The 127,546-nt window shown below is 34.0% G+C and overlaps 2 protein-coding genes, 1 non-coding gene and 2 pseudogenes across 6 annotated transcripts; 1 reads left to right on the forward strand and 4 right to left on the reverse strand.

The window, feature by feature from the left end:
• Nucleotides 1-1,816: 1,816 nt before the first annotated feature.
• TBC1D15 (TBC1 domain family member 15) lies at nt 1,817-59,194 on the reverse strand. Of its 4 annotated transcripts, XM_036236505.1 has the most exons (18): nt 59,085-59,132; nt 44,579-44,677; nt 44,083-44,157; nt 38,524-38,662; nt 33,925-34,135; nt 27,220-27,322; nt 26,248-26,298; nt 25,775-25,972; nt 24,612-24,740; nt 24,001-24,104; nt 22,874-22,968; nt 16,522-16,638; nt 11,138-11,238; nt 7,307-7,406; nt 6,828-6,925; nt 4,717-4,833; nt 4,093-4,179; nt 1,817-3,136 (listed from the first exon to the last, which is right to left on the reverse strand). In XM_036236505.1, the coding sequence occupies exons 1-18, from the start codon at nt 59,115-59,117 to the stop codon at nt 2,912-2,914; spliced, it is 2,082 nt and encodes a 693-aa protein (XP_036092398.1). In that variant the 5' UTR covers nt 59,118-59,132; the 3' UTR covers nt 1,817-2,911. The 4 variants fall into 4 exon arrangements, with proteins under 4 accessions (XP_036092398.1, XP_016003861.1, XP_036092397.1 ...); XM_016148375.2 differs by lacking the exon at nt 26,248-26,298 and having other exon boundaries at nt 59,085-59,193; XM_036236504.1 differs by lacking the exons at nt 26,248-26,298; nt 59,085-59,132 and adding an exon at nt 58,870-58,890.
• LOC118614703 lies at nt 15,180-15,298 on the reverse strand (annotated as a pseudogene).
• Nucleotides 43,861-43,979, forward strand: LOC118614358 (annotated as a pseudogene).
• A 35,090-nt stretch (nt 59,195-94,284) lies between the features above and the next one.
• Nucleotides 94,285-94,403, reverse strand: LOC118614676. The gene has a single exon (XR_004956134.1). It is a non-coding gene; the product is annotated as a 5S ribosomal RNA (ribosomal RNA).
• A 4,380-nt stretch (nt 94,404-98,783) lies between these two features.
• RAB21 (RAB21, member RAS oncogene family) lies at nt 98,784-125,615 on the reverse strand. The gene is made up of 7 exons (XM_036236726.1): nt 125,209-125,615; nt 114,709-114,768; nt 113,845-113,952; nt 110,945-111,008; nt 105,226-105,280; nt 104,561-104,649; nt 98,784-101,864 (listed from the first exon to the last, which is right to left on the reverse strand). Exons 1-7 carry the CDS (start codon nt 125,359-125,361, stop codon nt 101,722-101,724), a joined length of 672 nt encoding a protein of 223 aa, XP_036092619.1. The 5' UTR covers nt 125,362-125,615; the 3' UTR covers nt 98,784-101,721.
• Between the last annotated feature and the right edge of the window lie 1,931 nt (nt 125,616-127,546).

Here is a 127,546-nt window from a genome sequence, read left to right on the forward strand (position 1 = left end):
AACTTTGGGGTAAAATGAGAGAACCTTTTAAGAAACTATGTAACCTCTTCCCCAAAATCTGCATGTATGCATACAGACTTCAAATAAGGGGTTAATATCCAAAATATATAGAGAACTCATACAATTCAACATTAAAAAATGATGCGATTCAAAAATGGGCAGAGGATCTGAACAAATGTATGTCCAAAGACATACAGATGGCCAACACATGAAAAGATGTTCAACATCATTAATCATCAGGGGAATGCAAATCAAAACCACAGTTAGGTATCACCTAACACCCATCAAATTGGATATTATCAAAATCACAACAAATAACAAATGTTGGCAAGGATGTGAAGCGAAGCCTTTTACAGTATTGTTGGGGTTATAAATTGGTGCAGTCACTATGGAAAACATTATGGAAGTTCCTCGAAAAATTAAAAATAGAACTACCACATGACCCAGCAATTCCACTTGAGTATCTATCCAAAGAATACAAAAACACTAATTCAAAAAAGATATAGTACCCCTATGTTCACAGCAGTATTATTTGCAATAGCTAAGATACGGAAGCAACCTAAGTGTCCATCAACAGACGAACAGATAAAGATGTAGTATGTCATATATACACACACATACATATATACACACAATGGACTATAACTTAGCCATAAAAAAAAAAAAATGAAAATCTTGCCATTTGCAACAACATGGATAAATCTAGAGGGTATTATGCTAAGTGAAATAAGTCAGACAATGAAGGTATCATTTCACTTACATGCAGAATAAAAAAACAAAACTAACAAAACAGAAACAGACTCAGAGAACAATGATGGTTGCAGAGGAGAGAATAGTGGAGAGAAAGGGCCAAAATGGTGAAGGGTAATAAGAGGCACAAAGTCCCAGTTATAAAATAAGTTACCGGGGTATAATGTACAGCATGGGGAATATAGTCTGTAATATCATAACTTTGTACAATGACAGATGGTTACTAGACTTACTAAGATCACTTCGTAAGGTACATAGATGTTGAATTACTATGTTGTACTCCTGAACTAATATATTGTTTGTTAGCTATACTTTAATAAAAGCTTTAGCACTATATGATCACTTCCATGTCAAAAACACTAGACAGAAATTCAGAGTATTTAATAAAAACATTTTAACAAGTAGTTTTATGATAAAACTTGACAAAAGTTCAACTTACTAAATGTATTAAGATTTTTAAAAACTCTGAAAAAGATATCGCATTACGTAGTAGGAACAAAATCCCCAAAAGCCCCTGTCCAGGAAGAACAAGAAGGACATCAAGATGTTCTATGCAATTTCCTGAACAGCAGGAAATGAAAGGCTGGAGATGCTGAGTTTTTGATCAGTCTACTTTTTTTTTCTGAATAGGCTTACTCATTATTAACTGATCAAAGATAACACACATATGATATGAAAAACTAAAATCTAATGGTTCTGTCATGATTGTCAGTTAATACTCAAGTAGGAAAAGTTCATTTGGTTCCCTAGCTTTCTGGAGGGAAAAAAGTCTATCTATTGGACCATTTTAACTGCGTGACTTTTATATTACTAGCATCAATTGTAGAAAGTTGCATTACTGTGTCACATAATTATATCCTCCATAACAACACTATGCCCAATTTCATGCTGGTGAAAATTTTTTCAGTTATAAATGGATCATGTTTCTTTCTCATTTCCACAACTCATTCAAATGATTGTTTCAATCATGTAAAAATATGAGATGTACTCAGTCTATCTTGGAATTTTTTCTTCTAATGAACAACTATCAGACTATTTCTAGGTATAATTTAACTGAAAACACTACTTCAACTTCAAATTTATTTTAATGATATGTACAGGAGTTAACAAGTCACAACTTAAACGTAACCGGTTATGGTAACCCCACACGACTCAGAATCATGCATGGTAAAGACAATGGCTTCATTCACATACAAAAAAGCATTACTTTGAGACTTATAATAATAGTATATTGAAATTTTGTGACATAAGCTTTCTGCAGAGTATTTTATAAAAATTTAAAGACCTGATTAATTAGTTAATAATTATTAGGAAAGATATAAACATTATTAGTAAAGTGAGGTTACAAGCAATTAATTTTAAAATTACACCAAGTACAGGGTTGGATGTAGTCTCATGAAATAAATGCTTGGTTAAGAAAATAGTTTTGAAAAAGATCTCATTGAAGCTATGTATTAATTTTGTCAAATCAGGTTATATAAATCAATTGTCAAGTTTATTCAGTTAAAGAAAATATGCCTATCCTTTCTTATACTCATAAGTACTTACATAGTCTTTATATACAAGTGAAGAAAAGCTCAATGTAAAAAATATACTGCCAATCCACTTACTATGGTTGAAAGAGCTCTTTATCTACATATTAAACTGCATTGATGAAAACATCCCATTTAAATCACATTCAACCATCATAAATATTTAAGCTGAGTATTGTTGTAAACAATAGAGAAAACCAAATTCTTTTATTTCATCACTGGGTAGGAATCTACTTCTCATCTTAGAGTGCTATAAAGGCTCAGCGTTTAATTTAATCAAATCCAAACCCCACTAAACATAAACAAAGTGAATGTTTCCAAAGTGCATAATTTTCAATTCATCCATGTGTAATATTTATCCAATTCCAGTTAATCAGCAAGAAAATAAAATGTACTTGGCTATAAAAATACTAAGGAATGTTATTGAAAAAGAAAGGCTATTTGGTAGAAGTAACTACAAAAATAATTAGTGTAAATCTTTGTAAAGCTTTAATGCATGAACATCAGTACACTTTCTTTCCATAAATCTTAAAGCATGATCAATACCAAGATTTTAAATTTCCACCTTTCAAGTACTTGAAAGAAAGTTGCAACAAAGTGTCTCTTCCAAAATTAAACAAGAAGAATGATCATGCAGGTGTTAATCTGCTAACATTTGGGGACATTGCTATCTGTGTTGGGTTGTCATCTCTGGCTCCACTGGCAGCAAATACAGGCAAGGAGGAGTTACTCTGAAATGCAGATGTAGAACAACTAGTCAGTCCAACATTTTCCTCTTCACCAATGTCTGAATCTGGTGTTGTAACTTCACTGTCCTGAAGCCCCAAGATCTCACAAACTGCTTGTGGCAATTCCTAAATATGAAAAATCAAACACAAAACCATCATTCACTAGAGAAAAAATAATCACAAAGTTACACTTTTAATTAAGACTACATTGACTCCAGAATTGGAATGTTCTAATAGTAATTTGTGTGTACCCTCTCAACCTTCCCTCTCCACTCCAAATAAAATCTTAACCACTTTTTTTAAAAAGTGGTTCCCTGATCTTCTATTCCAAATTTGTCACTCTCTACCCCACCCACCACTCTCACAAACATAGTTTACTAATACTTGGCATTTATTCCATCCTTTTTTATACTATCTTATTTGCATTATATTTTTCCCTCAATACACAAAGTTTCCTTAAAGATAAGAAGTATCTCATCAATATGTTTTGAACAGAAGAGCTACCAAATAAGTGTTTATAGAATTGAACCAAAACAAGTACTTGGAACCATGAACAAATGACACATTGACACAAAAACCAAACAAGAATTCTCATAAAAATGCAAAAGCCAAATACATCAAAGCTATAATGACTTGGTTTAAATTCAGATCATAATATATCAAATTTGTCTTGTTTTCAGATAAATTAAGAGCATGACTGATACAAATGTAATGACACAGACTTAATTATATCTGATTTGCATCTGTCTTCATCTGGGGATTCCATATATTTAATATGAGGTCCTATCCTCTATTCACTAATTCAACCTGGTAATATACCAGTGCTTAAGTTCTATAGCCTCTTTGGTTGTGGCAGAAATGTTTTCATCGCTTTTACCACTTTGCCTTATGTGTTTCCCATTTAGCATAATTAATCAACTGTTTTCAATTATGTCCTATAAATCTATAATAGTAAACAAAATGCTAGCCAATTCTTTGTGTCTGCCTTCAAGCTGCTAAAACTGCTGTTTACTTCTAAGGAAAAAAATTGTTTCCTGACCAAAAACATAAAAAGACTTGCAATTATTTAAAACACTATATACCTTGCATTTTACCATCTGTAGAGAAATTGCTTCTGCTTTGCATAATACATCTTCCACATCAATTTTCATGGATAATTCATTGATATGCTAAAATGAATCAATAAAATAAAATGATAATAGAAACTAAAAGCACTACTATGTTCTACTACATAAACTATTACCAGTTATATTTTACTACAGATAAAATCCCTGAAATAAAAATATTCGCACATTACAAATAAATAGGAAATTCAATATATCTTAGATTATTTCAAATTTTAAAGCTAAAAGATAAGCTAATAAGCTTATGGAACATTAAATCCAGCAGCTGCCTCAAGTCTACTATGTCAAGTTATAGACGAAATACAGTATTTTTTTTTTTTAGAACTAAACTACATAAAGAGCATTTCTTGAATTTCCTTTTCTTCCTAATTAGCCAGGTAAAAATAACTGGCCAATATGTATTTGTTTAACTGTCATTCTCAGAATCAGCCCTAGTACTATTATTGAAACAGTTTAAGCTATTCAAGGGATTCAATAATATGTTTTGTATATTAGTACCTCCAAAGATATGTTTTGTATATTAGTACCACCAAACAGAGGAATGAGCCAAAATATTAAAATCTAAATTAAAGGAATAACTACCTTAAGTATTTCATTAAAACCATAATGCTTTTCCATTATTTGCTGTTTTTCTGATTCCAGAACAGCACAACAGAGAAGAAGATGGAAATTTTTACATGGTAGCCCAGTCCACATTACCTATAAAACATAGAACAACTATTTGGTAAACTATTTCAATTCCAAAATATTTTCCTCATAGATACAATGCTGAACTCTAAATGACTTCTATGCAAAGCAGTTGCCTAGATAGGGTAGTCTACTGTTTTTCTAGTTAGGAAATGAGGAGTAATGAGGGAAGTCATACCTTTACCTACAAAGTAACTAATATCAGAGTTTAACATATGTAAATATGATGAATTTCAAATGTGGCTCTTTAGATAACCAGAATAAGCAAATCACTGAGTCTAACCAATATGATAAATGGTATTAATTAAAGAGCCACAGCCATGAGGTTAAGTTTAAGGTACAGTAGGGGGCAGAGGCATTGTCATATTTTTCTGAACTTTCAGTTTCTCACTTTTAAATTATCTTCGGTCTCTGCGGGGCGGGGCGGGGAGGGGGGAGCTAAATCCTAGAACTAAAAAAAAAAAAATCAGTTATACAATGCATGGAATCAAAAACACCCAGAGATAACTCTACATTCTAAACATCCTATTATATAACTCAGTGTGTCCCTGATTGTGACAAAAACTGAATCAACTACTCAAAATTTATACCCAAACACATAAAACATTCGATCAGTAGTTGCACTTCTTCATATTAAAGTAATACCCTCACATTTAAGGCCTTAATTTCCCCCCGGTTAATGTACCTAAAAATATCTATCTGGAAAGATAAAAAGATACACATAAACAATTATATTAGAGAATACCTGAAATGTTTTTACTTTTTTCATCAGAAGTAAAGTAAGTGAATAATTTTCAGACTAAATGCAATTCTTAAGTTTAATTAAAATATAATTAACCCCAAAGGTTTCATTTAAAGTTCCAATGTATTTGGTAAACAAAGACTGGAGAGTTATTATAGCTATGTGGTAATACTATTATTCTCAATTCATTCTTTAAAAAAGTTGAGATACTGATTTAACAAAATTGATAAGCTTTAAAATGAGTCCCGGTAAAGAACATATGGGTTTTGCTTCTAATTTCATATGGAAAATTATCCTCCACAAAGCAATAATCCTTCTATCAGTTTATCAGCTTCTCTAATGGTTGTATAGTCGCCAAAAGTAGAGGAAACACTTCTCAGCCTCAGAGGGCACTGAGGTTCCATTGTATGTAAGTCTATTTACTATCCAAATGGATTCTCTCCCCCATGCTTTCCTTGGGAGAATTTCTGTAATGCTTTATTTTTGTAAAGATAAGGGAGCAGTCAGTCATTATACCAATATTTTATTCTAAAAGCACATCAATCTGTTAGCATTTACAGATATTTGAGAAAAAACTAATGATTTTCTGGTTTTCATCAGGAGTTGTCCTGGGTGCAAAATGGAATAAAGGGATACACACCAAAAGTATGATCGTGAATATCTTCTAGAGCAGGAGAAAGGGCAATGGGACTCATGGTGGTTAAAGGTGCTAGCTGTATATTTTTTTTTTACCTTGGAAAAAAAACTATAAATAAATATGATAGAATGTTTATATATGTTAAATATGGATGGTGAAATATGTGTTGTATTATTTTTAGTATTTTGCTCTAACTTAAATTTCTTTTAAAAGTAAAACATAAGTCAGCTTCTTCCCAATATCTCAGACTACAAATAAAGTGCCATCTCAACTGACTGGCCTGTCAAAGTATCCTTCAACTCTATACAAATCTATACCATGATGTGGCAGAGCCTCACACAGTCAAGTCTCCCTAGAAAACAATACCAGCACAAATGGTCTAGAGAACTGGTTCTGGGAAACATACTGGCCCCAAACCTCATAAGGATTATGATTTACAGAAAAAAGCTCCAAAAACCAGATGTTCAGTTCAAGATCATTAATTTTTAAGGAGAAACAACAAAATATCAGAATTCTGAAACACATTTGCTTTACAAACTGCAGTTAGGCTATTACAATCCATTTATACTCTACAAAAGAAATTGTTGCTTTCTTTCTATATTACATTTGTATAATTCAAGAACTTACCTCCCATAAACGAAGAATATCTAGAAAACTAAATTCTCTTTTAAATCTGATTAAAAGCCATCTGAAGCAAAAATAAAGGTATCCAGAGTCCTGAGATTCTGTACAGAAGAAAAAATATATATATGGCTTACTCTTAAGCTAATTATCTCAGGACCAGTTACCTATTTCAAACTCAAATTTTTCTATGCATTTTAGGTTACTATAAATGTAATTGTCTTCTACTAATTCAAGGAAACAATTCAAATTTGCAGGCTAACTTCTTTAACAGAAAACCACCAAATAACAATAAATAATTCATTTTATGAACAAACTGTTTTAAGATATAATTATACAAAGCCTGTTTGGTCCCACACTATTATTTCTCGAAGGAACCCAGGGAACAGCAGTAGACTATATATGTCTTTAAAAGAGTTATTTACATTTTTTCTGTGTATCAAACTACAATTTATTGAGTATAAGTTTTGAATCACTAAACTTACCTAAGTAACTGCAAAATCCACTGTCCAACAATCGAAGTAAGGTACTTAGTTGAATTAGTTGGGTTTTCATTCCTTGCATTTGTTCTTCAAAATTTTGATGCTTTATAAAAGAAAATACATGTTACCAAACAAGTAGTATTTAATAAATATTTTATAGTACATAATCACTGATAACTAAACCATGAGTGTATAGACAAATGTTGGACTCATACCACACTGTTATATTTTAAAAATCACAACAAATTGAAAAGCTAAAGCAATGTTAAAAAGGAGGGAAAGAGAATCCTTGGTCTCAAAGTAAGGATTTTTTTCCCCTCGATTCATTTGATTTTGATAAAGAATGTAGAGACAGCACCAGAACACTGATATACAAATATCTTACATCAACCAAGACTAGGTGAAAGGAACATACATTTAGGAAATAAACTTTTATCAAATCACCTCCATTTTTAAATATTTCTTCAAATTATCACATGAAATAAAATTAATTTTAGCTTTAACATTTATCTTAAAGAGTTTACTAATTATTTCTTAGACTTGATAACATTAGGAAAATCTATAAAGTCAAAACCATTTTCACGACAATATTAATAGATTACATGCATTTTGCATTTTAAATTCTCCCACAAATGTAGAGGCTATATAACATGTGATACCACCATAAACTAAATACAGGAGCAGATAAAAAAAATCCAGCTGTCTTCCACTAAACTAGACATTAAAGAAAATGGAAATGTAAAACAATCCCTCTTCTCAGTAAACTGTTTTGGCAAACTAATGTTTCATTTAAAAATGTTACATATATTAAGATTTGATAGGTTTACTGTTATTTTTAAATGAATAAATATTTATAAATTTCTCAGTATTAATTTTTCATATGATAAACATCAGATATAACCCACATAAACAAATGCTCTTGGATCCTCAATAATATTTAATAATATAAACAGGTTCTGAGATACAAACTTTGAAAACTGCTATTGTTCACATGCTTTCAAAAAATTTCAAAGTTGAGTAGATTCCCTATAGGCACTTCGGTAAAAGAGAGGGCACCAAAATAAATAAAAGGTTTCTTAGAGAATTCTTATCCCTTTCAAATGTGTACTAACACTTCTATGGTTGACATACTGCCCTAATTTTTGTGAAAAGCCTATGAACATCCCCCCCCCGCCCCGCCACACACACACACACCCTTCTTTTTTAGTTTTAGAGACAATAATAGTGCTTTATTAGAAGTATCTATCACATTAGAAACCATTCTTGATAAAAAAAAAAAAAATTAAAAACTACTGATTCTTTATAATCTGGTTTCTCTTTAATGATTTAAAACACTAGTTTAATAGACTAACATAACCCTTTGAGATATAGTTTCTTCACATTTACCACATGGACCTGTAGGGAAAAGACAGAATTAACTCTAACGGCATCATTTTTGTTATGACACAACCAAAGGCTAAGTTGGTTTGAGAGTTCCAACATGGCATAGTCACTCCAGCTATAAAAAGAAGCAGTCCCAAAATGACAGAAGCCAACTATTAAAAAAATAGCTAATTCTCCTGGAGAAGGGGAAATAAGATCAACAATGGATATACAAAAGGCTTCAACTGTATCTGTAAATAAATATATATGCATATATACACATGCATATATATTATACGTGGGTGGGAGATGAGAAGGATGGGAGGAACTAAACTATATGGCAAAATAAATGGTAGGTATAAGAAAGTTCATTAGATTATTCTGCAATATTTTTGTCCATAATAGACAAAGTCTATGCCTACCTAGGCCTACATTAGATGTAAGTATCAACAAATCTATGAACAATAGGTTCAGCCATCACATAAGAAATAAAATCTTATATGAAATAAAGTTGTAAAACAAAAAGGAGTCAAACAAGAGCACCAATTTGAAGATACCAAAAATAGCAATACAGTGAAAAAAAATCATGCAATTATTTTGATTGCAACATACTGCCCTTTCATTCAAGTATTATGAAAAAAAGTTAGTAAACATTTATAATATATTAAAAGATCTTTTTAGAATAAAGACTAGAACAATCCCCAGACCAATCTTAATAGAAAAGGCCAATAGAGAACACTAACTATGAAAAAGACAAAAACTTGAACCTTCATATACAAAAATGACAACTAGTCTGTAAAGTGTATATTAGATGTTCAGTAAGTAATCTTTATATTTGAGACCTAAACACATGCATATGTATGTATGTATTAGGCATCATAAGCCAATATATTTACATATGCCAATACTGGCTCAGTTTTATGAAAACTGTTACTATAAAAAACTAAATGCAGTTAATAAATTGGAATATCTACTATAAGTAGAGGTCTAAACTAAACACTGGGGAAATAGTCATGTGTTTATTCTACAAAAATCTGTTGAACAAAAACTTTATGCCAGATAGTAGAAAAATTCTGGAAGCATACCAGAGAACTAGTTAAACAAAGACAAGAACCCTTTATCAAGGAACATACTAGCTCTAGTGAAAACAGGATAAATAACAAAAACACAAAGAAGGCAGACACGAGTTTTTATACAATTAGTATCAGTTGTACAGACCTTTACAACAAATGCCTCAGGTTTCTAGAGCACTTGGGAGTAATTGGAACTAAGAAGGCAGGTAAAATCGATCAGTCAAAAAAGTAAAGAAGATAAATTACTAGATTACTGCAATTAATCTTTCCAAATAATTCAAAAACAGTTTTATAGGAAAGAACTACATAATTTGAGTATTAATTTAATAGTCAGATATTTTAAAGCTATCAAATCTTATCAAATATACATTTGGAAAAGGAACAAGAGAAGTGAGGATGAATGAGAGACTAGAGGAAATATACAAAAGTGGGAAAAATTCTGAAGGGTAAAGAAAAATAGGCAAGCAAGAGGGGGAGAATAGAAGTAATCAAAAAAAAGAAGGGTACCACTTCCAAATTTCACATTTGTATGCCAGAAACTCTAAGTTAAACCCTATGTTGGAGAGAAACATTTTATATGATTACATATTCAAGATCTTTATCCTCTTGCAAGCAAGCCATTTCAATATCTGACATCAAGGCCCATCATCAAGGATATTAGTTTTATTTTAAAATAGTACAGTGACCTATGTAGTCCAGCCTTTAGATTTCATATGCCTTTATCTACTTTTAGACCCTATGTTTATTTTTTTCTTTCTAACAGATTACTTGAGAAGATTTATTTCCCTGTTAACACTTCCTCTGTACTACTGTCCTAGAACTCTTGTCACCAAGATTTATCAATGATAATAAAATGTTCTTTGTAGTAATACGTATATATAGACATAGTTCAACTCTAATAACACATGCTTCTGAGAAAATAACAGTGAATTACTAAGAAAGTGTCAGTGCTACAAACAGTTCAAACACACATGGAGAAAAATCAGTTCCCTATAATGACAAAATCCAAAATGTTCACAAAAAGTAAGGCTATTACTTGGCATGACTAAGCTTTATCTCTGAAAACAGATGATATAAAAATTCACAGACTTCACAAGAACTGAACTCATCTATTTCATCAATATTCTATAATGACTCATGGCTCTTCTGCAGAACATAAGCATTTACCAATATTAAAACCTGATTTTTCCTGTACTGCAGGCACTATCTACTTTTTTGTATTAAAAACAATGTCAGTATTCCAAGCCTCTTGAAAAGGCTATTTTAAAAAGAAATGACATGGAGCAAGTTTTTTTAAGTTCCATCACAACTGGCTAAATATAAACATCAATCTTAATAAGATTATACAACTAAAATCTTCAAAATTAGTTTGATTAAAGGAAGAAACCCCTGTTCTTACCATTTGGTCCATGTAGGAGGCAAAGCACCAAAAGGCATCTACCTCATTTTCCATCACATATAAAAGAGGGGAAAGTAAGTCACTCATTCCTTGCACATATCCTAAGAGGAATAGAAAAAAATAATCATGTCTCTGGAAACCTAAGTTTTATGTGTCCTTCTGTCTATATCACCACCATTCCCTTAAAAATTTCATCTTTTCTTTGGTTCAGCAACTGAAAGATACTGATATTTACCAAGAAAAGAAAATAAACAAGGAAGAGAAAGTCTAGCAATCAGGTGAGAAAGATGGGTTGCTTTAGATTGAGATGTTAAGCAGACATTTATCTGCTAGTATAAATCTTAGTGTAGATATCACTATCAAGAGTGGGTAATATATTAAAATGTCCAAAAGGATTATGAGAAAGAAGAGAGGTGAAAACCCAAAGGAACATCAAATGTATGAATACATACATACTCAAAGAAGATTTGAGAAAGAATAGTCAAAGAGGTTAAGGAAAAATAAATCAAGGAAGAAGAGTTCTGTAAAAGGGGAAAAAAGTTGCCACGCCAGAGTAGGCAACAATGCCAAACTGCCATGAGTAAGCCAAGTAAAGTAAGCAGTGAAAAGGATTCAACTGCTTTAGCAACCAGGTCATTGGTAATCTAAACAAAATAAGTCACAACAATCATGTACCTCTTTTTAAACCGGCATTACTATGTTCTTTTTCTTCCTTTTCTGGTTATTCTTATGCCCAACAAATGCTAGCAACTGGGTTGAATTCAATCAATATTTTGTGCCTAAAACTACCACTTTAACCACCTTTCCCTTAATGCTGTTATAATTTCTCGGTCATGACCCTAATTATAGCCTTTGTTTATAAGAAAAATTGGTAAGTTAAAGAATCAGGCCCCTCGCTTAAAAAGCAAAGTCTTGGTTGTTCTTTTCATCTGAACATGTCAAGCTTATTTTTCAGTTCCAACTTATAAAACACTCAATGCTCTTCTTTTACACTTAGACTTCAGATAAGACACAGATATTTGAACCAACAAAGGGACAGAGCTCATACTAAGCCTTCTCACATACATATTATCAATTCAACTTCAGTAAATTTTGTACATGTTAAAATTAGAGGGTTTTTTCCTATGATAGCTCCTGTAGAAAATATAGTCTTTCATTTGCAGATATAAAGCTTACATTTTTATCATTCATCAAAATCTATGTGCACTGAAGCCATTTAAAGAGTATATATTTTAAAAGGGAAGAGGTTATTTCTTCTAGAAATGATACACAACTCTGCATCACTCTTCCTATTTTGGAAAACTTTAAAAATAATCGAGGAAACACGTAAGCCAAAACCTCCTGAGAAAACTCAGATTAAAAGTATAACAGAGATGCACTCAAATCTTACATCAGGATCTCCTTAAAAATATTTAGCTCCATCTGCTCTGAGCCTCTCCCTTATCATCTATTGCTATGTCTAGTCTTTTTTAACCTATGTTAATTTTACACTATATCCTGTGAAAAGTATGGCTCTACTCACATTAGCACAAAATAAAACTTGGGTTCTGATAAAAGGTATGTGATTATTGCAGTACCAGACGATGGAGTTACCAAGACATTTGGAGAAAAGTGCCAGAAAAAAACTACATAGGACAAGATATCTAACTGTAAGCATTTCTACATATCTACTGCAGATGCATTTTGTAATTATGCACACTTGCAATGATTAATTTTACGTGTCAAGTTGAGTGAGCCATAGGATGCCCAGATGTCTGGTTAAACATTATTTCTGGGAATGTCTGTGAAGGTGTTTCTAGAAGAGATTAGCATTTGAATTGGTAAAGTGATTAAAGCAGATGGCCCTCCCCAGTGTGGATGGGCATAATTAAATCTGTGAGGGCCTGAATAGAATAAAGAGATGGAAGAAGGCTGAATCTGCTCTCTGCCTGGCTCCTTGAGGTGGGACACTGATCTTATCCTGCCCTGTTTTCCCAGTTCTCATGTCTTCCGACTTGCACTGGCATCTACACTGTTCACCTGGCTCCCCTGTTCAGTTCTTCAAACTACACCACCAGCTTTCTTAGGTCTCCAGCTTGCAGATATCAGATTATGAGATTTCTGGTTTTTTCTTTCTTTCTCTCTTTTCCTCTCAGTGTGTAAATATATATTAAAATATAGTCTTAAAGATTCTGTTTCTCTGGAGAACCATGACTGATACAACTTTAAAAAAAAAAAAAAGAATAAGTAGATTGGAAGGAAGATTAAATTGTTGTCAAAACTTTCCTACATGGCACTGACACAATGAAAACAATGACAAATATAAAGGCTAAACCAATTAAAGCATGAAAGAAATTGGATGTGAATTCAAGAAATTGCAAAAGAGTACTATTTTACTGGGTCTGACTGACTGCAACTGTTCTATAACAGAAGTATTTCAAAATGTGCTATTCAAAAGATTTACACAGCACCTTTCCTCTGGGGTAAAAATGTGTTTTATTCTAAAGTTATAATGAATAAAAACTTCTAAGAAGCTATTTTAATCCTTTAAGTCTTCAGCTTTTATATGGCATCACCACCACATTTCTGTAAGTCTTAGCTGAAACAATCTTTGTATTCTAGTTGCTTTTAATCTGTTTTATTCTACACATGGTGTTCGTTGTGGTATGTCATGAGTTGTGGGGGTGGAATTAATGTACAAATTCCTTTTAATTAAGGAAAGATTAAAGCTGTTTAAATTAGCATTCAGAGACACTGAGATTATGTACTAGTGGTGACTGATGCACATCTTAATCAGCACTATAATTTCTGAAGTAGTTCCCTAAAGTTATTTTCATAGCAAATTTATTTCAGTGGAGAGGTTTGAGAAATGGACTTCTTACCATCTTAGTGTACACTTTCTCATACCAGAAAAAAAATTTTCATCTACATGTAGGTCAATTTTACAGCTTAAATGAACCTTAGATCTCAGAGTAGCAAATTAAAAAAAAAATCTTAGTAGTTGTAAATCATTTTTAAATCAGACACTGCCTGTCTTCTTATAGACGTTACTTTGAGTATAATTTAACTTTTCATTGGTTATTCGGGATCATCATTATAAATATACACTATAAAAAAGATACTTCCATAGAAATATCCTAGGTGTAGTCTTTGGACTAACTAAAAATCTTTCCTCCTTGAGGTTTTCTGTCCACTTTTGATAACTTTTGTCTCTTCTGTCTGCTTTTGATAATTTTTGTCTTTTTCCTCATGATTAATGACATTGTATTTAATACAAATATACCTACCTATACCTACCTCATCTATGGGCTGAGAAGTCAAACAACTAAATGATAGAATCACTTATAAAAATAAATTCAAAGCCCGAGTTCCTTTACTACAAGTAAAAAGCAAGAAATTTGATTCACTGCTCTATGAAAATTACCTGGCTTCTCACAAAGCCAGAGTTCTTAATGGGAGAGAACCTTGGCAATGTTTCAGATAACTCAAGTATCTGACTAGAAAGAAAGTGGGGTTAATACAGACGAATGAAGATAGCGATTTATCAGTTAGCTGGTCTGGGCCTATGTCCTGAAAAGAAATGAGTATTCAGGAACTCCTGAGAATATGCATGAACTTCTATCTTAAAATTACCACCTGAGAGTTCAGGTCAATGCCCTTTGCTCCCTTGTACTATGGTCCTATTCCCTACAGTGGGAACAGAAACCACAATGGCAAAGGGTCGGGGTGCTGAATGTGTAGTGGTAAGAATGCCAGTCTGAAAGACCTGGGTCTCCACCCCCAGGCCACTATTTACTGCTTGTGCAACCCTAGGTCACTCTCTGAATTAATATAACCACATTCATAAAGTAGGCACCTCTTCAAAAGGCTGCTATTCAAATCAAAATCTAAACTGAGTATGACAGCACTCTGTAACCTGAAAAGCATTTTACCAAGATGTTTTCTTGTCTTTTTTTCTTTTTTTTTACTTTATTGGTTTTTTTTTTAGGCAAGGCAATCCTTGGTTGACCTCACAGATTGCAAGGACCTTGTCAGTTTACAATACCTTATTTTTTATTTTTTATGCCTACAGCACTTGGTCTTCCTAGATGGTCTCCCATTCAAGTACTAACCAGGCTCAACCCTGCTTAGCTTACGAGATCGGACAGGATCAGGCTTGTTCAGGGTGGCATGGCCGTAGACCAATATGTTTTCAATGATCCATTGTGAGGCTCATTATAGGTATGATATATAGAACTACATTTAAAGAGAAATCTGTGATTTTCAACTTATTGTCACCAAAGAGGCAAGACAGAGTTTACATCTTTCCCTTATTTACATGTAAAAAGCCAAAAGGAATTCACAGATACAGTGATGAAAACATACCCATAATTCATTTGGGGTAAATATGCTGAATAGCCAATTACCTTCTCCAGAAGATGTCTCAAGCTGTATTAAAGTAATCTAGAAAACATCTATTTCCACTATCTTCCACTTGGGAGTCACTCACATGATAGGTAACTCAGAAACTTCCATTATTTTTTTTTTATTTAAGGATAGATGCTTAGGGGATTTGTTGGTCCTTTAAAGAAACAGCTCAAGTTCTCTTGCCCCTTAAAATATTGGTTCCTTGGATTTTTCACCCCTTAGCATTCCTTCTCATGCAAACTTCCACTCCATCTCCAGTTCATCTTTCAACCCATTCTTGGTAGGAAATGGACTTACCAAGAAAAGAGAGCAAAGTTCCATGTGCCATAGATAATTATCTAAACTGCTTGTCTAAGATACCAGTATTTTTCTTCACAAGGAAAAAAGCATATCAAACAAAGGTTTCTATACTTTCTCACTTCACAGAATCCTTAACGTCACAGTGATTTTTTCCAAGCCACCCCAGGCTCAAAAAGTAACTAACATTTCCGTTTCTTAAGTAGTTAGATCCAAATAACTTAAGTATTTATGTCCTATGAATTTAGCACCCATTGGGCACTACACTATTTCTCAAACCTTGAAATCCAATTGGACACCACCATCCTCATTCGTGTTCCTCACCTATTTTCACCAGTACCTGCTTATTACAGCAAAGCCAAAAACACTGCTTTGCAGAGATATAACTTCATCAGAAGGAATGTGTCAATCTAATGCTGAAACCCTAACCTACTTTGGCTAGTAGTTAGTGTTCTACAAATGTCACTGTTATTTCCCTTTAAAATTTAAAGCACCTCATGATGCCGTGAGTTTGCTACGGCAATACAGTGCTCCTCAGCGCAGTTTGGGAACCACAGCCTTTTAAGTTTCCAGGCCCCTGTAGAACACCTATAAAGACTAGCCATAGAGCTATTATATACATATGCCTAACAGGCTAATAAATCTAAATTTTAAAATAAATAGATATAAATCTTTTTAAATTAGAATATTAGAGAACTTACCTAAATCAAAGTCATACATACAGTAAGTCATCAAAATGTCATGAAGCAAAATCAACCCTGGATTATCCTGTCCTTCATAAAACTTGTTTGTTCGATCTGTTCTGTTAACATCTTTTTCTGAGGAGGAAAATCATCACATATTTGAAAATCTTTCAAAAAAACAGATTTTTATAAAGCTCATACCTTATAATTACAGGATTATTTTTCTTGCTATTTTACCCTCTTCCAAGCTTTTACTTAATGAAAATAGTTCATCAAATTCCACTTCAGATATGTTAAAAGTAACATTTTAGAATATTATTCAAAGCTCAGTCCACCTCCTTATGAGTATATTTTTCAATTTTTATCTAAACACAAATCTTTTTGAATAGTAGGAAATATTTCCAATTAATTAAAAGCAACACTAAGTAATGATTTCACATTAGTTAGCAATAAAAATGCCAATCATGAATGCTTATGATAGGCAGTACTATTTAAAAACAGTAACAAAAAAACCTACTATACAATTAAGCATAATCAAAGAGATTTGTTTCATTTATATTTGCTTCTTTCAGTATCGGAAGTATTATCAACTTCTTTTTCATGTCCCATAATCGTCTTCAGGACAAGTTACTTCCTTATCCTCATATATACACTATTCACTTTACGTATTAGTATAAGCTATTTTAATTTTGAAAAAAAAAAGAATATCCAAATTTTGCTGGAAATTATTTCATGATATTAAAAACAGATTTGGAAACATCACAAGAGTAACTTATACTGATTAGGCAGAAATCTTTAAAAACTCAAAACAATTACTCTATAATCAATTCTGTTTAAAAGTTATAATTGACCCTTGAAACCTATATAATTTTAATTAAAAAATTAAACTAATTTTAATTAAAAATAATTTTTAAAAAAGTTGACACAATGCAGTGTGTGTGTGTAGATATATATACACACACATATATATATGCCTGTTAAATTGTATACCTAAAATTTACTGGATTTTGTTAACCAATGTCATCATTAAAAAAAAAGTTCGCAGGGCAATATACAGATGATATATTATTGAATCGTACCTTTGAAATCTACATAATTTTATTAACCAATGTCACCCAAATAAATCTAATTTAAAATAAAGTCATAACTGACCTCCACCCTCGCACCCCTCAAAAGGAATAATTTGAAAACATTCTCAATATTTATGAAGAGATGAGAAGGTATTTTAACAACAAAGTAGAATCAAACGAGAGAAAATGACAAGAGCTTAGGTTCTGTAAGAACATTTTTTAAATTTGAGAATATTCTAGATTTCTGTTAAAATATACATAACATTTAATTTTTAAAAAATCTATAAAATTGTGGATACATTTTTCAAATAAGAAAAAGCAATGCTAAAAAAAAAAAATCATGCCATAAATGTAAAATCTCATTTAAACATGTAAAAAAGGTTTCAGCTTCCTTATACTTGATAAAGAGGTAGACACTAAGTTTTTTATTAACTCGAGCACAATTTACATAGTCATAAAGCCAATATAACATAATAGGTGTTTTAAACATAGTAAAAAGTTAGTTGTACCCTCATGAACTTTTTTTCCTCGTATATTTCTGCCAGGCATAAAACAAAAAAAGGAACCAAAAAAGGTATTCTATAAGGAAAGTATTTCTAGAAAAAAAAAATGAGTACTTAGGTTTAAAAAAAAAAAAAAATCCCTAATTAAAGCCAACTTTCCACCTAACTTGAAATAGCTAAAAAAGACTGGAGAAAAATACAGCCATGCCAACTGATCCCATTTTACATTCACCGTCACCACCTCAAGTGGGCCCTTAATGCTGCCTGGCAATCATACTCTATTTCTCTCATCCTTCTCCCTATTCATGCAATTATTTTACACCTCCTCTCTCCTCAAGACTCCAACATGTTATCTTCTCCCACATCCTAGCTCTCAGATAAGGATTTTGCTTCCTATTTCTGAGAAAATAGAAGTTATCCAAAGAGAACTTCCACAGGTTCCGACTATTTTAACCATGTAATTGCATGTGTAGCCATATAGTCTCCCTTCTCTTCTATCACTATAAATGAGCTTCCATGATCGTGCCTGAGACCAACCCTTGTTCATGTGCATGAAATCCATCCTTTATTTGCTACCCAGACATTACTCTAGTAATTCTTGTCTATCTCTAGTTTCATGAGGTTTTCCTCTCTACTGAACCACTCCCACCCAGTATTCAACCACTTGTTTTTCATCACGAAAACTTTTTTTAACCCTCACTTTTCCCCCTCTTTAACTACTGGACCATTTTCTGTCTGTTTAAGAGCAAAACTTCCTGAAAGAGCTGTGTATATTCTCTCCAAGTCCTCTCCTCCCATTCCTTCCTGAACACACTCCAATCGGGCTATCATATCCACCACTCCTCCAGAACCCTTCTTTAAGCAAAATCTTCAGAGATGCTTTTTACTGTGCAATGTTCAATCCAAGTCTTCACCTTACTTGATAGTCCAGTCATTCCTTGAAATAGTTGCTTCACTTCACTTCTAGGACAAACTCAAGTTTTCCCTTTTTTTCTCTGGCTTGTTTCTCAATCTCTTTTGCTGATTTCTCCTAATTATTCCAATTTATAAAGTGTCTCAGAGCTCAGTTCTTGGACCTTTTCTCCTAAATCCATTCACTCCCTTGGCAATTCATCTAGTCTATCATTTACACACTGGTGACCTCTAAATTACTATCTCCAGCCACTCCCTTCCATGCATTCCAGCCCAAAATATCCACCTTCTACTCTATTATTTATGAACATCCAACAGGCATTTCTCAAACTTACCAAGTCCAAAACTAACTTCCAAATATTCCTTTCCAAGCTTACTTCTCTCATAGTTTCAATGTCTCAATAAAAAATGACAACTCCATTCTTCCCGTTGCCCATCTTAAAACTTTGGAGTCATTCTTGAGCCTGTTTCTCTTATCTGACACTGAAAAATCTGTTAATCTTCAAAATACATGTAGAAACCAAAATTGATCATCTCCCAACCATTTGCTCCGCCCACCACCCTGACTCACTCCCCCCTTGCCACACTCGTTTCCTTGCTCTTCAAACATGTAGAAGTCTTAATGTAGAAAGAAATCTAGACCACGCTGTTCTATTCCCCTCTGCCTAAAATGTCCTTCACCCAGATAGTTGCACAGCATACACGCTATGCTTCTTCAAGTCTCTATTCGAATCTCCCTCACTCGAATGCAAGCCCCTGATCGAGCAACCATTTTCTTGTCTGAGTTACAGAAATAGCCTCAAATGGTTTTTCCACTTCCACTCTCGCCTCCCACAGCTATTCTCCAGATGGCAGCCAGAGTGATTTGTTAAAACAAAAGTCGAATCATGTCACTCTTCTGCTCAGAATCTTCCGGTGACTCTCCAATTCGTGCAGAGCAAAAGCTCAAGTCTTTACAATAAACTATAAGGTACTATGTGATCTGTACCTTTCCTCCAAAATTTCTTCTCTGATCTCATTAGTTTCCATCCTACTCACTCCAGCCACACTGACCTGTCTGCTATGCTTAAACATGCAGAGATCCTGGAGTGGAAACAAGTCTAACACATGTTCCTTTTTGCTTGGCTATCTGTATAGGTCGTGCATCCCCTTCTTCAAGTTTCTACTCAAACATCACCTTCTCAGTAAAAGCCTTCTCTGGTCACTCGAGTTAAAACTGCAACATTATACATAAACTTCCTAACCATCTTCCCTGTCTTATTTTTCTATTTAGCACTTATCACTAACATACCATATATGTTACTTACTTATCTTGTTTACTCTCTGTTCTTCCCCACAGGAACAGAAGCTCCTTGAGGGCAAGAATTTTCTGTTTTGTTCACTGACGAATACCCAATACTTAGTGGAGAACCTACTACATAATAGGCACAAAGTAGATACTGAATCAATGTGGGAATATTTAAACAATCAATGTGATTTTTAAAAAGATCCTGGTGATTATAACATGCAGTCAAAATTAGGAACCTATGCTCTAAAGACTAGATTTCTTGGACCTTCTTATCTGCCTCTCTTTTTTCCCTATGTGACAGTATCTATATCCATAAGTATTTATACTAATAATACCCAAACTTGTATCTCTTACCCAGACTACTCCAGATTATTCAACTAGCCACCTGATTACATTTGTACACCTCACCTTAAGGAATATATAGTCAACATCTAATTCAACTTCACCATACTCCATTCTCTTCATCTCGCTAAGTGGTACCACCAACTACTATACTTCTCAAATCAAAAGTAGTCCCACCCTTGATTTCTCTTTCCCCTCCACACCCCACACTTAATAAGAAAGTATTATCAAGTCTATCATCAAAATATAATTTGAATTCATCTATTTCTCCATTTCTCTGCTATCACCATCTCTTGCTTGAAGCAATTTCTACTAATTGGTCTCCCTGTTCCTACTCTTAACTTTGATTCAATCCATTTTCCACACAGCAGAAAAAAAAAATAAACATAGAAACAAGATGGTCTTACTGATAATGTTCCAAAAGTTACTCCTCATAATTAAAATAAAATTTTAAGTATATGCAAATTCTTGTCACAATCCACAAGGCCTACAGCTTACCTGTGTATTTTTTAATAAAGTGGATTTATACCAAGAAAAAAAACCTTTTGGTAATCCTGCCTAAAAAATTATTTTAGAAAAAGTATTGTAAGAAAAAGAATGCTTTAAAACCAACTTTCATACTTCTACTGGTAAAAAGAATGGTAAAGCTGAAAGGCCACTTAATAATTAGATCTGATTATGAATGAGTCTGGACTATGGAACTAATTAGATGATAAGGACAACTTACTTTTTCTGAGCTTCCATTTTATTAACTGCTAAAAATGAGAAAACTAGACTAAGGTATGTTTAAATTTGAATTATATTATGGGGATTTAAAACATCTAAATTTTTCCTGCAATACCCTGGAAAGAATGCAAATAGGGCACAAGAAGATTGAGAGAATCAGTGCTATTATCAGTGTTGTCACTTGCCAAAAAGAGAAGAGGATATGGCCTATATAAAGAAAAGACTTGAAATACAGGCTTAGCTGATCTCTGAGATCCCTTCCATTTCAAATATTTTATGTCCAAGCAGGAAAAAAACAGTCCATTATCATTTTTTACTGAAACTAAAAAAAGGTTTCAGATGGAAACTTCAATAAACACTGTGCCTCAAGATCTCTAATCTTTTGACTCAGCCAGAGGAAGGACAGTTTATTCCAACATAATTTATTTTTCAGAAAAAATTAAGTTCTTTTTCAATCATATGTGCTATTGCCAAAAAGATCTCAGCATTTGTCTTTATGTCTACAAAAACTACCAAATCAGTCTGTTATGTTGGGCTTTTTACTACAATTTAAGAATTTTTTTTCATCCATGGGATGGTGGTGCTGACCATGGCAGTAAAAACATCCCTCTGTCTTCATTCATGAGGCTACAGATAAATCTATTCAAATACAATATAAGAATTAAAACAATAAGTTCCATTCATATCCAAATCTATCTTAAAATTAAATAGAGGCTAGTTAACAAGATAGTTAAGAGCATTAAAACTGGGTACTGCCCTTATTAACCACGTTATCTTGGACAAATTATTTATGCTTTTAATGCTTCAGTTTTATCAGTAACGTAGAGATTATCAACTGAAACTCACCAGGTAAGACATGCACAGCAATAACTATGCACTTTTCAATAACTTATACCAAGCTGGCCTTTATCTTAAGATCCAGGCAAGCCAGAACTCACTATTTGGAAATAAGTCTAATTCTCTTAATGTAAAATTCTATCAAGTATCTACTTTTTAGGGAATAATTATCATTCCCACGTGAATTATTATTCAATTCTCAAATACTGACAAAACTTATTATCTATCTAGTCATTTACCAAATTAAAAAATGAAATATATGCATATTTAGAGAAGGTCTGGAAGAATATAAACCAAAGCCTATTAATCATAGTTATCTCTGGATTACAAAACAAACTTATTTTTTTTTTTCTTTTTGCTCAGGTATAGTTCCTAATTTTTCTATAATAAACACAAACTGTTTATTAAAACAACAATTTTTTTAATGAAATTAATTCCACAAGCAAATAAAGTTAAATACTCTTTTTATTAATTCATATTTTGGAATTAAAAGTGAAATATGTCAGTACTTACAAATAAACTAATTCATACACCTCTTGGAAAAGGAACAACCAATATTAAGCACATATTCTAATGTACTCTCCAATTCTGATTTCTCTTTTGAGCCTAACTCCATAACATGTCTTCACTTCTTAAATCTCATCAAGACTTCCAAAATTAACAAAAAACTTCCAAAATTAAGAAAAAATTACCAATAAGACTTCTATAATCTCTTAACCTCGAATTTCTCTTCTCCTGTTCCTCGCTGACAGATTTCCACTGTAGTTTCATCCTGAAGTATTCATCACTACAGAAAACAATTTTAACATCAAAAACAGCTTATTTTAACACTCTGTTTAAAAAATTTTTAATCGAACAATGTATCAAAGCATTTATGATGCTAGTGAGATGTAAGCTTGTAAATATGATAGTGAAATGTTTAAGTTGTGAAAACAAAGAAAAATAAAATAAAATTGTACATGTCATAAACTCTGTTTAAACTAGAATAATTTAGGTTTTAAAGAAACATTTACCTTAATCCTTAATATCATGCCGAAATTATTCTAGTCATTAAATATATTAACCACTAAAGTTTCTGAATAATTAATTAAATACAAGTTAATTAAATATAAGACTTTTTCTTTAATGTGACATAAGAGTTCTATTTTCCAATGAGTTTACGGAAGGAACCTGTTGATGTGAAAATGTCTTAGAAGGACTGATAAAAATGTTGAAAAAAAGAATTGTCTGAGAGTCTGAACAGCCACACAATAACTAGGGGTAAGCTTCAAATCAAAGGCTAGACTAATTAACTAGGAATAAAAGTGAACCAGAAAAGTTGGTCTGTTTCTTTTTAAATCTAAGAAATTATTTTAAAATATAAACACTCTTCCAAAAAGAATGAAAAGCCAGTTTGTGTTACAGGACCACTAAGAAAATAAAAGTAATTAACCTAAGTAACAAATACACTTTTTATGAGCCATTTTATAATCTCATAATAAACTGTAAAAATAAATCCAGATGAATGAGATACATCTAAAATCCATTTCTAATTAGTTATATTTCAAGTAAGCAAAATGTTGGTACAAAGAGAATGAAATTTTTCTCACCATCTTTCTACACATTTGACAACATAAGTGCAATGAGGTCCTTCTAATAAATGTTTCTGGTTTGACTTAACTACGGTGTTCATAATTTTTAAATGAAAAGGATAAAAATAAAACTATTTTTCCATATCCTAGTCTATGTATTCCAAATAGTCATCAAGAAATCCTTTACTAATTTGTATGGGCTAGTTACTTGAATCTCTTTGATGAATACATGCAAGGCCATTACTTACATTTTTTGTTTTTGTAACTGAGTTCTTTCCTCCTTGGTACTATCCCAAGGAAAATAACCCAGAAGAAATTTCCATGCGTGCTTTCTCAATGCATGACTAAGTCCCTGAAAAAAAAACATGAATATTAAACACATTTGTAAAAAAGAAAACTTTAAGTTCACAAAGCTTGCATTTAAATAAACAGAAAGATTAACATTGGAGATAGTTTTATCTATAAAAACAGCTAAATTCAGTAAATGCTATCTTGTTTTTGACTACTAGATACTAAAGATATAAGCGGAAAGCCTAAACAATACAGAAAATACAGTAGACTGTGTAGCAGATAGTGGAACTAATTAGTCTTTTAAAACCCAATCCTTACTGGCCAAGGCAACTACCAGTGGGGTATATACATGTCTCCTTCACATACTCCACAAAACTTCAGGTAAGGAAGAATATCTTTTCCTAGGCTTAATTGTATCCCCTCAACCAACCCTCACAAGTACCTCACTCTGTCCAAAAGAGATTTTAAGGTAACATCAGTAAAGAAGAGTTCATTCCCCTCCCTCTCCCAAAAAAAGGAAAACTTGAATACCAGCAATTTCAAATATAATCCATATTAAAGTATTTACCCCTCTAAATATCATCTGCTTCACATTATCTACATTTAAAATTCTTCCTTCAGAATCAATGTTCTTGGTCCATTCTTCCAATGATACTGGCTCTCTCCTTTGAACAACAGGTCGTTCTCCCAAATCAATCTAAAAGCAATAAGGACTGCACCTTTAATCAGTGAAATGAAATCAAGGTATATAGAAACTTAAACTAAAATACTATCACTCAGAAATGTTCTAAAACTTCTAATATCTCCCATTATTTTCCAATGTTTAGTTTATGAACTATAATAGTCAGCATTCCATACATTTTCCCTCCTACTAAACACACAAATAACTGGGTTATAAATGAAAAGATAGGAAAACATTTGTTATTTTGGGTTTCAATTATGTAAGTATAGAACATTCAACATGTAAATTCTATGAGACCCTTCAAACTAAACGGTATGCTATATTATTAAAAAGGAGAGTATTATGCCATTAATCATTTTCCAAAATTAGGTTTCCTTCCAAACTAAAATTTGTAGCTCAGAATTGATTCATGATCCATTAGCTCCACTTGGTATTTTCTACAGTTTATTCAATTAACAGATGTTGGTAATTTTAAAAAGCCATTTTCAAGATAAATCTTTTAATTAAGTTTCATAATTTAGATATTTATAATGTTCTATGTGCAGCCTAGAATTGTTTAGCAAATTCAAAAGTCTTATTGAGCACATATGAAGATTTGCCATAATTTGGGGCCAAAATCCATTTCACTTAAAAAAAGAAGAGTCACATGAGAATAAAAGCCCTAAAGTAGTGTCCTGACTAGCCGCTTCTGGTGTCTACTGAGAAAACATTAGGAACAAAACTACGGGCAATTTGCGAAGCTCACTATTCACTCACTGCTATGCACTCAATAAAACAACTTGTTCAGTTATATTAAAAAGTAATGAAAGAAAAGAGACCCAACATTAATGAACAGATAGTATTAGTAATCAATGAAGAACCATTTGGTGACAAGTCAAGCATTAGTTGTTAGATATATTAGTTAGCAAAAAGTTATTAAAAAAAAAAAGTGTTATAAGGAGGAAGCAGATAAAACCAAATATGAGTTTCTAGTTCTATAACATGTACGAGTTTAAAAACATTTCTCCTGTTAAAATATAAGAGCTATATTAAGATAAATCTCCACTCACTTTTGTGATGACTTCAAATCCTGGTTCTTCTTGTTGATTTATCTTTAAACCTGGAATAGCATCGCTAAGAAAATCTGCCATTTCTGAAGGAGGTCGCTGATGTGTAGAGGGATCGCTGCCTCTCAAACTATCAAAAATGTAGTTTGTGACTTTGGAAAATCCTACCATAGTTGCTGTATAAGGATCCTTTTTAATTTTCTATAGAGTAGGAAAAAAAATATTAGCATTATTAAGTTAAATAAAGAATAAAAGACCTCGATGACAGGCGACATGTTTTTTAAAAAGGGGGAAATCAGAACTAAAGCAGAGTATTCTAAGATTACCTTAAAAAAATTTTAGTCTAAGGTCATCTTTTCATTTGGTTAAAATAGTATATTAAATGACAAATGAATGCTACTGATTGAACTTCAGATAAACAAATGATTTGCAGGCTTCATTCATTCTGCATACAATAGAAATACACCAGTGCTTACTTTCCATTGATGAATGGCCCACAACAGCTTTCTTCTGTCTAGCAGTCCTGCCTTCACAAAAAAATACAGTTCTTGAAGTGTGCAGTATCGCACTAATCTAACACAAAATATTTGGTAGCCAAATTTAAAAGCTCGTGATATTTAAATATTGGCTGACATTTTAATCTAATTATATGAGTAGTAAATCATGCCAATGAAAGTAATTTGTTCTGGGCAATGCTGTCCTGGAAAACAGCAAAAGCTTTTTCTACTGTTAAGATTACTTCTAAATCCCAAACTGCCTGATTACTCATATTTAACAAAAATAATTACTTCTTAAAGGTCAATCTTTAAAATTATTATTTTCACAATAAGAAAAACTGTTCCCTCACTTAATCAGTGTTTTAGTTCTCTTGCCCTCCTTCCTTATCTTGTTATCTTCAGAACCAACAAGAGCACATCTGGGACAGAGTAAGCACTTGCTGAATGAATTAATGAATAACCAGCCATTTCATTTTCATAGAGAAATCTGAGTAAAAAATAACTATTTCTGCATGTGTTAAGTGCACATTTTTAACTAAATGCAAGAATATACTCAGGGGAATTAGATTATCATGACCCCAAATGAACCTAAATGGGAAAATAAAAATTCAAACCAGACTTATGTCTAAATTTATCATTACTGAACTCGAAGTGGCTTACCCAGTAAACTTTCACCTAAATGATGAAAGCTATGATAAAAACTAATCTACTAAGGTCTAATTTAAATATTATGATAAAGGGAAAAATGCCTTAAGAGTAACGAAGAACCAAGAAAGCGTCTCACCAATATGATGCATTTCTATAAAATTACAGTGAACAGTTCCATAAAGTTTACACATAGAGGGACACAGTTGCTTCATTCTGTATAATCTGAGAAAGTGAGAGGTAGGGGGTATATAAAATGGAGTAGATTAGCAGATTAATAACATGAGATAGATTTAAGAAACATACTTGTATTAAACCATATGCTGGTTCATCAAGAAGATTTTCAAAAGACTGTGAAAGACTCTTATTCTGACAATTCACAAGAAGTATTCTTTTATCCTGTGGAGATCTGTAATAAAAAGGAGGGATGTGTCAAAAATACCAGCACACTGTATCAATAACTACTGAATAACTACTAATGCATACTCACTCTTCCTTAACGGTAACAAAAAACTTAAATGTCCAGTTCTAGAACTGTTTCCCATTAATATACTATTAACAAGTACTTAGTAACTATCTTAATGAGTTCCAAACACTACATGAAACATGAAATATTAAATTAACGAATATAAAAGGGATGAAGTATATTTTTATTCTAGGTAATGCCAAGAAGACTAAATTGTAATAAACCCAAATTCTTGTTTAGAGTCACAATGGAAAAACTTTATAAATATATCTTCCTTTATTCTCACGAAAATTAAAGAAAGTCAAAACACAATTTAGAATCCATCAATATATACAGTATGTACACTATAGGAAAATATTCTATTTTGAGATGGTTCCCAATTTCATTCCACAGCTTGGTAGTACTGCAATATAAGATGTTAAAAATACAAGATACAATAATTATTCAACTATTAAAGATCATTAATTATGCTAACCATAATTATTAACACATGCAAACATATTTAGATATAATGTATAAAGATATAATGTAAGTTCCAGTAGTATCTTTTTAATTCTTTCTTATTAAACTCTGAACACGTTTTTCTCCACATTTCTTAATAGCTACAGAATAAAATGCGTTCCAGACACCTACTTTAAAGTAATCAGATTAATTATCCAGTCTTTCTTCTATTCAATAAGTTTTATACTTTAGCAAAATCAGCTGTAATAAATCCACAACTTTTCTGTGTTTAAAATAAAAAATAAATGTTATTTTGCTGCTATTTCTAGTTTATTATAAATGTTTGAGATAAGAACTTTAATAACAGTTATCTCTTCTCAACTCTAACATAACAGGATGCAACATAATGCTAAGAGGAATATGAAATTCAAAACACAATCTCATTCTTACAAAGTCAAAAACAGTGCCCAATCTTCAGAAACAATAATAGCTTTATAAGCCCCTTGGCTTTTAAAAAGTGCTGAGGTTGAGTCATCTCAAGTAGGAAAAATGCAGCAACTTTTTAAACGTTTAATTTTCATTAAACACCGTTTTTCTGAATAACTGTGGGGTCACGTTTAATATGAAAACCTCACAAGATTCTCACAAGGTATTTTTTAATGACAGGTCAACTTTTAACCAGAAAAAGTAATTAATATAGAAACATATTTTTTCTGAGCACATTACTGTTGGTGCTGTGGTTATTTTGTTTCTAACAATAGAATCAAATTCTTTCTTTAAAATCCAAATAAAAATTAGTCCTGAAAGTCAAAACGATAGCTACGCACAACTATATGGACTCAGATTATTATGGCTCCAGATCTTAAACTGTAGATGGAAAGAAGAAATGACTGCCCAACCAACGAGCAACTACAGATACTTTTTTTTTTTAATAAAGAAATATTTAATTTTTTATACCAAATTCTCTTGTGATGAGAGGCTGCGGGAAGCTCTAGGAGGAAATATAAAATATAAGAAATTAAACACGTGGTCGCCCCTAAGGAAATCAACAAAATACTTTAAAAAGTACATAAGTCAAAAGACAAGCAGTATATTGGTGGGCAACTGCAGAGCTCATCAAAAAGTGGGTTGGCATTCCAGAACAGTGTTATGTTTGCACCTACCAGGTTACTACACTGATTTAATCAAGGAATGTTAAATATTATAGACTTATAAATATATTATTGTATTCTGGTATATTATGGACTCTGGGAAGTTGATCTCTTGTGATATTATTCAAGACTTTCAAAAGCATTTCAGCAGTAAGCTTTTAATGGTGCTAACATCAGCACTTCTATTAGAGCCTACTACATAGCTTAAAGAAAATCATAGTCTAAGGTCACAATTATGAAACCATATCTACTAAAAATTCAGAAATACTTCCCAAGCTTTGGATTGAGTCTCTCCCAAGACCACAGAATAAATTCAGAAATTCTAACGGTTGAAGAGTGTTTGTATACTGAGATGTATGTAACATTAACTATTTTACATTACCGAGAATGACCAATACAAAAAGCCAAACAAATCAAAATTTCATTAAAAAGGATATCAATCAGGAGGGTTAATAAAAAATAAAAAGGTACAGAATATTTACAAAACTAATAAACAATTTGTTTGTATATGAGATCTCTCTCTCTCTCAAGGGAATAAATGAGGGTCTAGAACCTAATCTTGAAAATGGTTGGTATTATATGATGATACAACCAACTTGGCTTTTTAAGGGAATATTTTACTGCCTGGATATTTATGTATTAATGTAAAAATGGCCCAATATACTAAATAATTTTAACAAAACCAATAATATTTATTCATATCCTAGCAACCAACTTTGTACCAGAAAAGTAACAGAAATGTATTTGTGGCTCATTCTTTCACCCATCTGTATGGTAAAGCCCTTAATTTGTTAGGGGAGTATTAAGGAAGACAACATGGCCACAGATGCAAAGCACATTCTTCAATTTACATGAATGAGAGAAAAAAAAATAACATAGTCTGAGTGATTTTCTATTAGTTTTGAAATCAGAAAAAGACAAGGAGGACCCTGGCATAGTCTGGCTGGTATTCATTCCAGTGAGGATGCTGAAACCAAGGTTTTCCTGGACTACTCTTCTTCCTTTTGGTCTCTACGACAATCTCTAGCCACAGAAACATGACTCTGGAAACATCATTTTCCTTAAGATAACTGCTCCAATAACAGGAAATGAGACCCAAGTAGCTGACACCTAATACAGTTTTTTAAAAAGGGAAGGGGAGAGATTTGGGACTTTTCATTTCTTTAGACTTTAACTTAATTGGGAATTCTATTTATCTGGACAATAATATTAAAGAATAAGGACCTTTATTATCTCCCTAAAAATCCAATAGTGGCTTGTACAAATTTCGGACTTCTTTTATATTGGTAATTACTTATTTGGAGTTTCTATATTCTACCACTATAACCTCTGGTGAGCTATAAGGCACAATGTAATTGGTCATAATTTATGATAAGAAAAAATAGGAAGTGCTTACTTTCAGCCTAGGGTCAAGAGAGGCTTTGGTGTTAAAATATTTAACGAACTATTCTTACACATTTCAGACCATTCAGGGAAAAAGAGTAAACTGGCAGCCGGTGTCATAGGAGAATACACAGTGGAGAAGGGACTGGTATTAGGAGTGTAGCTTTTGAAGGACTTACTTTAGACAGCTAGCTATCTTTCCCCAAGAATAGCCGCATCCCCAATTAAGCATAAAAATCATGATAAAGCCCAATGGGAAGAGGGAACGAAGTGAAGGGAGGTCGGTCTCTTCTGTGAGGTTTTTCTCTTTCACCAAGTCACTAAAGGTTGCAATCAATCCCTTAATCTCACATACTGTCCCCCCTTTTACCTTCTTAATTTCATTCTCTCTCAGAGCTTCAATTATTACTGATACACAAAGACTTACATATTCCTATTTTATGCTCTCATAGTGCTATATATCTCATCCACAGCACTTATTACAGCTGAAATTTTAATCTTATTTGTATAAGCAATGTTTGTCTCTCCCACAATTATAAAAACTGTGTGAAGGCAGGGGCCATATCTTGTTTTATTATTGCTCTTTCTAGCATTTAGCAGTGTCTAAGACATAGTAGGTCCTCGAAAAAAAATTACTTGTTAAATAAAAAAATTGAGAAAAATGGAACACCATTCCATTCCCATGGCCTCATGTTTCCAAATGTTTTGAACAATGTACTTGTTCTAAAGAAACTCTCCTTCACGGGTACATATACGATTGCTGAGATCAGGGAAGAATAAGTGCCTATCTAGTATAACCCCACCCAGGTTCTCTCCTTTTCTTGATCTGCCCACCAACAGAGAAGGTGGTTTCTAGTCTGCTCTCAATCGCATAATAAGTGGCCTGTCCTCACTAGGGAGACCAGCGATTGTCCAAAAGTGACAATAACTGGTTGACTTCAAAACTAATTTGGGTGAATTATGATGATGTTGCATATCTAAGCCTCACCAATATAATGATATTTTTATCACCATCTATTCCTATATTTAATTCTCGGTTGTTTTACAAATACAGAAAAGGAAACAAAGTTTCACTTACAACTCACATTAAAAGTCACCCACACACACTCAAGGTGCACATTCCCTTATAAGCAACGAAGTGACTGCTGAGTCTATCCTTCAACCCATCCAGGATAGAAAACTCTCTACCTCTTGAGCTAAAATTTGTTTCCTTCTAATTTTTCTTTGGAGTCATACAAAACAAATGTACGATTTATTTCTTATAATAATCCTTTCAAAATTATTTGTAGGAGTGATAAGTACCATGCCATTTAGTCATTCAACTAAGATTGATTGTGCAAATATTATGTGCCAGGCGCTATGGCTAAGAACTCAGCCAAAAATGTAAACAAGATAGATGCAATCCTTGCCTTAATCATGGGCTTTCTCATTCTACAGTAGAACATAAAAGAAGTAGATAGATAGACAAAATTATTTATTCTGTTAAGAACCATGAAGGAAGCAAAAAAGGGAATGGGACAGCAAAAAGGAATGGGCGTGGGACACTACAATAAATGGGAGAGCGGGCATCCCGAAAAGACCCTCTGAGGAAATACTATTAACCTGAGACCTCAGGGATCAGAAAAGGAAAAGAATATTCCATGTAAAAGAAACAGCATACACACAGGACACTAAGAAAAGTTTCAGGAAGTGAAACTTTGTGGCTAAAATACAGAAGAGAATGGCGCAAGAAAAGGCTTAACAGATGAACAGCTACGATAAGGCAGGCCCTCACTGACCATAGTTAAGTTTGGAGTCTATTTAATGTTACACCAAAATTCTTTTAAGTTAAATCCCCACCCCCTTCTAGTGTTTTTCATACCATTTTGATTCCTCTCATTACAGTAGTCTTTTCCATATAGTATAGTTAGTCTAACACATTGAAAATGCAGTGCTTAAAACTCAGCCCAGTTCTCCAAAGTATGATCTTACCAACAGAAAGGTTTCCACCACTTCAACTGAGATATTGAACTTTAATCAATAGTTTTGTTACTGTTTTACCACAACACTGATTAATACTGAACTTGTTATACTACTAAAAGCCCCAAGTCTTTAACACCTGCTTTCAACAGCCAAACCTTCTGCCCCAGTCATGATGATGCCCCTATTGAAATCAAGATCAAGACCCACATACTACCGAGGCCTGACTTCTTATGGTTAGTGGTACTGATCAGCATGCCCATGCCTAGTGCCACCTAGAGGTAATTAGCAGAGTAGGGGAGGGAATTTCATTCCGGAAAACACAGTCAAAATCTTCCAACTTTTGGATCGCACCTACCTTTATATAATCTAAATTTAGGCATAATAAAGGATATTTTTCTATTTTCTATTATGAAGTGCAGACATTAATAATAGTTAACGAGCATCCTTACAGTTCCTCAAGCTAAAAACCTCAACTTCTCCCTTCTTCTCACTGCCACATCTCCAACCAATCATAAATTCTAACCCTAAACATTTGTCTAATACTTATATCTTTCTTGCCTCTCTGCTAGTTTATGCTACTAAAATTTCATCTAGATGACTGGAACAACTTGCTAACATGACTTACAAGATCCTTCAAGCTCTGGTCTTTACCCAGCTCTTTGGCCTCATCTTTAAATAAAGGACTCTCCATTTCCCACTATGCAGACCTGTGATACTGACCTTTCTATCCTGTGATTATATCATGTTTTGTATTCTTCCTTCTAAAATACCTCTCCCACTTTAACCATTTCCTTCCCTTTCATGCTAATGTTCTCGCATTTGTCAAGTCTCAACTTAGAAAGTGTTCCCTGACTCCTACCCAACCTCTAGTCTGAATGAGGTACCCCTTCTCCTTTCCTGGGAGCTCCCAAAGCACTTTTTACTTCCTCCATCTTAGTTCTTGAGTTTTATAGCCATTTATTGGATGGCATCCTTCACAAAACCATAAATGCTCAGATATCCAGGAACATGCCTGTTTTATTCACTACTAAATATCAAACAACTAGTACAATGCTCAGAACATAACAGATAGCCAAAATATATTTGTCAAGAGAAAAAGCAAGAAAAAGCATGTGTGTACAAATGCATGTAGGTGAATAAATGTAAGATACAAGATTTTTGAAAAGGAAGCCCTGTCTTCCACACTTATAATTATTTTATAAAGGGCAGACTTGCCTGACTTAAATTTGCAACATTTCAAATAAAACTGTTTAACAGAAACTACATAATAAAAGGTAAATTTGATAAATATATAACCTATAAGTTACTGATGCATCATCATTCATTTAAATGTGTATAAAAAATGAGACTACTCTTTTCTTTAAAATATTAATAAGGTGATACAGGTGGCAGATCCAAATTACTATAATGGAAAAATTTTATTTAGTCATTCATCCAAAGCAGTCAATATCCTCCTACCAAAAAAAAAAGAAGAAGAAGAAAAAAGCTGCTTGTGTCCTGATAAGCACATTGGTCAATAATACCCAGTGACAAGCGAAAATAGTTTGCCTTGAAACCAATAAATACAACAATCCAATTTCAAAAAGTAGAAAATAATTTGATACTTACTCACACAATACCACATATTTTTCAAGAGAGTCAATCAGTAGTTTGCTCTCTCCTTGATGAAAGTGCAGAGCAGGGAGAACGACGTCATCCTTTAGACAGAATACCAAATACGACCAGCCCATACCCTCTTTGTTTTGCTTGATTGATTTCAGGTCTGTCAAACTGAACAGGAATGACCATTTGCTTTTCCCATTTCTATGACTTGGAGCATCTTAAAAACAAGAAAGTGGGGCAAAATATTTTTTTGTTCACCTTTTTAAAAGGTAAGGTACAGACAGCGCTCTACATGACTGCCTAAAAAGAAATTTGTTGAACCGAAGGAATGACTATACCTTTCATATTACTATGGTGTCCATTTGTACTAAAAATTACGATATACATTTTTTAAAAAAATAGTTTTTAAAATAATTATCCTACTGCATACAAATCTGAAAAAATGTTATCCCTATTTAAATACAAGCTTTGCCCAAAATGAACTCAGCTTTGGAAGCAGTCAGGCTAGATTCAAACTACAGCACCACCATCTTACAAAGTAAAAGACCTGGGGCAAATAATTGAATCTCCGAGCCTCAGTTTCTTTACCTATAGAATGGAGATAATTATACTTACCTCCCAATGTTATTCTAAGAATTAAAAAGACATCGTGTTTGTCAATCAATACAGTGTGAAGTATATAGCAAATCCTCAATAACTGTAAATCTTTTCCCACTCTCCCCTCAAATACAAATAGTATGTTTTGAGACACTCATTTTAAAAACAAAACTTTTATTTCCCCTATTTCCTTTTGCAATTATTTTTACAATACTGCACTAAGTGAAAGTAAGTATATTAGCATAAAAAATATTGGGGTGACTACACAAACGCTTTGGCAAAAACCCAAAGAACATCGAGGAACTAAGGATGAAAAGACAACTTATGAATGCTCTGAAAGAATAAGTACATTTACTCTTCCTGCTAAATCATTCTTAAATCATTCTTCTATTAATTTGAAACCTCAGTTCAAGTCAAACTACAGTTATATAAAGCATTTTTTGAGTTTGTGAACTGTTTATGGGAGCTTAAAATCCTAGGTTTGGGAACAATATCAAAATTGATTAATAAGCAACTTAAAAATTATGTAAAAAAATTTTAAAGAACAATGGAAAGATGTCATCTTTCTTCTCATTAATACTTATAATTAGTTTCTAATATAAATATACCATTTTAACATTTTAACTCAGACATAAGCATGTTAGTCTCGGAAATTTTAAACAACTTTTTCTCTAATGTTATTTCCTCAGAAGTATGCTATCCTGCTCTTGGGGACGTCAATTCATTCCATCCTACACTATCAACTCCACCAAGATAAACTGCATAGATGATATATGCTTACGAACTTGATCAAAGGGTAGACTAACTGGTATTGACCTGAATGTATGTCACTTTCCTAAACAGTCAGAAACACTGTAGCTCCATCACCTCTAACAAGATTTCCTGAATTTACACAAAGAAATCTACACCTTATAGAAACTTCTACTTGCAAGGAATACAGGCACTATCACTATTACATGGACACTTTAACAAGTATCATTTGGAAGGAAGTCCAGAAAGACTCAAATAACACATCAGTTCGAATAGTGCACAGATATCTAAGGCTGGTACTAGATTAAGTGCCCTGTGCCCTCTTGACTATTACTATTCATGTTGCACTGGAATTTATACTGTAGAGCTCTAACACTACTGCAAGCTAATATCAATTTGAGATCAATGTCTTCATAAATCACTGAAATGTGAACGTACCTAAACTACTTAGAAAAGATACACGCTACTTTTTTTGCAAAGACCAAAAATATTTTCACAGCAAAAGAGCAATAAAAAACTAAATACAATTTTTTAAACAAAATTCTTAAATTACATAAAGTAATCAAATTAATGCAAGAATATTAACTAATACATGGCAGGTTATACAAACCATCAGGAGTTTGTGCATATTCAAAAGTAAAAATTTTACACAGATTTTCCCTTGTTAATGGAAGAGATACACATTACACATTAAATATGACAGAAAATACTTCACGCATTTCCTCACTTAAAGGGCTGATAAATGATGAGAAACATTACAAGTCAATTCTATAAGTCCCCTTACTAGAATATAAGCTTCATAAGAACAGGAACTTTCTTTTGTTCCCAACTATATCTCCAGTGCCTAGAAGAGTAACAGGTGCTCAAAGATGTGTTGAATCAATGAATAACCCATTTCCAAGTCAATATAACAGTAATCTGCAATTTAATCTATCACCAATAGCTAACCAGAGAAATAGTTACAAATGAAAACTAATGGAATCCAAGCATTAAATCAAAATTTCCTTCTTTCTCCATACTAAAAGGTAAATAAAACTAATTTAGTTCCAGTGAATTTTCTATGTTACCATATGCATGTAAAAAATATCTCCAACACAATGACATGGGAAAACTAGACATCATAGCAAAAGAGTAAACAAAAGAATTCAATAAGTCCCCATGTATTGAATAGAATTAACATCAAGGACACGACATTTTATTTAGATAGGTTACCAGAACATCCTGGCAGTCTGTTGTTCTAGGTATATACATTTTCAAAACATCTGATCTGATACATAAAAACAAAGACTTAGCAGTAGAAACTCTTAAGAAATAAAAAATTAAATAAATCTTCCAACTTCAATTTTTTTAAAGGTTTGTCCCAAGTTTCCTTCATGAATCACAAAAAAAGTAAAAAGTAAAAAATATATTTTAAAAAAATTTTATTTAAAAAAATGCTTTTTAAAAATATAAAAATGTTTCATAATGGCATAATTTTAAATTCTGAAACACTGAGCTTAAAAAAGATCTCCTTTAGGGAGGAGTTTTGATGAAATATAATCGGATAAGATATACAGTGTAAGATAAGGTAAGAAAGACGGGATGGGACAAAGTGCATAGAATTTCACAACTCCTTGTTCTATTAAATATGTGTATGCATACTGGGCCATACTGGTCAATGTATTACTCTAATGTATAATCATAAATTTTTTTAAACACTGGGAGGAAAAAAAGTGTCTTAACTTTTAATAATTACAAAATAAAGGGTCTTTACAAATCACAATGCATATAGCCAAGTCATGTAAGCACTATTTACATATGTGGTTTTTTGCTAAGCTACACAGAGGTTGTCAACTTTGTACATTTAAATCACGAGGAGAGATTTTGAAAAACACAGATACCCAAGCTTCATCTCCAGAGTATGATTTCAATTTCTGGATGAAAGCCAGGCATTGGTATTTTTTTTTAAAAGCCTAACCACCCCAAGTCATTTAAATGTGCAAAGTTGAAAAACACGATTCTAAAAATATCTTTATTGTCAGATTATGCATTTCTCATATACATAATACTTCTTTCCTCTATGAAATACTGAAAACTCTCTCTTTTTGCTCATTTCTACAGCCCAACTTTTTCATTTTGAAGGATTTAACAATATTAGTCAACAAACAAAAAACAGCAATTCACATAACCAATTCTGAAGATCTAGTGTAAAGAAGTTAAAAATCTTTCACATGCCAAATCAAATATACGATAATACTTTGGTTTTCTTAACATTTTACATTGTTCTGGTAAGAACTTCCCTTTCAGTAGAAAGGGAGTGCAGAGAAAAAGAGGTAGAGAAGGAGTGAAAGAGAGATAGAGGGAAGGAGAGACAGACATATATTCATGAGTTGATTGTTATCAAAAGCTTGTGAATTATTTATTTCTTAACTGCTATTGTTTCTAAGAAATGATACAGTATAAAGTATAACTACTATATATGAGAATGATTCCCCAGGCCACACATGAAAATCAATTTTACTTAGTAACAATGCTATATAAATGCAGCAATACATATTTCAGTAAATTCTGGCCAGCCTTTTTGATTCCGGCAAACGTGGATAAATTCCTAAATTCAGACACAAAAATCATTAAGAGATAAAATATCCTTTTAGATATAAAACACAAATCAATTTAAAAAAAAAAAAAAAAGCATTTAATATTTTTAAAAGAGATCACAAACAAGCTGGCCACATCGCAGGTAGCCAGATCACATTTGAGGTAGTATGTATGTTCTATCAGACTGTTAGCTTGCTTCTTTCTTGTTACCTACATGTAGATAATTACTACATAGCAAATACAGGTGTGTGTGTGTGCGTGTTAATAAAAAAAAAAAAAAAAGACTGGTCACTGAACATATATAAAGAAGAGACTGCAATGAGCTGTGAAGATCCCAGTAAACACTGAAATTAGAACAAGATGGTTTAATGCTATACTCCATCTCCCCCTCAGGATGAAATAATTTTTTTTTTTCTACTAGGTTAAGAAAAATGTGTATGAGAAGCAATTTTCTAAAGTGTTTCTATTTTCTGCCATTAACTACGAAACAGAAAAGGTATTTTTAAAGGCTTTTTTATAAAGGCACAACCAACAGAACAAAAAGCTAACTAAAATATGAGTGATATGTATCAAAAGCACCAAAGCATCCTTCTTTACTGAGGAACATTAAAGAACTTTCTTTGCACTTTTTGTTTATATTGTAGCAAACTAATTTAAGATTTTGAAAATTTTAATTCATACCTCCATTGGTATGTGGTTTCTTTTTAAATGAAACTGTATTAACCATGTCCCACTCTGCTTCGTAACTGTTCAGATGTTCCGCTCCTCGATGACCTCTTTCTTTTGGCGCATGGGTCCATTCTACAACTGAACTGGAGTCCTAAAATAATTATAACATATAAAGTATTTAAGGACTAAAACTAGAATTCAATTTCAATCAATAATATCTTCTCAGCATCTACATAAAGTTTATTGTAGCAAATGGAAAAACGGGACACTGTTTCCTATCATCCTTTCCCTTGCCCATCTTTACCGAAAAGTAAAGCTTACCCAGATTCCCTTGCAGTTCATGTTGTATATGAGATTCATGAGAGTCAACTGTAGGGCTTCTGGAATGCTTTTGCTTTCCTAACAAAGGCCCACCCCTTTCTCCCTTTTCCTGCTTTCAATGAAGCTATGGAGCCATCTTATAACTAATTAAGAAAAAGCAAGAGAACGACTGTAAATAGCTCCGCACTTCCAGATTTCTGGTTATTTGAGGAAAACAGCCAATGGTGGCTACTTAATTTAAGCCACTACTGGTTACATATTTCTGTCAAAATTAGCTAAAGCCTACAAGTAATATATCTACATGTATATAGTTCCATAGAACTTTTTATATTAAAAGAAAATAAAACCAAAGTCTAAAATGCAATGTCAATAATGTGACTAAATCAAAAAGTTTAACTTATACAACAGAATATACCATGAAGAAGTAAAAGATAAGCAAGACTGGGTGAAAAGCTTCCAAAATACATGGTAGATGACTTAAAAAAAAAAAAATCAAGAACATAAAAACAGCTCATAACAATTTATTTAGAAATCTACAAATATCAAAAGAGACTAATAAGCAAATGATATAAACAAGCAAATAAGAGAAGAAATATGAAGTGACAAATTACAAAGATGCCCAACTTCAAAACCAAAGAAAAGCAAGTTTAAATGAATTTCAATTTTTGGCCCCATTCAATTAAAATATAAAAATAAAAGAGCCTGAGGAAATGCTATTTCACACTATGATAACAGTGCTCATCATTAGTACTGACAGCAAAAGGGCAATTTAGCCAAATTTATTAAAATTTAAAATATGCATGTGTTTCACCACAATACTTCATTTCATCATCTACTCCAGAAAAATACACAGGTATTCAAAGAGGCACATACAAGATTTTCATTACAGAATTGTCTGTAAAAGTGAAAAATTAGAAATACCCTAATATCCATCAATGAAGAAATGAGTAAATAAACTAGAGGGTAGTCAATGAAATACTAGGCAGTAGTTTAAAAACTGATATGTTAACATTTATGCATACATTCAGTACATAATAGTAAATAAAACAAATGTTGTGATATAATGTATGCAGTATAACAACCCTATCAAGCATATGCAATTAGAAACACACAGAAAAAAAAGTAGGATGTGAGGGAGGGAAAGGAAAAGTGTAAAGATAAAAGTCTGAAAAGATGCACTAAACAGGGACAGATGAGAGATGGGGTTCTAATCAAGCAGGACTTCAACTTTGTTATCTGAATTTTTACAACAATAAAATATTCGTGTACTGTGTCATTCTTTTTAAAAAAGGTAAAAAGGAAATTTTTAGGAACAGGACTGCATGATAAAGGCACAAGAAAAGTTAAGAAGAAAGAATAGAAACAGACTGAAGAAAGGAAAACTGAATGAATGAAATTATAAAGTAGAGTGTTTTTCCCTCCTGTTTCCTCAAATGTTATTAGGGAGCCCTCCATGTTTGCCCAATTTTAAAAAATGTAACCCTTACCACCATCACCACCAACTCTACTATGACTAGTGGAGAAAGATAAGCATCTACAGCAGCAGTCCCCAACTTTTCTGGCACCAGGGACCAGTGCTCTTATTACAATCTAAACCCTGATAATCTGAGGTGGAGCTGAGGCAGTGATGCCAGCTCTAAAGAACAGCTGCAAATACAGATGAAGCTTCACTCACCACTCATCTCCTGCTGTGTGGCCCAGTTCCTAATTGACCATGGACCAGTTCCAGTCCACAGCTCAGGAGTTGGGGACCCCTAATCTACAGAATCTCACTCCACACAAAGGTTTGAAATTGGTATATCAAGTATTTTTGGAAATTAGGATGAAGGGCAAGCTGAACAAGACCACTGAAAAAAAGTTTAGAGGTTTACTATTAGAGAAGATAAAATAGATTATCACTGGATCAGGAGAAATTAAGCACATTGAGCAAAGGAATAACACACTAAAAACAGAATTAATTGAAAGTCCATCGACATAATGAGTTGGCAAGACTCCCAGCTCTCCTCCTCTACTCAGTAGAAATCTGCAAGCTTCTCTGGAAAACAATTAGCCCAAAATAAAAACTTACATTTCAGCATGAAGGATTCCCCAAGAAAGCAGTCTAGCTGGGTTACCCTAAGTCCCAACTATTACCCAGTCTACCCATACCAAGAGAGAGTATAATCACTTTTTTGTGTTTACAGTTAAGTATGAGCACAACACTATAAAGATCACCAAACATGAAAGGCAAATGTTTACACAAAAGACAAAGTCCAAATGAAACACAGGGGAAAAAGTCAATTAGAGAAAGAAGACTATATAAAGATGAAACATCTAAAAAACTATCCTTGAACTCCACAGAAATAAGGATATTACATCCACAAACAGCATGGTATATATTTTTTTTTGATTTTTAATTGTTTATTGGGGTAATATTGTTTAATACAATTATATAATTTTCAAGTGTACACTGTCATTTGTCATCTGTATATTCTATTGTTTACCATCCAAAGTCCAGTTTCCTTCAGCTACCATATATTTGATCCCCTTTCCTCACTTCGCTCTCCCCCTAAACTCTGTATTTAACCCCCTTTACTGCATCTACCCCCCGCTCCCCACTCCACCAGTAACCACTAGTCTATATAGTCCGTGTCCATGAGTCTCTGTTTGTCTATCCTAATCATTTGTTCCTTTTATGTTTATAACCTACATATAAGTGACATCATGTGGTTTTCAACTTCTTCTGTCTGGCTTATTTAGCTTAGCATGATTATCTCGAGATCCATCCACGTTGTTGCAAATTGAAGTATTTCGTCTCTTCTTAAGGCTGAGTAATATTCCACTGTATATATGTACCACAGCTTCTTTAGCTAATCATCTATCGTACGACACTTTGGCTGCTTCCATGTCCTGGCCACTGTGAATAATGCTGCTATAAACGACGAAGTGCGAACATCTTTTTGGATATGGGTTTTCAAGTCTTTGGGGTAAATACTCAGTAGAGGGATTGCTGGATCATATGGTATATCACTTCTTAGTTTTTTGGGGAACCTCCATACCATTTTCCATAGTGGCTATACCAATTTGCAGTCCCATTAGCAGTGTATGAGGATTCCTTTTACTCCGCATCTCCTCCAACATTTGTTATTACTTGTCCTGTTAATTATAGCTATTTTAACAGGTGTGAGATGGTAGCTCACTGTAGTTTGATTTGCATTTCCCTAATAGCTAGCGATTTTGAGCATCTTTTCCAATATTTGTTGGCTATTTGTATGGCCTCTAGGGAAAAGTGTCTGTTCAGGTCGTCTGCACATTTTTTGCTTGGATCATTTGCTTTTTAATTGTTACTGAGGTTATATGAGTTATTTATATATTTTGGCTATTAGGCCCTTATCGGAGGCGTTGCTTGCAAATATATTTTCCCATTCAGATGGTTGTCTCTTTACCTTGTTGACAATTTCTTTTGCTGAGCAGAAGCTTTATAGTTTGATGTACTCCCATTCATTTATTTTAGCTTTTACTTCCCTTACTTTTGAGGTCAAATTCATAAAATCCTCTTTAAGTCCAAGGTCCTTGAGTTTGGTTCCTATGTTTTCTTCTATGCATTTTATTGTTTCAGGTCTTATATTCAGGTCCTTAATCCATTTTGAGTTAATTTTGGTGTGTGGTGATAGAAAACAGTCTAGTTTCATTCTTTTTAAGGTGGCTTTCCAGTTTTTCCAGCACCATTTACTGAAGCAGCTTTCCTTTCTCCATTGTATGTTTTTGGCTTCTTTGTGAAAAATTATTTGCCCATATAAATATGGGTTTACTTCTGGACTCTCGATTCTGTTCCACTAGTCCATGTGTCTGTTTTGTTGCCAATACCGTGCCATTTTGATTGTTGTTGCATTGAAGTCTGGCACAGTGATGCTCCGGCCTTGTTCCTTTTTTTTCAGGATGGCTTTGGCAATTTGGGGTCTTTTGTGCCTCCATACAAATCTGATTTTTTGTTCTTTTTCATTAAAAAATGCCAATGGGATTTTGATGGGGGATACATTAAATTTGTTTAACAGCATGCTATATTTAAAGAGGGGGACACTCAAAAATAAAATCTTAGAAATTAAAAATATAACAAAAATGAAAAAGGCAATAGAAGAACTGGTAGAACTGAAGAAATTTCCTAGAAGACAGTATACCCACACAAACACAAAGACAAACAATTAGAAAATAAGAAAGAATGTATTTTTTAAAATTACAGACCAGTCCAGATCTTAGAGTTCCATAAAGTAGAAAAAAAGAAATCATCATTGAAATAACTCAAGAACATTTTCTAAGAACTAAAAGACAAGAGTTCCCATATTAAAAGGGCCTATCAAGTACCCAACAAAATGGATAAAAAAGATCACAAAGGCATACTACCAGGACATCAAGGACATTAGAAACAAAAAGACAACCCTAAAAGATTCTAAAGAGGTACAATACATACAAAAGATCAGCAATTAGAATAAGCTGTTAGACTTAACATTAATAAAGAAAAACCAGACAAATCAGGACTATAACTTCCAAAAATATATGGGAAAATCTATTTTCAAACTGTAATTCTATGCCAGCCAAGCTATCAATTCAGAATAAAGATAGAAAAATCTAAAAAGAAAATTTTTTTGTCCTCATGCACCCTTTTTCTCAGGAAGCACTGGAACTGCACCAAAACAAGGGAATAAACCAAAATACATAGATAACAGTATAGGATATAGAAAATGGAGATTAAAATAGTGGGAAAGAGGAAAAAAGAATCCCCAGGATAATTTCTGCGTAATAAACCAAAAGAGCAACCAGTTCAGAATGACACATGTAAGATCCTGGAAGAAATGCCTATGAAAATGAAATTAGAAGATCATTTGTATGATTAAATACTTTGAGAAGAAATGGACAACTAAGCCAGAGTTTCAATGCGAATTAAGAGAAAAGGACTGATGAAACTGTTCTAAAATTAGATATTGGTGATAGCTGCACAACACTATAAATACACTAATACTACTGAATTAAACATTTTAAAGTGTAAATTTTGTCTATGGCCATGCCACCCTGAATGTACCTGATCTCGTCTTATCTCAGAAGCTAAGCAGGGTCGGGCTTGGTTAGTACTTGAATAGGAGACCACCTAGGAATACCAGGTGCTGTAGGCGTTTAAAAAAAAAAAGTGTGAATTTCATGTATATGAATTATATCTCAATAAAGCTCTTTTTTAATGGCATTTCTTTAATGATACATTTTTTTTTTCTTAAATACCTTTCCAGCACAGAGAATACTAGAAGAGTCTAAGGCATCATCCAATGCTCTCCAGTCCACTATCACTTCAGCATCCTAGAAAAAAATTATGAAATATGTTTACTATTCAGTAATATCTTACATTTATAGTAAACTATTTTTAACTCTGAACCCAAACCCAAAATAAAATTTTTAACCTTACATATTAGCACTCTATATATGCACTATCATATGTAAACCACTATCTGACAACCAATATCATATAGATTTTTAAATTCTGCTTATTTTTCATTATTAAAAAATGTATTACTGTAACTTTTATGAGTTTTTAAATATTCCATGTCATTTTACCGATTTAACTAAAGCATTTTGTTCCTAACATCATTTCCATGTTAAATTTACAACCACTATTCAATTACATAATTTTATCTTACATATGAAACTCATACTTGCTGATAATGCCAAAATGAGCCACTACCATGAATAATTTTTATTAAATCATTTACTAGAAACATACCTTTTCTAAAACACGTAATACTCCTGAAATCAAGCTGTCTTGGTCATTAGTCTTTCCACAAGACGAATGAATATAAACCCCTTCTTGTTCATATATAATCTAGAACAGAAAAAATAAGATTAATCACACAATTTTTATTCAGTACTATTTTAACATTTGTTAAAAAAAAATTAAGACATGTTTTCCTATAATTTCTGAACCACGTTTCTGATTATTTTATATATAAATGTATTATTTAAATACTATTCAGACTTAAGTCAAACAAAGAAAGTGGAAGGAAGTTTGCTTTGTTATGCATAAAAAGTTTTTGGTTTAATGATAATCACGATCTTAACCTTCCCCATAAACAAAGATGTCGGGCTAATCGCTATGTGTCTCAATATACAAATTTCAGTTAAAATATGTTTTTGACAAACATTAAGCAAAATATTGGGCTCAAACTGGAAAAGGATCTGAAAATATTCAATAAGAAGAATAGATAAAATATAATGATCAATGATTTCTAACCCCATAATAGCACATTCTTTTTACTTTAAGAGCATTTTGGTGTTTTTGTAGCACAGTAGCATAGAAATTCAAGAAACACAGGAATTTTAAAGAGTAATGTTGAGGACTTCTAAGAGTAACTGTTTAAACTAGTTCAAACACACAAATATTTACGGAGTGCTTCTATATGTAAAAGTATGTAAAAGACCACAGGTATATGAATATGATTAAAACATGGTCCCTGAACAATGTCCTATGGGACATTTAAATTAATTCCTAAGTAAAATGAAACATTTAAAATTAAACTTTATTTTCTATAGGCATAATGTTATAAATGAACATTCCATTCCTGGGACCCATTTCAATCATTAAAAAATTTTTCATTATGAAAATAAGCAAAAATAGTCAATTCTAGACTTAAGTTCTTCTGACATATGCAAGTTTAGAATGCAATGTACTTTCTATTTATGTAGACATTTTATTAATATAATAGCAGCACTGTTCAGAATAGCACAGGGATCAACAATGCAAGACAAGCAATAGCAGAGCCCATCATAATCACCCTCTAGTTGATGAATGACAAAACTGCACTACAAAGCTCCCAAAGTACTTTTCAGGCCTATCCTATGTAATGCTAACGACTACTGATATGGACTTAAATCATGTCAGGAAGAGTCTTTCTAGTCAAGATAACAAGAGAAGTTCTGATCTCAAAGTCCTAAGAGGGCCTTCAACGAAACAGTTGTGAAGCAACAGACTAGCATTAAGCAGAAGGCAAAGATTGGGGACAGTATGAGTTGGGAAGTGGTAGGAGACAATCCTACACTGTCTGCATAGAGATGAAACATTTTAAACCATACAGATTTATTCTTACACGTGCACAAAGATATGAATGAGAATATTCACAATAATAGTATTATTTATTATACCAGAGTAGGTGAGGGAGGGGGAAAAAAGAGGTAAGGGAAGGTACAAATCTATCCACAAAGAAGGAAATGATCAAATATATCTTCAGATATTGTCTATGAGGAATACTATTCAGGAGTTACAAAAGAAAGAGGGAGATGAAATGGCCAAATATACACATAAAACTAAAAATACAAAAAATTACCAATTAACTATAGTTATGATAACATTTATGTTTTTTAAAAGCTTTTCTATATCTGTGTAAAATGCATAGAACAAGTTAGGTTCTGGAAGAACACACTTTAAGCTGTTAACAGAGTTACTTCTGGAAAAGGGAATAAGATAAGTAAAGGTACAAGAGGAACTGTAGGTTTTTTGTTAATATCTTTAACTTATTTTAATATTTCAAAGTTAAAATATAGCTACATATTGCTTTAGTAAATACAAAATTACCAATTCACAAAACAGGAGGTTGAACTAGTTAATTATATCTGGGGCCACAAAATGGAAGTATGAAAAGTTATAGAAAAGAAACCCCTTTATATCTCAAGCTTTTGTGACAAATAAATGAGACATATCCAGAAACTACACTTTAGCATATTTTCACCAGACTCAGCTATTAGAATAACCAAAGAATTTCACAGTTCTCACCGTAGAAAAAGGCATACTCACTTGCCAAGAAAAGTTTAGTATCATTAACAATGCAATCCAAGGTTTTGTAATACTATTAATACTAATGAGATTCTGAAACTTTAATGAAGTCTAAAGAATCGAATGAAACACTTCACCTAACTGAAGGACATTAAGCAACTCTTTCTTCCCCACACATATTTTGGTCAAGTGTTGCCTATTCTCTTTTTCATTTAAGAAAAAGTTAAGTTTCCTAACTAATCTAGCTCAGAAAATATCGTAAAAGTATTAGTATCGGGCGTCTTATGAAAAAGTCTCTCTGAGTTGTCACAGAGCTGGGAACTGGGGGAGGCTAAGACAGTTCAAAGTTCACAGGACAGAGTACCAAAAAAGGGAGAAGTACTCAGAAAGAGAACTTAAGAGGTATGCAGAGGTCACTGAGTGTGCAGCAAGTACTGAGCAGGGCATGTATGTCAGTAAACTATCCAAGGAAAGAGTTTTTGGAAAAGCCATTTGAATTTATTAGAAGAAATAATCTGGAGGCTCACACAGAGCTATTTCCAGTAGAGTGGGAAACCTCATAATTCACAGAATACTGGGCAGAGCACTCAGAATAGTCATGCATCAGCACTGTGGCAAAATCAGTCCCATTTTAAATGCTGTGCAGATATCCTCTAACAAAGTTTAAAAGCAAGATCCCAAAGTATCAAAATTGTTTTCGCATTACTTAAATCGCTTCTATGATAAAGCTCCAGAATATTTTATAGGAATATAAACGATACCTATCACCCAAGATAAAATCCACAGTATATGACATCTGGTAAACAAAACAAATTACTAAGCATGCAAACATGAAAACTATAACCCATAATAAGGAGCAAAATCAACCAATAAAATGTGACCCAAAACGACACAATAGGATTAGCAAAGAGAACTATTAAAGCATCATTATAACTGAAGTCTGTTCAAGACACTAGAGAAAAGTTAGAACTCATTAAGACATCAAAAATATAAAAAAGAATTAAACTTCTAGAGATGAAAATTACAACATCTCAAATGAAAAATACAGTAATGTGCTAATGGCAGATTAGACACTGCAGAAGGATAATGGACCTGAAGTTACAGCAACAGAAACTATACAAAACACAAGGAGAGGGAAAAGACAGTTCAAGTGATCTATTTACATATAATTGAAGTACCTGAAGGAGATGATAGAGGGGAGAAACAACAAAAAAAATCTTAAAAAATAAATTATTGCAGAAGTTTTTCCAAATCTGATGGACTATAAACTTACAGAGCTAAACTGCCCAGTGAACTCCAGTGCAAGAATCACCAAAACAAAGCCTAAATAAAGGTATAAAATGATCAAACTGCACAAAATTAGTAACACAGAAAATCTTAAGAACAGTCTGAGGAAAAGGGTACATGTAATGATTACAGCAGATTTTCTTCAAAACAATTAAGACTAGAAGACAATGGAGCAACATCATTTTTTAAACAATTTTATTGAGGTATAACATACAAGAAGCTACACATACTTAATGTAACTTATCAAGTTGTAACTTGCTAAGTGTGGGCTAAGTATATATCCATGAACTATCACTATCAAGTCATAAACATATCTATCAATCCCCAAAGTTTCCTCCTATCTCCTTGGAGCAAGTATTGCAAGAAAAACACTGTTAACCTACAATTCTATACTCAAAGAAAATATCTTTCAAAAAAAGAAGGTAAAATTCTCTTTTAGACATAAAAGCTAAAAAAATTTCATCACCATCAGACCCACACTACAAAAAAATGTTAAAGGAAGTCTGCCAGGCAGAATAAATTAAACTAGAAGGAAATCTGGATTTACACACAGAAATAAGAGCCATCCAAAATAGTAACTATGTGGATAAATATATTTTACTTCTTGTTAATCGAATCTCTTTATTTAAAGTATAAATCAGTAAATAAATATATATATGTTTAGTTTATGGGATTTGTAATACACGCAAAAGTAAAATGACAAAAATAGCACAAAAGTCATAACAGAAATGGAAGTACAGAAAAGTAAGACTAAACTCTATGCTACCAAAAAAAAAAAAAGTTTTAAAAATAAAGACACAAACAGGTTAAAGATAAAAGGATGTAAAAATGTACCATACTAACATTAGTCAAAGAAAGTTAGAATAGCTATGTTACTATCAGACAAAAGTAAATTTCAGAGCAAACAAAATATAACCAGGTACAAAGATAATTTCATCATGATAAAAAAGTCAATGCAAGACAAATAATTCTAAATGTTTATGCACCTAATAACAGACCTTCAAATAATACAAACTGATAAAGTTGCAAATTATAGACAAATCCACAATTACAGTCACAGATTTCAAGACCCCTCTCCCAATAACTGATAAAACAGACAGAAAATCAATAACAATATACAAGATTTGAATGACACTATCAACCAAATTGACCTGACACAGAACAATCCACCCAACAACAGCAAAATACACTTTCTTTCACGTGTCCACAAAACATGTACCAAGATAGATCATACTTTGGGCCATAAAACAAATCTCAGTAAATTTAAAAGAACTCAAGTATATTTTGTGACCACAGAATTAATAAAGTAATAAATAAATCAGTAATAGAACTATCTTTGGAATGCTCACACGTTATCTTGAAATTAATAACACATTTCCAAATAACCCAAGAGTCAAAGAGGAAATCAAAAGGGAAAACAGAAAGTATTTGAACTGAAAATGCAAACAAATCATATTAAAATTTGTGCAGTGCTACTGAAACAGTGCTTAGTGGGAAATATATAGTACAACATGCCTCTATGCAAAAAGAAAAAACATCTCAAACTAAGGACCTCAGTTTCTATCTTAATAAACTAGAAAAAGAAATGTGAATTAAATTCAAAGTAAGCTGAAGAGAAATAAACATTGAGTAGAAATAAAATCAAAAAAGAAAAAAACAGAGGCAGGAGGGTCAATGAAACCAAAAGCCAGTTCATTGAGGAGGAAAAAAATGGTAAAACTCTAGACGGACTGATGAGGAAAAAACAAGAGATACAAATCACCAACATTAGGAATTAGAACATTAACATCATTACAGATTTGCACATATAAAAAAGATACTATGAAAATTTATGAACAATTTAGACTAGTAAATTCAACAACTCAGACAAAACAAATTCCTTAAGAGACATAGCTACCAAAGCTCACTCAAGTTGAAAATAACCTGAGTAACCCAGTATTAAGGAAATTTAATTTGCGGTTAAAAACTTTCCTACGCAGAAAAGTCCAGGCCCATATAGTTTTACTGGTGAATTTTGCCAAGTATTTAAGAAAAAATTTAATACCAATCCTACACAAACTCTTCCAGAAAATTGAAAAGGAGTAATACTTCCCAATTTATTCTATGAGGCCAATATTATCCTAACACCAAACTCGGAACCGCCCCCCTCAAAAAAAAACTACAAAAAAATAAAACTGCAGCCCAATCTCTCTCATGAACTTAGATACAAAAAAATTTTGAACACAAGTTAAGCAAATTAAATTCAAGCGGAGTTGGTTTAATATTCAAAAATCAATCACTATAAATCACTATTGTGAAAAAAATTTTAAAGAACTATATAATAATCTCAAAAGATTCAAGAAAAACATTTGACAAAGTCCAACATCCATTTCTGACAAAAACTCTCAGCACATTAGGACTAGAAGGAAACTTCCTCAGTACCTCAGTTGGATAAAGGGTATCTATGAAACACCATAGCTGACATTATATACTTAAAGACCAAATGCTTTCTCCTAAGATCAGGAACACAGTAAGTATGTTCACTCTTACCACTTCTATTCAATACTGTACTTGAAGTTTTAGACACTGAAACAAATAAAATATAAATAAAAGGAACCTAGATTGGAAAAAAGTAAAACAATTTATTTGCAGATAACATCATTGTCTACGTAGAAAATCCAACAGAATCCATATAAAGACTATTAAACTTAGTGAACATATTTAACAAGGATCCAGGGACTCAAGATCAATATACAAAAATCAGTTCTATTTTTATATATACCAATCAATAATCAAAGTAGGATTTTTAATTATAGCATTTACAATAACCAAAAAATATCAGATACTCAGATATAAATTTGATAAGAGGTGCAAGACCTCTAAACTGAAAACTATAAAACATTTCTGAGAAAAATGAAAAATGACCTAAATTAAATAAGAAATATGCCATGTGCATGACTCAAAAGAATATTGTTAAGATGTCCATTCTCCCCAAATTGATCTCTAGATTGACTGCAATGACAATCAAAATCCCAACAGGCTCTTTGGAGATATTAACAAAAGCTGATTCTAAAAGTTGTATGTATTTTCGAATGACCTAAAATAACACAAATCAGCATTGAAAAAGAATAACGATGGAATACTAACATACCAGACTATAAGACTTAGTATAAAGCTAGAGTAACCAAGAAAGTGTGGTACTGAAGAAAAACAAACTGATAATACGAAACAGTTCACAAACACACACACACACATATGGTAAATTTATTTACCAATTTGCAATTCAGTAAAGAAAGTCTTTTAACAAAGAGTGCTTGAACAACTGGACATCCATGTGCAAAAAATAAACTTCATACATCGCACTACATATCCAAACTGAATTAAAATGGGCCACAGATTTAAATGTAAAACCTAAAACTACAAAACTTTTAAGAAAACATAGAAGATAATCTTTGTGGCCGTGGATTCGGCAAATTTTTAGAAATGATACCAATGGCATAAAAACTTGATAAATCATCAACAGTGAATACGCCTGCTCTTCAAAAAGCAAATGAAAAGACAGGCTCAGGCAAAAAATACATTTGCAAATCACATTATGTGTCTAATAAAGGACTTGTATCCAGAACATAAGAACTCTCAAAACTCAATAAGAAGAAAATGAATAGCAGTTTAAAATAAAACGGGCAAAAGGTTTGAACATTTCACCAAGATACGGGAATGGCATATAATCACATGAAAAGATGCTAAACATCATTAGTCATTTAGGAAATGCAAATTAAAATAATGAAATACTACTCATCTATATAAATGGCTATAATTAAGAAGACTAACATGCCAAATGATGAAGTTGTGGAGCAACTGGTACTTTCATACACCATGATTGGAAATGAAAACTGGTATATCTATTTAGGAAAATAATTTGGCAGTTTCTTAAAATGTTAAACCAACACTACAACCCAGCCATTCTACTCCTAGGTATCTGCTCAAGAAAACAGAAAGCATATATCCAAACAAAGATTTGTATACCAATGTTTACAGCAGTTTTATCTGTCATAGCCAAATGTGTATTATCACTAGGAGAAGGGCTAAATAAATCATAGTATACCCTAGCAATAAAATGGAATATACCAATGATATACATAACACGAATGAATCTCAAAATAATTAGACTGAATGAAAAAAAAACAAAGAGAGTAAGTACATACTATATAATTTCACTTATATAAAATTCTAAAAAATGCAAACTAATCTTTAGTAACATAAAGCAGCTCAGTGGCCGCCTGTGGATAGTATGAAGGTATTATAAGATTACAATGAGTCGAGAGAAAACTCTAAGAGTAGCAGAAATGTCATGAAATGTGTTGATGTGTTCATAGTGTATATATACAGCAAAGTTATCAATTACACACTATGTACAACTTGCTTGTCAATTATACCTTACTGATATATAAAAAATAACCTACATGGAAAGTCAATTGTTCTAAACTGTGAACATCCATAGAGAAGTAGATAAGCAGAAATATCTCACCAAGGAAAAAAGTTGATCCTGCCTCAAAAATTCTTTTAAATCACCATTTTTCACTGTGGAATGTCTGTTCGCAGGGGAGCAAAAACTATCAATGGCATTCAAAGACTTGCCACTTGGTGGTGCTAAGCTAATTATCTTGTGCCCTTTTGTGTGTGCATCTGTTCGGTGTACCTGGAACATGTTTTACATCTCTCTGCAAATAACTTCTACTAACTACTTCAAAAGAGCACAAGCAATAGCCGGTCCAAACTCTTCCAACAACCCTCATTTTGCCTAATCTGATTTAGAAGTTTCTTTGTTCATACATTCGACATATTTATTGAGCACAAACTAGTTGCTGGAAATAAAGGTATTAGTGGAGACACACACACACCGAAAAAAGTGTCTGACTAAACTATCAATGTCATGTCAACCAGTAAATCAATGGCCAAAGCAAAGTGTGATATACAGGATCCTGAATGAGGCCTGTTTCAGTTATTTCTTCAATAAATAAATAGCGAATGCCTATAATATGCCAGGCATAGACCATACTCCTAGGTATAAATAAGATTCAGTCACTACCTTCGTAGCACTTACAATCTAAGTGGAGATTAAGACAAGAAAACAGGTAGTTACAACATTGAAATATGAATAAGCTGCCAAAGCTAGCTCTAATAAATGCTATCTAACCTAGACTTGAGGGGCTCAGGCAGGATAAGAAATCAGGAAAACTTAACCAAGATGAGATCTGAAAAATGGCTATTTGAACTAGAAGAGTGTATATGTTCTTTACTGAGAGCAGTATTAAGTGCACGGCTGCAACCCAGATTGGATGGTAGAGGCTAAAGAATTTGGAGACAATAGAAACCAGATCAGATCATACTCGGTCTTATAGGCCATGCTCAAGAATTTGGAAACCTGTAAATTTATCCTAAAGACAATTTTCGCTACTAGAAAGCCATTAGAAAGCTCTAGCAGGGGAATGCCATAGTCAGACTTGCCTTTTTCTAACACAATGGCTGCAGAGACAAGAATGAACGGCTGCAGTAATCCAGGGAGGGAGAGATTCATGGTGGCTTGAACTAAGGCAGCAGTAGTAGGAATAAGGAAAAGCAGATCTTAGAAAGATTTTTAAAAAGTCAAAGTGATAGGACTTCATGACTGATCACATGTGGGAGGTGAAGTAGAAGAGTCAGGGACAAAACTGAGTGAATGAAGGTATTCATCCAGACAGGGAGGGAATACAGAAGAATGTAAACAGTGAGTTTTATTTGGGATATGTTAATCAGTAATGATCACGAAACTAAAGAAATGTAGAACACAGGTACTTTTAAGGGTAACAAACCATAGAAATTCTGAAAGTAAAGATAGAGAGATATAGAGAGATACTGAGATACTGAGGATAGTAAAATTCTTGATGAAGGGCAGGCTGCAGAACTATAATTGCTTCTTAAGGGCATTAGTATGCCAAACAATGTCAGTCAGGAGGGCAAGTATAATTTAGCAGTCTGGGGAACTACAATGAGAACTAAATAACTACGTATATATTACAGTATTGCACAATAAGAGATAGCAAATAGATTTCATAAGGATTTCTTCCCACAAAAAAATGAAAATTAAAAGGCTGCATTATAAATTTTCATCTACTCCCAGAATCTATGTTCCATCAAAGACTTAACATTTGAATTCTTTCCAAAACACCCATGTTTTTATTAATTCGTAAAATAACTTGTTAAAATTTCAAACTACAGTACTGTGTCAAGAATAAAGTCTGTATTTACCCACTCTTGTATCCAAAGAACTCAGAACACAGAAAGTACTCAAACATTTGTTAAAGAATGCCAGAAAAATAAAGATGATATATGTATATATAGTGTATCCTGTACCGGGAAAGTAACTACCATGTTACGAGATCTAGTCTAGGAAAAGAAAATTTCTCCTGGAAAATATACTACATACCAAGACTATTCTTTATTTTTCTTAAGCACAAGGGTTTCACGGGACAATAAGCATATCTAAAAAGAATTAGAAGGGGTCAAATTTAAGCTACAAAATAAATTCTCACGAAGAATGCCATCAAAACAAACTCTAAAAAAAAAAAAAATAAGTTAATCTCCTAATTTTTTCAAGTCGTTTTCAATAGAAATAAATTCTAATACAACCACAGTAAAAACAGATACTTAGAGAAAGAGCAAGTGTACTGAAATAAAAGACGTTTTAATTCCAAAACAAGAGTGTTATCAGTGAACCCGTCCCTCTCACTCTAGTCCTCCCTCATTTCCTCTACCTTCTTACTTGTTCCTCTTCACTGAATACCTACTATGGACTAAAATCTATGCTAGATGTAGATGAAACATTTCAGGCCTACCTTCCTGATTAGTCAGTCTACAGGTCTTCAGAATGCAAATATCCATTAAAAATACACCCACTTCAAGGACTTGAAACTCATACTGCATTTCTTATTTAGACATAGTAAAGGGATGATTGTTAATGAAAGTGTTCCTTCTGAAGAACTTAAGTGTATAAGCTCCAAGGTAAGAGGCCCTTTGGGGTATCCCCAATGCCTAATATAGTGCCTAGAACGAATTAGATCCTTAATAAATAAGTTGAATGAATGAAAGTAAACTGTAACCATCAGGAGCTCTGGGTATAAGGCTCTATTTCAGGCTGTCTCCTTTTTCCCACCTTCTCTATAATAGGTAAATTTAACTGAGTCCATTAATTCAACTCCGTTCACCTGTTAGAAAAGAAGCAGGATGGCCTTTATAGATGTGTCCCTATTTCGTCCCCAAAAGGATGTCACTCTTTCCCTGTTTGGTTGACTGTTAAAACACACGGTTCTGCACATAAATAGCAACAAAAAATAGCTGGACTCCAAGAATTAGGGTTTATAATCAAACTGAAATACACTTTCAAAAGCTCAGCTAAGAAAAACAATATACATGTAAAACCGAACCCATACACTCATGCTGACAAAAAACTTATCCTTGAATTTAGTCAAATCATCAGAGAACTAAATACATGAAACTGGTACCCTGTATCCAATGAGCTACTGAACTACCCATTGGCAAAAACCATCAACACACTAAGGAGCATTACAGGGTCTTTTTCCTTACCAAAAAGGTTACAATATGCCATATAATTACATTCATTATGTTACATAGCATAAAGAACCTACAGGAGGCTTTGGTTTAATCTTCATAAACTAGTTTTTGGGGTTTTCCTTTTGGTTTTAGTTTACCATACCATAGATCCTATAAATCTTATAATTGATCAGGTTGTCCTCTTTTACCTTGGCTGCTAGAAAACTTAAAGCCAATCTGTAGCCCACTAAAGCATACAGTTTAATAGTCGCACTTCAATTCCATCCACTTTCCCTACCTTCATTTACTTTCCTTTTGCCTCCTTTATCCCCTTATTTATTTTACATAACTAGACTTTTATATTTGTAAACAGCCTTAATCTCTTTGTGTAAAATGACAAAAATAAACAACTATTTTCATATCAATAATAACCTTACAATCTTAAGACAGTCTGAAAGATCTTCCTTATAGCAGCTAACATTTATTTAGCAATTGACACCAGGCACTATTCTAAATGCTTTACAAATATTAACTCATTTAATCCTACCACTCCATGATGGAAAAATGATTATTCCCCATTTTACAAATGAGAAAACTGGGACACAGAAAAGTTAAGAAATTTGCCCAAAGTAACAATGCTATAAAAGCAGTGGAGCAAGGGTCTGAACCCAGGCAATCAGCTCCATCTCCTTAACCACTGTCCCATTGTGATGATTTTTCATTCATCAAAACTACTACTAAAACGAGGCAGTTTTCCATTCCTAAAATAACAATGAGAATTAGAACTAGTGGTAACTACAAAAATGAAATTCACAGCCATATCCTTAATCTTTAAAATTCTGCCATACTCAACCAATAACTTGCAGAAAAATTAAGATGATGAAATACACCTACACAGTATCTACTATATGCCAGGTTTTGTTCTAATATATTTTCTTATTAATCCTAACAATCTCGTAAAGTATTATCATCATCCCCATATTACAGACGAGGAGACTGAAGCACAAAGAAGAGGTTAAGTTATTTGACTGAAGTCAAAAGTAAGCGTGAAGTTAGTTTTTGAAACTAGTTTGGCTCCAGAGTCAAGCTCTTGACTGTTATCTTCTACTGCTTCTCCATGTGACATTAACTTCCTCTTCTCCAACACTTCCTACCTCAAAGTTCAAAACAAGCAAAGTGGACTTACTAAAAAAGTTACATCCTAGATATCAACACTGCAAGATTCTTATTCAACAGACCTGGGTTGTGGCCCAGCATCGATATTTTTTAAAGGTACCACATGTGAGTCTTGTGAACTTTGGTTAACATCCACTGCCTTAGGTTTCTAAACTAGACAGGGCTTAGCTGAACTTTTTTGGGGATGGAGTTGAGGGGAGATATGTAAATACAGGCAAATACGCACACTTATTAATATGTATTTTTCCCTACTACCCTTTCCCAAAGACTGGGAAGTAGGGAAGCATAAGATAAACCCAGAAAGGTAACATGGCTTTTTATGCCATGTTAACCAACTTGGAGTGCTATTTTAATGTTGACGGTAACAAAATTTTTTTTTTTCCATTTTGTTTTTAAGGCAAGAGACAATCAGATTTGTGCATCAGAAAAATAACTCCAGTGGTTGTGTAGAGGGATGACTGTGGTGGGCAAAAAGACTGAAGACAAGGAGAAAAAAAGCCAAGAATTCAAGACTAAAGACAAACTAGAGGCCTTGTTTAAAGGCCTGAATGAACTAAGCACTGAGAATTAAGAGGATGCAGCAAATTTAAGAAACATCTTTAAGGTAAAACTTAAAAGGACTTGATTATAAGGTTATGATTAGACGTTGTTATAAAATAGACATCTCCAAGTTTGTTTTATATGCAACTAGATGAATGATGACGCCATTAAACTACAGCTGAACTTACTGAGGGAAGACTAAGAAGGTTTTGCGGGTCATGATAGTATTATTTGGGAGAAGGGCAGTGTCTAGCATGGAAAAATAGTTTAGGTGGAGTGATGGGAAATGGATGTGAATCTACAATGAGAGCGAATAAATGAGGTGAAGAAGTTATGAAATAAAAGACTAATTTTAAGAAGTTAGATTATAAAAAGTAGAGGTTAGAAAGAAAGAGTGGAAAAGTCTGACATTTCACAACTCTGCTTCATCATCTCAAGAGTTCTTTCAAAATCAATCCACACCTGAAAGAGGGAAGTGTAGTTCAAAAGGAGGATCCGTTCTTGAAAACTCCTAGAGTGGATCAGTCCAGAGGGAAAATCAAACAGGATAACATTCAAATATGTAGTGAATCAAGTAGATCTGCATCCACCCTGACGACAAAAACTGACAAAATGACCAGAGCGTGAATAATACAAATGACCAACCTATAATTTAAAATAGCTAGGATATAGAAGTATGTCATCTTTTTTTAATGTTCTTATTATGTAATCCTAGCAATTCCAATAGAATAATAATTGGACCACTTCCATTCTGGAGATTAAATGAATATGAAGGGCAGAGAAGACATGCTTGTTCAATATTACAAGGTCACATTTTAGAGTAACAGCAAAACCAAGACCATATGTATTACCCTGCCGCCTAGTCTGGTAGTCCATACATCAAACCAAAAACACTGCCAAATAATTCAAAATGTGTTAAAGAGAGTAGTATAGGAAAAAAAAAAAAAATGAGTGAACCTCAAGGAACAGAGGAAGCTACCTGAGACAAGTAAATAGTCCTTAGTGTGAAATGAGTCATCACCAGACCCAAATGTTTACGAAATACTCCTGCAATGGGAAATGCTGCCAGCAGCATGTCATGATAGTCCTAAAGAGCAGGCATTAAGAGGTGCCTTCGGAACGTAAATAGGTACTATACAAAGAAATCTCCTCCCCATTCAATCCTAGTTGCTAACGAACTAGCTGGGGGTCACTGATCACCTCCATAAGAAGGCACCACAGACACTCCCACGGTAATGTAATACAGACGTCTAAGAAATAGCTAACGTCTTCCTAGACAAACGCGGGATGGTGTAAATCTCCAACTCTCACTGGATACATGCCCTACCGCTGACAACCACCAACCAACTTGACCATCTGTTTAAAAAAAAAAAAAGTCCAATATGCTCTTTTAAGAGCACAGCTGCCTAGCACCTGTTATCAGCTCTTCCCCGAAGGGCGTTCACCAGAGTGAAGAGGAGAAGGCAGGGGCAAATTAGATTAACGCCTCAGAGGAAGAGAGAAAGCCTCTGGCTGGAGTCAGAAGAGCAAATATAAAGAACTAAAGTCTGAAAAACAAAGTGAGCCAGAAAAAAAGAAAGGAACTGGGCAACCAATCAACTGTCTCTTAGAAAAAGTAATACACATAAAAGTCCCCAGTTCTGGGGTGGGGCAAACCAGAACGTGCCAAGGCCTACCTGGCCTTGGAGCAGGAGCCAGGTCTCTAATTCCCGGGCCGAGCCGGCATTCTCGGGAAAACAGCTGTCACTACCAAGTCGTCTTCTCCTACATCCGCCACAGGCTGTTCCTAATACAAGAAGGCCCTCGCATCCCTCCCCAGCCGGCCTCCAAGGCAAAAGCACCTCTCTCGTCCCTGAAAAAAGCAGGGGTCTTCCCCGAAGCCGTTACTTACCTTCCCGCTTACAACACCCGCCGCCGCCGCCATGTTTCCTGCGCGTGCTTGTGATGACGTAGCAGCGTCTCACGTGTCTCTCGGACTCACAACAACATCCGGCAAAACTAGACTGATATCCGGGCGGGAAAGGGGCGGGGAGTAGCCGGAAGGGCGCGGAGTGAAGGGGCGGGGCGGAAGGAGCCACCGTACTGCAGCGTGCTGAGTTGGGCTCAGAGGTAGCAAGGGTGTTGTCTCTGGTGCGCACGGCGCATGTGCCAATGTATTTTTCTTAACAGGGAACTTAAATTGAAGTGTTTTTGCCTTGGGGTTTACTGCGGAGCGAGACTCATCCGTCCGCAGGCCACTTGTTTCCTAAGAACACTATAGTGGGAACCAGGAAACATGCTCCCGGCTTTGTGGCCATAGGCAAGTCGCTTCCACGTTCAGCCTGTTTCTCATTTGTAAAATTGAGATAGTGGGCTGTAGTGAAGATTAAAGGAATCCCAGCTCTCCAACTGAGCGCGCGCACGCACACACACTTTTCTGCTCTTTGTGAAGCTTCTGAATTTGAGTCCGGCCCTTGCCACTCACACATGACGTTAGCAAGGTTTTTTTGATAAGAACTGCAATAAAACCACACCCCTGCTGCTCCAGAGACCAAGGCACATAGCTTAATGACTTGAAACAAGTTTCTAAAATCATCTGAGCTTCCGGATGTAAAATGAGAATTACCCCTGGGGTAGTTATAGGGATCTCTTGTGATGATGTGTGATATGGTGATTTGTTAAGATAGTATGATATTAATTTGTTTTGTTCTCAGTGCAACAAAAACGTCAGAAAATAATTGAATACTACCTTCCCCATCCCTACCCTCCACCCCAGCTCTGGCACAAGATCTGGGACTTTCCTTGCCCTTGGGCCGAATAAAAGGCCCCTTGTAACCAAAACACCTTTGTCCTTTGAGGTACTTCTCTCTTCACACAATGAAGAGAGATCAGAGGCTTTGGAAGTTAAATGAGTAAATCACTACGAACGGGAATAACAAAAAATGGTTGCAGGTTCTGTGACTATCAGGAACCTTAGGAGTTAGGGAGGTGGCAATCCTTGGTTGGGAGTTAATGTGCAGCACCACTGAGGAGGCTGCACACTAGGCATCAGAAATTCTAACCATGACCACGACTCCATGCCCAAGCTTGGCACTTAATCAGCAAAGCAGCTCATCTGTGACAGATAAATGAGCTGGAAAAATGGCATGTTAACAGTAGCCAAAATTTAGTGAGGACTGGAGGGCCTTCCTCAAATCTAATGGACTAAATCAGACCCCTGGAAGCTTCATGCCACCCCTGGTGGGGTTTGTGGAGCCCTAATAATGACCCAGATTAAGTTTTCCACTGCTCAGAGTAATGGGATGTTAGAGAAAATTTTTAATATTGCATTTCTTACACCTGTGTTTTGGAGGAAAGTTGAAGCCATTACGTAAAGTACCAGGTATAGGATACTCAACCAATGGTAACTATTATTTCTATAATATGTTTGTGAATTAAAGTTTGGCACCCTAGATTCATCCACTAATTCATGTTCTTAAACTTCATCCACTAAATGTTTCCTATATGCTAGTGCTGCCATGGGCTATCCTTGGATTTCTTTTATTTTTTTCCCCCGAACACATTTCCTGGGCCATTATCTTCATTTTCTGGTATCAACACCTCCTATGTACTGATGAATACCAAATATCTCCAGCCCAAGTCTCTTTCTTTCCTAAAGCCTAGAACCTACATCTACTGCCTACTGGACCTTTTATTTGAATGACCAACTCACACCCCCCAAAATTCTAAATCTTTGCTACTCATAGTCTGCAGACCAGCACCACCAGCATCACCTGGGAGCTTGTTAGAAATGTAAAATCTCAAGTCCCACCCCAGAACTACTGAATCAAAAGCTGTATCTTAAGATTCCTCAGGTAATTGGTGTGCACATTAAACTTTGGGAAGCATAGTCATAAATGAAACATATTTTGCTTTTGTTTTCTGAAAATTACTACCTTTGCTGAACTAAAGATGCAATCAAAACAATTTCTCCAGTAAAGTGTTACTATCATGATTCTGCTTTCTGATGTATGTTCTGGAGAACTCCTGGGTAACACTTCCACAATGTCTCTTTTTCTTATCCCCACTACTACTCCCATGGTTCCGGTCTCTCATTACTTCTGGTTTGGATAACTAATTAATTTGATGGCATCTTAATTTATTCCCTCTCTTTCTGCTTCATCTTCCACCTAACCCATAATTTGTATCCCTATCAGATATGTCTTTCTAAAGCATGATGTGACCATTTGAACTCCATGCTTAAAATCCCTTAAGACCTTCCCATCTCTTCAGGAAAGAATTCAAATTCTCCAACATAGCATACAAGTTCTTTCATAAACTGTTCCTGCCCATCAGTTTAATTTTATCTCCCAACTTTCCCCTCTTAGACCCAATTCTCCAACCATAGCCAAATGTCTGAATGTTCCCTGAATATGCCATGCTGCATTCCAAGATTGCTTCTGACTGTAGTAGATTGCTTGCCTTGGATCATAGTGACCATCCCTGAGCTAGTCTCTGTGGCCCAAAGTATACAATGTTCTGATTAGCCATATTTAAATTATATTCCCACAGCTCCAGTCAAAGTACATGGAATAAGAGAAAGGGTAATTTCCAGAGAAAAATCCAGGAACCATTCCAGAAGAAAAAAAGGGGAAGTGGCTGCTAGGTAAGCCCAAGCAGACGTCAATTACAGAAGCTCCATTTCCGCATTCCTATGGTCTCACACTGTAAAATACACTGTTTGCTGAATTGCCTTCCTTTCCCTACTAGGCTATTAATTCTTGGAAGGCAGAGAATGTGATTTTCACTTCTGTGACCACCACAGCTGACACAAATGAATGATCCATAGTAAACATTAAATAAGGGTTTGTTTAACAAATAATTTAAATCAATTCCCTGTTTAGAAATAGCAATTACACTTTACCTTTAAGAGGAAAGAGACGATTTTACTTCAATAGTATCCTCTGTCTATATCCAAAGGGAAGAAACAAGGTTGGCATTTCAATATAGTCTGTTTTGTGTTTTAGTTTCTTACTATAAGGAAAATAATCATATTACACTTATAACAAGTGGACAGGTTTCTCAAGCAGCATGCATATAAATTTAATGTAAATAAAATCATTGAGTTCTCTATAACTTAAAAGAAAATAATAACTTATTATGGGAGTAATTTTATAGTTAAGTTCATACCTATGAACTATACAATCATTTACTAACTATAACATCATTCAAAAAGTCATATGATATAAAAAAAAAATCTTAAGTACTGTAAAGAAAATTTTGACCTGGGCAAGACTTTAGAGATAGTCTCTCCAGGTATCTCAGTTGAAAAAATTGAGTCTCAGAGATTAATGATTTGCCAAAGTCATAAACGCCTTTATGGCTGAATAGAAACTATATTAGAGATATGTGTCTTAGCTGTACTACACTATTAGCTGAAAGCGATCACTCCCCTCTCTAAACTACAGCATCTAATTACCTGTACAATTTGATTCTTCCTCACTTCAGGTTCTGACTGACCTATTTGTTATTCATAGCTTATACCGTGTCACACATTACCTATTAAGATTTCTTCAATTTTGCCACTACTCATTGATCTCTACCTTTCCTTGAAATCTTACGATAGTCAGACTTAAACTTTATTTTAGTGCTTCCCCATACAAGGTAGTACCATGAAAGGAATATAGACTTTGCTGACAGCCAAGAGATTGCACATTTCTTTCCGGATAAAGTGACAAGCTGAAGAAATCAGACCTGTAGTTACTGAGTTGGGGATTTCCATTGAAATGACCCAACCACATTAACCTACAGGAAAGAATAAAAACCAACAAGCCCCACCTATATAGCTGAAAATTCCCGTCAGCTTTTGTTTCTGGACTCTTTAAGTACAATCATAGATCACGCTACGTGTGAAGAAAAAAACCTTTAAGATAAAAGGCAGAGACTAAAATGAACAAACAAGCAGAAAAGTATTTCAAGACAATGCAGAGAACACAAGAAAACCTTTTAATTATAATAAATACTTTTAGAAAGATGAGGTTCTGGACAAGTTGACAGAGTAGAAAAACACTATGCTTGCCTCCTCTTAGGACCATATCAAAATTACAACTAAATCACAAAACAACCATCATTGAAAATCACCTAACATCTAGCTTAACAGAGATCCTATGGCTAAGAATATAAAGTTACAGCTACATGGAGACTGATCGTAGGGGCTGAGATGTGGAACAGGCTGGTCCCACACCTATGTGTGGCAGTTAAAAATCAGAAGAAATTCCTCAGCTGTAGAGCCCCCCCCCCCCGAAAACTAGGGGGTCCCAGATCGACACCAGGCTTCCCAGCCTAGAGCACCAGTACTAGGGAAAGAAGTACTCATAACTTTGGCTGTGAAAACCAGCAGAGATCGTGGCTCAGTGAAATGGAAGTCTACTGGAATCTCGTGCATTCCTCTTTACGAGCCCATGTATAGACTTACTCACTCTGAGTTCCAGCACTGAAGCAGAAGAAGCTCAAGGGGCACAAGGGACATATGAGGAGAAGCTGAGTTGTCTGGCTTCAGGGCAAAGGCTGGAGAAACAGCTTCCTCCCAGACAGAAGTGCTGCCAGAAGCTATTGTTCTTTCGTTGAGTCCTACCCCACCCAGTGTGCAGACACAGATGGGTGCAATATCTTAGTATTCATCAACCTAGCTAACATCATTCACCTGCCCTAGTGATTCCCTAAGACCCTTCCCCCACCCAATGTTCATAGCAATATTATTCACAATAGCCAAAAGGTTGAAACAATTCAAAATCCATCAGTAAGTGAATGTATAAACAAAATATGGTAATATATTTACAATGAAATATTATTCAGCCTCAAAAAGGAACATAATTCTGATACATGCAACAACATGAAAGAACCTTGAAAATGTTATGCTAAGTGGCAAATATTGCAAATAACAAATGGCAAATATTGTATGTTTCTATTTATATGAAGTATCTAAAACAATCAAATCCATAGAGACGAAATGTTGACTAGTGGTCTAGAAGCAGTGGGTGGATTGGGGAGAATAGGAGTCATTGTTTACCAGGTGCAGAGTTTCAGTTTGGGATAATGAAAAATTCTGGAGATGGACAGTGGTGATGGCTGCACAAAAATGTGAATATACTTAATTTCATAGGATTATACATTTAAAAGGACAGATGGAAATTTTCATATTCTGTTAACTTTACTACAATTTTCCAAATAATTAGGAAAAATAGGAGAAAATATTCAGAATCTAGGATTAAACCAAGTTCTTAGACTTGACATCAAAATCATGATTTATAAAGGAAAAGCTGATTAGATGAACTTTACCAGAAATGAAAACTTTGGCTCTCCAAAGACTACATGAAAAGAATTTTAAAAAACAAGCTACAGATGAGGGTAAAACATTTGCAAACCAATATTCAGCAAAAGATTAATACCTAGAATACCTAAAGAACGCTCACAACTCAACATTAAAGAAACAAATAATCCAATTACGGAATGGGTAAAAGATATTGCATTAATTTTCTGTTCCTGCCGTAACAAATTATCACAAATTTAGTTGCCGAATAAAGCACATTTTTAATGTTTTACCATCAGAATCAACAAACAGGTTTCACTGGCCTAAGATGAAGGTGTCAGCAGGGCTGTATTGCTCTCAGGAGGCTCTTAGAGGAGAGTCTGTTTCCTTGCTTTTCTAGCTTTTGGACCCCAACTGCATTCATTGTCTCATGGCCCCTATCTCCATCTTCACAGCTAGCAATATTCTATCTCTCTGCAATCTCTGCATCTTTGATCTTTCTTCCTTAGTCATATCTTCCCCTGAAAGGTTCTCCACTTAAGGACTACATGGAATTAGATTAGGCTCACCTGGATAATTCACCACACTATCTCCATCTCAAGGTCCATACTCTTAATCATATCAGCAAAGTACATTTGCTACATAAGATAATGTATTCTGCAGTTCTGAGTATTATGATATATCTTTTTAGTCTTTCTATCACAGACATAAACAGACATTTCACTAAAGAGGATATAAAGATGGCAAAATAAGCACACAACAGATGTTCAACTTCATTAGTCATTAGGGAAATGCAAATTAAAGCCACAATGAGATAACACTACATACTTGTTAGAATGACTGAAATTAAAAAAAAAAAAGTGGTAACACCAAATCCTTGTAGGAATGTGGAGAAACTGAGTCACTAATACATTGCTGGTGGGAATATAAAATGGTACAGTCACTCTGAAAAATAGCTTGGCAGCTTCTTATATAACTAAACATATACTCACCATATGACTCAGCAATTGTATCTTTGGTCATTTATCGCAAGGAAATGAAAACTATGTACACACCAAAAGCTGCCATTAATATTCATAGAAGACTTCATTTTACTAGCCAGAGCTGGAAACAACGAATGTCATTTAACAGATGAATAATTAACCATGCTGTGGTACATCCATACCATGGAATACTACACAGCAATAAAAAGAAATGAACTGTTGCTACATGCAACAACTAAGATGAATCTCAAGAGAATGGTACTAAGTGCAAACAAAATCCCCAATGGTTATACACTATATGATTCCACTTATATAACATTCTTAAATAGCAAAATTATACAATTGAGAACAGATTAGGAGAAAGGAAAAAGGTGAATATGGCTATAAAGGGATAGCATAAAGAAGTCTTGTTTTGATGAACAGTTGTGTATCTTGGTCAAGTGATGGCTATATAAATCAACACATATGATAAAATTGCATACTAGACACACTAAACACACACAAGTGCATGAAAAACTAAGGAAATCTAAGTTAATTCTATGGTTTGTACCAATGTTAATTTCCTGGTTTTAATATTCTACTATCATTATTAAGATATCATTGGGGGAAACTGTGAAAGATGTATGGACCTCCCTGTACATTTTTTTTTTCTGGCAAATTTCCAAAGTTATACACATATTAGATATTTTTTAATTTAGTTTTATATTTTCATACAAGTATCAGGATACCTTTGGCTATGATAAGTAGACAATCCAAATAAAAATGTATTGAATAAGTGCATTTTGTTTTGTCTTAGATAACAAAAATTCAAGAGATATGCAAAGGCCAGAAGAAATTCCTTTCACGGGTTCCTTTTCTAAGACTAACGAAAAACCGTCAGGAGTCTTTTTTTCCCCCCGTAAATTTGCTTTTATTTTATTTTGTTAATTTTTTTTTATGGTGACATTGGTAAACAAAATCCAGTAAGTTTCAGCTGTACATTTTAACAGTAAGATATATGTATATTTACATTGTGTGTTCACCTCTCATAGTTAAATTTCTTTCTGTCATCATATATTTGACCCCTTTTATCCTGTCTACCTCCCCTCTACCCCCTCTCTCCTCCCTTCTGGTAACCACTATAGGAGTCTTCCTCTCAAATTTTGTTGGTCAGAACTGCATGTCATTCTCATTTCTAAATTTATATGGCTCTGGGACTGTAGTAGGGCCCTGAAGTTTATCACTCTCAATACCAGAGAACAGTTAGTAAAGAAGAAAGGGAAAATGGCTATTGGGCAGACAGCCTATATGTCTGCAACACCACATGTACAGCTGGGATTGAAGAATTTGTTTAACCCTTAATGCAGCTGGAAAGTAATAGCTCTATAGTTATCCATTACATCTAAGGCCACTGTCATCTCCCCATGAATGACTGAAGCAACTTCCTTGTGCTCCCTGCCTAAAATATCGTTCCCTTCTAATCTTCTCTCCGCAACAAAGCATAGCGATTTTTTCTTTTCTTTTTTTTTCTAAATCATAAAATCATTAACCCCCTAAAATCATTTACTGATTTTTCATCGACATTGACAGGATAAAACCCAGGCTCCTTCTTTGACTTAAACCTTCAGCCTATTTCCATAATTCCCTGAAGAACTTTATACCCTAATGACCCCAATGGTTTATGGTTCTCTTTCTTTTTTGCTTATTAAGTCCCTTAAGCCTGGCATCCCCTTGCTTTCCATTTCCAAATCTACCTGTTTTAACTAGGAAATGGCTCCTTCTCCTTTAAGAATCATTCAAGATACCAAATCTTTTCCCTGGAAAGCTTCTCCACAATTCTTCATCCTAGTAGTGATAAGCAACAGTCTCTACTAAGAGAATTGTAGGAGTGAGCTGGAGAAACAATGAAGAGCTATTGAAAAACAAACAAAAATTTCAACCCTGAGGCATGGTTATATGCAAGGAGTTTTTGAATGTCAATTATTTGTATCTCGGTGACAGCCTGTACATATCATTTTTTTTTCCTCTGATGCTATGATGCTTTGGAAATGAAAGACCTGCTAGGCAAATAGCAAAAAAAAATTTAAAAATAGCTAACCAAACTGCTGATTATTCATGAAATGTTTCCATTTATCTCGAAATCATAACATAGCTAACTATCGAGAAATGGAGTTATTGTTGAGCCTGAGGATGTATTCTTGTTTTCATTTATCAAGGCACATATTATCCAGTATCAAACGTTTCCCTCTCCACTTCATTGCTTACCCACTCACATTTTTCTCTCCTTTAATATGTCATGAAGTTTTATGTTAAATGCTTTTTGTTACTCTTTATAAAATGAAGAAAGAAAACAAGAAATTTATAAGCTATTTGATGAGAAAAAATATCGATGTAGTAATCATTTAAAATAATATTGGCATGAATTTACAGCATTTCTCTTTCATACTCTGATGAAGCTAATGGAAAACAAAACTAGCAAATTCAAATATTTATATAAATTGAACCCTTAAAAATAACAATTGTTGCAGTCTAACTACTCTACCCAAAGTTTGAGGGGGCAAGTTTCTCTATAATAGCTATTTAAGCATTGTATGTGAACATTCTCTACATAACAGCATGTACATACATAACTAGTGTATTTCCCTTTCTTCCTGCCTTCAAACTTGAGTTAGTATTAAACAGTAAGAAAATACAAACAGTATACATGGAACTGGATTCAGTTAGCTGATATACTCAGGAATTGTGACTTCTAATTCTGTTATTGGAATTTAAGAATGCTTTGAAACTAACTAAAGTGGATTATTTGATTTTCTCACTCATTAAAGGCATAAAGAATGAAAGTAAAAACAAAAAGCCGTAAGAATCTATAGTGTAGATTCTATACAAACACCAAACTCCTAGGATTGCAAGAGGAATTCCACTCTAGGCAATTTGTAGTGTCTGAAATTTTAACAATCAGTCTAGATTGCTATTTTCCCTGTTGTCAGAAAGTTATTGTACTATACTAAAGTTGGGAATTCCTGTTGGCAGTGGAGGGTGGTAAAGAGTGTGGTACCTGGAGACGATCTTGGATAAATTCTTACCATCATTAGGACTTTAGGACTTTGAAATTTGTTTCCTCATGCTGTCAGTAGTTTAATCTTCAAATGTATAAGCCCCTGAATTTGTGCTCCTATGGGTTGGAAGTCTGGTAGCTTAACTGGGACAGAATTATCACCAGATGCCGTACAAACCAGTTGGAAATCTCAATTAGAAATCTGGATGAATTGCATGGGACAACTCCAGACTGTGAAACTCTTAGGGGGCTATAGCTGTGGGGAGTGGGAGGGTGTGCCCACCTTTCTGCTGACTTTTTCTCTGAGAATTCTACCAGGCTCCTGTAAGGTTGGAGGATAGGGAGAACCCAGAGAGAGGCCCCCTTATCAATGACACTGGCTCTCTATTACTTTCAAAATCATCAAATAAGCAGAATGTTTTAAAGATATTATACCTGGTAAGTATGTCTGTATCTTCTTTTATAAGGAGAATTGAGAAATTCAAGGCCCCAAACCCTCACTCCATTTATACTATACAAAACAAATCTGAATATTTTACTTGAAAAGTGAGATATCAGAGTAAATATTTCTAGGTAATTGATTTAGTTCTCTCCCTTTAAAATGTAGGTATTTACTAATTGTACATTTTCTTGGTGCTTACTATGTCAATACACTGTGCTTGAAACTATAAGAATCAGGAACTGAGAGAAGCCCTGAAGGGAAACATCTAGAAATGACTCAAGAACTATCACTTAACTGTTGTGTAACTTATCAACCAATCTCTATATTAGGGGTTTCAGGAGGATGGAGGGACTGAGTTAGATGATTGCTCCATACCTGTAGTAGGTTGAAAAGACAGCCACACTTACCTATTCCTTCCTGTATGCATGGCCTCTTTTCAAAGTGACTTTACAGCTCCTTGAATCAAGATGTGGAATATATTTCCCTCCCCCTTGAATCTGAGCTAACCTTGTGACTTGCTTTGGCAAAGAATGAAGAGCACTAGAAATTTATTTTTTATAGCTTTTTTTTTAAAGAAGGAATTTATCCTTTGAAATCCCCCAAAACATCACCAGACCTATTACTAAAGCAAAGTTATAACTAGAAATTATTAGTTTAGTAAGAGAAAACACTACCTGACAGAATCTTAGCAGTATGTCAGAGGGGAAAGTCAGAATGAAATATTTACGAGATTTTGGATTCTGAGATCAAGTGCTTTAAGAGGTGTCTTATGAGGCAAGGAGCTGATTGAGATCAGGCAAATTTGTGACATAATTGTTTAGAATTTAGTGGGCTAAAAGAAGAAAGGATCTTGCAGTAGCTCTTGTTATCACTTGTCAGAGGTGTAAATTGTAGATCTTGCAAATTAATTGCAGAAGTGAGCAGTCAACCGTCTCAGATAAATCGATCTGTGGGAATTTCCTTAAAAAGTTAAATTATTTATTGTTTACAGCAATATCCATTCTAAGCAAAATTTCCTCAAACAGCAAAGTCAAAATGACATGTTACAGAAAAATCGTAAAAATCAGATCGACAAGAAACCAAGCAGCACGCGGAGATTTGGTCAACTCTGGTTTATTATGCCAGCAGTCCCAGAGGAGCTAGAGCTCTGAAAATCTGGGCCCCGAGCTTAGGGGCAATTTTGCTTTCATATCCGCGCTGTTACAGCTGTTACAGTTGGCATGAGCTGATTGGTTGCTTTGTCCTCAGCTAGTTATGGACTGAGGGAGTTGCTATGGGTTACAGGCAGTTACAGAGCATGAGATTTTCAAACAGGAACTTAGGCAATACAACTGTTATCTAGACAGAACAATAAAATGGGAGGGTGAGTCTTCAGTTGATTTTGAGATCACTCTGCCCTTCGGCCTATGCAGCAAGCACGTTTACAGAAGTAGAAAAAAGAGCTGATTATGAGGTTACCCATTTAAGTGGAAAATTCCTCTTCAGACATAGGTGGTCTACAGTCTTATCTAAGTCATAGTGTTACAGATATTCTCAATTCTTAATCTATATAAACTTTGTTGGCATAAAATTATTGACATTTTCTTGTTATTTCTTACATTTCTATTGTATCTATAGTTCTATTTTCTTTCTTGTCATTATATTGCTTATGTATGCTTTCCTTTGTCCTTGAAAATCTTTCCAAAAGTTTTTTTAAGATTTTCATAGAACCAATTTCTGAACTTATTTTTTCTCTTTATTGTATTTTAGTTTTCTCTTTCATAAAATTCTGCTATTACTTTTATTTTCTCTTTCCTTCTACTGCTTTCAGTTTTTTTTTTTGTTCCTTCTTTGATTTCTTAAGTTAAGCCTTTATATTATAACTATTCAGCCTTTTTATTTTCTAATACAAACTTTAAAACCATAAATTCCCAAAGGACTATTTATGTTGCATCTCAAAAGTTTTGGTATGTGGTATTTTTATTTGTCATTCAATTCTAAGTATTTTTTAGTTTACAATACAATTTCTTCTTTGACCCATAAATTATTTTATACGTGTTTTTTAAAATTTTTCATGTTGTTGAGGATTTTATTTATTTTTCTTTTTACTTTCTTCCAACATTACTGAGATATAATTGACATGCAACACTGTGTAAGCTTAAGATGTGTAAAGTGTTGATTTGATATACATATATTGCAAAATGACTACCATAGTAGCATTAGTTAACACCTACATCACCTCACATAATTACTTTTTTGTGTGTGTGGTGAGAACATTTAAGATCTACTCTCTTAGCAATATTCAAGTACATAACGCTGTATTGCTAACTATAATGACCATGCTGTACATTAGATCCTCAGAACTTATTCACTCATAATTGGAAGTTTGTGCCCTTTGACCAATATTTCCTCATTTTCCCCAACCTCCAGCCTCTGGCAACCACCATGTTAGTCTCTATTTCTAAGAGTTCAGCTATTTGACAATTCCACATCTAAGTAGTATCATACAGTATTTGTCTTTTTCTGTCTGGCTTATTTCACTTAGCATAATGTACTCAAGATATATAAATGTGTGTGTGTGTGTGTGTGTGTGTGTACATTTATTTACATTTTACCAACAGTACACAAGGATTCCCTTTTCTCCACAACCTTGCCAGCACTTGCTGTATCTTGTCGTTTTGATGATAGCCATTCTAATAGATGTGAGGTGATATCTCATTGTGCTTCTGATTTGTGTTTCCTTGATCATTAGTAATGCTGAGTACCTTTTGATCAATGGCGTTGTATATATTTATGTACTTGTTGGCCCTCTGTATGTCTTCTTTGAAAGTATGTCTATTCAGTTCCTCAGCCATTTTAAAATCAGATTGAACTTTCCCCCTATGTAGTTATATGAGTTCCTTATATATTTTGAATATTAACTCCTTATAAGATATAGTAAGTCCTCACTTAATGTCTATCGGTTCTTGAAACTGGCAAAACAATGTATAATAAAAGCAATTTTACTATAGGCTAATTGATATAAATAAGAGTTAAGTTCCTCAGGCATCTCATCATTATAACAAAATTACATTGAATGAAACAATATTATTTGAGGACTACCAGTACATAATTTACAAATCTTTTCTTCCATTTCATAGGTTGGAAATTTTATTGTTTCTTTTGCTGTGCAGAAATTTTTTAATTTGGTATAGTCTCACTTTTTTATTTTTGCTTCTGTTTCTTGTGCTTTTGGTGCCATATCCAAAAAATCCTTCCCCAGATTACCTCTTATGTTTTCTTCTAGGAATTTAACAGTTTCAGGTCTTAAATTTAAGTCTTTAATCCATTTCAAGTTAATTTTAGTGAGTGATATAAGATAGAGGTTCAATTTAATTCTTCTGTATATGATTATCCAGCTTTCCCAACACCATTTATTAAGTAGACTTCTCTTTCCTCATTGAGTATTCTTAGCCCCCTTGTAAAATATTAATTGATCATATATGCATGGGCTTATGTCTCGGTTCTCGATTCTAGAAACATACAACCTACCAAGATTAAGTCATGAAGAAATAGAAAGCCCGAACAGACCTGTAACAAGTAAGAAGATTAAATCATAAGATAATTGAATCAAAAATATCCCACCGAAGGAAAATCCAGAGCCACATGGCTTCACTAGTGAATTCTACCAACATTTAAAGAAGAATTAATGCCAATCCATCTCAAACAATTCAAAAAAAAAAAAATAGAAGAAGAGGAAGCACTTCCAAACTCATTTTATGAGGCTAGCATCACCCTGATACCAAAGTCAGACAAAGATACCACGAGAAAACTGCAGGAAAATATCCCCGATGAATGTAGAAGCAAAACTCCTCAACAAAATACTATCTAACAAAACCAACATCACACTAAAAGGATCATATACTATGATCAAGTTGGATTTATCCCCTGGGTGTAAGGATGGTTTAACATATGAAAATCAATGAATGTGATACACCACAATAACAGAATAAAGGATAAAAATCACACGATTGTCTCAATAGATGAAGAAAAAGCAATTAACAAAATTTAATAGCCATTCATAATAAAAATCAATAAACTAGGAATAGAAGGAAATCACCTCAGTTTAATAAAGGCCATATTTGAAAAGCCCACAGCTAACATCATATTAAATGGTAACAAAAATGAAAAATTAAAAATCGAACTATTATATGATCCATAAATCTCACTCCGAGTATTTATCCAAAGAATTTCGATCAGGATCTTGAATAGATATTAGCACCCCTATGTTCATTGCAGCACTATTCACAATAGCTAAGATGTGGAAACAACCAAAGTGCTCATCAATAAATGGATGAAGAAAATGTGGTGTATACATACAATAAAAACTATTCAGCCCCCCCAAAAAGGAGGAAATCTGAAATACATGACAACATGCATGAACCTTGAGAACATTATGTGAAGTGACATAAGGCAGTTACAGAAAAATAAATACTGCATGATTCTACTTATGTGAAGTATCTAAAATAGTCAAGTTCATAGAATCAAAGAACAAAATGGTGGTTGCCAGGGGCTAAGGGGAAAGAGTATACAGAGGTTATTAATCAACGGGCATAAAATCTCAGTCAAGCAAGATAAGTGAGCTATAGAGATTTGCCTGTACTACTTTGTACAGTCAACAATAATGAACACTTAAAAATTTGTCAAAAGGGTAGGTCTCATGTCAAGTGTTCTTATCACAATAAAAAAAAAGGTAAAATAGGGGCTGTGCATACTTTGCACCTAGAAATCTCACTTCTCAGTGTATGCCCTCGTGAATCTTCACATATGTGAAGTATCATGTACAAAAATACTAGAGCATTATTTGTAATAGTAAAACCACCTGAATGATCACCACGGAGAGAATGTTCAATAAACTGTAGAATATTATACAGCAAATCAAGTGAATAAACTAGAGCAATTTATATTAGTATGGTTAGATTTCAAAAATAATATTAATTAAAAAATATTTCGGTAATGTTTTGTTTAGAAATATTTATTAAAAATCTGTGGCTCATTTATTTTTATGCACTGCCAGAAAATTAAAGTCTTTTTGTGTCTTTTTTATCCTGAAATGAATCCTCTTTACCATCTTACTACCTCTTATTTTCATTTGTAAAGAAATAATTTCCTTACTGTTATAATAGGAAGAACAATACTTGTTTCCTGGCTTGTTACAAGATTGTATTTCCATTCACAAATTTGTCATGGTATATTAGGACACAAATGAGGTAGCTATAATCAATGGCAGTGGAACTCTAAAACGCAATTACAGTGCTTCACAATTTGACTGGGAATGACAGATTGTAATTTGGATTACAGCGTATCACAATTAATGCTAAATTGCCAACAGCGAATACATTTAACCCCCCTTCACACTTGTAATCAGTCAAGCACAAGATAAACCATATCAGGGAACACAAATCATTACAAAATAAAAAGTATAGGCATTTGCGAAAGAAATAATGCAATATATCCATTTCTGTTAAAGTCAACTTTTGATTAATGCTTTTGTTTTGGAATTTAAAAGGCAATTCTTGTGGTAAAACATTTCATCGAATTTACTCACAAGAACCAGTTAATTTGAAGGGAAATAAACCTTTCAATATAGCTTATGAAAATAGCTTATTTTACAAAGAACTGGATTGAAACATGTTCTTTACATGAAGTATTTTTCTGTTATTGAAATGTATTTTCTTAAAGAGAATAATAGCAAAAAAAAAACAACAGGTAACTGTGATGAAAATTATGTAACCTTTGATTAACCACATTTCTCTACTAATAAGTTCAACGTAGTTAAGTTATTAGCATACTTCAGGTAGTGCCGGTAGCATATATTTATCTTGAGTCTATATTTAATCACAGAATATTGGAAATTTCCCTTAGGAATAATACTAGTACATGATGAAACTCATATACTCTTTTTCCAATATACTAAGATTTCACTTTGTGAATTCGAAATTGCATTCCAAGAATGAATTTCTCTCTGTATTGGATTGTGCCTGTTATAAAGGTTATCGTTCTACACGCAATTATCCAGAATTGCTCAATATGCAAGCTTGAAACAAGGATTAAGTTAGCCTCTTTGTGGTGAAAAATGAACAACAGGGTACCATTTAATAAGAAGAATTAATCTACAGTAGTACCACAATCTCCTAATAGAATTCATGCTCCTCTTTCTAATTCACTCTCAGAAAGTAATTTAAGGGTTGAAAGAACTAGTTGATAATTAACCTTTAGAAAGCTTCAAGGAAGAAGGATTTCTTTTTTTTTTTTTTTTAATTGCTATTAGTTTCCCATAAGGTAACCATTAAGCACTTGGTCTTGCTCTCATTTCCCGTCAAGTGTCTGGATCCAATTACTAGTCATGGCTACCAAAAAAAAAAAAAAAAAAAGTAACGGGGACTATCTCCAACCCAGTATTACTAAAGAGAACTTTAAACAACTGTTGGAGACATTTTGCCTCTCTCAACAGATTTTCATCTTCCCTGTAGCTTGCCCTATTTCTCAGGGATTACCTACTCCAGTGGTCCAGAATTACGTAAAAATTAAAAAATATATAATATAATATTATATATATCTGTACTCCATCCCTATCCCTGACCAATATTTCTGGGAGTAGAGTCCAAGCATCAGTATAGAAACTCCCCAAGGAATTCAAATATGAACCAGAGTTGAGAACTTAGTCCTCTATTCTTTGTACTTCTTTCCTGTGTTAATTTAAATTTATTTTAGCAGAATGATTTTCAAAAAATCCTAATAAATAATACAAATTAAAGGGATGAACAGTGCGATGGTTAATTTTGTGTCTCAATTTCAGTGAATAACAAGGTGCCTGGGTACAACACTGTTTCTGGGTGTGTCTGTGAGAGTGTTTCTAGATGAGATTAGCATTTGAATTGATAGACTCAGTAAACTGCCTTCCCCAAAGTGTTTGGGCATCATTCAATCTATAACGGACTAAATAGAACAAACAGTAAAGGAAGGAAGGATTCATTCCTTTTTTTCCTGGCTCACTGCTTGAATTGGGACTTATCTTCTTTTGCACTGGGACTGGGAATTACATAGTGGGCTCCCCTGGTTCTCAGCCCTTCATACTTGGATTGAATTATACCACTGGGTTTCATGGGTTTCCAGCTTGCAGACAGCAGATTGTGGACGTTCTCAGTCTCCATAATTACAGGAACCATTCCTCATAATAAGTCGATAGATAGATAGATAGATAGATAGATAGATAGATAGATAGATAGATAGATAGATAAATGTAGCTGAGCCCCCTCGAGATTTTAATGCCCCTAGTATTTTTGGCGGCTAGAATTAATTTTATTCTTAATTAGGCCTTTATTCACATGTTAACCACTCTTCTTGCTCAACTCCTTTTATTTTCACAGTATAATTTTGTGTTGTTAATACACTGTTTCTTTGTCAAGTAGAAAAAGATAACTCCAGGGTCTTGAGGAGAATTTACAAGTTTGTTTTGCAGAAGGAAAGATGTCTCCGAGGTAGCTGTAACCAGCTGTTGGCACCCAGGAGTCCAATATGCAAAACATTATCTACGACTGAAGAAACACAGACTTCTCAGCTCCCCGGAACTCCCCCTCTTCGTCCTCCCCCTGGAAACTCTTTGTCTTGGTCCAGAACTTCTGAGACAGTCTCTGGACATTAGTCTGTTGTCTTCCCAAGCTGTCAGCTTCCTGAATAAAGTAATCTTTCCTCTCTATCCAACACTCATCTCTCAAGTATTGGCTTTTTAGCTGTAAGCAACTGAAAGAGTAACAGACAGATCTATAGATAATCTCCTATTGGTTCTGTTTCTCTGGAGACAGCTGACTAATACAGTTTCTTTAGGCAACTTAAATCTTCATTACCTGCAAGGTCCTCGTATCAGTTCTTTGGAGCTCTAGAGTTCCGGAGTAGAATTTAAAAACCACTTTCTCAGGCCTTAGAGTATCATACAAAGCATTTACCAAAAATACTGGTACCATAGTGATTCCCCACGTACTCATAACACTCACATTCACCTGTGGGTCAGGCTCTGCGCTAACAGGGCTAATAAAGAGATAAGAACAACAGTTCTACTCTTCAGGGTAGCTCTTGGTCTAATGTAGAAGGCAGGTAAGTAGATAATCACAATTCAGTGTTCATTCATTCAACACATTTAGTGAGTTGTTATGGTGTTCAGCACTATTCTGGGTGCTGGGGATGTAGCAGTAAACAAAGCAGACAAAATCCCTGTCCTCCCTGATTTTACATTCTAACTAGGGAAAGCGGGATGTAAACAAAGTAAGTAAAAATTATACCACATTAGAGGGGATAGGAAGTGTTGAAAAAATTATAATTTTAAGGTGGACATGGGGTACAATGGGATAACACAGGAAAGGCATCTTGAAAACAGTTGTTTTTGACCTGGTAAAAACAATTTTATGACATGATGGTGTCAGGTGAAAAGATTGCATTGCAGTAGGTTAAGGAATGAAGACAAAAACAGGAAAACCTGAGGTAGCAGTGTGAACTTTCAATTCATTTGATTATAAAACAAAAAAGAAGACATACTCATAATTAGGATGAATTTTGTTTTAAGTGGGAGGCTCTTGATCATGTTTATAATTCTAGGAAAAGATTCAGTAGAGAGAATGTTTTTCAATATGCTGTGGGAAAAATGAGATTATCTATAAAAAGACAACCAAGTGGGAGGAGGTGGGAGGGATATAGTTAGTAGGAAGTGTTAGCCTTGGATGAAATGACATGAGCAAGATCTACTAATAGTAATAATTGCTAATATTTATTAAAAACTTACCATATGTCAGGTTATTCTAAGCACTATATATGTGATAACTCATTTACTATTCTCAGCAACCTTATGAGATACATACTATTTATCCCCATTTTCTATAAGAGGTAGCTGGGCACAGAAAGTTAAGTAAATTGCCCAAGTCTTACAGGGAAAAGCAAAGTAAAATTCCACCCCAGGCATCTGGTCTGCCTTCCTACACTGAGTAATCAATCCTATACCGCTTAGGTGTGAAAGGAGAGGAGTGGGAATCCAAAGGTCTGAGTAACAACTTAAATTTTTATAGAGTTGGATAGGCAAAAGGTTAGGGGTCTTCAGAGAGTGTCAGATTGAATTTGTAACCTAAATTTTGAAATAAAATTTCATTTTGTTGAGGTCCAAGGTGCCCACTAGACTAAAACATTTATCAGAACAGGAATCATGTTCATTTGGTTCACCTCCAGGTACACGTGCAACACCTAGTACTGGACCTGATGAAGAGCAGGCACTTCTTAAGAATATCTCTTAGCTGAGTTAAGATAATTGAAGATAAATATGTACCATAGATTGGGTTGATATTAGATTGAACCATATGAAATTGCCATTTATATTACTTTTACTTCTGCAAAGCACTCTTTTTTATTTCTCTTACCAGAGCCAATGCCCCAGTTCAGCTAATTTATTGCTAAAATTTATGTTTTCCAATTTTAATGCTTTTGCATATATCTTCTTCTTAAAATGTCTAATTTATCCTCAATTCATGCCTCTCCTCTTCTAAAGTCTACTGAAAATATTACAAACTCCCAAGTATTCTTAAATGATTAACTCTATCTTTGTTAATTTTTAGCTCTGTGATCTCTCGTGTGCCATTCTTGTTAAGCTTCTTTGCAAAAAGGTTCAGTTTTTTTTTAATAGAGGCTCTGTTTATACAACTAAACAGTTTTCTTATGTTTTATTTATTTATTTTCTGGACTAGGCAATATATTTGCATGGCTTCTGCTTTAAAAAATACTAAGAGGTATCCAGCGAGAAGTTCGCTTCTTACCCGTATCCCCATCCAACCTAATTTCTCTCCTCAGAGGTAATCAATATTATCAGTTTCTTACATGTTTTTGGAGATATTTCAGGTATATAGAAGCAAATATGTACTTATAGTTACTCTTTCTTTTTCAACAACAAAAAAGATTCCAAACAAGACAGGATATCAATTCTGACCATTTCTATTCAACATTGTACTGAAGGTTATAGCCAGTGCAAGAAGACAAGAAAAAGAAGTAAAACACATACAAATTAGAAAGAACAAAATCTCACTGTCTTTATCACCGATGACATATCTATGTAAAACAATTCTATATAATCTAAAAAGAAGTTATTAGAACTAATAAGTGAGTTTGGCAGTTGTAAGATGCAAGATCAATATACAAAAATCATTTGTTTCTATATGCTAGCAATAAAATTAGAAATTGAAATTAAAAATATCATTTACAATAACATCAAAAACATGAAATATGTAGAAATACATCTCTGGAAAACCTATGCATTAAAAACTACAAAACATTGCTGAAAGAAAATAAAGAAGACCTAAGTAAATGGAGAGCTATACTATTACTATCTGTATAGGTCAAAAGACAATAATTATCAGATGTCGACTCTCCCAACTTGATCTATGGATTCAATGAAATCCCAATTTGAATTCTAGCAAGGTTTTAAGAAATTTTTTTTATAGATTAAACAAGCTGATTCTAAAATTCATGTGAAAATGGTCCTAAAATAGTCAAAAACAATTTTGGAAAAGAACAAAGTTGGAGGACTAACATTATTTGATGTCAAACCAAACTCAAAACCATAGTAATCAGGACCATGTGGTATTGGCATCAAGATAGATAAACAAATAAATGAAATATAATAATGTCCAAAAATAGAACCACTCACTTGTGGATGACTGATTTTCAACAAAGTACAAAGGCAAAGCAGTAGAGAAAGGATAGTCTTTTCTACAAATGGTGCTGTGGCAGAAAAAAAAAAAAAACAAACCAAAGAACAAAAACAAAAAACAAAAAAAAAAATACTTTGATGTTTACCTTGTATCATATTTCTTTTCTTTCTTTTTTTTTTATTAAGTTTATTTGAGTAACATTGGCTAATACAATTATATAATTTTCCAGTGTACATTATAATTTGACTTCTGTATATTCTATTGTGTGATTACCACCCAAAGTCGTTTCCTTCAGCTACCATATATTTGATCCCCTTTACCTACTTTGCCCTCCCCCATCCCCCTATAATTGACCCCCTTTACCCTACTCCCTATCTCCCCCACCCCCTACCCTGTGGCAACCACTAGTCTATTTTCCATATCCATTAGACTTTATTTGTTTGTCCTGTTCATTTGTTCCTTTTAGGTTTATATCCCACATATAAGTGGTATCATGTGATCTTCTTCTGTCTGGCTTATTTCGCTTAGCATGATTATCTCGAAGTCCATCCAAGTTGTCACAAATGGCAGTATTTCATCTCTTCTTATGGCTGAGTAATATTCCATTGTATATATGTACCAAAGCTTCTGTAGCCAATCATCTATCGTAGGACACTTCGGTTGCTTGCACATCCTGGCCACTGTGAATAATGCCGCTATGAACGTCGGTATACAACTATCTTTACGGATAGTAAAGTCTTTGGGGTAAATATCCAGCACAGGGATTGTTGGATCATATGGTACATCAATTCTTAGTTTTTTGAGGAACCTCCATATTGTTTTCCATAGTGGCTATAACAATTTGCAGTCCCACCAGCAGTGTATGAGGGTTCCTTTTTCTCCGTATCTTCTCCAACATTTGTTATTACTTGTCCTATTGATTACAGTTATTCTAACAGGTATAAGATGGTATCTCATTATAGTTTTGATTTACATTTCCCTAACAGCTAGCGATATTGAGCATCTTTTCATATATTTGTTGGCCATTTGTATGTCCTCTAGGGAAAGATGTCTGTTCAACTCCTTTGCTCATTTTTCGATTGGATCATTTGTTTTTTTGTTGTTATTGAGTCATATGAGTTTTTCAAATATTTTGGCTATTAGGCCCTTATCAGAGGCGTTGCTTGCAAATATATTTTCCCAATCAGATGGTTGTTTCTTTACCTTGTTGGCAGTTTCTTTTGCTGAGCAGAAGCTTTTTTAGTTTGTCGAAGTCCCATTCATTTGTTTTTGCTTTTACTTCCCCTGCCTTTGAGGTCAAATTCATAAAATCCTCTTAAAGTCCAAAGTCCTTGAGTTTAATCCCTATGTTTTCTTCTTTGTATTTTATTGTTTCAGGTCTTATATTCAGGTCCTTAATCCATTTTGAGTTAATTTTGGTGTGTAGTGATAGACAACAGTCTAGTTTTATTCTTTAGCAGGTGGCTTTCCAGTTTTTCCAGCACCATTTATTGAAGAGGCTTTCCTTTCTCTACTATATGTTTTTGGCTCCTTTGTCAAAAATTATTCACCCATATAAATATGGGTTTACTACTGGACTCTCGATTCTGTTCCAATGGTCCATGTGTCTGTTTTGCTGCCAATACCATGCCGTTTTGATTACCGTTGTTTTGTAGTATAGTTTGAAGTCAGGCAGAGTGATGCCCTTAGCCTTGTTCCTTTTTCTCAGGATGGCTTTGGCAATTTGGGGTCTTTTGTGCTTCCATACAAATCTGATGATTTTTTGTTCTATTTCTTTAAAAAATACCTATGGGATTTTGATGGGAATTGCATTAATCTGTATAATGCTTTGGATAGTATGGTCATTTTAACTATGTTGATTCTTTCAATCCAAGAACACGAAATATCTTTCCATTTCTTTGTATCTTCTTCGATTTCTTTTAATAAGGTCTTGTACTTTTCATTATATAGGTCCTTCACATGTTTTGTTAAATTTATTCCTAGATATTTTATTCTTTTTGTTGCAATTGCAAAAGGAATTATTTTTTTTTCTACTTCTTTTTCTGACACTTCATTATTGGAGTATAGGAACACTATGGATTTTTGAACATTGATTTTGTATACAGAAAATTTTCTGTTGTTTCTAGTAGTGTTCTAGTGGAGTCTTTAGTCTTTTCTATATAGAGAATCATGTCATCTGCAAGTAGTGACAATTTGACTTCTTTGTTTCCTATTTGGATACCTTTTATATCTTTCTCTTGTCTAATTGCACTTGCTAGGACCTCCAATGCTATATTGAATAACAGTGGCAATAGTGGACAGCCTTGCCTTGTTCCTGATCTTAAAAGGAAGGTTTTTAGTATTTCACCATTAAGTATAATGTTGGCTGAGGGTTTGTTATATATATCCTTTATTATGTTGAGGTACTTTCCCTTCTATACCGATTTTGTTAAGTGTTTTGATCATAAATGGATGCTGTATCTTGTCGAAGGTGTTTTCTGCATCTATTGATGCGATTACATGATTCTTATTTTTTAATTTGTTTATGTGGTGTATTACATTAATTGATTTGCATATTTTAAACCATCCCTGTGCCCCTGGGATGAAGCCCACTTGATCGTGGTGTATAATCTTTTTAATATGTTGCTGTGTTCGGTTCGCTAGTATCTTATTTAGGATTTTTGCATCTGTGTTCATGAGAGATATTGGTCTGTAGATTTCTTTTTTGTGTTATCTTTACCAGGTTTTGGTATCAGAGTAATATTGGCCTCATAAAATGAGTTTGGAAGTACTGTCTCCTTTTTGATTTTTTGGAAGAACTTGAGGAGAATAGATATTAAATCTTCTTTGAATGTTTGGTAGAATTCACTGATGAAGCCATCTGGTCCTGGACTTCCACCTTTTGGTAGGTTTTTGATAATTGTTTCAATTTTCATACTGCTGATTGATCTATTTAGATTGTCCAGATCTTCTTGATTCAGTCTAGTAAGATTATATTTTTCTAAGTACTGGTCCATTTCTTCTAGGTTATTAAATTTGGTGTTATATACTTTTTCATAGTATTCTTGCACAATTCTTTGTATTTCTGCGATATCAGTTGTAATTTCCCCTCTTTCGTTCCTGATTTTGTTTATTTATGTCCTTTCTCTTTTCTTTATTGAGTCTAGCCAAGAATTTGTCAATTTTATTAAACTTCTCAAAGAACCAGTTCTTTGTTGCATTTATTTTTTCAATTTTTGTTTTGTTTTGTTTTCAATTTCATTTATTCCCACTCTAATTTTGATTATTTCTTTCCATCTGCTGACTTTAGGCTTCACTTGTTCTTCCTTTTCTAGTTTTTTAAGATGAAGTGTTAGGTTGTTCATTTGGGCTCATTCATATTGCTGGAGATAGGCTTGTAATGATATGAACTTTCCTCTTATGACTGCTTTTGCCATGTCCCAAAAGTTTTGATATGTTGTACTATCATTATTTCTGTGTATCTCTTGATCTTTTTATTTCTTTCATGACCTATTTATTATTCTTCAGTAGCATGTTGTTTAATCTCCATGTATTTGTGGTTCTTGCTGCTTTCTTTTTGCAGTTGATCTCTAGTTTCAAAGCATTATGATCAGAGAATATGGTTAGTATGATTTCAACCCTCTTATATTTGTTGAGGCTATCTCTGTGTCCCGGTATGTGGTTGATTCTTGAGAATTTCCACATGCACTGCTGTTTTGGGATGGAAGGCTCTGTAAACATCAATTATGTCCAGTTCGCCTTGTGTTATTTAAGGATGTTATTTTCTTATTTATTTTGTTTGGATGATCTGTCCTTAGCTGACAGTGGGGTATTTAGGTCCCCCAATAGAATAGTGTTTTGGTCTGTTTCTCCCTTTAGTTCTGTTAGTAATTGCTTTATATATTTCAGGGCTCCCTGATTAGAAGCATACATATTAAGTGTTATATCTTCTTAGTTCATGATTCCCTTTACCATTATGAAGTGTCCCTCAGTATCTTTCTTTACCTTTTTTTATTTTTAAGTCTATTTTGTCTGATATTAGTACCACTACTCCCACTTTTCTCTGAATGCCATTTGCTTGAAATATCATTTTCTACCCTTTTACTCTGAGTCTATATTGTCTTTGGAGCTGAGATGTGTCTCCTGGAGGCAACATATGGTTGCATTTTGTTTTTTTGATCCTTTCTGCAACTCTGCACCTTTTCAATTGGTGAGTTCAGTCCATTTACATTTTGGGTGATTATTGTAATATGAGGTCTTCTTATAGCCATTTTATCTTTTGCTTTCTGGTAGCTCAGTGTTTCCATTGCTTCTTTGTCTTTGTGCTTCTGTATTCTTTATTTCGGTTGGCTTTTGTGGGTTTTCCTTCTGGTCCTTCTTATTTTATGTTATACACAATGGTTTTAAATCTTTGGTGTGTGGTTACCATTATGAATATGTAAAGGATAGTGATATATATATCAGCTATCCATTTTCTTCTGTGCATGCTTTATCTCCATTTCCTTTTGCGAATTTGGATTTTTGAATTCCCCCTTTTTCAGTCATTGTTATCTCAATTTGTCCCTATGTATGCTGAACATTCATTACTATCTTGTTATAACAATTCTCTTCTTAGTACTTAAGCTTATAACACCCTGTAATTAGTAAGGGTTGCACTCCTCTGCTTCTATTTGCCTGATAGTCACTTTATTCCTAATTATGGGTATTTTTTTTTTTTGGTCATTTTGTTTTAGGTGAGCTGACTCCTTTCAGTATTTCCTATAGTGCAGACCTCGTAGTGGAGAATTCCCTCAATTTGTGTATGTCTGGAAAGGTCTTAATTTCTCCTTCATATCAAAGGAAATCTTAACTGGATACATTATTCTAGGCTGGTAGTTCCTTTCACTTAATATTTTAAATATTTGATTCCATTCCTTTCTGGCTTGCAAGATTTTCTCTGAGAAGTCTGATGATAATCTAATGGGTTTTCCTTTATAAGTTATCATTTTCTTTTCTCTTGCCTCCCTGAGAATTCTTTGTCATTGACTTTTGGTAACTTTAATGCAATGTATCTTGGTGAAGGCCTTTTTGGGTTGAGATAATCGGGTGTCCTGTTGACTTCTTCAATTCCAAGCTCTAGCTCATTTTTCAGATTTGGGAAATTCTCGTCCACTATTTGTCTGAAAATGCTTTCTAGTCCCTGCTCCTTTTCCTCACCTTTGATAATGCCCATTATTCTTATGTTTCCTCTCTTGATGGTATCAGCTGGTTCTTGTAGTTCTCTTTCATTATTTTTCATTCTTTGGTTTCTCTCTTCTTCCTTCTGACTTATTTCTAGATTTCTGTCTTCAATATCACTGATCCTTTCCTCCATTTGGTCAACTCTATTTCCCAAGCTTGCTATTTCATTTTTCCAATTTCGCAGTGTGTTTTTTATCCCCATAAGTTCTATTTGGTTCTTTTTGATGGTTTCATTCTCCTTGCTCTGCTTCTCTAGTTGTTTTTTCAATTCCTGAAATTTTTGATATGAATTATTTAGGATCTCATTGAGTGTTTTCAGAAGTACTATCCTGAATTCTCTGTCATTGAAGTCACATATTTCTATGTCGGTAAGCTTATTCTCTGGAGATTTTTCTCTTTCTTTCTTAGATGCCTTGTCACCTGGGTTGTTCATGGTATTTAATGGACTATTTCTCCACCTGGGCATTAATGGAAGTGTATCCTGCTGTTTTTCCAGAAAGAAGATTTATTTTATATATAAGGTCACTTTGATCCTGCTGCAAAGAAGGCACTTTTCTTTTGGCTTCCAGTAGGTGGTGTCTAAGCCTCTTGGATCCCTGCTTTATATAAAACCTTAATAATGCCTTTTGTATTTTCTTGTAGTCATTTATTCATGCTCGCTAACCACAGTTTCAGTTCCTGTCTTTGTCAGCAACAGTCTCACCAAGGTTTGCTCAGATTCCCCTGGGGCTCCATGGTGATCGGTCCCAGAGGATATTGCAGGAGGGGCCCTCTGGGATGGGAGTTGGGAGCTGCGGCTCAGCCTTGGTTATGCAGCCAGTAAAAATCAACTGTTCTTCCTCTGCAGTCCCATCCCACTTCTCTGCTTTTTGCCCTGATGACTGGGCCCTGCCACTGGCTGCCTGGAATTCACAGCACTTCCAGGCAGGGATGTTCACAGGGAGCTCTGGAGGCTGCGAGAGGCAGCTTCTTTATTTCTCCCAGTCCACTGCCCTACACCTGGGGTCCTGACCTGTGGTAGCTCTTATGTGCAGATCTCACTCTCAGATGTGCTGGTGTGCAGTTTGGGTGTTTTCTGTTGAGTTTTAGATGTTCAGCTTATTATTGTTTCATGGGGAGAGATCTGCCATGTTTCCATCACCCTGATGGAATTCTTTTAAAATTTACTGTCTCTGTGTCTCAAGTGTATGCTTTGTCTCCCTGGCACGTAATAGGTACTGATGGAATTCTTAGAATAAATCAATGAGCATCAGCTGATGGTAGGGAACCTGGCAGTCAGAATGAGTTTCAATATGATTATGGAGGCTGAGAAGTGCCACAGTCTGCCTTCTGTGAGCTGGAGAACCAGGAAAGCCAGTGGTATGGTCTCAGTCTGAGTCCAAAGGTCTGAGAACCAGGAGGACTGGCGGTGTAAGTTCCAGTCAAATTCTATCCTGGGTTTCTCAGTCAGTCATCATGTGGCTGGAGGTGGACACCTGCCAAGAACCAGCTCTCTGATTGTTACAGTCCTATGGGACCTCAAACTGCAGCCCTTGTATCAAAATTTTTTTTAATTCCAAATAAATCACAGACCTAAATGTAAAATCTAAAACTATAAAACTTTTAGAATAATATATAGGAGAAAATCTTTGTGACCATGAGCTAAGCAAAGAGTTTTTAGAAAGAACAGAAAAGCACATTCCATAAAGAAAAAGATTGCTGGACTTAATCAGCATTTAAAACTTCTGCTCTTTGAAAGACACTAAGTGAGTAAAAAAATAAACCAGACAAGGAGAAAATGTTTGTAAATCATGTATCTGATGAAGGACTTGTATCCAAAATATATAAAGAACTCTCAAAACTAAAAAATTAGAAAAACAGTAAAATGCAGGCAAAAAATTTGAACAGACATGTCACCAAGAGGAAATACAAAGATCAAATAAGTACATGAAAAAATGTTCAACATCATTTCTCATTCGGGAAATGAAAACTGAAAGCCACGATAATATACACACCTATTAGAATAGTTATAATTTAAAAGACTGACCATATCAAGTGTTGGCAATGGAGGAACTGGAACTTTCATACTGTTTGTGGAAATGTAAAATTGTACAACTACGTCAGAAAACACTTTGGCAGTTTCTTGAAAAGTTAAACATACACCTACCAAATAATGTAGGCATTTTACTCCTAGGTAGTTACCCAGGAAAAATAAAAGCATCTGTCTTTATAAAGACTTGTACACAAATGTTTACAGAAGCTTTGTAATAGCAGCAACCAGAAAACAATCCAAATGTCCATTAACAAGTGAATGACTAAACAAAAAGTAGTATAGCCATACAAAAGGATACTACTAAGTAATATAAAGGAAACTATATCAATAAACACAACAACATGGATGAATCTTAACATAATTATGCAGAGTGAAAGAAACTAGACTCAAAATTATACATACTATATGATTCCATTCATATAAAATTCTAGAAAATTCAAACAAATCTATTTTAAGGAAAATAGTGATGAGAAAAGGGGTTACAAAGAAACATAAGGAAATTTTTGGGGGTGATGGATATGTTCATTTTCACTATGAAGATAGTTTCATGGGTCCAACTTGTCAAATTGCACACTTTAAATATACATACTTTATTTTATGTCTACTATTCTTTAACAAAGCTAATTAAAAATTATTAAAGCAGTATACATGGTTCTGTCCCCTTACTTTTTTTTTTTTTACCTAATATGCCTTGTTGATTATTTCTTTTACACAAATCTTTATCATTCTTTTGTATAGCTACCTGGGATTCTATTATACAAATGCATTTTAATTGATTTTACAATTCTGCTACTCATGTCAATTTACAAATAATGCATTGAAAAACCTTGTATGAACTCTCATTTCCTTCATATAAAGCATATCTATAGTATATATTTCTATAAGTAAAATTGTTACAGAATTTCTCTAAGAAGTGAATTGTTAGGTCAAAAGGAAATACATTTACAGTTCTAATTGGTATTGCCAAATTGATCAGTCAGTTTTCAATGTAGGAAACAGAAACCATTCTAGATATTTTAAACAGGAAGTTACTTGTTATAAGGCATTTGGTGCTGACAAAGTCCTTGGAAGGGCTGAAGGAGTAGGGTCTAGGAATCTAGGTTGAAACTCCCAGAATGAATTCTACCATTGATTCCCTAGGGGAGCTACTATCTCTGAGGTTATCACAGAGCTATTCTGGAAGCTAAGGCCACTACCACAACCACTCACTCTTGGGAAATTGAAGAAAGATCTGATACCACAATTCAGGGATTAAAATATCAGATTAAGAAGTTGCTGTCACCAGCACTATTTCTCCATATCCAGGAAGTTGGAGAATAAACACTTGGTCACTGCTGCAAGGAAACATGTTTCTCACAATCTTGCAAGATTCAAGAATATCAAGATGACCTTTGCCTCACTTCTTTTTAAATCACAAGGAAAACATATAATTGAGAGAATCTAATTAGCTTCTAGAACCCTACCCACACCAAAAGTTCTTGGAAATCTATGTATTTTCAATCTCTCAGACCACAAAAGTAAATTGACAGTTGAGTGAGCAAATCCAGAATACGTAGTTCACTGTCCTTAATGGTTGCTCCAATTTATGCTTCTACCAGGAAAAACACTCATTTCTCAATTCTTACCTAGGGCATAACATGATGTTTTATAAAATTTTTAAAAATCTTTCTTGATCAAATAGGTTAAAAAAAAAACTAGTATCTCGGTATAATTTTATTCTGTACTCATAATAGTGAAGTTGAACTTATTTTTTTTTCAGTTCGAGTCATTAGTATTCTTTTCTGTGAAAACTGTTTATAGTTTTGGATCTTTTTCCTTTTGGATTATTGAACTTTTTCTTATTGAAGTCTAGGAGTTTTTATGTATTAAGCAATGCATGATATAATTTGCAAATATTTTTTTTCCAAATTTGCTATTTTTCTTTGCTTCACTATGGCAGTTTTTGCAATATAGTGATATAATTTATCATTATAATTTTATAGTGAAAATCTTTTTATTGTTTCTGGATTTTATGTTGAATTTAGAAAAGCCTGCGCCACACTAAAATCTTTTAGGATTCTCCCCTGATTTCTTCAAGTATTTTAAACATTTCATTTTGCACATTTAAAACTGGATTTTTATTTGGTATTATATGAGGTATGAATTCAACTTTATTTTTTCTTGCAAAAATCTTCCCAGATATCCTAATAAACCATAACTTCCTCACTGAATTGAAATGTCTTTATCCTTTGCTAAACTCTCATATCTGGTTCTATTTTTTGACCTTTTAATTCTGTTCTAATATGGCTAGTCACATGCCAGGACCAAACTGTTTTAATTATTGGAATTTTCTATTTTAATATTTCATAAGATTAGTCTGCCTTCATTGCTTTTTTAGAGCTCTTCTGCCTAATCTTACGTCTCATAGGAAATTTAGAATCAGTTTTCTAGTTTTAGAAAATCCCGACATTTTATTGGGATTGCATTATATTTACAGATTAATTTACAAAGAACCAGCGTATATATGTTGAGGCTTTCTATTCTAAAATATATGCCTTTCCATAGGTTTGAGCTTTCTTTTCAGGAGAAATATAAAGTTTTCTTTTTGTGTTTTGTATATTGTTTTTTCTTTGGTATTTTCTCTCCTATGTTCTTTATTTACCAGAGGTAAAGAGGGAGGAGGAGAAATAGAAAAGAGTAAAGGGGGTTAAATATATGGTGACAAAAGGAGATTCGATTTTGGGTGGTGAACACAATGGAGCAAATAGATGATGTATTATTATAGAATTGTACACTTGAAATCTACATTATTTCCTTACCCAACATCACATTAATAAATTTGATAAAAATAAAAATAATAGTAGGGTCCTTTTCTTCCAATTTATCTTCAAACTGGCTGTTGTTTATTATAAATGAAAGCTTTTAGTTTCTGACTAATTTTATACCCACTGACTTTATTAGTTTAAAGACTTTTAGTTGACTCTCTTAAGCTTTGCACTTATATAAATACTAATTTTATCTCCTTCATTTAATGTCTAAATTCTCTCACATCTGCTTATTCTCTACTCAGATTTTAAGTTCCTTCAAGACATGAATTATACTAGTACATTTCGTATACCTTTCAGAGTATCAGTAAAATGCACCACATAGAATGGTTCATGATTAACCACTATTTTGGAAATAGAAATACAATGTGGCTGCTAAATTCTGAACCTGCGTGATTTATTTATTCATACCACTTATGTCGGGTCACACTAATTTTCTTCTAAAAAGAGATTAATCAATTCTCTCCATTCAGAGAATCTAATTCTTTTCTCCTCTCACAATAAAATTATTTGAAGTGTCACATATATATTTTATAACAAAGTAGATCTTTTAGCTTATAAATATTTTCCTTGGATTTATATATGAAATTGCAGGCAAAATTAAAATTGTTGGTCTCAGTGCTTAAATATTCTTAGTGATATTCATACATTGTCCATAAGTTTTCCTAAAGCTATGTATGATTTTATTTAAAAACTATACATATTGGGTATAATGTAAGAGAGGAAATGGCCAATGAAACTTAAAATCAAATAGATCCAAATCATACATGTTTACATACATGAAACATAAGATCAAAATCTGTAAACTATACAAGAAAGTAAGTCTTCTTACTTTAGAAATCTTGTTAAAATATTTCCTGACTACACCAGTTATCTACATAGAAAGGATCAACCAGTCAAGTTTCCATCTTAACAATATTACATCTAATCAGAAATTTCACTTAATAAAGCAGATATTTTTCCCTGTGCCATTTTCAAACATGGCAAAAATTTTAACTTCTAACTTTCATAAGGTGAAGTAAAGCTAGTAACAGTTGTGTGGGAGAGTGGAATAAGATTAAAATTCAGGAAAGTACAGACCAAAAAAAGCTCTTAAAACTGCCCAGTAAAATGGATATTTATAGATTTTCCTCACAGGGCCATGGCACACTATCCTTCAAACTCTTCTCAAACCTCATGAGGTTCTTTCACTACTTCAGTAGCTAATTCCTCTCTGTACCTTATATTGGACCTTTGCCATGTCCCCCATGGCCAACTATCAACTACTAATTTGTACTTCTTTAACCATTCACTCCATTCTCCCAGCCTCCCAACCCCTTTCTGTCTGTCACCAAATTGTTCCTACTATTTGAGAGTCCGTTTTTGATTAGTTTGTTCTTTTTGTTCCTTAGATACCACATATAAGTGAAATCATAAGGTATCTATCTTTCTGTCTTATTTCACTCAGCATAAGAACCTCTAAGTCCATCCATGTCGTTACAAATGGTAGGATTTTATTTTTTTTAATGGCTGAATAATATTCTATTATATATATATATGAACAATAATTTCTTTATCCAATCATCTGTTGATGGGCATTTAGGTTGCTTCCCTATCTTGGTTATTGTAAATTGTGCTGCCATGAATATTGGAGTGCATAGATCTCTATGAATTATCGTTTTGGTTTTCTTTGAATAAATACTCAGAAGTGCAATTGCTGGATCAAAAGGTATATCCATTTTTAATTTTTGAGGAACCTCCATACTGTTTTCCATAGTAGCTGTACCAATTTGGAATCCCACCAACAATGTATGAGGGTTCCCTTTTCTCTGCATCCTCGCCAACACTTCTTGTTTTTTGATTTATTGATGATAGCCATTCTGACAAGTGTCAGGTGATATCTCATTGTGGTTTTAATCTTCATTTCTCTAATGATGAGCAACCTTAAGCATCTTTTCATATGTCTGTTAGCCATCTGTATTTCCTCTTTGGTGAAGTATCTGTTGAGCTATTCTGCCCATTTTTTAATTGGATTTTGTTTTTTTGTTGTTGAGTTGTATTAGTTCTTTATAAATTTTGGATATTAACCCCTTATCAGATTTCACATTAGTGAATATCTTCTCCCAGTGGATTGTTTTTTGTTTTGTCGATGGTTTCCTTTGCTGTACAAAAACTTTTGTTTGATGTAGTTCCATTTGTTCATTTTTTCTTTTGTTTCCCTTGCCCAAGGAGATATATCTGAAAAGAAATTCCCATTAGTAATATCGGAAAGTTTACTGCTTATATTTTCTAAAAGTTTTATTGTTTCAGGTCTTACAATTAAATCTTTAATCCATTTAACGTCTATTCTTGTATATGGTGTAAGAAGATAGTCCAATTTTCCCAACACCATTTATTGAAGAGACTGTCTTTACCCCCATTGTACGTTCTTACCTCCTTTGTCATTTATTAAATGAGCTTACAGGCATGGATTTATTTCTGGCTCTCTATTCTGTTCCATTGATCAATGTATGTTTTTATACCAGTACCATGCTGTAGTATAATTTGATATCAGGTAGTGTGATATGTCTAACTTTGTTCTTTCTCAAGATTGCCATGGCCATTTGGGTTTTTTTTTATGGCTCCATATAAATTATAAATTTTAGAATTGTTTGTTCTAGCTCTCTGAAAAATGCCATTGGCATTTTGATAGGGATGGCATTGATTCTAGATTGCTTTGGGTAGTAAGGCCATTTTAACAATGTTGATTCTTCCTACTCATGAACAGGGTATATATATGCTTCCATTTATTTGTATCTTCTTCCATTTCTTTTTTCAATGACTTACAATTTTCTAAAAACAGGTCTTCTATCTTCTTGGTTAATTTGATTCCTAGGTATTTTACAGTTTTTGACACAATTGTAAATGGGTTTTCTTGATTTCTCTTTCTGAAAGTTCATCATTGGTGTATAAAAATGCCATTGACTTTAGAATATTTATTTTGTAACAGTTCTAACAGTTTTTTGGTGGAATCTTTAGGGTTCTCTATAAATAGCATCATGTCATCAGCAAATAATGAGAGTTTTACTTCTTCCTTTACAATTCAAATGCCTTTTATTTCTCTTTCTTGCCTTATTGCTGTGGCTAAGGCTTTCAATATAGTGTCGAAGAGGAGTGGTGAAAGTGGGCATCCTTGTCTTGTTCTTGATCTTATATAAAATGCTTTTACCCTTTCCCCATTGAGAATGATGTTAGCTGTGGGTTTGTCATATATGGCCTTTATTACGTTGAGGTATATTCCTTCTATTCCCACTTTGCTGAGTTTTTATCATAAATGGATGCTGGAGTTTGTTGAACACTTTTTCTGCATCCATTGATATGATCATATAGTTTCATCTTTTGATTTGTTAATGTGGTGTGTCACATTGACTTATGGATGTTGAACCAACCTTGCATCCCAGGAATAAATCCAACTTGGTCATGGCGTAAAAATATAATAATATTTTTAATGTATTGCTGAATTCGGTTTGCTAATATTTTGTTGAGGATTTTCGCATCGATGTTCATAAGAGATATTGGCCTATAGCTTGCTTGCTTTTTTTGTAATGTCTTTGCCTGATTTTGGAATCAAGGTAATGGTGGCCTCATAAAAGGAGTTAGGGAGCCTTCCCTCTTCTTGAATTTTTTGGAATAATTTGAGAATACGTGATAATTCTTCTTTGAATGTTTAGTAAAATTTGCCTGTGAAGCCATCTGGTCCAGGACTTTTGTTTTTTGGGAGGTTTTGATTACTGATTCTATTTCATTGGTGGTAATCAGTCGGTTCAGGTTTTCTGTTTCTCCTTGACTCAGTCTTGGTAGAGTGTGTTTCTAGGAATGTGTCCATTTCTTCCAGATTGTCCAATTTGTGGGCATGTAATTGCTCATAGTATTTCCTTATGATCCATTGTATTTCTGTGGAGTCTGTGGTTATTTCTCCTCTTTCATTTCTGATTTTATTTGAGCCCCCTCTTTTTCCTTGATGAGTCTGGCTAAGGGTTTGTCAATTTTGTTTATCCTTTCAAAGAATCTGCTCTTGTTTTCATAAATCTTTTGTATTGTTTTTCTAGACTCTATTTCCGCTCTAATCTTTATTATTTCCTTTCTTCTATTTACTTTGGACTTTATGTGTTCTTTTCCTAGTTCTTTTAATTGTAATGTTAGATTGTTTGAGCTTTTTGTTTCTTGACATAGGCCAGTATTGGTATGAATTTCCTTCTTAGAACTGCTTTCACTGTGTCCCATAAATTTTGAGTTGTTGTGTTTTCATTTTCATTTGTCTCTAGGTATCTTTTGATTTCTTCCTTGATCTCAATTCATAACCCATTCATTGTTTAGTAGCATGTTATTTAGCCTCCATGTGTTTGTGTATTTTCCAGTATTTTTCTTGTAGTTGATTTCTAGTTTCATACCATTGTGATCAGAGAAGACAGTTAATATGATTTCAATCTTCTTAAATTTATTGAGACTTGATTTGTGTCCTACCATGTGGTCTATCCTTGAAAATGTTCCATGTGCACTTGAGAAGAATGTTTATTTTGCTGCTTGGGAGGGACAATATATTTTTAAATGGCTGTTTTGGGGCTGTTGGCTTTTAATATTCTGAATCACAAATGGATTTTTTTTTTAACGTCTACAGCACCTGGTGTTCCTAGGTGGTCTCCCATCCAAGTACTAACCAGGCCCAACCCTGCTTAGCTTCTGAGATCAGATGAGATTGGGCACATTCAGGGTGGCATGGCCATAGACACAAATTGATTTTTATTTCTCTAATTATACCCACCTATATTCCAGGATTCACTATCAATAAAAAAAAGGACAAATAAAAATTACTTACCAGGTTGAATGAAGCTCTCAATAAACACCACACTCCTAAGCTTTAGCTTTTAGTTCTGCATTTAAGCAATTGAACCCTCCCCTCCCAACCTCATTTTCAATAATTACATCTCTTCAAACATTCCAGAGTTTGCTTTTATGAAAATTGCTTGTATGGCACATGGTGATGATTTGCAAATTCTACATCCAGGTAACAATTTTTACAATTTTTGATTATAAGGCGTAGTAGCACTGCTATAGTTCTGGCAAAGCAGTGAACCAAACATTGATGAGGGCTATCAAATGTCAACCTCAAGGAAGATACTAAAAATATGTACTCAGTAAATTAAATGCCATATCTGACCATCTTCATTAAAGTTCAACCAAAATTATGTCCTTCATAAATGAATTTCTTGTGCCACTATTATTGGCCTAAAATCTGTGAAGAGGAGGAACTACGCATGCTACTTCAGTTAAAAAACATTTTCAGCTTTAAAAACATCAACATGGGATTCAACAGAGGGGGCAGGGACTTGTATAGTTTTTGGAAAGGATTTTGTCACCCGAAGACAGCCAAAAAATTTTTTAATCATCTTGCTCTTGCTGTACTTTCTTTACAGGGCTTTTACATTTTGAAGAACTGCCTGTCACTATATCATTAAACTATTCACTTTTTGTGAATCAGTGCAGAAGAATTAATGCAGATAAATAGAAGTTACTTCTTGATAACTTCCTCATGAAATAATTTTTTAAAAAAACAATTTCTCACTGTATTTAATCTCCTCAAAGGGCCAAAAAGAGATCTAATTTGTTCTCTTTAATAATATAATTAAAAATATATATCCTTAAAAGGTATTAGAAAGATGAGCACAAAATTCAGATATTTGTTAGGCTTTTTGGGAGTTAGAAATGAGGACCCACTCCCAAATTGGGAAGTGTATTTAGAAATTCATAAATTATACTATGTTATAGTCTCCAAACAGGCCTATGACTCAGTATGGATTTTGTCCTGGGTTATTGTCTGGTGACAATGCAACATCTGTCAAAGGCAAAAAAAACGAGACAATTGCCTTTTTAAAGGTATTTTTTTCTAGGTTAAAAAAAAAGAGCAGCTGTCTAAATAAGCAAAAGGCATCTGTTTCTTCACTGCTGCCGCAAACTTTGGAAAAGCACTTTGGGCTTGAGGATTATTTAATAGCCCCTTGAAGATAGAAAACAAGTTATTCTATTTTAATGTCTTGAAAATTATTTCCAAGACGAAATCATTGTGTCCAGCTTTACTTCAAATTCACTATCAACTTTGATTACTGTTATTTTAATTACCTCATCCCAAAAGTTTGACTGGCACATATCTGATCAAATGCAGAACATAAACATGTCTGGTTAGCTGACCTCATTTCCATGGATAAACTACTTACATCATGGACTATGGACAATAACTATTAGTTCCCCAATTTTAAGCTGTTGACTATAAAGGGCACTAGCCACACAGCAGGTATTCAATAAATTGATAGAACAGTAATGACAAGCAAAATGTGTTTAAGACTTTTTAAAACATCACCTGGAAATAATTAACAAAATCATGTTAAGCTGTACATCAATTGCTCTCTGAATCATGTTGTCAAATATGAATAAATTTGATGTTTTGGGGACACACATTTATGTCATGGCATTAACATGCTAAGCTATAGCCTTGACAATGCAGAGTATTTAAAGTAATCATTGGGGATACTGTAATGCTCCTCAAGTAGGAAAACATGTCGAGAAAGAGCCCAACCCCAAATTACATAGGTATTGAGCGTGGACTTGTACAATTTTCTTTCCCAGGCCTATCCCTATTTCCAGAGGGGCTAGATTCGACTTTCTTAGAATGCTATGGTTACTCTTTAAGCTTAATTTATGATAAACAGAAAACATCTTAAGAGTCAGGTAATTAACTTCTAGTTCAAGAACTGTCACCACTTATTTAAATAGGAATCTGGTTTTTCTGGTTAAGTTGGTCAGTTGATTGAAGATGGAATTTAGCATGGGGTAGCAGCTGTTTTCAGGGAACTGAAAACATAGAAAGGTCAAATATAAATAAAAACATTTACATATAATAGATAGACACACACCGAATTGTTAATTATAGATACCTCTAAAGAGGTATGTGGGATGGTGAGGAAAAAGTGATCTGAAAAGGAATTTTCAGTTTTTACTCTATATTAAAGGCACAGATGAAACAGAAGTTTAAATTTTTGTCAGCATGATGTCTTGTGTTAATATTAACTACCTGGAGTTATATAAAGACTTGTTTTAGGTTACCCTGTACTTTTTCCTTCTTCCCTCAAATAAAAACCTATTCTGAAGAATCTGCTCAAGTTAACTCCTGAATTTTATATATTAATCAGCCAACATAGTAAAAAAGTAATATACTTCAAATGAATTATAAGCAGATGCCATTCTAATTTCCTGATTCACATGCTTAAGGGAAACCCTGATTCTAAGGTAAACACTGGTTTGCATTAACATTTTGTGATTCTAATGAAGTTTATTTAGTTGACCAGATATCTTCTGAGGCAGCTTCATGGAGAGTCAAAGGTTACTCAAAAAGGCAAAGCACACCCAAAGTGTCTTGGGAGAAAACAAAATGAAAGTCTATTATGCCAACAGAAGAACACCAATATATCTTGGTAAAAGAAAAAAGCAAGTTGGAAAACATATGCATAGTAAGAACAATTTATGTAGAAATTTTAAACCCACAAAACTATGTATCTCTATAGGTAAATATATATGTGTATAATTGCATAGGGGGAAAGTAATTGAAGAGTATACACTAGAGAGCAATAGTTACCATAGTTACCATGTGGGAGGGGGGTGCCCCAAGGCCCCTTTCACCATATCTGTACTTTTTATTCTTTTTCTTAGAATATATTGTTACTTAATACAAAATGAAGAACTTTGGGAAATACTACATATGATCGTTTCCTTAAAATAGCTTGCTACAGAAGATACAGTTTAGCAAACACTGCTGTTGTCTATTTTAAACATTATCATACTTTGTTCTTGCTATTTGCATTTGCTCTACACAAATTCTATCTAAGGATATTATACCAGCTTTTTCTTGAGTATTTGATTATGAAGAGATGATACAGTTGCCAGGAAGTCTCAAAATCAAGGTAAGAACTGATATAGTGGGAACAAGGGTCATTTAAGCAGGTAAGCCCATCTTATGGCTTTAATGTGATGCATTTGGAAATATGTGCAGGTTTCTAAAAAGGACAAGATGTTTGCCTGCTGGGTGTACCATGTGACATTTACTTGCCATGTTCATGTATCTACTGCAGAGAAAAATGTTGCAGTAGAAAGGTTAATACTCAGAAGCACACTCAGCTTCTCAGAAATATTTAAATCCCAGATAGCACAAGTAGTGCTAAAAGTGTACAAAATATATGTTAAAGTGGTATTTGTTTAGAAGCGAAGCATTTTTGTTTGAAATTGGAAACTCTTAAGAGTATATGTGATTAATACTAAAATATTTACATTTAGGAAAATTTGTTCAGAATTGTAATTAATCTGTTTTCTTGAAAAGGGAAAAGCCATGAAAGGCAGACATATGTGTAACATGAATTTTGGCCCACAACGCCAAATACATTACTGTTTTAGCTGATTAAAAATTACAGAATAGCAACATACTAGAATCAATGCCTATTACAAAATCAAGTAAATGTTATATTCCATGAAGCCCAGCTCTTAGTTATGAAAATCTAGATAACGAATTTTGTAATTTAGTAAAGAATACTTAACAATCTACTCAGTAGAGGTAGGGTGCTGGTCACTACTACCTAGGCCCTTTTCTAGATGATCTCAACATCTTCAACGGTTCCAAATTAAATATTCTCTCTTCGTTGCACTGTATCTATAAAAAATACTGCAAGAACTATAATAGCAAACAGAGGTCAAAAGATACATTTCAAAAGTTAAAGGCACAGATCAAACCACTTCTAGAGATAAGTGGTAATTATAAGGGTAAATTATATTATCTGTAGATAATAAAAGATCAATGATCTACGCTCTTAGGATGATAGAAAATTGTAAATTACGTATTAAAAGAAATAAATAGCATCATAATTCATTCTTTAAAATGTTCTAAATATTTGGCATAATACATAGCTTTTCTTATTTAGAAACCATGTGATAAATATTTTTTGAAATGATTTTTAAAATTGTCAGGTTATAGTTTCACATCCACCTGACTCCCATTCAACTCCTCACCATTTTCTTCCCTAGTTCCCAAATTTTGTCCTTTTTTTTTACTGAAAATCTAAAAATGAATTATCATTCTTCTTTCTTACTTTAATGCCAAATAAAATGTAGTCATTGATAATATGTGGCTAATATTAAAAAAAAAAAAAAAAACTTCACAATTTAACTGTTAACAGCCATAGATCTAGGGTAGTTTCAGGAGGTATCCCTAGAACAAAACAAATTTAAACACTCATATTTTATCCAAGAATGTGATACTTTTCTCTTTCCAGATTACTGTTTACCCCCAAATTATCACAATATGCATTTTTAAAACAATAATCTTTCTCTATAATCACAAAACAAGAATATCCACCATCGTTACAGAAATGACTGTGTACTTTTAACATAAGTCAGATATTTTTAATGACTATCTTAAACCAATTTCTAATTATATATACACTTACTACTTGAAAAATATATATAGTCTACCTACCTACTACTTTTAAATATACAACACGGTAACTTGTGTCTTCTTCCTAATAGCACAATTTTAAGGACAGGCACACAAAAGATATATTAGAGGTGAAGAAAGTATCAGAAAATTTTCCTCAGCCTTGGTTTATCACCTCTTTATCTTTCCTTTATATATATACCAATTGATTAGTCCTCTTTCATTACCCTTTCACTCTATTCCTACCTAACGACCTTTTGGGTTTCAGAGCAAGGACGGGTTTACTATATTACCTAATGTTGCTACTGAAGCTCAAATTACAGATTTAAAAAGGAATGAAATGCTTGAGGTTAAGAGAGATTACACAAAATCCAAGGGAGAGTAGAGGAAAAAAATATGGAGAGTGGTTGTACCCCACTAATAATTACCTGGCAATTTCAGAGCAGAGGTTCCCATCTGGACTTTATAGGGTCAAAAACTGAGAGTACAACTCTCTAATTATCAGGCTTTATGGCTTTATTGTTTGAAATAATGCTCAATTTATTGCTAATTATTTTTAAAAAAACATATTTCACTCTGATTGAAAAGAGCATATTTCCCATTTACGAGAGTAGAAATGGCAGGGCTTTTCTACCTCTGAAAGAACCAGGACAAAAATAATTTTCCTGTATCTGCACTCATGATATGTACTTCCCCCAACTCTCTGCACAAACACTAACTTCACAGGAAACTGTAGGACTACATAGAGTACAGTCATCACATAAAAGAAGACAATTTTAGCTTATCTCCCTGACTCGTCCCATTCCCCACCTTCCGAAACACACAACAGACATCAGTGTGTTGAATCTGACAAGGACAATAATTTTAAAAAGTGAGGACTCACAGAACCCTTAAATTAATACTAAGTTAAAATCCTAACATCATAACATCAAGGTGTCAATTCATTCAACTTTTAACCCATTCAGGAAGGTTTATGCTATTAACTTAATATGGTAGTGCTTCTTTAGTAAGTATAGCTTCTTCATATCCTTTAATTGCTCATGCTAACAACTTTTATTACATACTACTGCTCCCTATAAGAAGTAAATCCAGGGACAATTCCATTTTATCTTAGACATAACATTTACTAGTTTTCCAAGCATGACAGAAATGGAAAAATATATATATATATATTAGAACAAGAACAATTTATGTTAATTTCTATAATTTGTGTTCCTTCTGTAAGTGCCTGATTCTATTAAAATTAACAAACGTAAGATCAGTCCTATGCTTTGGGGGGGGGGGAACCTAATGAGAGACTAATTTACAAAGTATACAAGAATATAATTTTATAATAAATCTTTCCAGTGTTTGCCATAACTTCATTACATGAAATGTTTCCCTTCACAGAAACTCAGAATAGCTCTTATATAATGAAACTAAACTTTGTGTTCATTTCTGGCAAGCATTGAACAAAACTGAATAAATCTTGCTCACAAAGGATTTAAAGTGCTGCCTCAGGAGCATACACTACCACTAACATGCTGTATGAATTAGTCTTGGTGAGTGGCTACTAGCTGGGACCTCTTCCTCTTTTCTCAAACGAGTGAACCCATCTCAAATAAAGTCTAAAAGAAAACTAAAGCTGTGGCAGAAGTGAAACTCAGCATGCTCCACTCAAATACTTCTAAGGTAACCATTCTAAAGCAAAATTGGCTAAAGTAATCTCTCTAACAAAAAAAAAAAAAACAAAAAACAAAAAACAAACAAAAAAAAGGCAAATGCTGCTGTTCAATCATCGGATAGACTTACAGAGGCCAAAACATGTGACAATAGCAATAATTCAAGTAAAGTTATGTGAAAATTTAAACACGCCACTTTCAAGTTAAGACAAAAGTGAAGGGAGCTATGATCTTTATATCAGAGTCAAAAAGCTTAGGCATTATCACCAAATGTTAATCACTCTACGGTCATCAATGAGATTATTGTATATATTTTTGCACCTTGCGCTTGTAAAAGCAGATAAAATATTTAATATGTAATTTACAATGTATTTTACTAGCTCAGCATACAGGATGTATATAGATTATATCAAAGTAGTAGACAAGGGCGTGTGCAAACCCTGCAAAAATAGTACTTCAGGTATCTGCTAATTAAAATAAAAAGAAAGAAAGAAAACAAAAACAGTTTGCTGTTTAGAAGTGATACAATTCAAACTACCACAAAATACAAAGGGCTGCAAAATGTATACCATTCCAACAACATATATAAGTTATTAAATAAAGATTTGACTTAAAAGAATATAAATGAAGCCTTTAAGTGGGTCTTTTCTACATGCATATTATTCCTTAGTAAAGAAAAAATATGTAAAAAGGCCATTGGTAATTGCTTTGTTAACATTTGTAGAAAATGCCAATTCTCTGGTCACAAACTTCACTAAGTATAGCACTTAAGGTCTCTGCAGTGTTATAAACGTAATTTAAAATACTGTTAATTCTATAATTCCATTGGTAAAATAACGTGACTCGGAATATGGCAGTCTTCATGTTGAGGGCAATGATCCACAGTTTGTTTGAATTTCTTAGGTGTGAACAGTTATCCAGAAGAACAGCACCCTCCACCACCACTCTGGCCTTGAGGTTCATCATCAATTATCTGTACACCTCGCCTTGCAGCTCCTGGTTGGCTGGAACCATTGCCTTTTGCCCTCTCATCCACTTGTGCTGTTTCGATCATCCCTGAGAGAGAAAGCAGAAATTGTTTAAGACCATAACCTCTGAGTTCTCTCTTCCTAATATTTCAGTGTAGCACCATGATTACCATTTCTGACTTTAAACCAACAAGGAAACTAAATATAATAAACATTTTTCAGCTCACTAAATAGCTTTTACTGCAAGTTTAAAAAAATCAATAGCAAGTGTATTTGTCCAGATGTATAATGGCCACAGTGACATCAATAGAAAAAAGTTTCTGCCCTGAACAAATGACTATGTAAGTGTAATCCTTAAGATTTTCCAAATATACTGAGAAATACGAAGTCCAAATTGTTCCAAATACAAGTGGTATTTAGGATACAACATTTATTCTTCAACTAATAAAGTATAATTGAAAGAATAAAAGAGTTAAAGATAAGGAAGAACAAAGCTAGAGGACTCACACTGTCCAACTTAAAGATATAGTAGAAAGTTACTCTAATGAAGACAGATACTGGTGAATGGAGAAATATAGAGATCAATGGAATACGGTCCAGATATAGACTCGCCTTTTTTGGTCACTTGACTTCTGACATATGTGCCAAGTTTATTCAATGAAGAAAGAATAATCTTTTCAAGAAACAACTGGAATTGTACATTTATGTATAAAAAATAAACTTTGATCTGTAGCTCTCACCATATGTAAAAATAAACAAAAATGAATTACAGACCTAAATGTGAAAAATAAAATTTCTAGAAGAAAACAGAGGGAAATCTCTATAGGAGAAAGTTTTTGTGACTTTGAGTTAAGCAAAGATTTCTCATATAAAACACAACAGACATGAACAATAAAGAAAAACTGATAAACCAATGCTCACTAATTTTTAGAACTTCTGCTCTTTGAGAGACACAGTTAAGAAAAATGAAAATACAAAACATAGACTAAGAATAAACATTTGCAAAATATTTATCTAAAAAGATAAGGAAAGAAAAGAGGGAGTCTTTAAAACGAAACACAAGTTCTTAAACTTGGGTCCAGAGGCTGCTCTTGAACAAAGGTTTTCAAATTGAAGTGTGTGGCACAATCCACTGAGATGAAGTTAGAAAACATTGCAAATTCTAACTTCTACTTTGTCTTCTTCAACCCCTAAAAATTTCTATTTTTTATGTCTTTTTATAATATACAAAACATATTAGTACTTGTGTATGTTCTTCATTTTTAAATAAACATATGGGAAATACTCAGAAATTTTTTATTAAACATGTGAGACTGATAACATTTAAAGGTGAATTATCTAGAACCTTGATACTCAAAGTATGGCCGGAGGACAGCATCATCACCACTTGGGAGCCTGTTAGAAATGAAAAGCTAAGGCCCACATTAGACTCGCTATATCAAAATAAGTATTTAAACAAAATCTCCAAGTGACTAGTATATACAGCAGTTAATTCTCAAATTTTAATGTACACCTGAATCATACAGAGGAACTGTTAAAACACAGATTCTGGATACTACTTCATAAGAATCTGATTCAGTAGGTTTGGGGTAAGGCCCCAAAAATTGCATTTCTAACATGGGCTCAAGTGATGCTGATGCGGCTGATCAGGGTTCCTCACTTAGAAAATTACTACTCTAGAAGAATTATGAATGACTTCTGGGTTTTCATAGAACTGAAATTTATTCCAAAGTTTGTGGATACAAACATTTTTCTAGAGAAAAAACAGAGTTTCATCAAATTCTCAAGAGTATGGGGTCCATAAATTCAATAATTTAACAAAATCATTTCAATCCACTATTCCACAGACTAGGGTTTTCCAAAGTATGGTATGCATTTCACTGGTGATATAAGAAATGACTTTTGGGTTGTATATACACAAACATTTTCCCTTCCCTCTTTAAAAAAACATTTTGATATAAAAAATTCCAAACATATAGTAGAAAGAATAGCATAATGATAATCCTTATGTCCATCACACAATTTCGTCCATACCTGGCAAGCATCCCTACGTTATTTTGAATCAAATCCCAGATACAAGTTTATTCATAAATTATTTTAACATGAAGAACTTTTTTAAAAAATAAAAACTCATTTTTAAAACATAACCACGACACCATAATCACACCTAAAATTTTTACGGTAATTTATTTTTTTAAAAAAAGTTTATCTTGTATTGAGGTAACATAAGTTAACATTATATAAATTTTAGATATAGAACATTATAACTTAATATCTGTATACTTTATTGCATGCTTACCACCAAAGTCTACTTTCCATCTATTAGCATATATTGGACCCTTTTTACCCATTTCACTCTTCCTCGTTCCTTTAATATTTCTTAATTATCATCAAATATCCAGTGAGTGTTCATATAGTCTCAATTGTTTCACAAATGTTCTTTTTCACTACTTTGTCAAATCAGAATCCAAATAAGATCTGCTGCAAAATGTTGTTACAGCTCTCAAATCTGTTTTAATCTGTATATCTCCCCTCCGTTTTTTACTTTTAATAGTTATGTACTTTATTTAATATGTATTTCGCACATACCACACACAGAGATTTCATAGCTATTAATTACTGCTTGAAATAGGGCGAAAGTGGATGCTCAAATAAATAATAATACTGGTAAATGTGAACGATTATCAATGTGATCATTAATAGAGACTAAAATATCACTTTAGGAATATTATCAATATTTTTTAAAGAGCCATTTCTAAACACACTAAATCTAAATATACCTACTTTTACAAAGATCAAGAAAGAGTTCCTCAATTCCTTTGTTCTGTTTGGCTGATGTGTGATAATGTTTTGCTCCCACGGATTCTGCATACCTTAAAAAAAATAAATAAATAACATCAGTGACTGATCTAAAAATTTTTTTCATGTTTTTGTCACGACTGCTATTTTTTTCACAGTAGCAATTGTAGTGACTTATTACTAATTAACCCAGATTTAGTAAAATTAAGATTATATAGCCATTTAACATCTCTATACATTGAACCAAACTTTAAATATGAACATAAGTACAACGAGACAAAATTTTTATAAGTTAATTTGGAACCCAAATAGCTTAAAAGTTTTTGTGACTCACTGACTATTGGACCATGATAAGTTTTCTTTTGCACCACTCTTATATTTTTTACTGAAATCAAAAAGAGAAGTGAGAGTGGAATATCTTTAAATGTTGCCAAAAGTCTAGAAATTACCAACATAAATAGGCTTCACTGAATCCAACAACTCAATATATATTAAGAAAAAAAGAAAACCCAAATACATACATACATATGTAATTAAGAGGTTTGAGTAATACTTAAATAGTAAAGTATACTGTCCCAAAGAAAGTTTTCTACTGGGGAGTGATTGTTGGGGGAGGACAAGAAAGAGAGGGTGGCAGGGATAACACTTACGATTCTGCTTCTTGAATGGAAACATGTCTCTCCTTTTCCAAATCGATTTTATTACCTAATTTGAAAAAGTAAATGCCAATCTTTAATACTGACTCATTCTTATAACAAAATTAAGCCAATTCTAAATACACAACTGCTGTTTTAATCACGTGGAAAATATAAAGCCCCATGAGACTTCTAAATGTCCTAAAACGATAAAATTAACCCCTGAGATATGAAGGTTAATCATAACTATCACGGTGAATGCCTCAACCTCCCTCAAATGGCTCAGTGCACTGCCCTCCTGAAGCTGCAGCCTGTCAGAGAAAATAACGTTTCCAAAGAGATGGGCACTATTCCTTGATTTAAGATATAAACAAGGACTGAGATTTACTAGGGAACTTAGGGATAAACCTATGATTCTTAGCCAGATTTAAAATTACTGAGAATAAGTTCAACTCTCCTTAAAAAAGAGAACCAAACTGAGATTATGCTAAAAAAAAAAAAAAAACAACAACAACAACAACAACAACAACAAACCAGAACAAAAGTGAAGAAACTGCAAAATGCAGATGCAGATTCCTTATTAAATACAAGATAGAGGTTAAGGTGAGTTGGCTGGACACACAGAGTACTAAAGGTAAGGGAAATACCAGAGGAATGGAAAAAAACCCTAAGGAAGACACTTCAAACAAATATTTTAATTTCTTCTATTATGATCTGGGGCCAGGGGTGGGGAGATAGAGTGGGAAGAAGGAATCTTGTAAATGAAGTCATTTTTCTTAGTACCTTAGAGAATCTGGAAGACAATTTCAGATAAAGCACTGAAGTAAGCACCTAATGAAAGCTGCAGAACTGAGAAGTACAAGTCCAGAGATTCTAAAAAGGAAGGCCTTCAAATAATCTGTCTGAGCACCTAATTGTGAGCAGCTGCAATCAACTACTTGACATCATAGACTAAGGATAACAGGGAAGGAAGTAGACTATACTAAACTCAGTGGGCAGTAACAAATTCAGTAATTAAACTCCTTCCTTGAAAAGTTATTTGTCTACCTCAGCAAGAAGACATATGATAGTTCTGATTTCCTACACACTTTTCAATAAAAAAATCTTAATTTGCTAAACATTACTGCCAATATATTGAACGGTCACCAGACTAAAACAAGTAATTTTATGCTATGATGAATGCAAAAAGCACCACCTAGTGGCTAGTGGCTCCAACAAAGAGGCACAAGATTCCTCCACTCTTAAAGATAAAACAGGACTGTCTCCTAGAGGTAGCAAGATCTTTGTTCCAATTAACTGATACTAAAAATCCTTTTCCTTAATCTTTAATGCCTTTTTCAAATTCCACCAGAATTATCAATATCTATTTTAAAAAATCAGGAAAGAAAAAGTAGACAATCACTGACTCAAATGAATATTTGGGAGAAATTATTCAGACAGTGCTTCATTATTATTTTGTAACATTTAAACTTAACTACTCTAGTTATCAATAAACTTTTAAAAACTATTTATTAAAAAAAAATGTAATCCCTCTATGAAATAACTGCTATTTCTTTGACTAATCAGTGTTCATAATGGCTTTATTAGCACAGATGAAGCCACAAGAAACTGCCTATTTGTGACTGATATCTTTCCCAAGCTCAAAACTGTTTTTAATTCCTATAAAGCAAGACAACTAAAGGATTAAGGCTTTGAGACTCATCTGTTTCAATGCTATGGTGCGCCTACCTAGGGAACTTTCTAATAGGCTTAAAACACCTGAAAACAAGGATAACCACCAAAGCAAGCACCTACTTGAAAGTATAGTACTAAAAAGGTTAGGAACAAAATTGACTGAAGATAATCGAAAGAGAAAAAAAAAGCCACTCTGCTAAGAATAGTAAAAACTTTATCTTCTTTAAAAATACATATTTGAATTAAGAACATAGTAGGTATTATATCCATTACTAAGGGCAGATGGCATAATAGCAATAAAAAGCTAGAACTATATTTCACTTAGAGTGGATGGTATTATGACCTGGTATGAAGAAGCTTTCAAAAGCCTTTTAAATCTGAAAAAAACGACGACAACTTGTTTTTAAGTCCTGGCTCACTTCATTACTCTAAGATTTTAGGCAAATTACTTACCTCTCTTAGTCTCACTTTGTACAAATATAGCTAGCAAATTTAGCAGGGCTAATGTGAAAACATGGTATGTGTAAAAGGCTTAGCATATAGCCAATGCTCAATAAAGAACAGTTATTAATATCATCCATATTTGTCACAGTGAATGACCAAATGGAAAATCAATATTGTCATGAGAGAATTAAAGCCTATGATAGATAACATACTTTCTACCACCATCCTGCTGGCTTCAACTAGCTAATTTAGCTAACCCAACACTCCCAGAAATCTTTCCTTAACACCCGACCCCCTAAATTTAGCTAGATTTGCTTCTGTGCTTTCACAACACTTTGTAGTACTTTCCTCTTCAAAGCATACTATATAATAATAGCTTGTTTTTCTCTCTACCCACATAATAAGATGAGAAGACAAAGACATTATCTATTTTGTTTACTTATTCACTACACTATTCCCAAAGCATGATTTGCAATAGATAGTGTTGGTTAAGGATTTTGGCTTGAAGTAGCAGACAGGCCTTAATTAAAATCCCAGCTCTACCTCCAACTAGCTATGTTTTTTGGGAAGTATCAAGCTCTGTAAGCCCATTTCCTCATGTGTAAAAGAGAAGTGGCAACAATACCTTCTTACAGTGTTGCCAGGAGGCTTAAACAAAAGAATAAATGTGTAGATCTTAGAATAGTACCTGGCACTCAATAAATGTTAACTATTATTAACAATAAATATTTGTTTAACAAACACGAATGTTAAGAACAGACTAGAAACAAAATACTGTCAAATAGAGCAACCACCACCACAAGAGTGTAGATCAATGGATTAACTAAAACCCAGAGCCAAAAAAGTCTTTGCTAATGAAGTACAGGGTTCTCTGTTACTGGTTAACACACTTTCAGTGGTTTAGATAAGGATCTAGAAAGCTCGATATCTAATTTGCACATGAAAACGCTAGAGTATATATCAAATATAAAGATTCATAAACATAAGGAATTCCCACGCTTGGGTTTAAAAATTTATATAAGAACAAGATGGAAAAAGCCTGACAAAAGACCAATGCCTATAAAAAAGGAATTCATGGCCATGGACAATGGACTAGTGGTTACCAGAGGGGAGTGGGAAAGAGGGTGGTAGTCAGGGGGGAAAAAAAAGTTAAAAAAAGAAAAAAAAAAGGAATTCAGATTTTTGTTAACTATAATCTATATAAAAGAGGCAGTGATTGACATGGCTGCTAAAAAGTGTGTACAATCTTGGGCAATGTCGGTAGAAGAACAGCGTGAGTATTTTAAAAAAGAGAGAACCACGTAAAAATACACTGGCTCAACAATGTTTGGATTCTATTGTCAAGTGTAGGAGACACAATGATACACTGAAATAAACCTAGGAAAAAATAATCAGAATGATAAGAATGTTTGGAAGTTAGGCAAGTGAAAAACAGTTGAAGACTAAGAATATAAGGCTGTAGGTGAACCATCCAAGTAGGCTTCAAATGTCTGAAAGGTTGTCTTATGTAAAGAGAAAAAAACAAATGTTTGTCAAATGCCTTCTCTGTGCCAAGTGTTTTACAAATCATTAATCTTTACCAAAATCCTGTGAGGTATTATTATTTTGAAGTTGGCAATAAAACGGAAGAACTACTATAAATAAAATGACTAGCAATAAAACACTGAACTACTATGGAGAATAGAATGCAGATCAATAGGTTAAAAAAAAAAAGCAAATGTCCAACAACAACAAAAGGATAAACTTCTGTTTGAATACTGATAAAGTAAGACAGCAAAAAGAATAAAATGAACTACAACTGTATATAACGACATAGAGGAATCTTGCAAACATAATGTAAAGCCAAAGGAACCAGACAAAAAGGAGCTCATGCTATCTAATTCCATTTATATAAAACTCAAAACGAAATTAAACCATGCAATAAAAAGTCAAGATAGTGTTTGGCAGTGGGGGCAGTAGTGAGGGGAAGGCAGCTGGGTAGTGCTGGGATGAAAAAACAGCACAGGGGGCCTTCTAAGGTATTGGTTACATGGATATATTAACTTTGTGAAATTCTCCTTTTGTGGTAAACGGGCTCTCAAAATCTCCCAGCTTTGAATTACAACTAAAATTCCATGTCACATTTCCCAAAGAAAAAAGAGCATTTTATACCAATCATTAATAAACATTATATAACATTAAATGAGGAACATCTGACCCTACCAGATCCAGTATTCATTCCTAAACCTTCTTATAATATGAACTTGAAGACTATATAGTTAAAGCTAATCATTCATAAGCTTATTTAACTAGCTAATTAAACACACACACACACACACACACACACACACACACACACACACACACTACTTTGTAGCCTCCATCAAATGACAAGTTCTTAGGGCTTCTTTGCTTTCTTAAATATATGTTGGTCATTTCTTTGTCTTTTCTGAGATAACCAGAATCACAAGTAATCAAATCTTCAGTTGTTCACCTATTTTGGCCACTTCAACTCCTAAGAAGTCTCATATACCACACAAAGCTAGGCCAAACTCACTAATGACTAGCTTTGTCCAGTGTTCTGGTTTGAAATATTCCCAACATCTAGCCAAATATCTAGCATGTAGACTGATATCAGGCCAGGTCATCTCCTTGGCCTCTTCCCCTAGGCCTGCACCCTGATCTGGAACTGAAAAGTTGACTATTCATTTAACGGTGATAAAATGCAACAAACATAAGCTCAGGTTAAAAACAAAAACTCTTTAAGGCTAGAAGCAGACTTTGTTCATGCTGACCGTTTCATTCTACATCTCCCTCTAAAACTCCCCTGGTTTCTCCCAAGCCATTTTTATTCTATCAGTCATACAGAAAGGAAGAGAGAAACAGCATGAGTCTATTCATCATAAGGATTAATAACATAAGCATAGGCGTCAAAATAACTTCAATTTAAATTCCATCTCTAATAGCTACCTGATATTGGTCAAGTTATTAAGTATCTCCAAGGCTCAGTTTCCTCTATAAAGCCTTCAAAGTGTTATGAGGATCACATGAGATAACACCTACTGAGTACAGGGCACAGCATCTGGTATACTTTATTGCTCAATAATTAGTTATTACATTATAAAAATAATAAACTAAAGAAAAGGGGAATCAAAGAGAAATTCCAGAAGTCAGAGAGTTCTGGAGCACTTTTATTTTACCCATTAAGAACATTCCTCCTTTCTAGTGTCATGATCTACTTATATCCTTATACATTTGTCCTTAACTTGAAAATGTGTACAGTTAAATGTACAGAACAGGAACACTAGCTTAAGTCATTAGTTTTAATTTTATTTGTAAGTAGTCCCTGAACTTTTTTCTAAACAAAAAAACTAAAAGTCAAACTGAAGCAAGGCTGAGGACTTAAAGCCTTACCTGTTTAGCTCCCAACTTCTTAACCAAGGCACTCCTTGAAGTTCAGAGTTTGATATGAATCCCCTAAAAGGTCACTTCAAATACTAAATTATTCTAAAATATTAAGTATTAAAATGTCATTCTTCTTTTCTCATATAACTTTAAAATAAGAATTACTGGTTTACTATTCTGTAATAAAGCATTAAAGAAACAAAGGACATTTTTTAAAAGTAATGATGCTTACCAACTATACATAAACAGATTTCATTTCCCAACATTTTCCGTAATTCTTTGACCCAGTTTTTTACCTGTGTATACAAAAGAGTTAATATTAAAACAAATTCTGTTACAATGACTACCATTACAACACCCCAAAATTCAACACTGTCAAAATGCCTCAGAATTTGGCTAACAACCCACAAGTTTAATTACTAGGAATGGTTAAATGTAGGATCATTTACTGTCAGATTAGACTACGAACCACACATATATGAACACCTAATGGTAATATTTCTCTAACTGCATATAGGTATAGACAGAAGCACCTCTAATTACAAACATCCCTATATCATCCATAGACTGAAGCAAAGCTATTCGCCAAGGCAAAAGCATGTCAACTTCAGTCTCTGAAAACAGATTATTTGTATAGTTATTTTGGAGTTAAGAATGCATGAGCTTAACCCAACTGGTTCTGAACTATAGGGCATGGGAGCTTCTGTACCACACATTTAAAGGAAAACAATATACATGAGCACCAAAAAGACTGGCGAAATAACTTTTCATCCTTTATTATCTAACAGGTTTTTTTCAACCTTCGCACTACTGATACTATGGCTCAGAATATTCTTTATTATGAGGGACTGTCCTGTCCAATGTATACCGTTTAGCAGCATCCTTGACCTCCTACACACTAGATACCAGTACCAACCTCCAGTTGTCTGCACACATTGCCACCTCATCCTGGAGAACCACTAGTATACAATGACTCCAACAACAAAATGATACTTCACTATGGATGAAGCCTAGCAGTAGGCACAGCTGGCATAAATTGGAATTAAGTAAATTAATCTTCCGAACTCATAATTTTAAATAAGTTGATTCCAATAAAATATGATGAACAAACTTGGATACCTTCTTTCACTTTTTGTAATGGAATTTGACCTCTATGTGATCAAATTACACAGAACTTATACACCTTCCTAAAAAAAATACACACACATCTATAGGTTACAAAAATTACGTTAGATATAAACAATTACAGTGCATCTAGTCCTGTGGTATAAATGTTAATAGTTCCACACTCCTATTCTCTGCAAGAATGCAGAGGAACTATTTTTAGTAAACCTAAAATCTTTATAAAAGCAAAGGTAATCAATATCACCACCTTATCTTTGTAGTAGCACTGAACTATAGTTTTCTCAGTATAGCCCTATCTTTTTGTTTCATTCACATATATGTATAAAGTTTTCAGAGAAACATTTAATTTCCACTTCTAATTTATTTCACATAAGAAAAATTTGATAGTACTGGTATAAAATGCACATTCTCATCAGTTTAAAAGAAACATGCCAGAATCCAATTATGGATTACTCTATTCCCTGTACATGCAGTATTACAACCTATTAAATCTAAGTAATTAAAAAAAAAAATTCTTATTCACTTCCAGTAAGATCTTCCTATGCAGGCATCCTATTCATTACCCCATACATTCTGTGATGAGTTAGATGGTCACAATCCTCCTATCAAGAGGTAGAATCTATTTACCCTCCCTCTGAATTTAGGCTAGCTTTATAACTTGCTTTGACAAAGAGAGCATGGCAGATGTAAGGCTATACCAGCTCCAGACCTAAGTCTTATGAAGGCCTGTCAACTATACTCTTGGGATCCAGCTGTCACATAAGAAGCTTAGGCTAGAATATGGAATAATGAGAAAGCATGTGGAGAGAGTACCAGAGGATAAGACATCAGATAGAGTGAGAGGCCATAGAAGAGAATGAGGCTCTCTTGAATGAGGTCCTGGTACAGCCAAACTCTGACTGAGTTCAATGCAGCAGCATGAGAGACTACACTGATACCAAATGGAGCAAAGGACCCACACAATCATGAGAAATAATAAATCATTATAAATCACCATGTTTTGGGGGTTTTGTTACACAGAAAGAGATAAAGTCACTTTTCAACCTAAAAGATTTGACCTTCTCTTAATTGATAAGACTTAAACCATTTTTTTAATGTCAAAGGCAGAAAGGGATAACAAATATCATCAAATAGCAGCCCCCAAATAATTTTTTTTAATATCATTAAATCTGTAAGCTACCTATTGTTTCATTTTTCTACTCTTTGTACTAAGTTTTTCATGTTATTAATAATCCAAGAGTCAACTTGTATATCTGCTTCATCAGTTAAATATTGGGAAATGAAAAGAAAAAAAAAACTAAAAAAGCAAGCAATTTCAAGAAGAGCAAAACTGTAGCTCAAGGCAAGGTAAGTTTTTTGCCTTGGAAATTATACCTTTCAGTTTCTGTTTTTGACAAATTTCAACAGGGGCTTTCAGAGGAAAGGTCAAATAAGTAATCGGTCTCTATTATTAGCCTGACTGTAATGAGAATTCGGAGTTAAGTTTAATACAATCCTTTTTTAAACCAACTTTAAAAGCCCTACATTTGTGTATGTTTAAAAGGGTGAAAAAATGGAGTAACTTTAAAATAAATGCTTTAAAAATTTATATATCCTCCAGAATAAATGAGGAAAAAGAGCTTAAATTTGATTTAGTTATTTTCTTCTTCTCAATTAGGGAGCCCGTGTAGCCATACCAAGGATTCATGTTCCCAATGTGAACAGAGTCAAAAAAATGGATATGCTTTTCTTTAACAGGAAGAAAAAAAATCCCTGTATTTTCCTGAAGCCTTACTTTAGATTATTTTCCTTTCCTAATATCTGAGAAAGCCATGTAATAAATTATTAATAATTCTGATATTTGTAAATTAAATACTCCACTAAAAAATGAGTGGTCACCATTTATGCATAAATTATACTTTATATTTAAAACCAAGACTAATTACATTGGTAAACAAAAGCATGTTATGGATACTTAAAAATTAGTGTTCTTCTATTATGTTATCTACCCATAAGTAAATAGAATACCTTCTGAAAAGAATCTTCATCCGTTATATCATAAACTAAAATAGCTCCATTTGAATCTCTGTAGTAAATTGGACCCAATGCATGGAATCTCTCTTGACCTGCTGTATCCTAAATAAACAAATGCTTATTAGAGCAGAAGAAAAAATGCTATTACAACTACAGTAAACTTTTGACTAATTAGAAAGTGGGGCATGAAGTTATAGATAATTCCAAAACACTATTAAAAAGAACAAAGCAGCTTACAAAAAAAAGTTTTTTAAGTCAAGTTATGACCAATATTAATGTTTTACTGTTATACAAAGGTTACATTTCCTCTCCCTACCCTCTTCCTCCTGAGCAATCTTTCCACCCCCACTAAAAAAAAGTACAGTTGCCTGAGGGTCAGAATGGCTGAGATGGCATTATAAGCCAGAAATAGGCTTTGCCCTAAATTTAGGATCCCCACAGAGGGAGGAGACAAGAAAAGAGAGCATGCATCAGAACCACCTGCCAACAGGAACCCTACTGTATTACCCTTGCCTTATTCTCCAGTAGCCACTTGGAAGGTTGAAACATAAGGGAATAAAAAGCCAGGCAGGCTGTCCACCCGCCCTGTCCTTTCCCTTCTCTGACATGGAATCCCTCCCAGTTAACCTTTACCCACCGGACAAGTTATGATGGCAATACTCTTGTATACGATTATATTCAAGATACGATTATATTCAAGATATAATTATTTGCCAGATTTTAGGAGGGAAAATGTTTATTTAAAAAAGTTTTGGCTAACATGCACTTTAAAAAAAAATGCTATTCCTTGAGCCAATTAGTTATTAGAGTACCAATAATGTAGAGGCTTCATTCAAACAGTTGAAAAAGTTAACTTACCCATATAGCAAGGTTTACTCTTTTCCCACCAATATTTAACTTCTTTGTTAAGAAAGATGCCTAAGAAAAAAGATATATTCATTAAACAATGTTTCATATAAAATAATGTTTCTTATCCTAAAAACTATAAGTGAATAAATCATCTGAATATGAAACTCAAGTTATCTGGGAGAAAAAGTAATCACTGAGTTTTTATTAATGATTAAACATTACTTTCACTGAAGACAGAACATTACTTATATTCTAAGAAAATAGTTTTATGAACATGTTATGAAAAATACAAAGAAAAATTAGTAATTAAATATTTTTTCTTAGTTTTCTCCATAAAAAATTTCTTAGAGAATATAATTTGATGCCACCTTACCTATTCATTATAGAAAGTCTAAGAGATTTCTAAGATGAGATAAATTTGTATTCATTTACTTAACTGTATAACTACTACTATTATTCAAAATGTTGCTGTAATTATTTTATAATTCAATTATTTAATCTTTAATAATTTTCCTAGGTACTAACTAATGTCACAGAAATAAAATAGTTCCAGCCTTCGAAGAGCTAGAGTATACTGTAGAAATAAAAATGTACAAAGAATTACAATATCATGTGATAATTGTTAAAATGAATGGTCTTGCAAGCATACTATAAGGAGCGCTAAGAAAAGTGTAAAGCCTGCCTAGATGAGTCAAAGGTAGCTTCAGAGATAAGGTGGTAATCTTCCCATTACTCGTAGTAGGGATTTTCTCTGAGAGATGGGTGAAATCATTCAAGCCTGAAACACATAATTTCCCCGCCCCATGGGGAACTCCAAGTTGTATAGTCAATACCAGAGACAAGACTACAAATAGAGGCAAAGGGTGAATTAACCAAAAAAAAGTCCTAGAATTCCATGACAAGAAAGAGGTATGGGCGTTAGTTACCTTGTGGGTCTTAACATAACCTATTCCAAGACACTAGACATGTATTTTTTCCTTAAATGTATACTACAGTTAGTTATAATTGGGAAATGCTGCATATTGCTCTGTATCCCCTTTGTACATTCACAATGCATATTGCCAAAAGGAAGGCTAATTCCATTTATACAAGCATTCCCCAAACTCGTTTGACCTTTTACTCTAGAGAAAAACCTAGTTCATCCTAAGGAATAAGTGTTAGGAGATAATAGAGAATCACTAAAGAATTTTTTAGCAGTGGGAAGCATAAAATCTACACTTTAAGAGAATGACTTTAGGATGGGAAGGGAGGTTGGACTGGAAAGACCAGAACTAGACCTGGGAGCCTAGAGGCTATTACAAAGTTGGAGAGAAAAAAGGGGTCTGAACTGAGTCCATGAAGATAGACAAAGAATCGAGAGTAACTAAAAAGTAAAAAGAATCCAGAGTCCGTTGATACGTTTAAAAAAGAAATAAAGAGCCAAGTTCAAAGAGACAGTCATATTTAGGTGTAGCTGTACAAAAGAAAGTACAGAGAAGAAAGCTAGAACAAACAAAAAGCTAGAATGGTGAATCATTACTGAAGGATAAGGAACCTAGATTTTGGGAAGGACTCCTGCTGTATGCACACAAAGGAAAATTAGAACTAAGAAAAGGCCACCAGATTTAGTGATTTCTAAGGAATCTGGAGATAGATATATAAATGGCAGAGATGAGATCAAATCCAGGAATATCTGCCTTCAAGTCCCAAGCTATGCTAAAGATGTTTTATTAAAATGAAACAAATAAGGATTATACAGGAAGGGTATAAAATAAATGGCAAAATAATAAAAGAAATTACTTGGAAAATGAGAAAAACAAATACATGTTATAACAATAAATGTGAATAAAGGATTTCTCCCACTTAGTACATACAGTACCTAGGCTAAGAATATGAACTTTGAAGCAGAACTTTGTATTTGAATCCTAGCTTTGCCACTTACTCGTTGTGTAATTTATTTGAACTCATCCGTTTTCATAGTTTCAATATAAATACTATTCAAAGAAATTCAAAATCCTAAACCTATTCAAATACTTAATATATAGGTCAACTAAAGTGCTTCTCTGTCAAACACATTTAAAATTAAACTGATCTCTCCAAAATTGGCTTTCCATTCTATCTTTAGTATTTTGAGCACATTCGCCAAGTCACTGACGTTTATAATCTCAGAAATATCATCACTGAATATTCTCCCTCGTCATTCTGTATTCCCAAACAACCTATCAAACCCCAATTCTGTTTGTTCAGAAAATTCCCCTCTAATTTGAGCCTATTCTTCATTCTCTATCTGAAACACTTCTATGCAAGTTCAGTTCATGACCTATACTTCTTCCTTGAATTTTTAAGCTTTCTCAAACTACCCATAAAACCCTGTTTCCCTATCCTGAAGAGTTTTAGGAACCTTATTCTTATAATATACAGAGTGTACTGCTTTTTAAGTTTTCTTTTCATAGACATGTCATTTTAATCAGATTACATATTTTTATTAACACTTTCATAGTGATTACAATGAAATGAGCAGTGTTCTAAGAGTTTTTCAATATTAACTCATTTAACTCTCATAACACACTGTGAATTAGATATATTATCCAAATATTACAGATGTGGAAACAGACACAGGAAGGATAAGTATCTTCACACAGTACCGAAGTAAGTGATAGAGTGGGATCTGATAACCTTGTAGTCTGGCCCCAAACACAATTTATAAGATCTATGCTATGGTATCTCCCAGACTGAGATTTAAAATAACACTTCTTCTGTAGTAGAGGAAGCAAAAATAGCAGAGCCATAGTGCTGCCCATAGCAGATATACGAACAGAGTTGACCCTTGAGTATTGCAGGGGGTAAGGGCGCAGTTCCACACACAGCTGAAAACCTGTATATAACTTTTGACTCCCCAAAAACTTAATAATAACCTACTGCTGACTGGAAGAAGCCTTATCGGTAAATTGATTAACACATATTTTTATGTTATATGTATCATATATTGTATTGTTATAGTAAAGTAAGCTAGAGAAAAGAAAATGTTAAGATAAGGAAAATACATTTACAGTATTGTATGTATTCATTGAAAAAAAATCCCCATTTAAGTAGACCTTCCCAGTTCAAACACATGTTGTTCAACTGTACTGTTACTGTAGATAAACACATCTACAATATGCCTGAGTTAATCAATGCAAGTATAATTAAACATATGCAAGAGATGTTCTCCTCAAAGTTTCCTCATAAACCAAATCATTTTAAAATCGAACACCTGATGCATTCATAAAGTACATATCAAAGGGTCCCCACTAAAGTTTTTTTCCCTTATAATGAAAAATCTAAGTCCCACTCTATGTAAAAATTCCTTCTGTAATACCTATCTCATTTTATATACATCTTAAAGTTTTAAATATTTTATAGATATTTTCTTAAGTAGCAAACATCTTGTTTTAAAAGCAAATACAATTATATTGAAAATAGAGCTGAAAAGGTTTTAACATCAAGATAGCAGCCAACTATCAAAAGCCTAAAATTTGTCCAGACTCCTAAAACCACTTGTAGTTATAATACTAACTTTGGAGCACTGGTTCGTAATTCTGTTACATGGTAGGCAGAATGGGAGAAGGGAGTGGACTTCTTTGAGAATCTAGTGAAAGCTTTGAACTTACTGACTCACAAGAAAACTGCTCATATGCAAAATACCAAAAATAATTTTCACATGCTTTCCAAAGGGATTTATAAATTCCTGAAAACATCTCAGTGAAAAAACCAGTCTAGAAAAGGGAGGGAAAAGTGGTATTAAACACGATCAATTCCAAAGGTTCTAGGAATATGGGAAGAAAAAAAAATAGTAAATAGTATGTGCCAAGCACTGTGCTTGGGCTTTCTCATTTAATCTTCATAACAAGCCCTGTGAAATAGGTAATTATCCCAAATTTATAGTTGTGACCTTGAGATTTAAAGAAATAGTGACACTCAAGGTCAGACAATTCCGTCAGGGGCTGCAGTGGATGGAAGCCTGTCTCGACTCCACAGCGCTTTTTCCATTGCACAAAGCTGCCTATTCTAGAACATACACACATTCTTAACCTGGCACTCTTCCACTTGGACATTAAGTGTTCTTGGACACCAACTCATCTCCCAAAATATTCTTGAGGTGGGCACAAAGTAAAGAAGATCAAAGTAATGATACATTTCCCACCTTATTCCTCCAAACCCTGAGTTACAGCACCACTACTTCTTCTAAGTCCAATGATTTCACCTTTCAAACCTTCAGGGTATTAACAAAATTAACAATCTTATTAGCTCAGGCTGACAGCCCTCATTTGCACCTGCTGCTTATTTTACCCAACATCTGAAATCATAGTGGATTTTTTTAAATCTCTACTTAAAAAATCCAAAGTAGGATTATTAGGAGAGGGACAATAAGAACAAATTATGTCACCAAATTGAAGTCTTTTCATAACTCCTTTAATCAGTTTTCGGGTTTTGTTGTTATTGTTAGCCAGATCAATTGCTGTGCCTTCTAATTATAACAAAGCAAAATTACCTAATGCAACATATTAACTGAATTGTGGACACTTTCCCCATCTTTAATAAATTTTAAGTTCAACAGACTTTCACTAATGTGTGTGTATGTGTAACTAAACAGTTACATTATTTTTGCTACACTCACTAACACTGTTTCTAGCCTTTGTACTTAATCTATTACTGCTTCCAGACTTAAGACATGAAAGGATTCAGGCTGATAACATGAAATTAGTCCTCTACAGCAAGGAAATAAAAATTTGCTATCAGAAAACTAAACTGGATTACTACAATGGCAATCATAATAGATACATGTAACAAATTAATATGTTGTAAACCTTAAATTTACACAATGTTATATGTCAATTATTTCCATTTTTTTTAAAGGGAAGAAAACTAAGCTGAGTGCTTTGAGTACCTCAACATTTCTTTTCCTTGGTTTCGAAAAAGAGGGATTACAATCAGTTTTAGAGTCGAAGCGAGTATCTTGAAAGAGAGTAAAAAGTCACTTGTAAGGAGTATCCCAAAACACAAAGCAGAAAATGGCACTTGGCTACAGAATACCTATATATTAGGATTTCGAAGTCACAGTTCAGAAAAACTCTTTTCTTAAAAAAAATCACCCACCCTTTATAGCTCACACATATCAAGTAAAATACTAAAGGGGAAAAAATATTGTGACTGAACTGGCTGAATCAACAGTGATGTGGCTTCCAGAACAACTTGGAAGATTATTTCAGACATTGAAAACATTAATCTTACAAATAAGGAAACCCAGATTCCTAGACCAGAGGCTGCAATGCCAGTGAAAAACCAACTGCTAGAACCAGAATGAAAGTGTTGCTCAGGAGGTTAAGGTACATGAAAAGAAAAAAAAAAAAGTAGTAGACTTAGCTTAAAAAAAAAAAAAAAAAAAAGGTACACCATTACTATTTGTGGGACTTTAGAAATTTAGTCCAAGTCTTAGTTTCCTCATTTGCCAAACTGTCAGGATATTATGTGCCCTCACAGCACTACTTTGCTAATAAATAACAGGCACCTACCCTACACTTCAGGAGGCAAATAGGTGGAATTCCAGTTAAAATTCTAAAAAGGAAGATGACTGATGGTTCTGATTATCAAGTTATTTTTAACATAAGAAACTAGTTAAAAGAGAAGGCACTTACTAGATTCATAATCTTAAAACACCTCAATAAGGGAAAAAAGAAGGCAAATCTAAAGAAACGAAGGTGATCACTCAATAGCACAAATATATATAAATACCAAAGACAGGAGGTGGTAATAATCAAAATGGCACAAATGTTTAAGAATACGTAAAGTCGAGAAAGCTAGCTAACAGTCAAAGTATCTTACTCATCTCTATATCCCCTGGCTAGCACAATATTTGGTATATAACAAGTATTAAATAAAGAATTCTGGAATTTAATTGCTCAGGTTCAGCAATACTGCCTTAATAAATTCCAGAGAAAAAGCAGTAACTCCCTCACTCTGATTGTCTTTCTTGTCTCTATCAATTCTATCAAAGCCTCAAATCAGTGGGGAAATCACATGAGAGAGCTTGGGGATTTTATATAAGATCAAGTTTCCTGGGCCAGGTAAAGGATACAAATACATATGTATGTAAGTATGCATGTATCTACCTGTGTGTATAGATACATAGATAATCTATAAGCAATTTTAAAATGTAGTGATCCCATATGTAGCATGAGTTCTCAAAATAATTCATGTCATATTAATCCATTACCTTTTTGACTGAGTTACCATGAAAGAAACCAATACAAATTAAGTAGCACCCATTTATTCAACAGCAAATATTGATTAACAAACATGTATCAGAAACTGTGCTAGGAGCTTTACATATGATGGCTCTCTAACTTAACCCACATAAAAATCTTATGAATGAGATTCTCTCATTTTACAAATAAAGAGCTAGCTTACAAACATTAAAATAACATCATTAAAATAATGATGGCTATAAGTAAAAGCCAAAATTCAAGCCGAAGTCTAACTTCAAAGTGTTCTCCCTTTTTACCACATTGTATAGCCTCCTAATGAAGAAACACACTGTATCTGTCTTCAAAACCTTGACAAAGCATCTCATGACATCTCCTGTGGGCAAGACTAATGTAGCTATGACAGAAAAGTTAGATTTGTAATGCTGGAATAACCATTTTCATTAAAGGCTTTGTATCCACTAGGTAGTAGTAGCCCATTGCAGTCAGTCTTAAGCTGCTTTCTGCTTCCATTATCACTAATATATACAACACTCCCTTAATAACTGTCTCTCACCCAAGGGGAAAGAGGACTGTGGCCCATGCATAGTCTGAAAAAGCCCCACCCTAAGATTCCACATGTCTAAAGAAATACACACCTCTGGTCATGCATCACTTGACTACAGTGAGACCGGCTACAGAGCTTTGAACTTGGCCTTCGCCCCCCACCCCCACCTTTCTTTCAGTCTTTATTAATGACCTGATGAGAAATTAAAGACATTCTTATCAAATCATCAGGAGACAAAGTTAAAATGAATCAATAATCCAGATAGTAGAGCTCATGCCTTATTCTTCTTTGCATGCCCAGAACCCAGCCCAAGTGCCGGACCCACAGAAGCTCAATGTTTTTTGAATTACAGAATCAAAATTTAAAAGGATATTAACAGGTTTTAACCACTGAAGCAAATCCATCAAAGCTCACTTTAATGGGCCAAATATATTAGGGATAAAAATACTTAACTACAAAATTCAAATTTGAGGGATTAACACTTTTTTTTTTTTTTTGGAAGCAAAAAAGACTAAGATAACAAGCCCAATATTAATCAATGTGACAGCTACCCAAAAAAGATCACAGAATCTTTTCTGCTTCAGTGTTAGAAAACAATTCTCAATAAGGGAGGTGATAGCCAGCACCTCTCTATTCAGTTCAAACAACATATGGAATTATTTCTACAGCTCAAGGCATCACAGTTTAAGGGGACAATGATTAAATGGTGAGTGTCTAGAAAAGATGTCAAAATAGTAAAATGATTTAGAATGATATCATAGGAGATCCAGTTAAAGGGATCAGAGCTGTTTAACAAAGAGAAGACAAAACTCAAGATGTGATAGCTATCTTCAATTATCAGAAGAGATGTCTTGAGCAACCAAGATTCAGAGGACAGAACTAGGACTGGAAACTACAGGGAAACAGATTTTGCTTTTACCAACAGAGAAACTTACTAAAAATCAAACCTATCTAAAAATGAAACTGGCCACCTCAGGATATAGTTTTCTACTTTCTGTATCAGTTCATCATACCTTCAAGATGTACAGAGTAAAGTGGACACTCAACTGAAATATTAAGCAAAAGACTGAAATGGAGAACCATAAACTATCTTGGGTTCCTCTCAGACTATACTTCTTTGGAATATGAATGCCTGAGATTGTACTTTGCAAAACACAAAGTGTTTTACAAAAATAGGTAGTAGGCTGTTTTGTTGACAACAAGAAAAAAGGGGAACTCTTTCTTGCCTATCTTCTGAGGCATGCATGATCGCTGTTTGGAAATTAAAAGCATATGAGGTTGTATTTTAATGGATCAAACTGAAGTCAAATTTCTTTGAAAAAAATTAAGATGAGATGAACTTGTCTGCAAGAAAGAGATTAGACATAATACTGTTTCTATACACTGGTATGCCACAAAATCCTCAATTCTGTAATGTTATCCAGATACTGTTTGTGATGAGTTACCTCTCCTGTGTAGATCGCACAGGAAATTGTCTAGATTCCTGGGAGAATGTGCCTGGACACAGATGGGGCTTCTGGGACCTCTTTCTAGAGTTGGGTTGGATACGAGTGGACATCTGATGGGCAGTCTCCAGCAGTGGTTTCTCTCAGATGTTTAAAAATTCTTAGCCTGCTTTTAGCTTCTAGAGTGTTTTTGGAATGTATAATGAAAGGGTAATTTTCGGGTTGAAGGGCTAAATTATCTTTTTAAAATATTGAGAGCTCAATTTTTTAAATGGTTTTCTCTTTTATCTTTAGATCTGTAGCACAAAGGAAACCACAAGGAGTGATTTACAAATATCCAGAGGCAGTGTGACTTTAACTGCTCAAAATCTGAAGTCAGACCTGGGTTCAAATTTCAGCTTAAATAGCGTGACTAGCGGCAGTATGATGATCAGCATATTACTCTACTTAACCAAGCCTGTTTCCTCACCTGGAAAACAGGACTTGTAAAACTATCTACCTCCAAGGCTGTTATAAGAATTAAATGACAGAAGTAAAGTACTCAGCACAGTAATAACTTAATAAATGTTATTATTACTTTACCTAAATAAATTTCTAAACTTTCAAATGATTATACGTAGTTACTCTATGAATCTCACTAGTAACACTCAATAATAACAAATCACTATTAAAATTGTGTAAGTGCTCTTGTACAAGGATGTAAGAAGAAAAGAAGTTTCCTGGCATCAACTTTTTCAGATACTATGCTTTACATAGCAGGAGAAGACAGAAAAGAAAAGAGAAGAGAAGAGAAAAGAGAAAGAGGAAGAGAGAAAAGAGAGGAGAGGAGAGGGGAGGGGAGGGGGGGAGGGGAGGGGAGGGGAGGGGAGAGAAGAGAAGAGGGGAGAGAAGAGAAGAGAAGAGAAGAGAAGAGAAGAGAAGAGAAGAGAAGAGAAGAGAAGAGAAGAGAAGAGAAGAGAAGAGAAGAGAAGTAAAAATAGAACATAGAATCAGAACCAGAGTATCTTTGTAAATTCCAGACTCGGTAGTTTAATCATAGCATCAAGAATCAAATGTCACAACAATTAGAAGATGGTACATTCTATTAAATAGTGTCCATGTTCTTACACACTCCACAGTCATTAATTAAAACCTATTGTGCAATTTGGGGCAGTAATAATACAGAGAGTTTACATTGGACCAGGTGCTAAGTCTTTTATTTGTATTTGTCCTGACAACCCTATGAGCTAGATAGAGATACTATAATTATAGCCATTTTTAACAGATGAAGAAATTTAGGTAGAGACAGATTAATTAACTTGCCTAAGATCACACAAGTAATTAAGTGGATGAGATGGGATATGAACCTAGGCAATCGGACTCAAAAATCCACTGGACTTTAATTACTAAACTGATCAAGTCAGATTAGTTAGATATTTGTCTTTTAACATGTGCAACCTGATTTCTTTGGGAGAGAAGGGAAGACTCAAACTGCCTCAAAGGCCTGGTCTCTCAATCAATGATTACATTCTAACACTTCTGAGTAACCGTAATGTAGCTGCAGAAGAAAGCCAGCTCTATATTACAAGCAAAGATAATAAATAACAGCAGAAGCTAAACGGTTAGTTTGGGGACCAACTCTTAACTGTTAGCCAGTATTCACATGGCGTTTTCATGTGAATGTGAGTAGACCGACCTCGCAGAATATAACTGACCGACAGTCAGACCCACGCAGGCAGCAGTGAAAACTGCGTAACCCACACCGGCAAGCGGTCATTTCAAAAACCCTCCAGAGATGAATGTTTTGCCAATCAGCATGTTACTCGAAGACAGGACAAAATGGAACTTGCATAAACACTTAGTCATCAGTAAGTGCTTAAGTTATAAATCACCTACTTCGCAAAATCAAATCCTCAACTAAATTCCTAATTTCGAAAGAAACAAACAAACAAAAAGGGATGACACTCGGTAACTGAAGGGCGAAAGCACCTAGGGCCCAGGCGGAAGCGAAACGAAGGGGTAAAACTAGCCCAATCATGGGGACTCCACGAAATGCGCGGCCAAACGAGGGGCAATGGGGACTTTTCAGGGCTTTTCCACTCTTCCCCCTCCCCCAATGGCCTGTCCTTACGTCTACAGGCTGCCCCCGACCCCGCGTGTCCCCAGGACGAATTCAGAAAGGCAATTCGAAGGTGGAGGTGACAGGCATGAGATTTGTGAGCCTAGATCCAGGGGATCTGGGCAGCAAAGTCCTCCCGGCTCTGGAGGGGTAGGGACCCCAAGGTGCCAACTCCCGCCCCCTGGGGCCCGCCCGCACCTGCAAAGTGGTAATGTGCTTATCGTTGAACTTATTCTCGCAATAGCGCAGCACCAGCGACGTCTTCCCCACGCAGCCTTCACCCAGCAGCACCACCTTGAACGAGTAGGCTCGGCCTGCCGCTGCCCCGCCGCCGCCGCCGGCCACAGCCATTCTGTCGCTTCCCGGCCACCCGAATCCTAGAGCTGCGCGGAGCTCCCCACAGCCGCAGCAGCGCCTTCACAGTCACGGGCCGCGCAGGCCCCTTGGCACTGGCCCCCCAACCCCAAGCGCTGTCTCCACTCCTGCCTGGGGCGAGGCCTGGAAGGGCCGAGGGCGAGTCCGATAATGAAGGGACCCAGCTACCACGTCAGGCACTCGACGAAAGGCGAAGAGCAGCTGCCTTTCCGCCTCCCTCTAATGGCGTCTCCTTCCTCCTACGTCATACTTCGGGTCACGTGACCGTCGCGGCGGCGGGCGGCCCCTGGGACTCGGCCCAGTAGAACGTGCCTTGATGTGGGCGGGGCTCCTGCGGCCTCTTCCTGGGGTGAATGAAGTTGGGTGTGAGAGAAGCTCCTACGTGCAGTCTCCGGCAGAGCCCGGCTTTCTGGGCGCCACCACCGCTCTGCATTTTGTGAGAGCCTGCAGGAATAAGGAATGAGTAGTTTGAGACACGCCCAGCTCAAGTGGGATGTCGAAGTGCAGGACGATATCGTTCTTGCCAAGGGAATGTTCACAAGGCTAATGACCTCCCGCACCAGAGTCACTATAAGCCAGACTGCCAAGGTGCCCTTCAACATGTTGACAGTATTTCTCTGTGTATTCTCAAATCATAATTATTGAACTTTTTTAAGTTCCCAGACTGCCAAGTCTCCTCCTCATCTTTCAGATTTCAGCTTAAACCGGAAAAGCTTCCCTGACCACTCTTTCTCCTGTTCTTCCACGCCTCTCCTCCCCTACCTCCCAACTCAGGTATTTCAGAATACCAGTATACCTTCTTTAGCAATGTTTAACCACACTTCGCGGAAATTACTTTGCCGAGTATTTGTCTTTATTAGGCTGTAGATTTGTTAAAGGCAAAAACCGCCCACCTTTGAATTTCCAACCCCAAGTGCCAGGCACATAATAGACGTTTTATAAGTATTGGGGAATGAATAAATGAACAATACAATTCATCTTAAGCCATCACGCCTTGGCTCTCCAGTTTTCCTGTCTTTCATGAAGCTTCTCACTTTCCACATTGACTCCACCTTGATAAAACTCGCTCGTTTGATGATTGCTTATTTTTCCTCATCTGCTTCCCCTTTCTTTCATGAAATACACTCTTCTAAGAAACTATGCTGGTGTTTCTGAAAACTTGCAACTAGAAATCTGGTGTCAATTAGACAGGTGCTTTTTTTCCCATCAGACTCCTTTTCCACTTCAAATCAGATATTCCATTCATTCATTGTATTTTGCTGAACAGGATACAATGTCTTTGTCACCAAGAACTGACATTTTAGCAGAAAAGACAGACACAGTCAATTATACAATGAAATGTTTTCATCTTGATACAGCAGTTCAGAATATTTTGCAAATTATATGGGGACCCAACTGGTTTAACATGCTAGAGAAGCTTTCCAAGAGAATGTCACCTTTAGGTAGGAATAACCTAGTCAAGAAGAGCTTTGCAAGCAGAGAGAACAGACTGTCTAACTGCCTTGAGGTAGGAAGGAGCATCTAAAGTAGAGCAACATAAGAATGCAGAGAGGAAGAGAGTGTCAGATGAGACTAGTAAGGAAACCAGGGGTCAGTACTGAAAGGGCCCTTCCGCAAATGAAGGGTTTTAATCAGGGGGACTGACATAATCATATTTGACTTTAGAAGATCACTCTGGCTGTACTGTAATTGGAAAATAGATCAAAGGAGGATAATATTACTTAGATTTATTTAGAATTAGCTATAAAGAGTCCTTATGTTTTTATAAAATATCCTCATGATTATATCTGAGGACCTACTCTCTACTTCTCTCTTCATTCCTCCTCTCAAGGTCTTTGCACATTCATGAACACTTCTAGAATTAGGAAGAAACTTCATTTTGAAGGGGCCCATCCCACCATATATTCTGAGTTCTTCATTTTGGATTGAAATCTGCTTCTCTCTGCCTAAAATTAATTGTTCCCGGCTCAACCTACACAGCATGTATCTAATCTCTATTCTTTGTGAAACATCTTCATACATATAAAGAAAGCTATGTGATCTTCTTTTAAGCCTTCTCTTTTCTTCTTTTTTCAACCACTGTTCAAATGATATGGGTCCCAGGTTATTTAATAGTTTGATCATCTTAGAACTTATGTGCAGTACTTCGCATTTATTAACT

Source organism: Rousettus aegyptiacus, unplaced genomic scaffold, assembly GCF_014176215.1.
Source record: "Rousettus aegyptiacus isolate mRouAeg1 unplaced genomic scaffold, mRouAeg1.p scaffold_m13_p_2, whole genome shotgun sequence".
Lineage (NCBI taxonomy): Eukaryota > Metazoa > Chordata > Mammalia > Chiroptera > Pteropodidae > Rousettus > Rousettus aegyptiacus.

What these genes read in the sequence shown, in the direction of transcription:
- TBC1D15 (XM_036236505.1), bottom strand. Translation starts at nt 59,117, where the DNA reads ATGGCGGCGGCGGCGGGTGTTGTAAGCGGGAAG. An exon ending in TATGTATGACTTTGATTTAG is followed by an intron (nt 11,239 to 16,521) that starts GTAAGTTCTCTA and finishes TATTCCTCTTAG; the next exon opens with GATATGTGCAAGGAATGAGT. An exon ending in TGGATTTTGCAGTTACTTAG is followed by an intron (nt 6,926 to 7,306) that starts GTAAGTTTAGTG and finishes TCTTCTGTACAG; the next exon opens with AATCTCAGGACTCTGGATAC.
- RAB21 (XM_036236726.1), bottom strand. Translation starts at nt 125,361, where the DNA reads ATGGCTGTGGCCGGCGGCGGCGGCGGGGCAGCGGCAGGCCGAGCCTAC. An exon ending in GAGTAAACCTTGCTATATGG is followed by an intron (nt 113,953 to 114,708) that starts GTAAGTTAACTT and finishes TTGTTTATTTAG; the next exon opens with GATACAGCAGGTCAAGAGAG. An exon ending in ATGAAGATTCTTTTCAGAAG is followed by an intron (nt 111,009 to 113,844) that starts GTATTCTATTTA and finishes TTGTATACACAG; the next exon opens with GTAAAAAACTGGGTCAAAGA.